The sequence below is a fragment of the Xiphophorus maculatus genome, chromosome 10 (assembly GCF_002775205.1).
Source record: "Xiphophorus maculatus strain JP 163 A chromosome 10, X_maculatus-5.0-male, whole genome shotgun sequence".
NCBI classification, from domain to species: Eukaryota; Metazoa; Chordata; class Actinopteri; order Cyprinodontiformes; family Poeciliidae; genus Xiphophorus; species Xiphophorus maculatus.
The window spans coordinates 23,835,480-23,957,375 of NC_036452.1; the positions used below are offsets into that span (position 1 = coordinate 23,835,480).

General features: G+C 40.9%; 6 protein-coding genes across 19 annotated transcripts; 4 read left to right on the forward strand and 2 right to left on the reverse strand.

Annotated features, from left to right (window-relative positions):
* Positions 1 to 13,313: 13,313 nt before the first annotated feature.
* bhlha15 (basic helix-loop-helix family member a15) lies at positions 13,314 to 32,100 on the forward strand. Of its 10 annotated transcripts, none has more exons than XM_023340662.1 (8): positions 17,310 to 17,963; positions 18,140 to 18,212; positions 18,302 to 18,375; positions 18,496 to 18,589; positions 18,961 to 19,017; positions 19,297 to 19,966; positions 20,435 to 20,528; positions 21,651 to 21,817. In XM_023340662.1, exons 3-8 carry the CDS (start codon positions 18,369 to 18,371, stop codon positions 21,815 to 21,817), a joined length of 1,089 nt encoding a protein of 362 aa, XP_023196430.1. In that variant the 5' UTR covers positions 17,310 to 17,963; positions 18,140 to 18,212; positions 18,302 to 18,368. The 10 variants fall into 10 exon arrangements, with proteins under 10 accessions (XP_023196432.1, XP_023196430.1, XP_023196431.1 ...); XM_023340663.1 differs by having other exon boundaries at positions 17,310 to 17,822; positions 17,904 to 17,963; positions 18,140 to 18,375; XM_023340664.1 differs by lacking the exons at positions 17,310 to 17,963; positions 18,140 to 18,212 and adding an exon at positions 13,314 to 13,397.
* Positions 32,101 to 32,890: 790 nt separating this feature from the next.
* Positions 32,891 to 47,751, reverse strand: tecpr1 (tectonin beta-propeller repeat containing 1). Its single transcript, XM_005811696.2, has 24 exons — positions 47,611 to 47,751; positions 44,538 to 44,776; positions 43,595 to 43,777; positions 43,393 to 43,515; positions 42,913 to 43,032; positions 42,531 to 42,705; positions 42,350 to 42,450; positions 41,709 to 41,810; positions 40,866 to 41,014; positions 40,136 to 40,728; positions 39,559 to 39,704; positions 39,297 to 39,452; positions 38,903 to 39,052; positions 38,562 to 38,719; positions 37,269 to 37,499; positions 37,031 to 37,127; positions 36,849 to 36,928; positions 36,693 to 36,749; positions 35,828 to 36,002; positions 34,973 to 35,108; positions 34,686 to 34,778; positions 34,487 to 34,593; positions 34,148 to 34,267; positions 32,891 to 34,024 (listed from the first exon to the last, which is right to left on the reverse strand). The coding sequence occupies exons 2-24, from the start codon at positions 44,760 to 44,762 to the stop codon at positions 33,938 to 33,940; spliced, it is 3,564 nt and encodes a 1,187-aa protein (XP_005811753.1). The 5' UTR covers positions 44,763 to 44,776; positions 47,611 to 47,751; the 3' UTR covers positions 32,891 to 33,937.
* A 907-nt stretch (positions 47,752 to 48,658) lies between these two features.
* LOC102233178 (nucleoside diphosphate kinase B-like) lies at positions 48,659 to 55,378 on the forward strand. The gene is made up of 5 exons (XM_005811683.2): positions 48,659 to 48,763; positions 51,690 to 51,822; positions 53,741 to 53,842; positions 53,927 to 54,039; positions 54,995 to 55,378. The coding sequence occupies exons 2-5, from the start codon at positions 51,694 to 51,696 to the stop codon at positions 55,107 to 55,109; spliced, it is 459 nt and encodes a 152-aa protein (XP_005811740.1). The 5' UTR covers positions 48,659 to 48,763; positions 51,690 to 51,693; the 3' UTR covers positions 55,110 to 55,378.
* Positions 55,379 to 56,810: 1,432 nt separating this feature from the next.
* On the forward strand, positions 56,811 to 71,719 carry tdrkh (tudor and KH domain containing). 2 transcript variants are annotated; one of them, XM_005811695.3, is made up of 15 exons: positions 56,811 to 56,953; positions 59,209 to 59,318; positions 61,739 to 61,884; positions 61,974 to 62,065; positions 63,142 to 63,343; positions 64,176 to 64,315; positions 64,393 to 64,702; positions 64,806 to 64,972; positions 66,002 to 66,177; positions 67,962 to 68,026; positions 68,867 to 69,018; positions 70,182 to 70,292; positions 70,489 to 70,543; positions 71,048 to 71,123; positions 71,226 to 71,719. In XM_005811695.3, the coding sequence occupies exons 2-14, from the start codon at positions 59,254 to 59,256 to the stop codon at positions 71,101 to 71,103; spliced, it is 1,737 nt and encodes a 578-aa protein (XP_005811752.1). In that variant the 5' UTR covers positions 56,811 to 56,953; positions 59,209 to 59,253; the 3' UTR covers positions 71,104 to 71,123; positions 71,226 to 71,719. The 2 variants fall into 2 exon arrangements, with proteins under 2 accessions (XP_005811752.1, XP_023196471.1); XM_023340703.1 differs by lacking the exon at positions 59,209 to 59,318 and having other exon boundaries at positions 56,876 to 56,953; positions 71,226 to 71,717.
* Positions 71,720 to 71,882: 163 nt separating this feature from the next.
* LOC102232916 (MBT domain-containing protein 1) lies at positions 71,883 to 90,042 on the forward strand. 3 transcript variants are annotated; one of them, XM_023340701.1, is made up of 17 exons: positions 71,883 to 72,053; positions 74,871 to 75,075; positions 75,553 to 75,686; positions 75,770 to 75,884; positions 75,966 to 76,048; positions 76,132 to 76,249; positions 77,130 to 77,264; positions 77,370 to 77,458; positions 77,565 to 77,793; positions 78,453 to 78,508; positions 78,759 to 78,863; positions 78,969 to 79,116; positions 79,881 to 79,963; positions 80,072 to 80,306; positions 81,568 to 81,639; positions 85,619 to 85,768; positions 86,353 to 90,042. In XM_023340701.1, exons 1-17 carry the CDS (start codon positions 72,033 to 72,035, stop codon positions 86,469 to 86,471), a joined length of 2,097 nt encoding a protein of 698 aa, XP_023196469.1. In that variant the 5' UTR covers positions 71,883 to 72,032; the 3' UTR covers positions 86,472 to 90,042. The 3 variants fall into 3 exon arrangements, with proteins under 3 accessions (XP_023196469.1, XP_014329058.2, XP_023196470.1); XM_014473572.2 differs by lacking the exon at positions 85,619 to 85,768; XM_023340702.1 differs by lacking the exons at positions 81,568 to 81,639; positions 85,619 to 85,768; positions 86,353 to 90,042 and adding an exon at positions 80,506 to 81,561 and having other exon boundaries at positions 80,072 to 80,407.
* Positions 90,043 to 90,233: 191 nt separating this feature from the next.
* tmem94 (transmembrane protein 94) lies at positions 90,234 to 120,716 on the reverse strand. 2 transcript variants are annotated; one of them, XM_014473570.2, is made up of 32 exons: positions 120,477 to 120,716; positions 117,065 to 117,375; positions 113,801 to 113,920; positions 113,399 to 113,526; positions 112,587 to 112,723; positions 112,207 to 112,412; positions 110,934 to 111,082; positions 110,698 to 110,800; positions 110,537 to 110,623; positions 109,703 to 109,819; positions 107,329 to 107,385; positions 104,088 to 104,192; positions 103,107 to 103,280; positions 102,819 to 103,040; positions 102,117 to 102,429; positions 101,055 to 101,228; positions 100,875 to 100,977; positions 100,569 to 100,777; positions 100,309 to 100,490; positions 99,835 to 99,967; positions 99,434 to 99,549; positions 99,159 to 99,258; positions 97,698 to 97,806; positions 97,392 to 97,581; positions 97,232 to 97,309; positions 97,067 to 97,152; positions 96,900 to 96,981; positions 94,833 to 94,993; positions 94,574 to 94,668; positions 93,994 to 94,087; positions 93,745 to 93,915; positions 90,234 to 93,299 (listed from the first exon to the last, which is right to left on the reverse strand). In XM_014473570.2, the coding sequence occupies exons 2-32, from the start codon at positions 117,086 to 117,088 to the stop codon at positions 93,227 to 93,229; spliced, it is 4,098 nt and encodes a 1,365-aa protein (XP_014329056.1). In that variant the 5' UTR covers positions 117,089 to 117,375; positions 120,477 to 120,716; the 3' UTR covers positions 90,234 to 93,226. The 2 variants fall into 2 exon arrangements, with proteins under 2 accessions (XP_014329056.1, XP_023196468.1); XM_023340700.1 differs by lacking the exon at positions 107,329 to 107,385 and having other exon boundaries at positions 120,477 to 120,715.
* Between the last annotated feature and the right edge of the window lie 1,180 nt (positions 120,717 to 121,896).

Genomic DNA, 121,896 nt, shown 5'->3' on the forward strand with positions numbered 1-121,896 from the left:
AAATGTGTAAACATTTGTGCAAATATTTAGTTAACTAATATTCAACACTACAGTTTTAGAGCAGTTTTAAGACAGCTCTATATATTTGTTTATCCAACTTTTTCAACTACAGTTATTTTGTAATGAAGAATGGGCAAGTGTTTCAGTCTCTAGATCTGCATTGATGTTGAAACCATAAGGTAAACAATAACAGCGAAAGAATTTGACAGCTTAGTGATCCAAGTGCATAGTACACAAATGGAGAACTTTTCAGTTTTATTGATAAATTGTAAAAGAAAATATACAATATATTTCTTTAACTTCACAATTAAAATTTCTATGTGTTTACTTTTAAATAAATTGCTCATAGCATATATTTAAGCTTGGGGTCATGAAACAAAAAACGTTAAAAGGTCCAAGGGGTTTAGATACTCTGTTTCTGGCAGTGACTTCGTAGCAATCACCTCTCCTAGATTGATATGTAGTAAATGGTCGTAGTTCCTGCTGTGATGCAGCAAGCTACATTATTTTATTTTCTCTACTGCTTTTTATTTTTAATGCATTCCTTCAAAGGGCAATGTTTGTCATAATATTCCTGGAATATTTCCAGAAATGTATCATAAGCTTCATTAATATGCTTGTGTTGACAGACAATGGAATTTTGTTCAAAATTGACAGACAAAATTCCTAGCATTCCTAGTAAATTCCTAGTAAAGGATTTCCTAGCATGCTCCCATCTTCTCTAGTGGTGCCACATGACTCCCCTATTTTTAGCCTTTTCTGTCTCAAAAACTCTTTATTTAATGAAATATGGAGGGCCCATATCACCATAACATTTGATAGGAACAAGCTGCAGCAATGGGACTTACACTTCTGCAATTGTTTCAAAGATGAGATGTCAAATGGCTTATAATAAATTTGATTACATTTGACCTCTCCTTGGGCTGTCACCTTATCGTGGTGGAGGGGTTTGAGTGCCCCAATGATCCTAGGAGCTATGCTGTCTGGGGCTTTATGCCCTTGGTAGGGTCACCCAAGGCAGACAGGTCCTAGGTGAGGGACCAGACAAAGTGCAGCCCAATGACCTCAATGATGATTAAAAACATTGGACTTGCCGTTCCTTTGCCCACTCTGGAGCCAGGCCTGGAGGGAGGAACGACGGCAAGCGTCTGGTGACCGGGCTTTTTCCCATGGAGCCCGGCCGTGCTTAGCCCGAAGAGGAAACATGGTTCCCCCCTCCCATGGGCCCACCACCTGTGACAGGGGCCAAAGGGGTTGGGTGCATTGTGAGATGGGTGGAGGTCGAGGGAGGGGGCCCTGGCGGTCCGATCCTCGGTTGCAGAAACTGGCTCTTGGGACGTGGAATGTCACCTCTCTGGTGGGGAAGGAGCCGGAGCTAGTGTGTGAGGTTGAGAGGTTCCGGCTAGAAATAGTCGGTCTCACCTCGACGCATGGCTCTGGTTCTGGAACCAGTCTCCTTGAGAGGGGCTGGACATACTTCCACTCTGGAGTTGCCCAGGTGAGAGGCGTCGGGCAGGAGTGGGCGTACTTGTTGCTCCCCATCTCGGTGCCTGTATGTTGGGGTTTAACCCGGTGAACGAGAGGGTAGCCTCCCTCCGCCTACGGGTGGGGGGATGGGTTCTGACTGTCGTTTGTGCTTACGGGCCAAATGGCAGTTCAGATTACCCACCCTTCTTGGAGTCCTTAGAGGGGGTACTGGAGAATGCCCCTCCTGGGGACTCCCTTGTTCTGCTGGGGGACTTCAATGCTCACGTGGGCAATGACAGTGAGACCAACACTGTTTACAGTGGGGGTGCTGCTGACCTCGACTCAAGATGTTGTGTGCCGGTGGGCAGAATACTTCGAAGACCTCCTCAATCCCACCAACATGTCTTCCATTGAGGAGGCTGAGTCAGGGGATTCTGGGTTGGGCTGTCCAATCTCTGGGGATGAGAGCGCCGAGGTGGTTAAAAAGCTCCTCGGTGGCAGGTCCCCGGGGATGGATGAGATCCGCCCGGAGTTCCTTAAAGCTCTGGATGTTGTAGGGTTGTGTTGGCTGAGGCAGCTCTGCAATATCGCATGGACATTGGGGGCAGTTCCCCTGGAGCGACAGACTGGGGTGGTGGTTCCCCTGTTCAAAAAGGGGGACCCGAGGGTGTGCTCCAATTATAGAGGGGTCACACTCTTAAGCCTCCCTGGTAAGGTCTATTCAGGGGTCCTGGAGAGGAGGATCCATCGGATAGTCGAACCTCAGATTCAGGAAGAGCAGTGTGGTTTTTGTCCTGGTTGTGGAACACTGGACCAGCTCTACACCCTCGGCAGGGTCCTGCAGGCTGCATGGGAGTTCGCCCAACCGGTCTAAATGTGTTTTGTGGACTTGGAGAAGGCGTTCGACAGTGTCCCTTGGGGAGCCCTGTGGGGGGTCCTCCAGGAGTATGGGGTACCGGGCCCCTTGATATGGGCTGTCAGGTCCCTGTATGACCGGAGTCAGAGTCTGGTCCGCATTGCCGGCAGTAAGTCAGGCTCGTTTCCGGTGAGGGTTGGACTCTGCCAGGGCTGCCCTTTGTCACCAATTCTGTTCATTACTTTTATGGACAGAATTTCTTGCGCAGCCAAGGTGTTGAGGGGATCCGTTTTGGTGGCCTTAGGATCTCATCTCTGCTTTTTGCAGATGATGTGGTCCTGGACGTGATCTGCAGCTCTCGCTGGAGCGGTTCGCAGCCAAGTTTGAAGCAGCTGGGATGGCGATCAGTGCCTCCAAATCCGAGGCCATGGTCTTGAACCAGAAAAGGGTAGAGTGCCGTCTCTGGGTCAGGGGGGATGTCCTGCCCCAAGTGGAGGAGTTCAAGTATCCCGGGAGCTTGTTCACGAATGAGGGAAGAAGGGAGCGGGAGATCGACAGGCAGATTGGCACAGCATCTGCCGTCAAGCGGGCGCTGTACCGGTCCGTCGTGGTGAAGAGAGAGCTGAGCCAAAAAGCAAAGCTTTCGATTTACCGGTCGATCTACGTTCCCACCCTCATCTCTGGTCATGAGCTTTGGGTCGTGACCGAAAGAACGAGATCGCGGATACAAGCGGCCGAAATGGGTTTTCTCCGCAGGGTGTCTGGACTCTCCCTTAGAGATAGGGTGAGACGCTCAGTCATCTGGGAGGGACTCAGAGTAGAGCCGCTGCTCCTTCACATCGAGAGGAGCCAGTTGAGGTGGCTCAGGCATCTGGTCAGGATGCCTCCTGGACGCCTCCCTGGTGAGGGAGGCGTCCCACCAGGAGGAGGCCCTGGGGAAGACCCAGGACACGCTGGAGGGACTATGTCTCTCGGCTGGTCTGGGAACGCCTTGGGATTCCCCCGGAAGAGCTGGAAGAAGTGGCTGGGGAGAGGGAAGTCTGGGCCTCCCTTCTGAAGCTGCTATCTGAAGCCGACCCCGGATAAGCGGAAGAAGATGGATGGATGGATGGATGGATGGATGGATGGATGGATGGATGGATGGATGGATGGATGGATGGATGGATGGATGGATGGATGGATGGATGATTACATTTGAGGCCTTCATAAAAAAAAACAAATTTGTCGGGGTAGAAGCTTTGACCCCAACAGGAAACTTTCTATGGAAACATGGGTCAGAAAATGTTTCCTGAGGGTTCTGGGTGTGATCAGATGATGAATTCTCATAGAGAACCCCATAGGCTTCAGCCATCCCCAATTTTACACCATTCATACTGTCAGTTGGCCCACCACAGCTTCAGGAACATTGGGTTGATCTTTTGACCCCCCAAAATAGATCTTACCTCAGGAACCATTCGTTGTCCTTGGATGACTTAGGATGCAGAGGAATCAGCACTAAAATCATCAGTGTATCCCTCATTCCAGGTATCAGGGGTACCCACAACACAAACTTGGTGGCTTTATGAACTTCCAGTGCATAATGTCACAGGACATTATGCATCATGCACTGTAATGCAGTGCATAATACAGTGCATAATGCAGTGCACTACTAGATTGCACTGCAGTACATAGTTATCCAGTGCATTACCCAGTGCATTGGGTAATGCACTGGATTGCAGTGAATTATGCACAGTGCATACCCCAGTGCATACTGCAATGCATTACAAAGTGCATTGGCTGATGCACAGGATTTTTTAGTGTAGTGCATTTTCCAGTGCATGATGCACTGTAATCCAGTGCATTACTGGATTACAGTGATGCACTGGATTATCCAATGCAGTGCGTAATGCACTGCGTTATGCACTGCATCATGCACTGGATTTTCCAGTGCATAGTGGATAATCCAGTGCATTATGCACTATGTGTTTCTTCACTGATGAAGAAACAAATAGGCTGGTTTTAGGACCAAGAGGATACAACGGTTGAGTGATTTAAAAGCTGACATTCTTCTTACACTTCTTGTTCTATATCAGAAGTGTCATTTCTTTTAAGCAACATTTAAGATTTATTGCAATTTTTTAAATACTTGATTAAATTGATGTAATGGTTGGCTTGAATATCTGCAGACTATCTCAATCATCTACTCACTACTGCCATCCAGTGGAATGAAACAGTAGCAGCATACCACTTAATGGGACTAATGGATTGGAACGTGTAGTTCTGGTGGATTCCATGTGAATAAAGACCTTTTTTTAATATTACCTGGATCTGCTTGGATCTTCAAAGGTTTTAAAAGTCACATTTTGATGGGGCGTGATAGTGAAGACTCGGTCTCAAATCTCAAGGTTGAACAGATTTGATGTATAATTAAGTTATACATGGACCTGCCAACACATTTTACAAAATATGGCAGCCATTCTTGTACCATATTGAGAGACTCCCAGACAACTCAGAACAGGGTCAACTAAGATTTGAGTTGTTTTTTTGTTTGTTTTGTTTTGTTCCTCTCTGAGGTTGGATTTGAATATATAAGTAGTGGATTTATTTAGCTGAAAATTTAATGAAAATATTCAAATAGAGCCTTTAGTCCCAACCACAATTTCATTTTGAACTCAGACTAGAAATAACTCAGGGTCTTTAATGGCTTAAGAATGAGAAAATTGTTTATTTTGGATTTTCATTTGATTATCCACTTTTTACTAACAGCTTAGATAAAAACTACCATTTTCTGCTGCTGCAATTATCTATTAAACATTGGATTGCTATGTAAACATACTAACCGTAAAAGTAGGTCCTGTACACAGAAAAAAAGACAAAAAACAAACTACAAATAAAAATGATTCCAATTAAATTTAGCAGTAGCGTTTAGATGGTCTGTTACAATAAAAGCAGCAAAACAATACTGCATTATCTCTTCTTTAAAGAAAATGATACTGAATAGCTTATGAAGTTCTGCTGGGATAATGTTACAGAATGAAACATGTAACCCATTCCTACAGCCATGTCCTGCTTGGCACAGCTTGTGCCTCAAACTTGTAGCAGGCACATATTACAGTACAGCATGTTACACTGACTGCTGCAGTCAGTCCTAGTGTTTGAAGAGTGGCTAAAAATCCATGCAATGAGATCCATACATTCAGAGCCACTCTTAACCAGCAGACACACATCTTGGTGAATAAGTAAGATAATAAGAAAGCAATACATAGAGGACCAGATAACAAATTAGAAATAAGTTAATAATTAAGTAAATATCTAAATAGGTTCATAGGTAAGTAATTGGTAATTTATCAAGAAAATAAGTTGTAAGCAAATCGATAAATAAGTTCAGTAATAAGAAAATAGCAAAGTAAGAAAACACATATGTGAATAAATAGGTAAATGAAAAATATATATATGTAAGCCTTCATTGTAGCAGAGCTGTTAGAACCACTGCAATGCAACAGAGAAACTCCAGTTCAAATAAAGCGACCAGTAGTGTTTCAGCAGTACAGTACAAAAGGCACCAGGGACCACCTGGATGGACGGATGGATGGAGGGAGGCAGGGACGGACAGACGGACAGACAAGATAGTGGATAAAAAATACAAACAAATAAGTATGTAATAAAAGAGGGAGTAGATAGAACAGTAATTAGGTTAAATAACATAATTCATACATAAAAAGGTAATGCCTTAATCAGTATGATTAGTAAGACAGTACGTAAATAGATGAATAAGTAAACTAAGACAGAATCAAATAAACAACTTGAGAAAGAAATTAATAAGTAAGAAGAATGTAAATCGCTAAGCAAGTAATGAGATCAGGAAAAGTAGGCTGATTAAAGAAAGTAAAACACTTTGCACAAGATTCTCCTCCCTGTAGACTTTGTCCTCCATTCCATTTGCAGTTCCTGTAAAAAACTGTTTGTTTTTTATCAGCCAGATAATTACCTATTTATAGCTTTTTTGAAATAACTATAGAAGAGGGCTATGGCCACCGGGAAAAAAAAAAAATAATCCTGAATTTTTTTCTTTCTTTTTTTCTCAGAATTTTGACTTTAATCTTTTGAAATAAAAGTCAGATTTCTTTTTCATTTTTTTCAGTGGCTCCAAATTTCTTCCATAAATAATAAATAATGATCCATGGGGAAATGAGCAAAAACAGACTCCTTGGAAAGCACTCCCTGCCCCAACTACATCTGTCTGTCTTCGGTCTGATGTCCTAAGCCCCGCCCACCTCCCCACATAAGGCATCAGTCCCTGCAGACGGCGTCCCTACATGTGGAAAGATGGGGAAGCAGCTGTGATCAGAAATATTCCAGATGAAGTGATTTGATCCACATTACAGCCACAAACAGGCAGAACTGGGTAATGTTTCCACTCTGAACAAAGTTTAGCATCCAAACAACACAAAGCTGTTATGAAGTTGAAGCCACACACCTTGAACCAACAGGACATACCAGATTTACCACTTTAAGTTGTCTCTCTCTCCCAGCCCACAACCCCTGCACACTCTGCCGTGTCCAAATAAAGACTGTGAACAGCACTTTCAGTGGTCTGACTGAACGCTGCACTGGCCCATATTACCCACAATCCATTGCCTCACTCCACAGGCCTCAGACAGAGACAGTGCTTTATTCCTTCTTGAACTTGCTCCCAGTGTATTTGGCATGCTCAGAATAAGCCCAATCCTCTCCAATTACACTCCCCTCACAGATTGTTGGGTGTCACTTGCCGTCTGCCGGCTGGATGTGATGATTCTGCGCCTGCAGTGTAAGTGGATACAGCACTTTTTGGCATGTAGTGTGTAAATTACAACTCAATCGGAGCAGTGGGCTACTGTGGTCCTAAAACAGACGGGTCATAAATTTCAAGCTACTTAACAAACGCATGAGAGAAACGTTGTTCTTTCCTTTCACACCCACTGAGGTGCATTTCTCTCTGGGAGAACACAAAGGAACTGACTCTGATCAAATAAACTGTAACCCAGAGCAACAAGCTGCACACTAGTCAGGGCACAGTTCTGAAACCAAAGAAGTATCAATCATTCATCTGACATTTGGATTCAAAAGCCAATGGCATATCAGATTATGAGATCCTCACACTGGACACGTCCATCATAGCTCTGATATGAAAGCAGACCAGGAAACAGACAAGGACAGGTCCATTCAGTCTTCACATGTGCTTCTGGGTCCAGCATTCGCTGTCCCGATTTGGGATTCATTGCAGAGGAAGGACGCATGTCTGAATATGGGAGGTAGAACTGAAAGAAGTAACTCTACCATCTGTCCATCTCTTTGTTTCTCTTTTTCTAAGCATTTCCTATGGTTTTTTGGGGGGTGGGGGGTCATCTGCCCTCACTGGGAACCAGAGATGGACTGAATGGTGACATTGTTGCCTTCTGGGAACAACATCCTGATGTTGTCTGAGTGTGTGAAGCAAAAACTCCAGCATCAGTGATTTTGTTGCCAGCAGAAGGACAAAATCTGCGTAAAACTTGTGTGGAACACGTGTCCAGATTTATTGTACAAGTATGTAACCAAAAGGGGCAGTAATATCTATTTTAATTTAGAAAGAAGTATTCAGTATTAGTGGCTGGGAAGTTATCAGAAAATAAATACAAAGCAGAAAAAAATCATATACCCATAACCCATGGTATATATACAGGCTTTTTGACAGCTGCATTTCTGCCATTTCTCAATCATAACCTGAAGAGGGAGCCAATGCTTACTGATAAACGTCTACAGGTTATGCATTAAATATGGACTCATATTCAATAAATACAAATATTTCAATAACTCTATTCACTAAGTGAAAGATATTATGTGGATTAATTCCACAAACTGATGTTTTCAAGAGTTTATTTCTTTTAAGTATGATGTTCATATATGTTGTTCTAGCATTTAATTTTTACTGATAAAAACAATTATAGAAAACACAATATGATTAATTTTGTAATTGACAGGGTCCCATTTTAACTAATTTCTCTGAAAAAAAAATTGTGGAGGGCCCCCTGTTGGTCAGGGGCCACTGGAATTGTCCTAACTTTTGCCCCCTATATGGCGCCCCTGGGTAGCATAACTTATTTTATCCCTCAGTTTTGAACAGTTATAGAAGCCAAGCTAGCTATGCTGACAACATGCTAACCAACGTTAAAACAACAAGTTAATGGTGGGTAACTATGGCAACCAGTGACAGTTTAAAAGTCCACTGACACTTTCTGCAGTCAGGTTGAGCGCGCATCCACTGTGATAGTAAAAAATCCATCAGACAAGCTGCTCTGAATATGAAATGAAACTGTGACATCACAATGTGACATGACAATAAAACTCCAAAAGCAGAATTCTGACATCACCAGTGATTATATAAGTTCCTCACATCGATATGCTTTCATCACAACCTTTTAGCAGCCGTTGTTGATACGTTCCTCTTGAGAGTTTATTGAGCAGTTCACAGTAAGATCTTCAACTTTGTTTGGTGAACATTTCTTTTGGAGATCGACATCAAACTTAACTTGAAATCTTTACTGAGTTTCTACAGAAGTGATTTATCTTAGAACCTGAAACAAGCAAAGGTTACAATGCAGTCCAACCAGCCTAGAGTTGAAGAGGTTGAATTCGACAAAATTGTCGAAAGGGAATTACAGCCACCCAAGCCACCCAAGCACAAGAAGAAGAAGGTGTCATTTGCAGTCTGGTGGGAGCTGCACGCAGCTGAGGAGCTAAAGATTTCTGCTGAAAATATCCAACAGCAGGACCCTTCACTGGTGGTTGAAAATGGATCGATTGCCAAAGCAAAGGAGACAGTGGATCACAAAGGGGACAGACCGACACCTGAGAGTGAGACCAATGAGAAGAACCAGGTACCATTTAAAACCTGGTCGGAGGAACACGTCCCCATTGACCAAGAGATTTCTGCAGGAAATATTGAAAAGCAGAATGATTCACTGCTCAGTGAAGAAGAGTCCATCACTAGAGTGCAGGAGACAATCGATATAGCAGAGAAGGAACAGCCCTCTAAGTCTGAGGAACAGCCACCAATCATCAGGCGCCACAAGAAGAAAAAGATACCGTTTCAAATCTGGCTGGAGAAACATGCCCCTGCTGATCTAAAGATTTCATCTGAAGGTGCTGGAACAGAAGATGTTTCACCAGTTACTGAAAAAACATCGATCTCCGTACTGCAGGAGACAATCAATGTAGCAGAGAAGGAAGAGTCCTTTAAGTCTTGCCCAGAAAATGTTAATAAGCAAGACACTTCTCTGTCTGAAGAGGAAAGTGATCAGGCTGTTTCCTTGAAAAAGATTTGCGCCGAGGAAACACCACTGGTCACTGAACAAGATTTCATCTCCAAAACACAGGAGACACTGGATCAGCAAGAGGAGGAACAGCCACCAACCACCAGGCGCCACAAGAAGAAAAAGATACCGTTTCAAATCTGGCTGGAGAAACATGCCCCTGCTGATCTAAGGATTTCATCTGAAAGTGCTGGAACAGAAGATGTTTCACCAGTTACTGAAAAAGCATCAATCTCCGTACTGCAGGAGGCAATCGATGGAGCAGAGAAGGAAGAGTCCTTTAAGTCTTGCCCAGAAAATGTTAATAAGCAAGACACTTCTCTGACTGAAGAGGAAAGTGATCAGGCTGTTTCCTTGAAAAAGATTTGCGCTGAGGAAACACCACTGGTCACTGAACAAGATTTCATCTCCAAAACACAGGAGACACTGGATCAGCAAGAGGAGGAACAGCCACCAACCACCAGGCGCCACAAGAAGAAAAAGATACCGTTTCATATCTGGCTGGAGAAACATGCCCCTGCTGATCTAAGGATTTCATCTGAAAGTGCTGGAACAGAAGATGTTTCACCAGTTACTGAAAAAGCATCGATCTCCGTACTGCAGGAGACAATCGATGGAGCAGAGAAGGAAGAGTCCTTTAAGTCTTGCCCAGAAAATGTTAATAAGCAAGACACTTCTCTGACTGAAGAGGAAAGTGATCAGGCTGTTTCCTTGAAAAAGGAGATTTGCGCCGAGGAAACACCACTGGACTCTGAACAAGATTTCATCTCCAAAACACAGGAGACACTGGATCAGCAAGAGGAGGAACAGCCACCAACCACCAGGCGCCACAAGAAGAAAAAGATACCGTTTCATATCTGGCTGGAGAAACATGCCCCTGCTGATCTAAAGATTTCATCTGAAAGTGCTGGAACAGAAGATGTTTCACCAGTTACTGAAAAAGCATCGATCTCTGTACTGCAGGAGACAATCAATGTAGCAGAGAAAGGAGAGTCCTTTAAGTCTTGTGCTGAAAATGTTAATAAGCAAGACACTTCTCTGACTGAAGAAGGTGATCAGGAAGATTCCTTGAAAAAGGAGATTTGTACAGAAGAACCTGTGATTTTTACAACACAGCTGGTCACCAAAAAGAAATCCATCTTGAAATCACAGAAGAAAGTGGATCAAAAAGGGGACAAACAGACATCAAAGACAAAGCGCATCAAGAAGACGCCACTATTATGGAAATCTTTCCCCGAGTCAGACGCTTGTGTAGATCTAACGTTTTTGACACAAAATAGTGACGTCAATAACGGTCCTCTGCCAGAAAAACCAAGTTATCAGTCAGCTTTGCCCAGCAGAGGAAAGAAAACATTTTGGAAAGTGTTCCCTGAATCAGAACCTCGCATTGACCTAAATTTCTTTGCTGAACATATCGAAGGGCAAGATGTTTCAGTTCCGACAAAACATGGTGAACAGGTAGCTTCCTTGGAAAATCAGTGTTATTCCAAGGACACTGTGATTTCCACAACAAGTCAAGAAAAGTGTTTGTGTCAGGCCAAATCGAAGGAACCTGAATTGGGAAATATCGAACTACAGAAATACTTAATGAGACAGCTTGATGAAATGTTCGACATAAATCGTAAACTAAGTGCTAAACTCAAATACCAGAACGATCTGTTGAAGAAAGTATTCTCAGAGCAAAGACAAAACAGGAAGTCAACAGGGTGGGGCCACGTGTGGGTTGAGTGATTGGTGGGAATTTAAAAAGAGCTACTGATTCTGTTAATTGGACATTTTAGATAATATTAAAAAGCAAAGACATCAGTACTCATGTTCATCCATTGTAAGATTTTTATTTCTAATTCTAAACAGAAAATAAGACAACCACATTTATTAATTAAAGGGAGATTTAGAAAAAGAAAATGTAAACAACATGGAACAAAAAGAGACTTTTAGAAGTTTAAACCTATACAAATTGGGGAAAATTTAGAAAACTATCTTTCTGGGAAAAATATATCTATATCTAAATATATCTATCTATCTACCTAGAACCTAGATAGATAGATATATTTAGATCTATCTATCTATCTATCTATCTATCTATCTATCTATCTATCTATCTATCTATCTATCTATCTATCTATCTATCTATCTATCTATCTATCTATCTATCTATCTATCTATCTATCTATCTATCTATCTATCTATCTATCTATCTATCTATCTATCTATCTATCTATCTATCTATCTATCTATCTCTGTTTATCTGCATATCAATCTATATATCTATCTCTCTTTATACATATATAAATCTATATATAGATATCTATATATATCTACATATCAATATCAATCTATCTATATATCTTTGTATTTATATAAAGATATATATTGACATGTAGATGTAGTCTCTCATATATATGTCTATATAGATAGATAGATAGATAGATTATATACATATATACAGTATATATATATATCTAGATATCAATATCAATATTGATATGATATTGATATCATATCAATATCATGATATTGAAATTGATATGTATATATCAATATATATATATCAATGTATATATACTGTATATACAGTATATATACATTATATATACATATACAGTATACATACTGTATATGTATATATCTTTATATACATCTGTGATATATATATCTCTCTATATATACACACAAATCTACATACAGATATATATAGATATATCTACATATCAATATATCAATATATATCAAGATATATATCAATATACTGTATATATATATATATGTATATACAGTATATGTATATATATTTATATATATCTGTGATATATATCTCTCTCTATATATACACAAATCTACATATATATATAGATTTATATATAAATCTCTATATAATTTTATGTATAAAATCATAATACATACATATATATATATATATCTATATATCTATCTATCTATCTATCTATCTATCTATCTATATATATATATATATATATATATATATATATATATATATATATATATATATATATATATATATATAGATATATATAGATATATATAGATATATATATATGTATACTGTATTTAAAGTATATATATATATATATATATATATATATATATATATATACACAGTATATATGTATATAATCTATCTATCTATCTATCTATCTATCTATTGATCTCTGTTTATCTGCATATCAATCTATATATCTATCTCTCTTTATACATATATAAATCTATATATAGATATCTATATATATCTACATATCAGTATCAATCTATCTATATATCTTTGTATTTATATAAAGATATATATTGGCATGTAGATGTAGTCTCTCATATATATGTCTATATAGATAGATAGATAGATAGATAGATAGATAGATAGATAGATAGATAGATAGATAGATAGATAGATAGATAGATAGATAGATAGATAGATAGATAGATAGATAGATAGATAGATAGATAGATAGATAGATAGATAGATAGATAGATAGATAGATAGATAGATAGATAGATAGATAGATTATATACATATATACAATATATATATATATATATATGTACAAAAGACTGTTAATTATTTGTTTTCAGCCCTCTAGTTTAGGTTTTCTTCATCAAAGTATTTTAGGTGCAATATTTTATTTCAGCCACTGGGTGGCTTCATGTTCATATTTAGTTACAGCTTGTTTATGGATCTGAGTAGAGTGGTGCGGTTCTCAAGGCTGACTTCGTTCATAACTTCTTTCTATTGTGTGCGTCCATTGAATGTAAGTAATACTGTTGGTGATTTAGTTCGGTTTCGTAAATGTCTAAGAGCTGTATTTGTGCTTTGTCTCGTTGAATATTATGGTCGTTTGCTGTATTTTACTTGTATTGTTGAGAGCTAAAGTTAGCCGTTTAGCATTAAGTTATTAAGCTCGGTTAATTAGTTGCAGCTGTTATTTGTGTTACCATGTGCAATTGAAATGCGTTATTTCTCTTGTATGTTTATCGTGTGACACTATTATTTGCAGGGTTTATTATTACTATGTATGTATAATTATTATTTACATTCTCATAGTCAGACATTAACACATTTATTCATTGTGGAAATTAAGTTTATTTGTGAAAGGGTTTACAGACAAATTCTCATAATTTGTATTTGTTTATCTTTATAGGAAACCACACACACACACGCCACACACACACCTGTGCCCTTATATGTATAGCTGAACCTCCAGAGCTAATTAAAACCCAAGTAAAGCTCAATTCTGGACTTGGACATTCTCTTCTTTCACTAACTCACCTGAACATATATATCAGCTGTTCTAACCCGACACCCTGGAGTGATTGTTTATCCACAACTGAACCAGCTTCAGTCTTCATTACAATATATATATATACATATATATATATACACTGCTCAAAAAATAAAGGGAACACTTAAACAACACAATATAACTCCAAGTAAATCAAACTTCTGTGAAATCAAACTGTCCACTTAGGAAGCAACACTGATTGACAATCAATTTCACCTGCTGTTGTGTAAATGGAATAGACAACAGGTGGAAATTATTGGCAATTAGCAAGACACACTCAATAAAGGAGTGGTTCTGCAGTTGGGACCACAGACCACTTCTCAGTACCTATGCTGTCTGGCTGATGTTTTGGTCAGTTTTGAATGTTGGTGGTGCTTTCACACTCGTGGTTGCATGAGACGGACTCCACAACCCACACAAGTGGCTCAGGTAGTGCAGCTCATCCAGGATGGCACATCAATGCGAGCTGTGGCAAGAAGGTTTGCTGTGTCTGTCAGCGTAGTGTCCAGAGGCTGGAGGCGCTACCAGGAGACAGGCCAGTACACCAGGAGACGTGGAGGAGGCCGTAGGAGGGCAACAACCCAGCAGCAGGACCGCTACCTCCGCCTTTGTGCAAGAAGGAACAGGAGGAGCACTGCCAGAGCCCTGATAACATGTGCGATGACCTCCAGCAGGCCACAAATGTGCATGTGTCTGCACAAACGGTTAGAAACCGACTCCATGAGGATGGTATGAGGGCCCGACGTCCACAGATGGGGGTTGTGCTCACAGCCCAACACCGTGCAGGACGCTTGGCGTTTGCCAGAGAACACCAGGATTGGCAAATTCGCCACTGGCGCCTTGTGCTCTTCACAGATGAAAGCAGGTTCACACTGAGCACATGTGACAGACGTGACAGAGTCTGAAGACGCCGTGGAGAGTGGTCAGCTGCCTGCAACATCCTTCAGCATGACCGGTTTGGCAGTGGGTCAGTAATGGTGTGGGGTGGCATTTCTTTGGAGGGCCGCACAGCCCTCCATGTGCTCACCAGAGGTAGCCTGACTGCCATTAGGTACCGAGATGAGATCCTCAGACCCCTTGTGAGACCATATGCTGGTGCGGTTGGCCCTGGGTTCCTCCTAATGCAGGACAATGCTAGACCTCATGTGGCTGGAGTGTGTCAGCAGTTCCTGCAAGATGAAGGCATTGAAGCTATGGACTGGCCAGCCCGTTCCCCAGACCTGAATCCGATTGAGCACATCTGGGACATCATGTCTCCTCCATCCACCAACGTCACGTTGCACCACAGACTGTCCAGGAGTTGGAGGATGCTTTAGTCCAGGTCTGGGAGGAGATCCCTCAGGAGACCGTCCACCACCTCATCAGGAGCATGCTCAGGCGTTGTAGGGAGGTCATACAGGCACGTGGAGGCCACACACAATACTGAGCCTCATTTTGACTTGTTTTAAGGACATTACATTAAAGTTGGATCAGCATGTAGTGTTATTTCACTTTAATTTTGTGTGTGGCTCCAAATCCAGGCCTCCATTGGTTAATAAATTTGATTTCCATTGATGATTTTTGTGTGATTTTGTTGTCAGCACATTCAACTTTGTACAGAACAAAGTATTCAATGAGAATATTTCTTTCATTCAGATCTAGGATGTGTTATTTGAGTGTTCCCTTTATTTTTTTGAGCAGTATATATATATATAAATCTATATATAGTTATCTAGATATCAATATCAATATTGATATGATATTGAAATTGATATGTATATATCAATATACATATCAATGTATATATACTGTATATATATATATATATATTGCTATATATATATATATATATATACTGTATATGTATATATCTTTATATATATCTGTGATATATATATATATATATATATATACCCACAAATCTACATACAGATATATATATAGATATATCTACATATCAATATATCAATATATATCAATATACTGTGTATATATATATATATATATATATATATATATATATATATATATATATATATATATATATATATATATATATATCCTGTGTTTCGCACGGAATTATATATATATATAATTCCGTGCGATAAACAGCTATGCCCTGCCAGTAATCAGATACCCTGCTGGAATAATTAGCTGGCCAAAGGAGGAGATAAAAGCCACAGATATTAAGACTAGAAAACTACTAACAATGCATGGAGGGTTCCATCCCAAATCCAGCACCCTGAGACTGTACACGAGCCGCAAGGAAGGAGGCAGAGGACTAGTGAGTGTGAGAACCACAGTCCAGGACGAAACAACTAAGATCCATAAATACATCAGGGACAAAGCCTCAACAGACAATGTGCTCAGTGAATGTCTCAGACAACAGGGAACGGAGGTTGAGGTGCCAGAGATACCATCATGGGAGGACAAGCCCCTACATGGGATGTACCACCAGCAAATAACCCAAGTGGCTGATATCAGTAAATCCTACCAATGGCTGGAAAAAGCTGGACTCAAGGACACCACAGAGGCCCTCATCCTGGCCGCCCAGGAACAGGCCCTAAACACCAGAGCAATAGAGGCCCAGATATACCACACCAGACAAGACCCAAGGTGTAGGTTGTGCAAGGAGGCCCCTGAGACAGTCCAGCACATAACAGCAGGGTGCAAGATACTGGCAGGGAAAGCGTACATGGAACGACATAACCAAGTTGCAGGCATAGTGTACAGAAACATCTCTGCAGAATATGGACTGGAAACTCCGAGATCAAAGTGGGAAACACCCCCAAAGGTGGCGGAGAACGCCAGAGCTAAGATCCTGTGGGACTTCCAGATCCAGACAGACAAAATGGTAATGGCGAACCAACCAGACATTGTCGTAGTGGATAAACAACAGAGGAAAGCCGTTGTGGTAGATGTAGCAATACCAAGCGACTGCAACATCAGGAAAAAGGAGCACGAGAAACTAGAGAAATACCAGGGCCCCAGGGAGGAACTGGAGAGGGCCTGGAAGGTGAAGACCACAGTGGTGCCTGTGGTCATCGGGGCCCTCGGGGCAGTCACCCCCAAACTGGACCAATGGCTACAACAGATCCCAGGAACAACATCAGACATCTCAGTCCAAAAATGTGCAATCCTTGGCTCAGGTCAACTTTGTATCTATATATCTATATATATATATATATATATATATATACTGTATATATATATGTCCGAGAGGGACTCAGAGTAGTGCCGCCGCTCCTTCACATCGAGAGGAGCCAGTTGAGGTCAGGATGCCTCCTGGACGCCTCCCTGGTGAGGTGTTCCGGGCATGTCCCACCGGGAGGAGGCCCCGGGGAAGACCCAGGACACGCTGGAGGGACTATGTCTCTCGGCTGGTCTGGGAACGCCTTGGGATTCCCCAGGAAGAGCTGGAAGAAGTGGCCAGGGAGAGGGAAGTCTGGGCCTCCCTTCTGAAGCTGCTACCCCTGCGACCCAACCCCGGATAAGAGGAAGAAGATGGATGGATGGATGGATGGATGGATGGATATATATACGGATAAATACTGTATATAGCGATGGTGAAATTAGTCTCTGATTTACAGCTTATGTTTGTATTATTAAAACATGTGGACGTCTTTTGGCCACATGGAATTCAAAAGGTTCACTTTTTTAAATTGGTTTGAGTTTTAGGAAATATGTAAATATAAAATGAATGGAGGTAACTACAGAACTAGCCAGAGTTATAATAAAATGCTTTAAATCAACACGTACACATCTATTAGAATCTATTAAACAATTGGATTTAAGTCTAGGCTTAAATCCAGTTGTATGTTTGTAGTAAGTCTTGAAAGATTATTTTCATAGGTGATCTCCAACCAGTCTGCCTGTTGTTGAGCGGGAAGATGGGGCAAAGTGAAATGTTACCTGGTGAAGAAAGCTAAACCCACCATCACACAGTGGAACATGGTGGTGGCAGCATTATGCTGAGAGGATGCTCTCCTTCTGCAGGGGTGGAGTTGATGAGAAGCTGCAGTCCTGTCATAAAAGCTGTTTGAGTCAGCAAACCACGTGAGAGTGTGGCAGAAGTTCACCTTCTGTTTTGGTTTATCACATAAACTTTATTGAACTTTCAGTGAAAAAGAAATTTAATAAAATGTGCAAAATTTCAATGGTATCAATACTTTCACACAAAACTGTGACACCTACACTGTTGGTCTTTATAACTGGACTCTGTGTTACATTAGCGCTGAGGTTATTGATTGCATCCGGCGCTCTGCTGCAGAAAGGCCAGGAACCTGCTGGCGGAGAGGCGGATATGTAAGCTCTTTGTCCTTTCTTTGTCCTCACACCGTTTTCATCCCTTCTATACATTCGCTCTTCTTCGCCCTCCTCCCTTCCATTTTCAGAGCATCTCCTCTGTCTCCTCTGCCTGCTCTGCCTCGTCTCTTGCAGGAAACTCGACAGCTTTGAACAATGCAAGGTAGGGCGTGTTTGTGAAAAAGCTGCTGCTTTATCTTGTTTGTGGCTGCAGAGACACTTTGCTGCAGCATGTTGTGCAAACTCATGAAGCTGCAGATTTGAACACGTTCTGCGTTTTCAGAGTTGAACTACAGCAGGGGTGGAGCTGCCCTGGTGATTTCAGTGGACAAGTTGTTTTCAAACAGGAAATGCAGCCTGGACGAAATTAAAAGAAGGTAATTTCACGTGCATATGACTGGATTTCTGCATGAGGACACTAAAGATGTGAGTTGTGTCTTTTGCTGTTGAAGGCACCACAGTGTGTCTGTTTTTTAACTGGTTGCTTGGAACAGTCTCTTTCTCCCTCTTCCTCCTGAGCCCCTCCACCTGTTACACAGTGAGGTGTTAATTTACCCGAACGGGGCAGATTTTATCCTCCTCCCAGGTGTGTGTGCGTGTGTTTGTATGTGTGTGTCTCCTTTTACATCCCTTTACGTCACAGCTGCTGTGAGTCAGCTCCTCTCTTCCTTTCCTGAGTCACTTGTCCAACGGTTGCTTGGTTACTGCAGAGCAGTAAAAGTTTCCTATTGCGTCTTTGTCTCTGCAGACGGAAGACTACCGATATTTATTCAGGCCTGGGACTGAGAGACCCAATAATGGACCCGTAAGTGTGCATGAGCGCATTTGTGTGCAGAATGCGCAACAACTGGCAAATCTCTGTCGTTCAGACATTTAGTAGAAAGTCTCCTCAGATTACTCCTGTGTGTGATTCTGGGATTATCATAGTGTCTCTCCTCCAGTCAGTGAGCAGTGGTAGAAACCATGCCCTCTTTTTCCCATAAAGTAACAGTCCTCTCCTTTCTGCTTGTAATCTCACCAATGTATCATCTGTGAATCAGTATATCTTCAGGTGTACTGAAACTGCCCTGAATCATTGATGCAGGAATGAAGAGGAGTGTGAGGACCATGAAGTGGGTTCCTGCATCTGTGTCCTTGATTGGACGGAGTGTTCAGCCCCTAACTCACAGAGAAACACTACGCACACATCAGATTGGCTAGCTTCATCACGATTTTGTTTCCTACAACTCTTCTGTCCCATATCGGAGCTCAATGGACAGCTAAGGTTTTTAGATCCTGTCATCAAAGGTTTACCAAGCCAGGCCAACCAGGAAGGTACCACTTTCCATATGGCGGACATTTTTTATTGGATTAAAAACTTTTTGAATGAAGCAACCCAGCAGCATGCCATCGTCATGGATTCCTTCAACAGGCTCATCATTCTTTCTGATAATTATATAACTACAAATAAATTATGCCACGTTTACGGCTCTCGGAATTTGAGGACATTTATTAGACATAGAGGAAGTTCTGGAAGAAATAGCAAGATGTCTGCTGTAAAACACGACAACGCCCAAAGATCTTTTTGTCTCAAGACGAGCGGCGAGGACGAAGACAGGGACAGCTTAAGGACGTGGAACCCTGAGATCCGTCAGAAAACCCGTCAAAACGACAATCATTCACAAAGACCATGGAGGAGGAGTAAAAGTGAGAAAATGAAAATAAAGAAAAGTGTTTCCTTTGAAGAGGACGTCATCGTCTACCTGTTTGATCAGGTAATGATCGATCATTTCAGTACAGTTCTAGTTTGTTGTGTTTGAAGGGTCCGGGGGGAGGGGAGACTTTAAAAAAGATTTATTAATTTCTCCCCTTTTGCTGGACATCATAAAATGAATGCTTAATGTTTCAGCTGCTGTCTGTGCTGTTTACACCAGACAGACATCTGTCAGGTCAGCACAGCCCACAGAGCAGGTGATGTGACACAGATGGAAAAACTCAGGCAGAAAACTGGTCATGATGTTTAAAAAATCTGGACTTATCTCTGGAGGTGACTGTTGCCCTGCAACAGATATCAGGAGTTGAGTTTAGTCTTTAGGCTCTGACACTGATCCTTTAAAAAAGGTGCTAAAGCTTGGGATTGGAGGGACGACCTCAATGTCTACTTTGGGGTTTTCTTGTAAAATCAACCATAATTTTCCTGTATTTTTTTGTCTATGTTTTGACAATCAACTGTTGATTCTTAGGAAACACCCACTCTCAAGCTGCCTTCAGAACCCTCCACATCTCCGCCATTCCATTTTCCCAGCATCCAGTCTGATGTTATGTCAGAGGACAATGGTAAGACTTAAAATGACCATATTCTAATTATTCCCAAATTGAATATCATTTACATATGCATAGTTGAAACCAGAAATTTCACACAGCATTTTTTTCTAACTTTTTGACCTTCATTTTGATCAAAAAAACGAAACCTTTGCTGCCTCAGGTCAGTTAAGATTACGGAACTTAATTCAATTTGCAAAATCCAAGCATAATAATCTTCTTATATTCAGAAGTTTACAAACATTACTATCAGTATTTGAAACAACTACTTTCTAAAAGTGTCTGTTTTTGGTCAAATATTCTCACAATAGTTTGCTGGAATATTGACCCATTCCTCCAGAAACATCGGCTTACACAAAACGTCTTATAACACATTTTGTACTGGACTGACATGACTGGATAATGACGCTCCGTCAACCAACATCTTTGCAAAATCTATGATTGTCTTCAGATTTGTTGAGAAATTAAATCTTTTTGAAATTTGCTCTTTGCGACCCTCTGCCTTCAGCGCGTCATCACCACAAAGCTCCTTTATTGAGCATATAATTATGTTTTCACTAGAGTTTCGTTTCATGGCGATGTAGCTCATATGATGAGCTCAGCAGATGCACAGTTCTAACAGGTGTTTGCTAATTGCTGCTGCCGCTAGTCTGGAGGAGCTGGGTGGAGGAGTTGCGGAGGACGGGTGCTGTGTAATGCAGAAGCTCAGCTTGGAGACTGCAGCACTGAGGAGCTTTGTGCAAAAGGCAATGCCTGGTCACAGGACTTGTTTCTGCAAGCAGAGATGAATAGGGAGATGCTCAAAGTAGCAGTAAAGATTATTTTTTTTCTTTTTAAAGGGATGTCGTTTTTTTTAATGCAGAGTTTCATGCCAAATATATACATAGATTCTTGCTGTAGCACTTAGACTTCCAAAACTTTTACACTTTTAAATGAATAGATTTCTTGTAGTAGATTTCAAAATGGAAGAATCAAAGCAACACTCTAGGTGTGTTTTTAATGAGGGAATAACATTATAACATGAAGCAAATCTCAAAAAGTTGATTTTACATAATACCGCCCCTTTAACACTTCAAGAAACTTTCGAGTGATAACAAAATTACATTCATGAATTGCTAATGTTGTTTGCGGCTTCAGGGTTGCAGTGGGAAGATGACTTCTCAGCGTTGGAGTGTGCTCAACCCTCTGGCATCGTGTCCCTGCCGACCAAGAGCTGGACTTCTCAGACCAGGCCAGAGCTTTGCTCTCTGGCCCAAACTTGCCTGTTCCTCACCTATGTCACTGAGTCAGACCTTGAACTATGACACAAAGTGTGAGTGACACACACACACACACACACACACACACACACACACACACACACACACACACACACACACACACACACACACACACACACACACACACACACATACAGTATATATATAATTTGAGCTCTGTGGTAATTTGGTGACATAGTGGTCAAAGCCACCTCTCTATCTGAATACCTCTCCTCAGCCAAGGGCCACCCAGCTGTCACCATGGCCTAATGTGACATCCACTGTTGTTTTTCTGTCAGACAGCCAGCCTTGACCAAACGGAAAACCTGAATAATCATCCAGATCTCAGTTCCTTCACCTGCCCCCCCCTTTATGAGTCAGGGATTTCAGCAGCTGCTTTCCCCTCTCTCTGCTCCAAAGCAGTTACGGTTGATGACATCACATCCTACGTAGGGATATGGCACAGTGCATTCAGCTCTCACTGCCATTAGTATGACACGAGCAAACAGCGTGTGACACAGTTCAATATGATGTAGTTACATAACTGATCTGGGGTCTTTCCAGTTGCCAACCAAGCTATGAAGGTTGCATCAAACATACAAGCTTTCAGAAGGAACCCCAGGACAGTCACAGTGATAGAACCAGCTTGTTTTAGTAGAAAAATTATGTGAAAGGCCTGATAGCTTGCCTCATCACTGAAGTGTGCTCTTCAGACCAGAATTTATCAGTTGCTGTGGCAAAACAAACAGTGTAAGCCGATGCAAGCAGAAACTGAGCAAACTAAAAAAGCAACAGATAATGTTTCTATTGTCCAACGTTGGGTGAGGTTTGGTTGACTACATATGGTGTAACTGAGGAGGGAAGGAAACCTGGCAGGACCCAGGCTGTGATCATTAGAAAACAAACATATTCTTTCATTTCTACATGAGCAGAAACACAAGAACCTCACAGAATTCTTAAGAATCAGGTGAAACGGAAACCAGTTCCCATTTAGTATAGACTTGTAGCAGGTCCTCCAACGTTACTGTGTAAACAGGTGTATGTTCTCACACCTTGAGTGGTCGTCGAACACATATTGACACCCTCTGTCTTCCAGCTCACACTTATGCACATGTTCACTCAGTTTGTTCAAGGACATCCAAGCCAAAAGTTGCTGTTTGCTTCTGAGAGCTGGGAGCACCACAGCTGTGATCTCACAAACTCGGCCCTCATTTCATAAAATACATACAAGTAACTGGAATTACCGTTCACCTCTGGTAGCTTCTGGATTTACAACATATATTTATGTGACAGAGAAAAAATAATACAAAGATTTTTTTTTCCAACGTTCACCAGACTGTTTGATGTGCCATGGGAGTTGCTTTGTCTCCTGTGTATTTTGGATTCCCCTGTGTGTTTCCATCACCGTGCTTCCTAATTGGCTACATGTCACAATCAGTAGCCTGCATGCTCATCTATGATCAGGAAACACCACATGAGCAACAACATCAGGCCAAGGCAATCCAACATGGTGAATATCCCCCAATCCTAGATCAGAGCGGTTCTGATGTCCTTCCAAGTGGAGCAGATTACTCTTAGCACACCACACACAGCAGGAATATCACTAGAGATAACTTAAAGGTTCATTTGTTTTTTTCCAGCAGATCCACTGTAGTCCAAAGATTGTATTCTTATGGTACTGCTGGTCACTTGAGTGTCTTGTCAGATTTGGCTTAGTGTTGACCTTACGTGTGGGTTCTCCTGGTTCTGCTAGGGTTCTATCAATTCTTCACTCAACCCCCTCAGTTGCCCTTAGGTCTTTGGTTCCTTCACAGCAGCAGCTGTTTGTAATCACTCGCTTGTTTTCTATACAAGACACTCCGTTCCCGTAAAAGCATCATGCTTTCATCCACTGTCAGATTCTCCTCTTAGCTCCTTGTTATCTGTGCTAGCTTGATGTTTCAGCCCTTAGGATTCCTCACATTTTTGTAAATTTGGACTTTGTCACCTTTGATTAAACGTGCCACTGCATTTATAATCTGCCTTCCAACTACTGCCCTCCTGTACTTCCATTCTTCTCAACCTGCAATCATGTCTCTGCAAAGACCCCAAGTTTTTAGGCCATTCATGCTTATGGTGATTGTGATCAAACTTATAAGTTAACAACTGTTTTAAAGCCTTCGGCTTTTTGTCCTCTGCTTTTTAACTGTGTTGTTTGATGGGTGGATCTGCCTAAGAAAACACAGCGACACCATATACGTAGACTGGGTGGGGTGTGGATAATCAGAAGGTGGCTTCCCCTAAAGTAAAGTTGGAATGCCAACAACGAATAATCCAAACAGTGAAGGTGCTGGATGGAGAATGATCTTAGCTGTTTTACTTTCCTATTTATAGTTTTTAAAATTTGATCCATGTGGCATTGCAGACACATGCAATGCCACATGTGACATAAGGATGTCATCAGATTGTTTAAGAACACTCTCAGTTTAACTTGCACAACTGATGCTTTTCAGTTTTGCAGCGCTTTATCAACACCAGAGATAATAATCCCAACTGCCAACAGCTGCCAGCAGGTAAAACAGAGAATGGACGATTTACTCAGAAAACATATTCCTGAGCGGAAGGGGATTAGATTAGTGATTCCTAAAATAGGTAATCATTTAAATAATCACACTTCTAATGGTTTTTAAGAGTGTATTTTAGTTGGCATTACACAGTCATTACAGAAGTGATGATGTCCTAAAAGTTAGGGAAGGCAGATACTGTGACATGGCTTAAAAGGACCTACCTCTGGGCTGGCGGGTGGAACCTGGAAGACTATTCAAATGAAACAGTGGAAGGCGATAACCCACAATGGAAATTATGTTAACTGCTGGACGCAACGAGCCTCCCTAAAAAGCTGAGCTCAACTCTGCTTTACCAGGATTTCATGTACAGCTGTGTGTGTTAAAGCAATATGAGTTCATTTGAGTCATGTAAGTATAATATTCCTAATAATCTTATAATTACATGTAAATAGTTCAGCAGGAATAAAAACGTGTACAGTTTTGTTTGCAGCTCTCGAAGAGGTCATGTGAGGTCAAAATTTCACTGAATGCGACAGTAAATACCCAGATCACTCCCGTTTCACAGAAATGACCGTAGAACAAAAAAGTGGTGAATTACATTATTTAGTAGAGAATATATTTCTATGAAGGTACAAAACAACCTCTATGATTGATTTTTGAGTTTGTTATTGCTGTAAAGCCTTAACCAACCTTGATAAAATCAACTCTGTACATGTGCATACTTTAATGACGTCGCTGAAGCAGCATAATAACATTTCAGCTTTTCATTGTGTCATACATCATCTTCATCATTCCAGTTGACACCACAGAGAAACAGTAAGAAAAATGCAACCTTTTCACCAGGCAGTGAAAAGATCGGCTGACCTGGTAAAGGTCATACACACAGAAAACTGCATGGACCCCAATCAGATGGGAAAAAATCTAACAGGAATATTAGCATACTGGTAGCAGCAGAAGTTCATCATTCATGGCAGGATGCATCTTGGGAAAAGAGGAGTGAGGGAGGATTATTCATTTATATTCAAAAATACTTTTCATCCCAAAGACAATTCAAATGATGTCATAACTCACATCATCCAAGTATATTCAAAAACCTTCATTGCAAATGGTGATGCTGTCGTCTAGAAGCATTTCTGGTAGCAGTCAGTCTCGCTACAAATCTGTAGAGGCCTCTGACTGAAGACTGTCTCGTAACTGTCATGATGTGCTAACAGCTCTATTTTTGGGCAGCAGAGACAACTTTTCACAGTAACGTATCCTGGATGAAACCGGCAGTTATTGGCAAGCACTGCTAATCCACCTCATTTGCTGCTGATGCTTCTTTTTAAATCCTTGTCTAGCTTCTGCATTATAGTTAGAGTACCAAATGCAGAGAAACGTCCTGCTTTTTGCTCTGCTCTCTGGTCCTGCTCGGCATCCAGGAAGCCTCCTTTATAACACCTTAAGGATTTGGGTTGTTGTTCTGGTCCTATTTGAGTTTTTGTGATGCTATTCAACTCCCAGTTGTAAAAGTAAAGCTTAGTTGGTGGTACAGTAGAACAACTGGAGGTAAACAAACAAACAAATAAATAAATAAAGTAAGACGGAGATCACAGTTCCACTTTACAAATTCTAGTAATGCCAGCTGAATTCTCCAGTCTTGTGCCTTTTGTGATGTCATCAACTAAAATAAACACAAATACAAACTTTTGCTCCTCCTTAAAAAATTTTAAGACATTATGATTTGTGGAAATCAAAACTTCTTCGCACAGCTGTGTTCTCATTATCTGGACACATTTGTAAGTAAACATAAAGGCTCCGGTGGTTAGCAGCTTTAAAACCCGGCAGCAGCAGCAGCAGCAGCGGCAGTCTGTCGGGTCAGCGGCCTGCGGCTCTGCTGCTCGGGCAGACTGAGTGGGCTGGCTCTCTGATTGGCTGAGCAGCGCGACGTGTACATCAGTCAGCTACAGGTAGCGCACATGTGGCAGTTATCTCCGCGCCGCGGTGACGCTCCGCAGCTTCTCTCCGCTCCTTTACCGACTTTCTGCTGCTGGTTTATGAACGGAGCGATTTTCAGTAGACGCTCAGCGGTAAGTCTCCTCAGCCCACTCTCCTTTCTCTAACCCACTTTCACGGCCGTTTTGTTTGCTTTCCTTTCTCTCTCTGTGAACCGTTGGCCGGAGTTGCTTCATGAGTTCTGCCGTTAGGTGATTGCAAACTGAGGTTAGGGAAATAAGGAGCTACACAGGGACGGAAAGATATCTGGAGGTTTACACTGTGTAACTTTTATTATTAAGCGTTCTAATCTATGTAAAACATCCAGCAGAATTTGCTTTGAGGACCGTTTTCTATAAGGCTTTTCAGAGCTCAGAATTAAACTACTTAATGTTTAAAATAATCCGTCTGCGTTATGCGTCATTTTCCTCTTTATTCTTCAATTAAGTAGTGAATTTATTCACATCTGAAGACTGGTAAGTTTTTGTTCTGCTGCTATGAATATTCTGCCTAGTTTGTCAGTTAAGTTACAGAGACAAGTGAATAAACGAAATGCATAGCAAGAAATATCAAACAGTAACAAAGAAAGTGATATATCTCCACTAGTGTGGAACAATTTGTTATTGCGACTCAGAAGACATGCACAATGTTACATTATGTCTTAAAAAATATCAACCATGTAAGCAAAGTTAATACTATTTCACATAAGCTCTATTTATGCTCAAAAATGTTCCAACTGGACTCATTCTAAACACATATGAATGTTTGTGTATAAAATCAGTTTTTCTCAGGGCCAGCATTGGGTCCCTCGCTGCCAAAACCTCTATTTTTTTATTTTTTAGACCTCACTGCTGGCTGCTTCCCCTGTTTTCGTGAGCACAACCTTGAAGCTGACATTATCTCAGATGTGACGGGATAAAAGGTGCAACATCATGGCGTTTTCACACCGTCAGATCAGATACAGGAGGACGCCGAGCACTTTTAAACTAAAAATAGGTAAACAGACTAGGGCAGGGGCTTTCAGCTCTGGTTCTCGAGGGCCGGTGTGCTGAAACTTTTAGATGCGTCTCTGCTTCAACACACAAATAATGAGGCGATTAGCAGGACTCTGGAGGACGCGACTGCACATTGAGGAGGTGATTCAGCCCTTTGACTCAGGTGTGTTGGACCAGGGAGACATCTAGCAGCTGCAGGACACCGGCCCTCGTGGACAGCAGTCGAAGACCCCTGGACAAAGGGCTCAACCGACCAACTAATCAGTTAATTGGCACCTTTCACATGATTTCAACACAAGATAGTTTTTTTTAAAGTGACCCCAATATTGAAATATCTCAAAATGTCACGAGTTTTATTTAGGCCATTTAAAAGAAATAAATTAAGCAACTTACTAATTTACAGATTTGTGTTTTAAGTAACTATGCACCTGATTTGATTTGTTAAAACATTTTTTTTAGCAGTTTAAAAATGAGAGTTAATGATTTTTAGAAAATGCACTGTAGCTCTCTAATTCTGTTTTCTTAACTAATTATGTAGTCCTGGTTTTTTGGGGGGTCAGTCCCAGAAGTTATAGAAATTCAAAAGGTGCTTGTTCAAAAAACAAACAAAAAAAAAACAACGCATAAATGTATAAATTAGTAAAAAAAAAAGGTACTTTTAACCAAAAACAGAATCTATAAACAATACCAGTTTGGTTTCCGCCAGTGTCACTGCTTAGAATCATTAATGCCTTTCTGATGGCTGCAGTTTCTGCTCTGGTTTCTCTTCTTACCCTCCTTTATCTGAGGACTTTGATTCCATCTCCCACAGTATTGTCCTCCACAGGCTTTCATCCCTTGGCAATACCCCCACACCCATTAACTCAAATCCATCAGACCCCACTCTTCCTCTGTTAGTTCAGGTTGTCCCCCAAAGTTTTGCACTGGATCCCCTTCTTTCTTTACTAACCAATACTTCCCATAAATTCAATGTCAAGCGCGATAAATTCAATGCTTGACCGATGACACCCGGCTCTTCTTACCCACTTCACCAAACTCCTCACTTTCACCCTCCTCCCTCACCACGTGTTTAGAAGAAATTAGAGATGCTCAATATATTGGCACTAACTGATACCGATATTTTTTTAAACATATCGGTATCAGTCTGATGAATAGAACTGGGCCAATATTAGCAACTGATATTTACCTCCATCTTGTTGCCATTTGTTTCTGGAGGGAGGATGTTCAGGTTTTGTTTGTTTGGTCATGTGACAGTGACGGTAAAGCAGTGAAGGATTTTGAAGAGCTTAACTGAAACAGGGAAGCAACGGTGAACTCAGTGGAGTGGTAAGGCTGATAACCAATTTGGTATTGGTTATCAGCCTTACCACTAATATTAATATTGGAGATTGTAAGCTCAAACTTTCATTTCCGTGCATCCCTAGCTGAAATAAAATCCTGGTTTGCATCAAACATCCTCAAACAAAACTCACTGGCACAGCATCCAGATTCTACTTGTCAGTTGACGACTCCTTGGTTTCTTTCTTGGTTTAGTCTAAGTGTCATGCTCGACAGCACTTTGTCATTTCATTCTCATATAAATAACATCGTCAGGTCTGCATTCTACATTTCTTCATAACATTGTAATTCAACAATGGCCTTTCTTACTTGATGAATATCATTGAAAGAGGCAAGGAGTAATGAGTGAGACATGCAATCCGATACTGGGGTAGGTCCTTTAAAGTCAACCACCGAGGGACTCGAACCCTCAATCTTCTGATCCGAAGTCAGACAGCTTGTCCATTAAGCCACATGGTCCTGGTTCCCACCACAGTGTGGTGATTGGAATAGCCAAGTTCTGAGCAATTACTGAACCATTTAACTCATTCGGTGACCAGATAAATGCCCAAGGACAGATATTGCAGTTAGCTTAAACATAAGTGGTACTCTTGATATTCTTGAAATGAATCAAAATCTCAAGGTGTAAGGTCATTCTAAATGGTTTTGTTATATGAAGAAGCTTTGAAAAATGTCTGACTTGCAGTAGATGCACAGTGACATCAAAGGAAAACTTAGAATAACGGAAAAATAAATAAATGATGTCAGCCTAAGGTCTTACCTGGTGCATTATGTGGCCTAAATAGTTTTTCTACAAACTGTACCACTGTGTTTGACTGAACATGGGTTCCACTACTTAAGGCTTTGACATGGAAGTGCTGATATTTTCAAGACGCAAGTCCGAAAACATGTTCTTGAATTGGCTAGTCTTGCATGAATAACATGTCAGATTCACTTTTTCTTTTGTGTCTTAATGTTCCTGTCTGTGCATCTAGGACTTTTATAAGTTGGGAGACTTGGTTGGAGACTGTGAGGTGAGAGGAAGCAGCACGATGAAGTCCAAAGAGAAGGCAGTGAGACCCTCCAGGAGGCCCTGGTCCGACCCGGAGCCGGAGAACGAACCGGACACAGAGCCGGGCTCCAGCGAGCAGGAGGGCTCGGAGGCCTCGGTCCGGATCGGCGGCTCCTGGAGGGGCTCCCTGAGGAGCCGGGACGGCAGGCGCCGACAGGGAGGAGGAGGAGCAGGTGGGGGAGGTGGGCGGCGGCGCAGGATGTACGGGTCCAGCACCAAGGAGCGCAGCATCCGGAGGCTGGAGAGCAACGAGCGAGAACGCCAGCGCATGCACAAACTCAACAACGCCTTCCAGGCGCTGCGCGAAGCCATCCCACACGTGAAGATGGACAAGAAGCTGTCCAAGATCGAGACTCTGACTCTGGCCAAGAACTACATCAAAGCCTTGACCACCATCATCGTGGACCTGTCGGGGGCCTGCCTGCCCGCTGAGGCAGGGCCCCCAGGGGCCAGGGCTGCCAGGCTGCTGCAGTGCTACCAGCAGCACCTGGAGGAGGAGGGGGAGGACGGCCTCACCCAGTACCTCACCCACATGCAGAGCTTCGGCCAGGAAAGTTAACAGCCTGAGACTGTAAAAGGGTTTGGGACCAGGAGCCCCCTGCTGGATGCGGCGCCCTACAACAACTGACTGCTGGCCCACAGAGCCTCGCAAAAGTTTTCATACCTCTTGAACCTTTTCACATTTTTTCAAGTCTCAACTCCAAGCTGTCAGGAAATAAATGAAATATAAATATTTATTCACATCCCTTTGTTCTGGTTCCCCAAAACAAATCCCAGGTTTGTTCAGAAATGATCTAATTAGCAAAGCCAGCCCACCTGTGTGATGTTTGTTATGATCCTGTTTCTTTGACGAGAAAACAGAACCATGGTGACCTTGGAACACAGCACGTTAAAAAACTAAATGGCAAACTTTCCACATCCCGCAAAGCTCTGTTAGGCAGCCCACCAGGAGGAAACGGAAAAAATCTGAACACAAATCTACCAAGAAAAAAGTGTTTTTTGAAAGAAAGTCATATGAAGTTCTGCTTGCAGTTTGGTACAAGCCATAAAGGCATGGGCTGAGCCAGGGGGTGGTGAAAGGTGGCCATGGTGACGCCTGCTGTTCCCTTTCAAAACAGCTGGTGGCAGTAGTGAAATATGCTTATACAGCAAAAATGTATAAATATAGGCATATACTTATTCACTTCGAGAACATTTTTTCTTTCTTTGGTAAATTAGTTAGAAAATATAAATGTTGTGCTCTAAAGTGGCTCAGTTTTTGCCCGCCCCCCCCATGAGGGGCCACCCCTACGAAAATTGTCTGGCTCCGCCCCTGCATATTGGAGACATGTGGAAGAAGTTTCTCTAGTCAGATAAGAACAAAATGGAATGTACTGCACATCATTCCTTGTTGACGTGGTGGCAGCATGATGCAGTGGGAAGGTTTTTTCCTTAGGAAGCTAAACAGAGCTGGTGGGAAGTAAAAAACCTTTTACGGCCTAAAAAAAGAGTTCAGCCTGGAGTGAAGGTCACCCTTCTAAAAGTACAGTGACCCCAAACCTACAGCCAGAGATACAACAGCATGACTTAGACTTAAAAACTGATTCTTATAAATGCTCAATCTCACCTCGAGCTAATTTGAAAATAAAAATGAGAAATAATTTCATTATGTTCATTTGTAAAATGGTTAGACACACCGGAAAAGACCTGCAGCTATAATGGCAACGAAAATGTAGTTCTACAAACTACTGATTCAAGTGGGCCAAATACAAATGCACACCACACATTTCAGATTTTTACTAATAAAACAGGTTAAAAAAGCCATGCATCAATTCGACTTTGCATTGGTCTGACACATTATTCTCATAAAACGTACTGAAGCTTGTGGTTGGTAGTGACAAAAGTGGAATTAATTGTTCAAGAGATGAGAACATGTTTGCGATGTGTTGTAATCCTGTGAAACACACTGAGGTGGCCAGAGAAAAAGACTGCAGTGGACACCAGAGCAAAATGTGAAGTGCTTGTAAAGACGAAGGGCTCAACCGACCTTTTGCTTTTTTTTTTGCTGTTTGAAATGACTTTGTTCTCTTTTTCTACTATCTTATGATCTCCCTGTGTGTATGTGTGTGTTTTGTTAGGAAACTTGCTGAGTGTAAGCTTCTGGTCACAACTGTCACAGAAAGAAGAGAGAAAACGAGCAGCAGGTTTTTGTTGCACAAGATCTTGTGAGACCCCGATAATCAACTATGATTAAGCTGAGATGGCCTTTGCATTTTCTGCATCATAATCTGATTGGCTATGGTCAGCTTTAAAGTGTGTTTTGTTTTTCTTTATTTTCCTCCTTTGTTTCCATTTATGCCAAAGTTTCTGAAAACAAAAAAATCAGAAAAGAAGAAAAAAGCTGTTTGAGTAGTTGCTATCAATAAAACCATTTATTTATTGACACCAACTTTTTTTCATTTTGGTCAATGCACAACTTGATCATATTACACAAGATGATTACTATTTACAGACAACAGCTACATATCAGAACACGATCAACATTTACTAATGATTCAGCAGTCAGACAGTAGGTCGCTATGCCAGTTATTAAAGCACCATTTTCTAACCTAATATATCACCCCAGTCCTCAGAAACAGAAAATCCATCTCTATACATTATCTTTACTTTACCAATGCTTGCTTTATTTCTATTTACAATAACCAAAATAGTTTTTTCTTTACAGATGCTCAGTCATTGTCTCATCATCTGGTCAAAGGAAGTAAACAACATGCAGATGCAATCACCCCTGAGAAAGAGGAAGGGTTAGTTTAAGCATTTCAAATACCATCTTTTTTTTTCAAGTAATCCCCTTATTTCATTTTGATAATGCTAAATATTGCACATGCACAACAACTTTTCAAAAATAAAATATTTCAAAGTGGCTAGCTCCATTGACAGTCAGATGAAAGCAGTTGTGATACATGGGTGTTTTGTGTCTTTTACCATCTTGTTTTTTCAGGCTTTCTGCTGCTTAAAAGATTAAAAATGACTGTTTATAATTCATAAACTTTGCTGGGATCTGTAGCATTAGTCAACGAATCTTCCAGTTCCTGAACCGATTATCAAAATAAAAGAACCAGTTGGAGATGCAGTGCGGCTAATAGGGTGTAAAAACAACAAAAAGCAGCTCCAAACAGAAGCAGCCAAAGAAAAATGGTTTGAACTTCGACTTTTTTTCCAGCCTGTTATATATACAACAACTCTTAAATGTCTGCACACCCCTGTTAAAATGGCTGCTTCTTGAGACAAACAAAACATTAATTCTGATGTTTTTTTAAAAAAACCTTTCCCTCAAATTATTTGATGCATATATTTTGCAATCTGAGTAAAAAACAAATGCTACGAGACAAAGAAACAAAATGTCTACAATAACCTTGTGAAATAAATATGGATAAGGCTTAAATTCACATTTGCTGCCAATTATAATAAATCTGTTTCGGCTCTAATAATTTTACCGTTCCAAACTGGATTTTCCTGGTCATTTTCTATCCATATTTTGCAAGGAAGTTCCAAAGGATCAGAGGAATCTTACTGAGTTTAAGTACTAATCTGTGTACCATAAAGCAATGACAGTAGTTCAATAACCGCAGAAAAACAAAAACGTGGACATTTTTCCAAGAAAGCATAAGGCTGCAAGACATCTCTTTTGAAGGAAACATCCAGAACATCATACCCAAGCTAAAACTGGTAGTGGCAGCATCATGCTCTAGGTTTGCTAAGAGAGGTTTTTGTCAAGAATAGATTTACATAAGTCAGTTTTGGCCCAAAACCTTCACCTAGAAAGCTTAACCTGCTAACACTTTTTTTTTCAGCTTTACAGTTGTTAAACAAAAATAACAATATCATGTTAGGAAAATGGCCAGAGTTCAGAACTAAATCCAACAGAAAATTTATGGGCAATTACTGTGCTGCCTAATTAAGTAAAAAAAGAACATTTTTCTATTGTCACGTTAAATTGACTTGCAGAGATTGACACAAACAAACCACACACACAAACACAAAATAAAGAATCCACGATTAGGTCTACTGAGAAAAATCCATCAAGCTTAGCAGCAAAATACAAACACCACTATCAAGGAACAAAACACACAGAAAACAAAAACTTACTTATAGACCTTGAATGTCTGGTAAAATATTAGACTGGCTCAGCTTATCTGAATATAACACTTGCCCACAACTTTAAACCTAAAAGGCCAAAGTGTCTCTTAAAAGTGAGTGCATTACAAAGTTATCCTGGAGTTTAACGGGACGGCTCCGTCATGGAGGGAAGACAGATCTGAGGTGGCTCCATGGAGTTTGCTCTCACTGTAATATGGTCCCATCCGCCCTGCAGAGGAAGTAGCAATTATAGTAGCAATTCTAGCAATTATAGGTTCATATCCCAGGAGTGTTTGGATGTTTATGACATTAAATTCCACTAGTGTCAGACTCCCATCCTGAATAGTTTTACCCCAATGCCATAGTCCCATGATTGTCCCTTGGGTTCCATGGGCTGGACTCCGAGTCGATGGCACACCGTCCCACAGCTCAGACTGTGGCTGCCCTGAACCTTGTCTGCTATGATCCACACCTACAGCAACACATGGAGCAATTCAATCAACCCAGGAAGCAACAAACAGGTGCATGCTAAGAACTGAAAATGTAAACACACATTCATCCAAGCCCCAAGCACAGAGCAAAAAAAACAACTTATTTGTGTAAAAAAGAAATCTTTCCATTCCAAATGGTTTTCTCATCGTCTCTTTTTTTCTGGTGCCAAACAAAATGCCTGGAATATTCTTGAGCCCACCTGATCCAGGGGTCCCACAGAGACTTTGCGTACGTTGTTAGAGATGTGCTCCCAGGAGGAGCCCTGAGGGTAGCTGGGAGTCACTCCCTGTCTGTACCACAGGTTACCTACACATGAGCAGAGAAAGCATACAAAAGGCACTCTGTACAGTCAAGTTGTTCAGAAGGTTTTGCCGTAAACACAGAGGCAGTGTCCTTACCATTTTCGTCCACAGTGTAAACAGATGTCCTGCCTACAGACACCTGCTTCAGCTTCTGCTTAGCCGGAGAGGGGATGTGGTACCAACAGTCCCCTGCAGATGGAGACAGAGCACTTTGATAGTTGAGCGCTAGGCTATCTTTAATCAGAAGCAGCATAAGTTGCTATATTTAGCTTCTTTTAATTGGCTTGATTTTATATCAGTGTTAAAGTCTTTAAGCAGAACTGAGACATTTTTTGTGATGTTCAGCTCATGGTTTTCAGACGGTCTCAGATCCTCCTGCTGACCTGCTGGGCTTGGTCCTGAGACTGACCCCCGGTAGAAGGCAGAGCCGTCCCGGGCCACGCCCCACACCTGGCTGGCAGCCCCAACAGAGATGGACTTGAAGGGCTGGTCTGTCCCCACATGAAGCCATGAGGTTCCCTGACATACAGACAGGAAGACATAACAACTACCACTTAGCAAAAGTATTATTCACACCCCATGAAGCTTTTCACATTTTACCACAAGTGGAAGTATTTCATCTGGACTTTTTGTGACAGACCAACACAAAAAAATGCATGATTGTAAAGTGGAAGGACAAGAAAACATAATTTGAGAGACAGACAGACAGACAGCTGGATGTGAGCTGGTGTCTTGGTTCTTCATGACTTCACCTCCCTTTCTGTGTATTCAATACTTTTTCCCTCTGCCATTTTCTATTATGATACATAACTTAAATGTTGAACGCACTTGTTTTGGTTTCTTTCTATGGATGGACTATTTGAGAACATTTCATGTCAATAACACCTTTAGGATATGTTCACTATAAAAACTTGTGATGTGTTCAAAAGTTATTTTACCTTCTGCATAATGAGTGACAAAATTACTGAACATTTCTCACTGTCTTCTCATTTTTGGAGCTGTCTTGCTTATTAGCCAAATATCATTTGATCACCTGGTTTCTGTAATCTACGTTCCCTCATTTTGCCCCAGAGCTTTCTGCCATTAATGTCTGATTAATGCATTTAGGGAGCAGACAGTAACCTTTAACAGTGATATTACCCCTAATGTTAGAAAACTCTCATTGAAGTGGTTATTATGGATACCCATAAGGTGTCAGGCTGATGCTTTGAATGTCATTTTGCACATTAGTAACTCACAGCAGGCGTCAGCAGGGTGACTCCCAGTCGACACAGGACATCTCCTTTGTTGCTGATGGCCCACACAGGAACCGTATCCACGCTGCTCTGAGCAGCACAAGGCAGGATTGTGACATCACTCAGTGGGATTGGTGGAATTTCTTGCCAAGGTCCTGTTGTTGTCAATTTACACTTCCTATACAATGGGGGAAATAAAACAGAAGCGGGGAGCTTATGTTAAAGCTCAAAATTGTAAATTTTATTTTAAAAAATGTTTTTTTCCTTTTTACATATTTGTTAAAACTGTTACCATGTTGTGACAATATAATGTGAGACAGGCAATCTGTGAAAATACCGCTAGTGCCGTCTGAAGAAATACACCACTGCCCAACAAAAACAACCAATGAGAGTCAGGAGGAGGGTCTTAGCGCTGCCAATCACTCTCATGTATGCATTGCTCAATGTGCTAATGGAGAAGCTACTTACTGTTCCAGGAAAACTGCTCCGCTGTTATCATTGGCAATGCTAACTAGCCTTAGCATTCCTGGCAGACTGCTATCGGGAAGAAGCTTTAGCATAGCAGAGGCAATGGGGAACAGCACATACACAAGTTTGATTGACAGAGCTAGGCCCTCCTCCTGGCTCTGACTGGTTGTTTCTAGTTAGCACTGGGAGGGGGCAAAGAAGTTTACATTTTTTCACAGATTATCTGTTTCAAGCCATATTGTCAGGACACCATCAGTTTTAACAAATATGTAAAAAGAATCTTTTATAAAACATCTTAAATATTCCAAAGAAAACAAATACAAACATCAAGTCCCAACGATCCATTTAACCCACTAACAGAATACTTCACTCATCACTAGTTTGCTCTTTCTGTAAATACCTGGCCCATCGCCTACGCCGCACAAAGTCCTTTATGGTTTTGAAGCCATGATAGGACCTACCAGAGAACATGGAGGGAGTGGATGAATTAGAAGGAACAGAAAAAAAACAAATGAAAGATTAAATCCCTTAAAGTGTAGCCTGAAAGGAAACCTACGCTGGAAAATCTGCAGCATATTGCCAGCCCTCTCTGTCTGTTCCCCCGGAGACGCTGTAGTCAACAGCCCAGTCAGACACCTGGACACGGTAAAGAGAAGTGAAACATTTCATGCACCTGCAGCTGTTGGATTAAATGCTCTCAAAAATCAAGAATAAACACTAGAGGTGTGCTCAGATTACCCATGTCCACTGAGGAGAAGGGGGTTTTGTACCAGGCTTTGTGCACTCGTGTAATCCTGACGCATCACTCCACATGTAGCGGTCTGTTGGAAGGCCTCTAAAATGAGGAAAGCCCAATTTACATGGGTCAGAAAGACTGTAATATAATTACTAAATAGTTTAAATCACAATAAGCCTAAGTGTGTTTCATTTATGACTGCTTTACACAAAGAACTTTAAACATCTGCATGTAAAACACCTGTTGGTGTAGCCAGTGACAGGGTTCCATCTCTGGTTCTCATAGATGTAAACGCTCTTGACGTCAGTCTGGGTGTAAATATTATCTGTGCTGCTGGCCAAGCCCTGGAAGAAGCCTCCTCCATAGCCTCCGGTGTGGACCCAGGCGGTGTGGTCAAAGCCGATGCCCCACACTATCCCCAGACTGTTGCACTCCACTAAACGCAGGTGGCCTCCTACCTGCCGCCAGAACCTGCACCAACAAAACAGAAAGGCTCACAGCAAACTCACAACTGTTTATGCTCCAGTGTATTGGGAGTTACATTTGTCTTCATTTGTATTCGTTCCTCTGGAACAGCATTGTTATGCTATACTCTCAAACTTCATTGTATTTTATTAGCATAGACCAACTCAGAGTAGGGCACAAATATGAAGTGAAAAAGAACTCATCCATGTTTTATTTTATTTTTTCAAAAAACAATCTGAATTTTTTTTTTTAAAGCATACCCCAAATACAGTTACAGACAGGGTTTTTGAAAGGTACGTTTCTACCTCCATTCTATTTTTACAGATTAAAATTTTTGCCTATTCTTTGTAAATTAGCCAGAGTTCAGTCAGATTGGAAGAGTGAACACCACGTCTTGCCACGTAGGTTTGAAGTTTGATGGACTGACACTGGTGGAGATAATTCCCCTGTAAAGTTTTAGCATGAAAAACCAAACTGGTCTCATCTTTAGAGTATTTGCTGCATTTCCTAAATGACTGTGGCAAACTACAAACAGAATGTGTTATAGCTTTCAGACAACAACACTGTTCTGTGAAGACCAGTTTTATTTAAATACATCACAGGGGCAATACTAATGCATTAATTTATTCATAGATTTATTTATATTTGGATATTTTTGCATGTGCATTCTTGTTATTTTGTTTATTTATTTATTTTATATATTTATTTTATATTTAGTCATATTTAAATCACAATATCACATGTATGTATATATTTTTTATAAATTTTATATTGCTTATGGTTATATTTGTATGTACCAATATTGCCAATATTGAACATACAATATTGGTACATACAATATTGTATGTACCAATACATATTGGTACATACAATAATGGAGCAGCTGTCAGCATACAAGTAATTTCCCCTTGGGGATCAATAAAGTATATTCTAATCTATTCTATTCTATTCCACCTAACAAACATGGACTACCTACTGTTGGTCGGTCATACAATATCCTAATTAAACACAATGGGGCTTGTGGCCTTAACATAGTTCATAGTGAATGCTCTTGGCGTTTTTTCTTACATTTGATCACAGGGTGTGGGGTAAGGCATGGCTTCGAGGGCAGAGGAAGGCTCACTGACAAAGATGTCCCCTTTACAGGTGATGGACCAGATCGCCTGTTTGGAGGGAGAACCGTGGATTCCTCTGGAGTCACAGCAGGAAACACTCAACAAAGCCAGCTGGAGAGCAGAAAGAATTTTAAAGAGAGCAAAACTACTTTATATGACCTGCTTTTGTGTAATCACACAAAAAAGCATGGTAGAAGACATGAGCAGGTATTCATCTTCTTATCAACGTTGTGCCAACAGGAATTACGGGACTAAAATGTTTTATTTTTGATGTAGATATCTCCTTCTACACACCCAATCATACATCTCCAGCTCTGTGCCAGCTGCCACTCTTATTGGCCACCTCTGTTTGGTACGTTCAGGAGTGTAAATGGCAAAAGTGTGCTTGGAGTCGTTGAGAACTGGAACCAGGATGGTTACTTCATTAATGAAGGCATGGAGGTACTGAAAAAAAGACAGAAAAACGAGAAAAAGTAGAAGAATGGAAAACATTCCTCTTTGGAGTTTTAGTCTTTAGACAAACAGAGACACAAATTCAAGCTGAGAATTTATGCAATGCAACCAGAGCTCATACACATGTATAGACAATAGCAAGTATAAATTAGACATAGTATAAATGCATGAGTCAAATTCATGTTGCGAGCAAATTGCGTTTTTTTAATTAGTTTTACCAACTTTACATTCTCACCTTCTTCTCCTCATAATAATTGTAATAAATGAATAAGATCCCATCCTTGTGTCCCTCGGCTCCAGAAAACTGTTCCAGAGCAAAGTGAACATCGATCCACTTGTGCGGCTTCCAGTCTCTCCACCACTGCATGGCTCCCTTCTTTACCCACACCGACTGCCAACAGAGACAGGAGTACAAGTCAAATCGTGAATGCGTGTCAATGAAAAGATACTCTATATTATCTAAAATCTTATCATTTTTCAGAGTGTACAGCATGTACCTGCTCAATGGCTTGTTCGTAATGTCTGAAATGATCCATCTCTCTCCTGGACCTTTCACTAAGCTGCTCAAAGATTTGTTTCCGCCAAGCAGCTGTCTGAGCAGGAGACACGGACAGACTCATGGACTGGACTGACTGCAGCATGGCTGGTGAAAGACAAGTAGGAGAGGAAAAAGCATCCTTTGCAAGAAATGGTCAAATGTTCGTTAAAGGAATCTTGTTATTGCATTCTAGGCAACAAAATCTACAGAATGTGCCAATTTTTTTATGTAGTTAATCTATTAATCGCCAGAATAATCAATAGATCAATCAAGTTCTAATATAATCATTAGCTGCAGCCCTATATCTGGGTGTTTATGTATAATTTTGACTGCTGTGGGGGGGAAAAATACTGAACTAGTATTGTATCATCAATCCGACTGAAAAAGAAAGCTTTAAATAATTAGAAGCCCAAATTTGATATGATATTAATGCACATGATATGTTTATGTAAACATCTGACTGGAATTAGACATGATATTTCAGAATTCTAGCTGTCAGAAAATTTCCCATTGAGTCATTTCACAACATAACATACATGATGTGTTCAAAGAGCAGCTGAACCAGTTGAGTTGAGAGTGGCTGTCCACAGAGCAGCCTCCTCCGCTGACCCACGCCCACAGAGGGTGCTCGTCCACCCCATACTGATCCTCCATGGCCAGGCTGTAGGTTGCCACTGACGACAGGCTGCAGGAGTCAGCTGAGTCTGCTCCCGTTTGGCCGTGTTGGATCTGTGCCTCCTCCAGATCTACGTTGCTCCACGGGGGGTCAGGAGGACCGCCAGACCCAGTGATGGTAACAGCACTGTTACTGGACAGAACGTCCGTCTCTCCTTCACCAGGGACGACCTCCTCTAGGACAGCGGCAGAGGCTGATTCAACACCTCCAGATGTCTTTGCTGGTTTTCGGTCAGAGACGAGTTCAGAGATAAAGCTGTCGCTTGTGACCTTGGGGATGTGGGGCTTGACGCACGGTTCTGATGAAGAGTTTGCAGGGGCATCTACGAAGGAGTCTGGGCAAGGGAACGTGACACTGCTGATGGCTCCATCCCCTGGTGGATGTTCAAGGTCTAATTCAGCATCGCTGACTCCTGATGGAGCCCGCACTTCACCAGAGAAAAAACAACCCGCACTGTGGAAAGGACAGAGATTCAAGACAGCAGAAATTAAATCATGAATTAGCTCTGCTTTACAGGCATTTGAATATTAGCATGCATGTCTGTGGACACAGAAAAAGATGCTGGTTTGAGTCCTGTAGGATGCCTTTACCTGTGTTGACTGTTTGCACTGGCACTGGAGTGGGATCGCTCCCCATCTCGAGGAACGCTGATGGCCTTCCAGGTTTTACCGCTCAGCTCACTGGAGGTAACACCCTGTCTGAAGTACACCACCCGGTCCTCACAGCTAATGGCCCACACCTTAAATAGGAGATGAGCCATGTTATGACTTACTGACAAATTGGCAGAGCCTCACAAGATTGTCCATAACCCACATTTTTTCAACATAATGTGATAGACTAACAGAAAAAGGGCAGAAATGGTGGGATGGAAATAAAACAACTCGTGATTTTAGCCCTTTTTTAAAAAATAAAAATCATGCATTTGTATTCAGCTGGAATATAGTCCAGTCCATCCATCTGCATAAAAAATATAGAGCCCATTTAATCTCACTTTACTTATGACAGTTTTGTAAAAGTTTCAGATGTTTGTAGAAAATGTTGGTGAACCAAATGCATCATGAAGCCGGGTCAGGGAGCAACCCTAAACATAAAACATAAGTGACGTTAATGGTTTATGTTCATTCATATTCATGTGTTAGAATGGTCTAGTCAAAGTGCAGACCTAAATCCAAATGAGAATCTGACATTCAGAGCTTTAGTGGAAAGAAGAATGGAGCAAAACTTTAGCCTCTATTTGGTAGAAAAATACTCCAAAACACGTACTGATGAATGGAAAACAAAAAATCTTAAAGGGGGTGACTATACATCACACAACATTCTCCATATTTCTATTATACTGTATGTAGGAACAAAGTAACAGATATTCTTATCCACAGAAGAATTGAAGATTTCTCTAACAGTTAAATATAGAGAGTCTGGATTTGTTGTGTCACCTGGTCGTTCAGGCCCACGTTGATCATAATCATTTCTCCAACCATGTTGATCCATCCGGAACCACAGGGGTTATGAGAGTTCACACCTCGCCTAAACCACACCTAGGTCAGCAGGGCGACAAGCTACTTCAACAATGATTATATTCCCATCATTCTTTGTATGCATTCATCAGTTAAAAGGTTTGTTTTAACCTTGCAATCCTAATCCTAAAGTCTTAACTGTAATAAATTTCACTGTAGCTGTCTACAGATGCTACTTCCTTTTTGCAACACCAGATGGTGTTTCAGTTTCCAAGCATAGCTAATTTTAGTCTTATCTAAACCTTGACATGATTTAAAGTTCTGAAGGCATGAGGTACGGGAGGGTAAATCTCGAGGATATTTATTTTTCTCTTACAGTGGTAACAGATGGCTACAGTCTCTCTTTTCTCCTCTGAAATCAGATAAGGTGATTTTTCTGCTTCTTCAAATGGCCAACCACCATTGGGCAATTGGAAACATTTGGAAAAACTGATATATCTAAGTGTAGAGGTTCATACTTTTGTTAATATGATTATTACATTGTCAGAAAACAGTTTGAAATTAAGAATGCAAAGAAAAACATCAATACATACATCTATACAGACATGCCAATTTCTTACTGTATTATCTTTGGTCACAGCCCAGACCACATTCATTCCTACAGCGACATGTATAGCGCCCACCTCAGGGCTCGGAGACTCCACCTCTGCCCAGGAAGTACCTACAACACGCAGGAAACAGTTCTCAGACAAAAGCCACACACTTCAACACTACAGTACATGTGTACAGTTCAGCGTGTACCTCTTGGGCAGTCTCGACTAATGCCCTCCCTGACGATCAGGTGCCCCTCCCACAGCACAGCCCAGACCAGGTCCCCGGGGCCGCAGCTGATCTGGACCACTTCTCCAGGAGGAGGCACCTCCACCCAGGAAGAACCCTCAGGGTTCTGGTGAGAGATTCCTTCTCTAAACCACACCTAGATAGTAATAGAAACAGTATTAGATAATAACGAGTGACAGTACACTTGCTCTTTGGTCAACTGCATAATATTATTTGAATATAAGTGTCAAATACCACCCCAGGAAAGAACCACTGTCTGATTTGCTTTAAACAAGCTAAACAGGAAATAAACAGCAGAATAAAGTGGGCCGTGATTAGTGTTGTGTGTTGAGGTGAGCTGTACCTTTCCTTGCAGGGACACGGCCCACAGAGACAGCCGGCCCCTGGGCTCCTCACTGATCTCCCAGCCTCCACAGCTGATGTCACTAAAGGGATCCGGTAGAGTTGTCTGCTGTGAAGGGATCTGCCAAGACACAATTAGAATGAGACAGAGTAAATAAAAAAGTGTCCTAATGTCATAGAAACACCTTTGCCAGACTTTCTGGACTGATAGAGAGATCTCTTCTAAAAACATTAGTTGAATTACAGTTTGTTCAAGACAGATAATTACTTTTTCCCCAAGAAAAAGGAGGATTTTTATATTTACTCAAGTTATCTTTAACCAATATTAAAACTTGTTTGATGATCTGAAGCTTTTAATTGTGTCAGTGAAGCAAAAAAATTTAAAATAGAAATATCCTGTAAGAGGGCAAACATCTTATTCACTATACTGTATGTGAACATACTGATACAGATATTGTGACACACACACACACACACACACCTTAGCCCAGGTGTCCATGGCTTTGTACCTCCTGTAGCGGAGCCATCGCCTGCGACGGACACAGGAGTTCCACTTCTTGTCGTTGGTGTAAGTGGCAGGAAAATCCATGGCATACGTCCATCCCTGCAAACACAAACACTGAAGTTATTAGTACAAGATGAATGCAAGAGCAAAAAGGAAAATGAGTTCACCAAAACACTACCTCTTTTTCTGTGGGCTCTCCGTCAAGGTTTTCATCCACAAACCAGTCTCCCTCCCACTCCCAGCTGCTGGAAGGGAGCTGGAAGCTGGCTATGGGTTGATGCTGCAGGCCTGTGATGTCACTCCACTGCCAGCGGTCACTTGGAAGCAGACGCTCTGAGAAACCGTCTACGGGATTCCATCTCTAAAAGAAAAGCAGGGAGAAATAATTTCATTTTCGTGTCTAGCTATCCATCCATCCATCCATCCATCCATCGTCTATAACTGCTTATCAATGCGGGGTCTGAGACTACTGAAGACCTCTGGTTACTATCTTGAATGTTTTTGGGCAAGAGGATGGGTATACCTCAGACTGGTGACCAGTCCATCTCATGGTGACACAGAGATACACAGGTAAAATAACTTCATCTCTCCCCCAAAAAATAAATAATGCAGGAAGACTCTCAAAACAAGAGTCAATTTTAGAGCAAATTTTAGTGTTTTGGATGAACCCAGAGTACAAGAAGAAACACAACACAAGCAAAGGAAGCACATGCAAATTGCATGGAGAAACAACCCTCTTGGTTCTCTGGGTTTTTCTCTCTCTCTCTCTCTTTCTGCAGGTGTAGAAACAGACCTCTAGCGTGTTCTCTTGTATTCTCTTCATCCTTCTGTTTCTCCTCTCTTTTTATCTCCTTTCCATTTTAACTTTTGGTCTCACTTCTCTCCCTTTTTTTGTCATCTCCTTTGATCTATTGGGCCAAGATCTGATGACTTTTGAGACCAATGGAAGAAAGTGAACTAGCTGATAAACAGATCACTTTTGAAGATTTTTTCTCTGGAAAGTTTCTCCTAACTGAAATTTACTAAATTCATGCATGCAATCTGGGGAGATAAAAGCAGCACAGTCCTTGTCAAGCTAATCCTCACATGTTGCAATGAGACAACATTTAAAGGAGCCTGACCTGATTTTCGTATGTGTCCTCTTGGTAGCGGACAGGCAGGTCAGACGCATGGACGTTCAGGTAGATGCTGCTGTCACAGGCAATGCCCCAGCAGCACTGCTGAGCTGCTGTCACCCGCTTGAACTCCATGTGGGCATTGCGGCAATGCTCCCATTGCTGTCCCACAGTGGACAGGCTGTAGACACGCCCGTACACGTCCACTGCCCACAGCAGGGAGACAGGCATGGCTTCACCTGGACCTGGAGACAAGCAGCAAGAAAACTGTAGATTTTTTTTATATGTATATACTGTATATAGTGCATAATGTTTAACAAAACTACACAATCATGAGCAAAATGTACCAAACTCGTATATCATTACTGCAGGAAGAATAATCAACACATTCTCACTCCCGACTCATCATATATTGACGAGTTGGGACGATTTCTGACCATGCATCACATATTGACGACTTGGGCAGGGTCCTTCAGCGTCACATGTTGACGATTTGGGTAGGTGACATGTTTTACGTGGATTATTGAAGCGAAGGGTTCTCACAATCGCTGCCGAACCTTCAAAACCCGACGATTTGGTTAGGTTTAGGGCAAAAATTACGGTAAGGCATAGGGTAAAACCCCTCGAGTCACATATTGACGCGAAAGGGGTACCCTGCGCGTCAATATGTGACGAGGACGGACCGTCCGATGAGTCAATATATGACGAGTTGGGAGTGAGAATGGGTTGGAATAATACAGCATTGTAGTTTTCACAAAAAATGTCATTCTGTTGAAACTTACACCAGGAAAAAAGGAGCAAAGGGAAATCATGAAAATCCTCATGTGATCATAACTTCAGTCTCAAAATGTGGTTTCCATAATAATTCTAAAGTTTACATTCATTCATCTGATAGACATACTCTATGTCCATCTCACCCAAATTCATATTTGCAGAATTCACATCACACAAAGGTAGCATGTCTTGTTTAGACACAGCCATAGAAACAACTAAATTAATGCTGCTTTATAGAGCTTCTGATGGATATTATTAGTAGGGATATTATTAGCCAGATGGTTCTAATCAAAGTCACTTCAACAACTGATCACCAACAGGCAGGACCACCTCTATAAATGAGGGAATTTCCTTGTTGGCTGTTTGCTAGCACATCAACAGTGACTGTAGTGAAGCAATTGCTGCCAACAATTTGAGAAAGTTACCATGGGCATTGTCATGTAAAATAAAGTGTGTCATTCTAGAAAGACAAATCAGAAGTTGAAAACATTTAAAGTCACCAAACCTCTCAGCAAATTCAGAGCAAATTCTTCAAACTTCAGACAGTTCAGCAGTCAAATAATTAAAAATAAAACCTAAAATGTTAATTATATATTACATGGACATCTGTTACCATGATAAATGTTTAGATTCATGACATTACAATTACAAGCCTGAGAAAGTACTGCTTGTCTAGAAAGGACACAAGGAGATTCTCTCTACACAGAATATGAAATGTTTTGGATCGTTTCACCTGAGTGTACAATAAAACTTGTAGAGACTAAGGCAAATGTGACTGCTTCAAGTTATCCTGTGTAACTGTAGTTTGAAAAGAAGTATAATCACAGGGTCTACTTAGTTTATATATCAACACCCCTAATGTTGTTTTAAGAAATAATTTTCCTTTATTACTTTCTTACCATGATTCAAGGTTATTTTTGTTATTCTGAGACCAAATCTGTACTGAGTAGTTGGGGTTGTGTGTTGAAGGACTGCCTCTGGCTCTTGCTTTATACGTCTCACCTACATTTTGTTGATGTCACATAACTAAACTGAAGTACTAAAGTTTGCTTCCTCAAGATAATCCACTGTTTTTTATCCCTACCAGCTTTTTCTTTAAAGATACAAAAAGGACATTGACATGAACTGTGTATTCAACAAGAAGATCTGTATAAGTTATTCCAGTTTTCACTTATTTGTACATTCATTTCCTACAACATTCTCAACAACTTTTCCCTCGCCTATGCAGACATTAGGGCTGGACAATATGACTGAAAAACGTATCATATTGAAAGCATTTCATACCAGTCGATAAAGATAATTATTGATTAAACAATCATGCGCGCACACACCCATACCTAAGGAGAATTTCAGGAGATCAATCAACCTGACAGTCATATTTTTGGATTGTAGGAGAACCCATGCATGCCCAGGTAGAACATTCAGAAAGACCCCGGGCCGGGATTCGAACCCAGGTCCTTCTTCCTGCAAAACAACAGTGCTACCAACTGCAACACCGTGCAGCCCTTATCTATTATCTATTGATACTGATCATGGCTTATCGAGATATTGTTAATAATTTTCTGTTAATAATAACCCATAGCGAGTGTGTTGCTTAAATTCTTATTCTACTAATAAAACAGATAAATTGTATATCATCAGCCTAATTTTATTACTTGCAAAATACTATATACATAAATCCAAATTTTTCAAATCACACATTTTCCTTCTTAATTTTTTAAAAGGAGTTTAAGCAATGTACAACACTTCAACATTCACAAAATAATACTGAAGTTGATATGTGCACTCTAACATGTTTGTGAATTGATTTTCATTTATATCTGCTGTAAAACCCTTGGCGTTATTGTTTTGTTATAAATTCTTTCTGTGATTGTGATTTTGATTTTGATGTTTTTGCCAGCAGATTAATTGAAAAATAAAAAGTCACTTAAATTTCAGTCTACACTTGGAAAATTGCAAACTGCTTTCAGTTACCGGCACAGTACACGTAGGATGCATTTAAACTATATCTTAAATGTATGCCAACGCTAATTATAAAATATTTGATACCTCATTTGGCTGCGCACAAAAGTGACGTACACTCGGTGCGTGAGGTTAGTTACATTGTAACAAGCTAGCTGTATGTCAACACCCTGTCAAGACAAGCCTCATTTACAGACAAACACGAGAATAATTTTTCCAAACAACTGCAAACTGTAACCTAAAACTGGCTTCGGAGTATCACTAAACTGCTGACAAATTCTTCTTATGTTTGGGCACGGTTTACCGTAAAAAGTAAAAGTGACAATATTTAAATTTAACGAACCTAGACCCGCCTATAAAACGTCCGCCGGTGCAGGTAGCAGGTCGCCGCTCTTTCTTCTAACAGCAGAAATGAATGGGCAGCTGGTCAAACCATGGTGTGTCAAGTGGCTGCTAATATTAACATCTCAGTATCTACCTGCTATGAAACCGGAAGCAGTAGTTCCTTATATCCTATTGGATTAGTTGTTTACAACGCAGACCTCCAACAGAGGGCGCTCTCTGCTCAGATTTTACTACTAGGTTGCGTTCACTGTTCAGCAAGAATCAAATATTATGCAAGTTTTCTGCTCAAAATTGTTAAACCTTTTTCAACTTTATTTATTTTCTTAGTTACAAACACAAATAGAAATCGAACTGGTATATCTTATTCTGTTATATAGCTGGTTGACTGATTGAAGATTGCTGAAAATAACACAGATGAACAAATTCTATACAATCTGACTATCCTGAGTTGTGTAGTACTTATAGCTCATATGACTTCCCTTGCTTGTAAGATGTTACCAAAATACACAAACTCAGTAAAAATAAATCTGATGTTTTAATGGGCAACATAATCAACATATGGTTGGCACGCTGACACTTGGCAAACCTTCTTTGCCACATCTTTCATACGTTCACATAATAATAATCACAGTAATGATGATTTTAAAAAAAAGAAAACCCTTTGGAAAACCTAGAGATATCAATAGACCACTTTAAAAGAAGAATTGCTCTTACAATTTAAAACCGTTTGAGATTGTATTAACTACACACAGACTGATATTTTCTTGCTTTTATTCCTGTTAATTACAATGATTTTCTGCTTACGGCTATTGAATAAATGACATTAACGATTAGAATATTCCACCAGACGGAAAAAACATGTCTAATACAGACTTATTTAGTTTAATATAAATATTAAACTTAATGAAAAGTTTAATGCGCTTCATACCTATTTAAAGGCTATTTTCAAAATGTTGCTTTTAACCCGACACAAAAGCTTTATCGGATCGCGTAATTTATGAAGCAAGAACTGAAGTTTGGCTCCAGAGACTTGCCGTTCCCTCAGCCCCGCCTACTCCTATAAAAAACAGCTGCGCCTGTCCTGTAGTTCTTCTCTTTCATTAAGCGCAGAGCGGATTGTCTGGTTGCTTCAGCGGAGCTTCACTGTCGAGGTAATGCTACAAAATCATCCCTTTTTAGCAATTTTTATCCTTATTTTCAAGTGTTTCATAATTTGCTTGACTTCACCTTATTTCCTCTCAGGATTTTGGCACTTTGTTCAAAAATCTATTTATAACGCCATTAAAAACGAGTTCGCACCTCTTGTGACGAGTTTAAATCTTAAACATGCATTTTTGACTGCTCGCGCTCCTAGCCGGTTCCTGTGTCGCTAAAATAGAAGAGTCTGACTGCAGGCAGTGGGAACAAAGGGACCATGTGGCTGTTAAGGCCCAGACCTGCCCTGGTAAACTATGCGGAACTGTCTTCTTTATTTACTGCAAGTTCAAATTCGCGACCACCATCGCTGTCTGGAAGAAATCTGATAACGAGACGTTTCCTGTGAGGATGACGCTGGTGTCCGCCTGCCCAGCTGTCCAGGAGAATGCCGAAGCAGCCGGCGGATTTAGAGCTCACTGCACTGAGCAGGCAGGCAGGCAGGCAGCGCTGCAGAAGTCCAGGCCCGTGCGCACCTATCAGTTTTTGCCGCGTGACGTCCACGTCACAACACAGGAAGGAAACTATTGAAAATCACGAATGTTGACGTGGTGACGGCTGTCATTCATTTTAACGCAACTTTATTAGGAGAAAGAAATTAAATATCTTTTACTGTGTGCTAAACAAGTAGCTTGCGCTTGTAGCCATGAACTAAGTCGCAGATTGCGACTAATGATCTCTTTCACTGGAGCTCTGAACGCCACCCTGCTCCATCAGAGCATTAAACCTGCGGGCACACTATGCGACTTCTGTCCCGATTTCCTGTCGGGTTGTCTGGATCTCAGCAACTTGAACATTTATCTGTCACTGTGGGACGTGAAGACCACACCTAAAAAAAAAATCAATGTGTTTATTTTTTTATTTTTATTTTATTGCTGTGGGAATAATACAAACCATCACCCATCTAACTCTAATCATGTAGTGTTAAACAAAAATACAGATTCATGGGACTTAAACTTGTTGGGCAGCGAAGGGATTTATTGAAATAAGAAAAAAACTATTTGCATGTTGAACATCTGTGGGTTTAACTCTGGCATTTCTTAATGAAATGTTTTCCACATATAGTAAACATATTCAGTATGGGTTCTTTATTTGCGATGTCCTACCCAAACATGTTGTCTAAGACTGAAATAACTGGTGATGCACCGATAAATCTGCGCCAGTTTCCTTAATTTTGGGAGATCACTCACTCACTTTCTGATCTTTTCCAATGATGTTATCTTCCTTAGCAAAGGCCTAAAAATCAACCACTGTCCTCTTTCTCACTGCTATGAGAGGGTTGACTGATGGACCCACCAGGTCAAGTTTGCAGTTAACGATAGTCATTCCACTGTTGGAAACTCCATGACTTTAGTTTCAGACAAATAAAAAAATCAGTAGACCAAAATATGAATGAGCAGGTCAGGCTTTTTAAAAGATCTGTAATCTGTGATTGACCAGAAAACGGCAATTGATGCACTCCTAGAAATAACCTTGTAGATTATAGCCAATATTGTCATTCTAAAGCACATGAATGTCCTCATGTAAATCTTCTAAACTCAAAATGCATATAACACATAATGAAACTATTCACTTATATGCTAAACTTGTCTTTCAAATCACGTCTCTTTGATTTTATGTGGGAGTGGAACAGAGTGGGTACAGTCAGTGGTCTAACTCCGGGCTGGTGTCCTGCAGCTTTTAGACACCTCTCTGCTTCAGCACACCTGACTCCAGCATAAGCTCATTAGCAGAGCTCTGTCCAGCTTGACTGCATGCTGGTGAGGTAGTTTAGCCACTTAATTCAAGTGTGCAGGACAAAGGGCCCATCTACACCCCGACCCTCCAGGACCAGAGTTTAGCCTCCATTGTTGTACAAATTCTAAGAATATCTTCTACTAGAACTACCTACTGTTACATTTGGAGCCTGATCTCTTAGCAGGTCCAGTTCAATTCAGTCTTAATCTTTTCATAATCTCTTATGTTTCCCAGTAATATTAAAAAAAAGTGGAATAAATATATCAAATGGCAGTTCATTTAGTAAATATAACTGCTACGATTTACAATGCCTGTTTTATTTTTAGATGTTGCCCAATTTTGGATAAACATATCTTGATTTATAATGTACCATTTTTCTCACCACTTTATTTTGAATCATGCCCCCTCTACTTTCTATTAGCTTTAAGATCTTGGTCTGTTGAGTACAACATTTGGCACCAACATTAACAGTCAGAGTCCCTTTGTTCCCTCTAAAGTCACTTTAGATAATACTGTGGTGTTTAATAGGAACAGTGACAAATGGGGATTAAACTTGAGCTCTTGGCATCATGGCAAGGCTTCAAATGTGGAGCTAATAGTTAGCAGTAGCTCTCTTCATTCTGTAATCTGTGTGTTGTGCTTTATGCAACTTAGAATTGGAGCAGCACTTTTTATTCTGGGCACTAACATCTTGTGTCATTAGACAAGGAAACCCCTGCACTATAGAACTAACCAGTTTGACTGGAAATGCTGTAAATAACAGAGTTATGTCTGTATGACTGGATTGATTATTGGGGAAGGAGCATTTACTGTAGAGACTGTAAGATGAATGAACAGGAAGTTGTCTGTAGCTCCCCTGGCAGTGGTAACACCTAAGCTGTGACCTTGTGTGGGTGTGGCTGTTGGTAGCTGCCGTTCTGTTCTGTCCGGGTGTCTGATCCTCATTGACCTAAGCGGAGCGTTACTCGGCTCGATGGGGTCGGTTCCCTCGACAGCCGGCCCCCCAGCTCCTCGTGCCAAATGCAGCCCAGTGCTGTGAGTGACTGCCAGGCTGGTTCCTCCAGTCCACCCCAGCTGTTCTGACCCCCCCTGACCCCCCCTGCCACACACCCCCTCTGAGTCACACTGTCTGCTGCTTCGTTTCAGAACCATGGCCGAACTGCAGGAGCGTACCTTCATTGCCATCAAGCCCGACGGTGTGCAGCGCGGCATCATTGGCGAGATCATCAAGAGGTTCGAGACGAAGGGCTTCAAACTTGTTGGCATGAAGATGCTTCAGGTGAGGACAGACCTGAAGAGCTTAAGTCTTGTTATTTTGAGCCACGTTCACATGACTGTAGAGAGCACCAGCAAAGATCTCTGGAGAACTGATTAGCCATCTGATCTATTCCTGACTGCAAAGAGCCGGCTGGACCCCACTGCAGCTTTTAAATCATCTGATCTGGAGCGGAGTGCTGTTGATCATGTAGTCATAAAGGAAGTTTCATTTCTACATCAGCCTTATGCAAGGTGTTTTTTTTTTTTTTTTATCCAGTGTGGTGTGAATAAAGTGCAGTTCTGGGTGACTGAGGTTAAGGGATTAAAGTAGCTGCTCAAGTGAAATCCTTTAGTCAGTAATGTACTGAACAGATTGAGCAGCAGAGGTCTCTTAGCATGTATGGACAAGGATTTGGGTTATTGGACCCTCTCTAGTGTATGTGGAGCCAGCTAACCCAGGCAGGCCTCCTTTTGCTGCACCAAGTTTGATCTCTTACATGGATGTCAGTTTTCATCTGTGGTGCTACAGTTTGATGAGCCAGGGACTTTGTACAGTAGAAATGAGATGTATGTAGGAATGTGTAATTCCTCCAGTAATCGGATAACGGCATGCTTTCAGCAGATGTGCCCTCTGCCACCGGCACCTTTTTTTAGCAGAACTGTCCGTGACGCATTCATGCGCAGATCCCAGCCAGCGCTGCGGTCACATCAGGAATCTTCAAGTTTTTTCCAGTGTTATAATTTAAAAGTACATGATCAAAGGGTGGCTTAAAAATGATTTGAAGCATTTTTCTCTAATTGTTTATACAATGTAGCAATTGTATTTTGCTTCTCTGGCTGCAGCAGTAGATGTATCAGGTCTGCGACTGTTTTAGGGGATTCTACAATGAATGCAGCACCTGCTCTGCATTGTGATCCATCACTTTGTACTGCTGCTCCATGCTACAACAGTTCTGTGTTGTGCTGAGTATGGCACACCAGCTCAATAAAGCTCAAAGTTGAAATTTGTTGAACTTTGACCCTGGTGTGCTGTACGGGACAGGATGTCCATTTCGGTACTGCAGAGAGGGGAGCGGCTCAGTCGTAAGCTTGGCATGATGATCAGGGTCCTGCAGATACAAACTGTAACAAACGGTTTTGGTACTTTACAGATTGGATTAGCTTTTCAAAATAACTGTAGCTATTAGTCTGGGTTTAATTAATGTGTCTGACTGAAAACAAATGTGAAATTTGACATGATAAAAGTGGTTTAATTTTAATTAGTAGAATTAAAATTAAAAACTACTAATTCACAGAGTAGTTTTTAATTAGTAGTACTCTGAAACTACAGAGTACTTGGTAAACAAAGAATCAAGGCAAGACTTTTTCTAAATGTCAGAATGCATTTAGAAAAAGATTTTATTCTTTGTTCGTGTTCAGTTTGCATTTCTTCAGCATTTGGTGAAGTTGTCTTCCATATTGTACAACTTGACTCCAATCTTTCAAGGTTTTTTAACTGGTGGGGGTAGTTTGCTGCCCCCTAAGGGCTTTAGGATGTCCTTCAGGGACTAGGTAACCAAAGTGATGGTTCCTGGTTGATGGCTTTAGATGCTGCTAAATTATTTCCATATGATATTCTTTCCTCATGATGTGCATCACTTCCTTCCTTGGTAAAAAAGCCACACAGCATGATACTGCCATCTCCGTATAGTTGGAATGGTGTCAGACTTGCAAGTGTTCCTCCAAATAAGATGTTGCCTTAAAAATCACCTGCAGGTGCACCTCCATTTAACTCGATAATAAAACGAAAGTAGACAAACCATAATGTCATACTGTAAATCTGTTTATGATCTGTTCTCCGGTGTGAATAGGGAAACTGGTTCTTGCATGTAATAACTACAGCAGCTTTGTGAGATGTCAGTCATATGCAGGAAACTTTAAATGACATTTGTCCTCTGCAGGCCTCTGAGGACCTTCTAATGCAGCACTACATTGACCTTAAGGACAGACCCTTCTTTCCTTCCCTCGTCAACTACATGAGCTCTGGTCCAGTGGTTGCCATGGTGAGAACCCAACTTGTTTTTTTTACAGAAGAAGAGGCTGGTATGTTAACAGTCCTGACTGAATCCCTGCCCTTTATGTTCCAGGTGTGGGAAGGAAAGGGAGTGGTGAAGACTGGCAGAGTCATGCTGGGTGAGACTAACCCTGCTGACTCCAAACCTGGAACCATCAGAGGAGACTTCTGCATCGACGTCAGCAAGTGAGTGTCGTTTGGGTCCGTTCCATCAAAACTGTTTGTCTGCACTCAATTAGCCAAAGAGTAAAAATAAATAAATCATAATAGCTACTGAAGTACTAATTGATTAATCACAAAATCTGATTCAATTTGATGAGTGATTCAATCTTAGAGAAAAAAGGTGAGTAAATTACAAAATGGGGATGATGCTAAGGAGACCATTGCCCAAAATGTACCATAAAAATTGAAGCTTTTTTTTTATTTTTTATTTTTATTATAAAGTAACAGGGTGATTTCTAGTTGAGACCAAAACTGAGGATTATTTCCAACACAACAATAGTAGGCTAGAAAAAATGTACAATTTAAAAAATGTTGCTTCCCTGATGGGGAAACCAGTAGAAAAATAACACTTAGCATAAGTCTTCATATCTTTTGTTTCCGTATGAACCTTTGAGTCAGTCATGCAATCATTTTATGACAACTTTTATGTAACTTCCTGCAGCGAGTTGAGTGACTGCTGCCTATTTGAACAGATGCAAACAAATCAATTTTGAGTCGAATGGTATTTTGAATAATTCAGTTTTCTGGTATGGAGATGTGGAATGTCCCCTCTGGTGGGGAAGGAGCCTGAGCTGGTGTGTGAGGCTGAGAGGCTCCGGCTGGATGTAGTCAGATTCACCTCGACACACGGCTCCGGAACCAGTCTCCTACAATTCATATTCAGGCATGCATTATTGATCCCAAAGGGAAATTAAATGTTGTAACTCATTAAAATAAATGGCACAAAAGATTTGCAGTCTTCAGCTGTAGTTCAATGGGAGAAGTGACTGACTTACCAGAATATTGTGGTTTGATGCCAGAGTCTCTTTCTATGGTGTGGATGTGTGAGAACTGCCTGAATTAGATGCTTTGATTAGCCAGGTTAACTAGAACAGTTTAGCATCCATTTACCTCTTCTTCTTCCTCTTCTTCTCCTCAGGAACATTATCCATGGCAGTGATTCAGTGGACAGTGCCAAAACTGAGATTTCCCTGTGGTTCAAATCAGAAGAGCTGGTCAACTACACAAGCTGTGCCTTCAGTTGGCTCTACTGAGCTGTTCAGGATCCCTCTGCTCAGACCCCTGACACTTTGCCTCAGTCTTCGTCTGTAGCTTAGATGAGGAACACGAACACGACCCACATTCCCCCACCCATCTACTCATCATGCTGTCCTTGGATGTGGTCATGAGGTGGACCTTGTGTCATTCCTGATTTCATTCCTGGGAGAAAAGAAACTAACATTCCATCAAGTCCTGAATATCTGTAACTATGACAATTTTGTTAAAGGTTGATCCGCTTTGCAATAAATGCACATGATCCTAAGTTTCTATTTACTATGTTTGTGTACACACACACCAGTTAGATAACTGCAGCAAAACTTTAATTCTAGATCTATCGACTGGTTATATTTGCAACTTAAAGCCACATTTCAGCCTGTTTACTACAATGTCATAAAAACCTATCACAAAGTAGGTTCTTTCTAATATTCCAAGTTTGTCAGTTCATGCCTGGATTATGACTCCAGAGGGCGCTATTAAGCAGTTGGCCACATTCTGATAATTGTTGCCATAAAATGAGAAGAGGTTGTATTCTAACTTCGATAGAGTAGAGGGGATTTTTACTAAACTATATATTAAATTCAGGTTATTTATGCAGAGACTCTGACCCTAATTCAGTGTAGGTGCTAATTCACAACATGCTATCTCAAATCACTTAGTGGTATAGATTCCTCCTGTACATGGATTCCAAATTGATCCCAGTTATTGTTGTATGTATATATATATATATATAATGGATTTTTTTTTTCTTTTCAGAAACTGATTGTATGATGTCTTTTCAGCTACTTTAATATCATACATTTAAAAAATATTTTTACCCTAAATGGTCAGTCACACTGACGGGAAAAAATTTAAGCATATGATCTGTAATTCAGTCATAAGAGCTTAACGGCTCTTATGGAAACCCCCCAGAGCATCCTCTGCAGTAGACTGATTTACACTGTTTTTTTTTTTGTTTTTTTTCAGAGTCACCCTACAGGGGTGTCGAACTCCAGTCCTTAAGGGCCGCTGTCCTGCAACTTTTAGATGTGCCTCTGCTGCACCACACCTGAATAGAATAATTAGGTCATTAATACTCTGGAGAACTGATCTACACAAGGAGGAGGTAATTAAGCCATTTCATTCCAGTGTTTTGTACGTGTGGCACATCTAAAAACTGCAGGACTGTGGCCCTTGAGGACTGGAGTTTGACACCTGTAGACTGCTACAGGAGATCCTTCCTGCCTACAGACATCAGCATCCACAACAATTACATTTTCTATAAATATTTGACTAATAGAAATCAACAATTACATTTAAATAACATTTATCATAAATACAGGCAACGTTAAACCCATAACGTTTTACTTGTTTTCCTTCATATTTGATTGGAATGAGACAAAATGTGGAAAGGTTCAAAATATATACTGCTCAAAAAAAATAAAGGGAACACTTTAAGTGTTAAACACCTGTTTAAGTGTTCCCTTTATTTTTTTGAGCAGTGTACTTTTCCATTGCTCTCTGAGAGCACGTTGCCCGTTAGAGGCAGCGACTTCGGTTGGGTTGCACCCAACGCTGACGTGAGCAGCTCAACGCTTCCGGTTAACTCTTCGAAATAAGAGTTTTAAGTGACGTCGAGGCCATGTATGTGACTCATATATGTAGAAAATGATTGTATACATGAAACACTGCGCGTCGCGTTGTTTGCCACGCCGTTGTGCTCAGTCACTCCTACTGGAGTGATTTTGTTTGAAGGTTGAAAGAAAGTTCAGTTTCCGGTTTACTGCGAGCTCTCTGGGTAACTTGATGACTGTAACAGCCGGTGTTGATACAACCAGGAGATAGGCTGCTGCAGACGTCTGTAAGTGTCATTTATTAAAACATGTTCATTTGTAATTATTGTAGAGGATATTAGGCCGCAAAAATAAGCAGTACTGTTGAGTGTTTTACTGGGACTGTGTGCTTAACTGACCTGTATCTCTCACTTAGCAGCTACTAAACCTAGCTAATATTAGCTTATTTGACTAGCTGAGTGGAGAAAGTGTTGAGGGTTTTCTGGCTCATCGTCAGGACCAGGGTCCTCATTTAGCCGGAAAGCGGTTTAGTGACCTTTTAGTTCACTCAAATGTCACAGATACTCTTCGGTAACAGAGTCCCAGAGTTTAGCGTGGACTGGACGGCAAATTCTTAAAGGAAGTCGCAGCAATGCGTCAGCTAAAACGTCAAATCTCTCAGACATGACGGGGAGCTGTTTAACTTTTAGCCCTTATTATTCACCTTAAGCTAAAAAGAGCAACCTGTAGCAATAACTGCCATTCAAACTGTTTTTCTTTTTCTTTTTTTCATTTAAAAACTCTTTGAAATTTCAGGTTTACCGATCAGTTAAGTATTTTTTACCAGTTTGTATTCATGGAGTAGAAAAAAATGTTCTGGAGATTTTTAACTACTTTGAAAGAAACAAAAGATCAAAACTGAATCAGTGTGACAGTCCCAGACTTTGGAGCAATAGTTAAATATTAACCCTCTATGGCATGACTTTTTATTTTTTGGGGGAAAAAATATTTTCCTGCATTCTTTGGGAGCTTGGTGGTCCCCGGAGTACCTGGAGAGAACCCACCATGCACAGGGAGAGTTGTTTCATTGTAGCTAAGGTAAATTCACAGCTGCACACATGGGATAGAAACCAATGGAAACAACTTCATGAATGCTGTGAAGGAGGAAATAAGCTTCAGAAACTTCAATGACCTTGTTAGAGTTCATGGTAAAACATTTTAGATGGGATAAGAAGAAATTTGTGGTGTCAATGAGTTTTGGTCAAAACCTGCAGATACCCAGGATAACACCACAATCTGGAAAACTTTCAGCTCATCTGACTTACAACAAAATTCATATTCAGAAGTTTACAAGGATGGAGAACCATGGCAACAGTTATTGTCTGGAGAGTCTCTTCTTCTCAGCTGCTGAAGATTGTAACTCCTTTAGTGTTGTCATGGTGACTGAGTTTGTTCTTCCTGATCTCAGATTGTGATGTCGCATTACTCATGTTGCATTTTCCTTCCACTTTTTGATGAATGATTTAATGGAACTCCAGGGGATGTTTAGGACCTTTAGAATTTTTTTGTGTCCATCCCCTGACTTCTACCTTTCAATAAACCTTTCTCTGATTGGTTGGGCGTGTTCTTTAGTTTTCATGCCAGAAATACTGATGAACTTTCCAGACACAGCCGTCTTTATACTACAATCACTGGAGACAAACTCACTGCACTCAGCTGAACTCCAGTCCACTCAGTGTGGGACCACTAGTACCAGTTGGCAGGACCTCTGTTGAATTAGGTCAGTCACTTTAAAGTGGTGGGGAGAGTACTTCTTCTGCCAGTTATGTTAAATACATGAATCTTCATTATTTTGTAGAAATCAGTTTTCACTTTGGAATGAAGGATCTTTTTTATTGTGAAAGCCAAATTATGTTGATCATTATTGATTTCTAAGTGTAACAAAATAGTAAAATATCAAAGGAAGTGATTACTTTTCATAGGCTCTGTATGTAATAGAAAATCAACTTTTCCTGGGTGTCTCCACAAGTTCTTTCCTGTATCTACAGACCCATGCTATAAATTAGAATATGATTGAAAAGTCAATTTATTTCAGCAACTTTATTATTAAGTGAAACAAATTATATAGATGAATTACACATGGGTGTTTTGTCTTAATCATAATGATTTTCTGCTAACAACTTATGAAAACATGACATTTAAAGTTAGAATATTACATCAGACCAATAAAAAGTATTTTTAAAAACAGAAATGTGAGATTACATACCTACTGACCTACTTATTTTCAAAAAACATTTTAAACTGACAAATGAGACGTATCTACTCTTAATTTATTCAATGTAAGATGACGGTGTAATTAAATTTTTTTCCAAACCACAAAGCCTTAACTCGGAAATCAGACACTTTTGTGTGATTTATTTTGTTACTTTGATTTAATTGAGCCTCCTTCATAGATAGTGATCCAGTATTTATTGCTTGGTGTCCAGGCTCAGCTGCTGCCATTTAGTTAAATGTTGTTCTCCTTCTGCCTGTCTGTCACTGCTTCTGATCTTAAATGACAAAGAAACGCTGGAGTTGCAGACACTCTTTTTGTCCGAATTCTTCTGAGATGAACGTTGGCGTGTCCAAGTCCCGCGTGTTTGTCAGCTACAGCTCCCAAGTCCTCCTCTCCAAGTGAGACAGGCCTTTGTGCATGGTGGTGCTGTGTGATCTGGAGTCATTCATTACCCCTCTCTGCTCTAAGTGTTGGCTCCTCATCTCACTTTGCTCAGTCTAAAGCATTATTTAGAAAAAACACACACAATGCATGGAGCGAACTGTTGGAATGTCTGACTGAATAAAGTGAACAGCATGAACCTGTAGCAGCTTTTGGTGCTTTTCATGCAGCAGTCAAGGTCAGGAGGGCTGTAGTTATTGACTTGGCTACAAGCAGTGTGGTGTGTGTATGTGTGTGTGTGTGTGTACCACAGAAGCTAATTGTTAAATTAGAGGATGTTGTATTGCTTGTGATTGTTTGTGCTCAGTTTGTATCTTTTTTAACAGATTGTGATGAAGTGAAAATGGACACCTTAGTAATATTAAATGTTTCCTGAAGTGAAGTCTTGCTGAGAGTAAAATGAACAGCAGTGTTTAGTTTGTGACATTGTTCCATACTGGATCTGCTTGAATTCAGGCTTGCTGCTGCTTTTGTTTCTTTGCTGCATGACTGCTGCAGAGCTGTTCATCAAAGACAAACGCTAAAGACTTCCCTTGACCCCAACTAACACTGAAACACATTTGATGTTTTTAATAAGAAAACCTGAATTAGGGATGCACCGATAGATTGGCCATGCTTTCCTCAATTTATGAATGTGAAGTCGATCTTATCTACTGATCTCTACTATTTCTGCAAAGGTCTAAAAATCAGCCAGTGTCCTCTTTTGCTCTTTGTTCCGCTGACTGACAGATATTCCCCCGCTCCCCGTCCACCAGGTCACGTTTGCACGTGTGCGTTTAACAATAATCACCCCACCGTTGCCAACATGGAGACTTCGTTGCTATATTTAGTGTCCTCATCTGACCTCAAACATTGTGATTTGTGTAGCAAAATAATGCTGTGCACTTTATACTGTATTTGGTAAGATGCTCAAAACAGGCCTGCAGTCTAACCTGTTGTGCAAAAAATAGGCCCAAGTCATTTTTTTTTTTTTAGTTTACTTAATTTAGTAGTTTGCGCAGAAATGCTAAGCTTTTTATTTATATTGGAGAGCACTACATCATTTGCAGGTTAGGGCTGCAACTAACAATTGTTTTAGTAATTGATTATTTTGACGATTCATTGATTAATCAGGCTAAAATTAAAACGTATTTCTAACACATAATATTAGAAATACTTTAAAAAATGCAAATAACCAAATATTTCAGTTGATTTTTCAAATAAGAAAATAAACATGTTATTGCCTAAAATGCAATAACAGCCTTTCATTTAGTGAATGTTTGATCATTTGTAGGAAAAGATGAGGCCGTCACAACATGTGAAAACTCAGTCTTTTCTGCTTGTCTTAACATTGGTACTGCATAGACTGATCTGGTGATGATTTTTTGGACCATCAAAAAATTTAGTATTTTTTGATTATTTTTATTTTTGGACTTAACCAATTAATAATTGGATAGCAAAAGATTTTTCTTTTACAGAACTTGAACCAAGTGAAGCTACATCAGCCATGTGTTTTTTTTTTTTTTACTTAAATGCAATATATATATTTTAACAAATTTGACTTACTGCTCCAAGTGTGTTGTTCTTTTAGCAAATGGCAATTACTAAATTAGCTGACAATTATTTCAATCAACGAATCATTACGATGATTCTGATTAAACGTTTCAATCCTGGTGGGATTAAAGCAAGTTTATATTGCTTCATGGATACTATTTTGTGTTTTTCAGTAAACTAAGATTGGAACATTGAAAGTGGATTTAGGGATGCATGATATTAGATTTTGGTCGATATCTGATATGCCGATGCACTAAAACTCATTTGGCCAATAACCAATATCAATACAGATATTTTTTTCCTATACCTACTTACTGAAACTATATGGCTTTCTCTACTGTGGAATTAAAATACTGCATCTTCTTTGTCAATTTAGCCTGCTACCAAATGCAAATGCTAAAAAGGAGGCTAAAATGACTTTCAACTTGCATTATGTTTAGTGTCAAATTTACACATGACAATGACAACACTCAAACAGTGCAAATTTGAAGTTGTGCTGTGCTGCAGGCATTATTGTCACTGGTTAGTCACAACACCTTTTATATCTGTGAGTTATTTTGATGGAATCACCGATGCCAGATATAAAAGTTTACAGCTAATATCAGCCGATACCAATACCATGCTGAAAATATCGTGCATCCCTAGGTGGATTGTGACCTTTTTATGCCAGACAGTGTCAGTTATTAAAAAAAGTTGGTGTCAGCCAAAACCGCAACCTGCAGGTCAGACGTTTTAAAGATCGGTGATTGGCCAGAAAATTGCAGTCGGTGCACCCCTAACGTGAACATGCCATGAGAAGTGCTGGACAGCAGAGAGCTGTTAATGCCCTTGTGTGCTGTCTCAGGTGTAGCATCCCGCTGAGTGTGCGCTACGTCATGGATGCTGTGAAGGACGGACCCAGAGGGAAAATGGTAGCTCTGGCTGCAGGCCTGTCTGTTGGAGCTACGATAGGCTACATTGTTTATCGCCACATCAGCAACGCCAGCAGCGGTAAGTTGGTGCTGTTATAAAACAAACGCATATGAATGAATAGATAATCAACCACTAAGTGTATTTTTCATTCTCTGATCTCCTGACAGGTCAGGAGCCTGACGCTGAGGAGTTCAAAATGATTCTTCCTATTGAAGTGTATAGAAACATCTCCAGAGGCCATGCTACATTTCTGGATGTGGTAAGTAGTTCACACCTTCGTTCATCTTATTTTGCCTTTAAGGAGTCTACTTATTATAGTGTAAGTAGAGGCCTAGGTAGTTTACTTTGATCAGGAAGTAAAGAAAGTAGGTAGGGTGGAGAAGTTGGTCACACTATAACAAGCGCAGTGCGCTGCTTGCACACTCTGCTCTGCAGAGTGATTCTATCACCGCAGAGTGAGTCAGGTGCAACACATCCTTGATGATTTGCACCTGACTCACCCTGCAGTGACGACAAGCGACAAGATAGAGCTGGAAGATGTTAAACAAAAGCTATTAACAGGAGTTGCTTACTCAAATGGTTGTCTAAAAATGAAAGTAATAAAATTGTAATTAAAATATGTCAGGTTTACTTTGGCGTCCAGCCTATAATTAAAGGTTAATTAGTTGGATTGGATTGGACTGGACTCGAACACAATGACTGCAGGCTCTGACTGGGTCAAGTTAAATTTTTTAGGCCTGATCTAAATTCTATTTTGGAGTCTTGATTCAAACCTGAGCAGAGCTGTTTACACTCATTTTCATTACCAGCACCAGAATAGATTTATACCCTCTCCACACAGAGACAAGCACGGAATATCTTTGTAAACGGTTAAGAAAAACGATGTGTGTCCACATGACAGGATGCAGCACCACACAACAACAATGTAGTAGGTGGTGATGTAACATGGCCAAAACTGCACCATATTTGTTATTTGTGAAAGTGTTAGAGATTTAGATGCAACGTCAACATCAATGTTTAAAAAAAAAAAAGACCTGGCCACCAGGAAACATGAAACCGCCATTGCAGAATGGCATAAAACTGCAATGATTTCATAAATGATCATTTCTGGTCTCCTAAGACGCTGAGTCCATGTGGATGCTCAGCCTAAACAGCACAAAACATTTTGTGGATACACCTAAAATCGTCTCCGTGGACAGGGCCTCGGCCTGTTATTTTCTCAAAACTGAACAACACAGTCATCATGTTTTACCCTTTATCTGGTACATGTCTCAAGGACACAGTGGTTCATCCTTCTCGGTAAGCTCCTGCCTCTTTCTGTTTCTGTTTGTTTAGGTGACCCAGAAGTCTGGAGCTCATGTGAGAGTTGCATCATACTTAGAGGAAACTGGCCAGAAGGCCGCTGTGTGTGTCCAGATGCAGGGCTCAAAGGAGCAGGTCCTGTTGGCCCGCTGTGTCCTGGAGAACCTGGCTACAGACTGTGAGCCAACAGTGGAGGTTTTAGAGGTTCCTCAGAACGCCTTTGGACGTGTTATAGGTACTCTCATTTATAGAGTCAACTTGTTTTCCCTAGGACCTTTTTTCCTTTACTGATGAGACTTTGGGTAACCAGATTTCCATGGTCTGCTGTTGGGAATAGAATAGAATAGAATAGAATAGAATAGAATAGAATAGAATTACTTTATTCATCCCAGCAGGGAAATTATTTCGCAGTTACAGCAGCATAGAGACAAGACACACAACAACCACCACTGAGTAGCAATTGTAGACAAAATAAAAATAAAATATAACATGCTGTCAATATAAAAAGCAGCTTAGAGCAGTCCTTGCAAAGATTCAAAAAAATGCAGATACAGTATGTATATGTAAATATATGTACAGCAAGTGTGCCACAGTGCAGTAAGTGTACAGCAGGAAATTAGCTAGTGGCTAAATTTGGTGAATCATCTTTGTGAGCATTTATCATATTGTTGCTGGAGTTTGTAGATGTGGCTGTTATGAAAGTGTGTTTTAGGTAGGGCTGCATTTATTGTTTCTGTTTTACTAGAATAAAAAAAAGATGACTAGTAGGCCCCCATTTTTTTGTCTGAGTTAGTCAATACAATAACAACACGATCAATACAATAAGTTTTTGAACTGATGTGGTTTAAGAAACAGGTACAGCGGACTGTCACTGACATAAAACTGCTAAGAGTTTATTGAAAGTCTCAATAATATTGCTGGGTGTAGTATAGAAAATGCAAACAATAATGGGCTGAGTATGAAAACTCAAGAAATCCTACAGGTTAAATCTGCCTTCTTTTATTGAATATTTTGCAACTAGTAGTCGTGTTTGTGTGCGTGTGTGTGTATCTATTTGTGTGTTACAGGACGTGGTGGTGAGTGTTTGAAACTAATCACAAGAAGCACAGGAGCTAGAATAGTTTGTTCCAGAAAGAAAAAGCACAGCCCTGGAGAAAAGGGGAGTGTGACCATCACCGGGAGTAAACAGGAGGTCAAGCAGGCCAAGGTGAACAACTCATTTGGATTTTATAAATTCAACTCTTTATTTAGAGTTAGACTCACTGCCATTTTTTTTACTTGCAGGAGATGATTCTAGAAAGAGTTGGAGCGGATGCAGTGGTGAGGTCAAAGATCTCGCAGTCATCTGCCCTTCGCCAGAAACGTGGACATAAAGTCGTGAATCCAGATCCCTGCTGCATGGAACCCAAATGCCTCGTTGGTCTGAACAACAACGGCCCTGTCTCCTACACGGAGAAGAATGGACTTGATCAGTCCAAAGAAGCCACGACTGAATGTCTACTTCTTGAGATGAAGGGGCTGAAAGGCACAGATGAGCAGGAAGAGGAGAGCAGCGTGTCCACAGATACACTCTCTGAAGTGTCCAAGTTTGAAAGTCAGCTCACTTTAATCATGTCTCAGCAACTCTACCTGTATTAATTTTGATTCGACTCCAGTTGTTTGACACAAAGGATTTTGACGTCTTCTGTGTGCCCCAGTTCCCAGTCCAGACCTGAGCTTCCAGCCTGATGAACACTTAGAGGTTTATGTGTCTGCATCGGAAAACCCAAACCACTTCTGGATCCAGATTCTGGGCGTTCGCTCCCTCCAGCTGGACAAGCTGACAGAGGAGATGAACAACTTCTACACAAATGAAAACCCCACAGTAAGTACATGTGCGGAGTTAATCATGTCACACTTTATGGGTCAAAGGTAAAGCTAGCAGTTCATTGAAGAAGCATCATTTGTTAACAAATGATGGTGTACTGTTGACATTAGCTTCTTAGCAGTTCTAGCCATGTTCCCATTCATGTTTTTTAGTGTATTTTGAAGGTTCACTACACTAGCAGACAGCAAAATGCTACTGCTGTGAAAACAAGGAGCAGGACATTATAACATAATAAATTTATTTGTAAAATAAAGTTTGCAGCTTACTGCTTTGCTGTGTCTGTCATTTCCATAGTCAGAAAAAAACTCAATAAGATCAAGAAAAAGTACTATTTAACCTGCACTTTGAAGACTCTCTGATGGTGGGGGTATGTTAAATTGACTTACGGTTTAACTCATCCACTTGTAGCTTCAGCATCTTGGAGTTTGGATTACAAAATTGCTGTGAGAAATACAAAACAAATTGGTTAGCTGGAAGTCCATGACCTTGTTTTGAAGTTCCGGAGCAAATACTGTGACATAATAGTTCAAAAAATGGAAGGAAATAGAAAAAAACTGAAAACGCAGCACTGGGAGACACCAAATAGAACCTTCCTTAAAGTACACAACAAAATGTGTGAAAGGGTGAAATAAAATTGCATTATCTTTTCCCTTTAACACAATTTAGTCAGATGTGCATTTACTTTGTCTTCCATCCACCTGATGTAAGACAGAGGAGCATGATTAGTCTCTTCAGGGACCCTTCCAACGTCGGCCCAACCCGACCCACTACTTTGTGACTGCTTGCTGTACACATTGTTTTCCTATCACTGATTAGAATATTTACTAGTGAGAAACTTTAACCACTGAACTAACTGGCTAACTGAGCTCCTAAATTGAGGCATTCTTTCATAAATGTTTCTAGAAGTCTTCATGCCTAAGGGACCAGATTTTATACAGCTGAGGTCTAGAAGGGCCTGGAACACCAGAACTGTCTACATACATTTGTTAAATAAACGTTGATGCAGCTGGTGTTGTGGGTCTGCAGGAGCAGCGGATGGATAGCATTTTGGTTGGAGACATTGTGGCTGCTCCGTATCGAGACTACAACACATGGAACAGGGCCAGGGTGCTGGGGTTTCTGGGATCTGGACTGGTGGATCTTTACTATGTAGACTTCGGGGACAACGGGGAGCTTTCCAGGGACAGTTTGCGCCCCCTCAGGTAAGAGATGCCATGATTGTAAGGTGGACTTATCTCTAGAGGGAACAAACATGATTTGATTCCCAGCTGAATTTAACCCCCTTACTAATACTTGAGTTGCCAAGAGACAGTTTTGATGGTTTGGAAAAAATCTTTGAGGAGTGGAGCATCCTGCCAACACTCTGACCAACTACAACAATTGTCTTCCCACTGTTCTTACTAAATCAATTAGAATGGAAGATTAAAGATTTGTTTTACTGAAATACAAATCAACATAATAATATTGTGTTATTGCTGCATTTTTGACTCTAGTTTCCATGTAATTGTCACAAAAGATTGTGCAAATATGCATTTAGAGATCCCAGTTTGATCAGCTTTGCAACAGTACAATCAGAGTGATCAGCCTTAATCTGTGATTGGCATCCACACAATAAAGAAATTAATCTGCAAAAGAGGAACCTTTTACTTAAGAGTAGTTACCTCAGGAAGCTATCAGGCCTGCAGGACCTGTCAGTGAGATGTTTGCAATGTTAGGAGCTCAAGTAAAGGACAAATAGATTTTAATAATGAAAAATACACAAAGCTGAAATTGCATGTTTGGCCAGCTACATATGAAAATCTGTTCTTAAAAAATCCAACATAATTGGTTCACTTTCTTCTGGCAATAATTTTTTGACACTGAGCTTAAAGGCAGGTGAGTTAATGAAGAATTGGTCTTTTTTCCCTTGATGCTGAAACTTAAAACTGCAACATAAGTTGCAGTTTTGATGAGTACATCATGTGAACATTGTTTAAACAATATTTTGCTTCTTCCCAAAGATGTGGAGCTGCAGTTTCCATTTAACAACTTCAGGACTTTCAGGACGCTGTAGCAGCATCATTGTCATTAACATTTCATTCCAAATGAAATGTCAACCAATGACTTACTTTGTCCATGAATCTGTGACCAGACTATTGATTTGTTTGTCATTGTAGTCTCAGAAATGGAAAGCATTATAATCTGTTCGGGTTTGCTACAAGAACCTCAGGGGATGTCATAATTATCTGAAAGGGGCAGTATTATGCAAAGTCAACTTTTTGGAGCTTTCCATCAAATAATAATATTATTCCTTCATCAAAAGGATTGTCTTGATTCTTTCGTAATCCTTTAATCTCCCTGGCAACCATTCAGCTCTGCGAAACACCTGGTTGGACATAGAGCCATCTTTGAGCTCCACATCAGAGCTGCAGTTTCCAAGCCACCACCTCACAGAGCAGTCCTCCCTCGCAGCTCCCCCACTCGGCTCCTTCAGACTAGCAGCAATTAGCAAACACCTGGTGGTACTGCACATTTGTTGAGCTCATTACAAAAGCTACTTCTCAGAACAACGCTGGTAAAAACATTGTTAAAGGGTTCATAGAGGAGCCATGTTGTGATGACTTCCTGAAGGCAGTTTCAGACAGAGGGCCAATTTCCAGGTGTTAAATTACAAAGTCACATTTCTTTTAAGTCATATTTGATACATACATAATTGTTTCTAACAGTTGAAGATAACTTGGTTACTTGATTGTGCTATAAATTGGCACTTTGTGGAAAATGCATAAGATTGCCTCTTTACATCTGGAGCATCATTTGTTGTTGTGTGAGAGAAATGGATTTTATTGAAGTGCAGTGAACTTTCATGTCTCCACTTTCCTGCAGGGCGCTTTAACTCAGCCAAGTTTTTGTCCTGTGCTCCACAGCTGCTGCCAAGAACACATTCGCATGCAGCACCTGCTTCAAAACTTAATAACAGCTTCTTGCTTTTGCTCCACTAAAATTCCAGGAGCGACTTCCTCAGCTTACCATTCCAAGCTATTGAGTGCAGCTTAGCAGGAGTGAGGCCAAAAGGTAAAATATTCAGCCCAATTAGAATTACATTCACAGACATGCAGTTGAAGCCAGATTTCTATGTACATTGTATGAAAAGACTCATAACCTTTTTGTCTGACATCAATTCAGACTATCTTCAGTTAGGATAACCAACATATTTTTATTTCCTAAATGAAAGAATCAGAGAAAACATTTTTAGAGAAGTTTAAAAAAAAAAGTATCTTCATATTTCAAAGTTTCCATATGTTTCATCAGTATTTGGTAGATTTACCTTTTTAAATTGTAATATTTAGGTCAAATGTTGGGCCTTTGTTGTTCGTAAGCCACTTCGTTGGTAATCTGGTGGAATGCTGAAGGTCACTGTTTATTTTAAAGACCCATTTGTGTCGAAACTTTTACTTCCTGCCTGATGTGTTGGGCAGTTTTTTCAATGTTTCCTTCATCCATCCACAAGAAGACCTCCATTTGACTCAGAAGTTGTGAATTAAAGTAGCAGAATCTTGCAAAGCCATGACATTGTCTGGGTTTTCTCCGATTTTTGGCAGCCATAGTCACCTTAGAACATATCAAACTTATGACTTTTTTAAAAAATTATAAAAATTCTTCAAATATGTAGGAATCTACATATCTAGACCTCAGGAATGTAGCAAGTTTAGTGTAGATAATCCTAACTAAGCTAAAACTGGTCGGTTTTATGTCGGACAGAACAAAAGATTGTCTCTTCTCACACAATGTATAAGGTTTAAATATTAAAAAAGCAATTAGAAGCTTCTTGTTATTTTCTTTTACATTGACTACAGATGTGCCTGTATTTTTCAGATGCTGTGTCTACAGACATGTTTCTGTTTTTTCATTCAGGAGAGTTTTGGACTGAAGCAGCTCTGGACATATTTGAACAGTTGACATATTGTGCTAACTGGAGACCCCTACAGGCCAAACTCTGCAGTTACTCCCACTCCGAACTCTCGTCCTGGCCCAGTGTTAAGCTCTATGACAACAGCAAAGGAAAGGTTAGTTCGTTTTTATGCTGTATTTATCCAGGCCAGTTCATCCATTTGTGAATTTGTTCATGTATTTCAGACCTACGCATTGCCATTTAGCTCTGTTGCACCAATGTTGCTAAATAAGTTATTTTTCTTTGTTGTTAGTTTATTTTCATGAATTATGAAGATAAACAAAAATGCTCTTTTTTAAGAACTGAAGATGTAGCAAAGTGGCTTAATGTTTTCATGACTATAGGAGCTAACCGAATTAGTTAGATGCAACTTATTAGGTAAGTAACGTATTAAGTTACTCATCTTGCTTAGGCTGCTTTAAGTTAGGTTATTATAATTCACAAAATCAAGGCAAGTTTATTTTGACATCACATTATAGCAAGAGGGCTATTCACCGTGTTTTACATGATTTCTTCCTACCAGAGACAACTGTCACTTAATGGGAGCAAAGGAATCTATGATATTTGAAATTTTAGGATGGAAGTTATCTATCTACTCATTTACGGAGTTAATGAGTATTAAAAAACCTATTCCCACTGAGACAGTGGGAAAAAACACTGAGACAGCTCTTTGGTTCAATGAGTCAGTAGAAATGATGTTTTGAAAGATACCAAAAAAATGGTCAGATAGGTCGACATCAGTTACAAAAACCTTTACTGATGATCAAATACACAGTATACCCCAATTTGTGTATTGACTGTTTCAACATGTTGAGTCAAACCAAGCATTTTAAGTGAGCCACTTAAAACATGTCCCTTCACCTCAACAACCAGATACTCAAAAGAACATATTTTTATTGAATCATGAGACCCGGAAGTAGGAATGGAGAGGAATAGATCAAATATATAAATTTGATTTCAAAGTTTTTGAATAGGGTCTTAATTTTAACAAACTAAATATTGCTGTAATGATTAGTCAGAGGAGCACATTTCCTTAGTTAAAAGACTACTTTTACTTTTGTCAAAGTAGGTGAATAAATATAACATAATACACGTAGATGATAGTTGTATCTGTGAAAATATTCCACAGTTGACGGCACTGTTTCACAAAGGAAAACAACAGTACTTTAAGACTAAAAACGAAAGGTAATAAATATGAAAGGGTGAAATGACCAAGATGTGGACTTCTTTTTTGTTGAAACATGTATTTAAACAAAATATTAAATCTGTTTTATTTAGGCTGTGGATATCGGTGAGGAGCTCATACGGCTGGGCCATGCTGTCAGCTTCCAGGAAACATTTAATGAGAAGGTAGAAGGAGACAATCTAGGCTGTTTGCAAAGGATGTTGGTGAGTCTTTTAAACAAAGTGTGAATTAAACTTAAATGTATCCAGAGGTTTTACAAGAACTGGCATGGTTTTTTTGTTGTTTTTTTCACTCCTATATCAGTTTTGGGCTTCATGGCCCAACATGAACTTACATTACATTTGTTTTAAACCTGACTACTTGAAAACATCTTCAAGTGGATTTGTTGTCTCCTTGCAGGATGATGTAATAGGAGCAACTTCAGAGCTCAGTCTGTCATGTATCAGTTTGTCAGGTGAGTGGAAAAACTGGCGGTAGGTGTGAAGAGGGGTGTATGTATATATTTATACACACACACACCAAAATACACTAACCAGAGTCTGCAAACAGCTCATATAGTATTCAGAATAAATCCTATGTTTATCACTGAAACACAAAATCTAGCTGTGTTCAGTGATTACTTGCTATGTTTGAGATGAAAACTTGCATTGTGGTTAATTTTTCTTATTTCTTGGAGAATATTTTTCAAGCAGGTTCTAAGTTACCACATGAGGACAAAACCCTAAAAACTTAAATCTGGGGAAATATGAAAATGTATTTTTTCTAAATACCCTCAAAGGTGTGTAATTGATGAGTGCTGTTTGTCTTGTTAGGTGGGAAATCCTCCAGGTGCAGTTTTTAGCTGTTTGATGGTACTCATTAGGCGGAAAACCTGCATTTCAGCTTCAGTCATGTCACAGGCAGACAGGCTCTTTCTAGTGGGATGTGACTTCTGACATGTTTGTCTTTTATCCCTCAGAAGCTGCTTCAGTCTCAGGAAGTGTGGATGACGGTGTAGAAGATGAGCTCCTCTGAGGCCAAACAGATACATAAAGGCATTATTTTTTTTGCTACATAAACATTGCATTTGTTGAAAATGATGACATTATGCCTCCTGTGCTTCAGCTTTAACTAAGCACTCTTTTCCATTGGTCCAGGTTGTATAACAGGAGGAGCAAGAATGTTTGTCCCGTGTATAACCCCAATGTGGAGCCTTCCCTACAAGTGCAACACCGTTTGTCCAGCCATTTTCTTGTTTTGCTTAAGGGTTTTTGTACCCTGTGCTGCTGTGCTTGAAAAAGTTTGGGAAATTTGTGTTTGATTCCTCAGACGCACTGTTATGAGACTTAGTTTACTTGAAGGAAAAGGGTTGAGGCATTTTCTTTTGTATATATTGTTTATTATATATGTTAGATATATTGAAGTTCATCTAATATTTTTGAAAAGAAGTCAGGCAGTATTGTTGAATGAACAGAATCAGTTCACTTTAAAAAAAAGGTTACATGAAGTGGTCCATTAGCCATGAAACATTGTTCTTCAGAGAAATATTATATTGACCTATATTACAAATATTGACCTTATTTTATTTGACAGAGATTGTATCTTTATTTTCATTTCACATTTCTAAAGTAAACTGAATAATAACCACAATGCAATAAAATAATGTTCTTTCTTCATTGTTCATCGGTTTATGATTAAATTGTGGTGGCCATTCATTCGTTTCCTTTAAAGACTTCTCTGTTTTGTTTGTGGATCTGTCGATGACCTCCATTCGGAATTGACCAATCAAAGAAAAGTAGGTTACGCTCGCTCATGCGCAGTTGGGCCAGAGTAATTTGTTGATATCCTATTCACTAGTATTCATTTAGACCATCGTATTCTATAGTCAGCTTTATCCACAGCGCGGGAGTTTAATTTACAACAGGAAGCAGAGCTAAGATAAATGTTTTCTATATGAGGGGCTGATGGAAGACGCACGGGATTTGGTGAGTGACTTTGAGACATGTTTGGGCCTGAGTTAGCGCTCCTCCTTTGTTGTTATCGCTTACGCTAGCAAGCTAATGCTTCTGACAGGATTGTTTATTTGAAAGCGCTCATAAAAGCTTTGTGGTATAACCAAAATGATCGAGATTGACCTTAACTTTACACAAAAATGTATGTGTTTTATTTTAACGCAATAAAAACTGCTTCTTTGGCAAAAACAAAATTAAGAAAAAACGATTTCCGCTAGCTAGTTGTGCTAGTGCTTCTCGACAGAACTAGCATAACAGGCTAGTTTCAAAGTTCCTCTTATTTTTGTTTCTATTCTTTTTTTCTTAAATGTTGCAGTCTTCTGTTTTGTTCATGTATATTTTTATTTAGACTCTAATTGATGGCAGGAACATTTGCCCAGCATCTTTGTATGTTTCAGTGGGCTCAAATTCCACCTGTAATAAACTAAAGAGGAAGTAGGAATGTTTTGATGGCACCAAATGCTTAAAATTTGTTCAGGTGTTTGGAATCGACTGGCGAAGAATGTTGGCTTTCAAAACATCTTTTAAAATATGTAGATCAAAAAAATCAGGATTTTTGTGATTAGTAGGAATGATCAAACAGATGCAGAATAGACCGGGGTAGTTTTATTTTTAGTCTTGAAAGCTTGCTTAAATTATTTGGTCAATATTAAAGTATATCAAATTGTCCACTTAAAATGTAAAGATATGTTGATCATTTTGGTGATGTAAAGTCGATGTTTTTAAACTATTCTTTTGAATTTTAAACTCTTATTCACCACGAGCAGCAGAATCATAACATGAAACTTTTACATCAAGATCCTGCAACCTTTACAGTCCAAAAAGCAATGTTTGACCTCCGTCTACTGTAGTTATTTAAAAAGTCGCGTTTAGAGCTGCAAACGTTACATCACCATTTGATAAAAGACAATGTATGATTTTAACCATTTATTGTAGCAGATATGTTATTTATAAAGTATCACTATTTTATTGTTAGGTGTAGGTTCTAGAATAAAAAAAAATAACAAAAGAACGTTTTGCCAAAGGGGATACATTTTCTTCCATGGCATGTTACCTGAGCAGAATGCTAAAAAATAGACATGGTTTTAGATAGAAAATAACATTCCTGGTCCTGTGTCATTCTGTGTAAAAACTGAAACTGCTAAAACGCACATTTATCATAATATCTATATTTAAAATAATTTGTTGGTGCCTTATATATATTTTTATATCCAAACATAAACACATTGCTCAAACTTTGCCCAATTACTTATCTACACAGTATAATGGCGCTCTTTTTGCAAAGCTCCCTTGCTCCTTCGCCATTTCCTACTTTTGGGGTGTTTGTCCAGAGAACTGTTTGGACTGCAGATGAATCCGTTTGCTGACAATTGAGGCATTTTCTGTACTTGAAATTTGCTGTATGGAAATTCACTTACATGACTGATGAATATACAGGAACATCTCAGCAAATGATTCCAGTGACATAAATAACTTTTGAAAATAACCTCTAAGGTGGTATTAAACATATTTTTCACTAAGACCATATTTCTGTATTAATAGTGGGTTTTTTATTGGTCTGATGTAATGATCTTCAATGTTTTAACTGTAAGCAGAAATAATGGCCTGAAAATATCAGTCTGTGTGGAATTAATCTATATAATGTGTCACCTGGTCATAGTTACTTAAAATAAATTCATTTCCAATAATAATTTAGGTGCTAGGAATCACACCCCCCTTCCTCCCCAAAAAAGTAATGTGGTTTAATCCAGAGTCAATACAATATACAATTAAAATACACAAGAGGTTTAATCATTTTTGAGACTTTTTTGTATACTAATAGGTTGGTTAATAAAATACACATAGTAAAGGACAGATTGGCAACAACAGACCCTCATTTCTGGGTATGAAATGAGGGTCTGACTTTGTGGAAGTGTGAACTGACCCACTTTGTCCCTGTCCAGTTGCCATCAGTGCCACAGTCTTAGAGAAGCTTTGGTTTAGCAAACTGATTAGTCTTTACCTGCTCCTTGTCTGAATAGTACAAACCTAACCACACTGGTTAAATTAAACTACATTATTTTTAAAACTAAACATTTACATAAATATCTTTTTAACCTTCAATGCCAATTTCCCGTTTTGGTGAAATGCACAAATAGTTATTTCCATGTTAATTTTATATTGATTTTCTCTTAATGAGAACAGAACCTTATGAATATTCATCAGCTGCTCTGCTTCACTTGATAAACTTGAACTGTGGTTATCAGGAACAACCATGTTGACAGTTTGTTTCTGGCTGTTACAGTCCAAAAGATATAAATATGGGTGTTTCACAAATTTATTCCATTGCTGCACTTGACATGCTTTAATAATAGGCTCACATGTGCATCAAAATGTGTTTGGTATGACTTAGTTATCACAAAATTTAGCAAATAGTTTTATTTTTGTTGTTTTTTCAGTTGATGTCAATATTGTCATTGATGCCTCTTGGTACCTCAGCTTTAACTTTGGGAATTATTTTAATTATTTGATCCAAAACCTGCAGAACTAAAAGAAATCTCTGAATTTTCACTGCAATAATTATACTTCCGACTCCAGCAGGTATTTTTATGCAAATATGTGTTCACACATCCTCAGTCGACTTTAACATCCATGACCTGTCTGTATTTTTGCTTGAAGGTAATCATTCAACAATGTTGCATTACAAATGATGCAACTTAAACTGGCGGGCCTGTTTTACGGGTCATGATGTATGTGTGATATTTGTGTAGACATTTTTTTTCCTCTGATTTTTGCCGTTTTCCTGTCAAGGCTGAGCGCACTGCACGTTCAGAGCGGAAGCGCCGGGACTCATTCGGGATGTTTGATGGCTATGACAGCTGCAGCGAGGAGTCCACCAGCAGCTCCAGCTCAGAGGACAGTGAGGATGACGTTGTGCGCTCCATCCCAGCCAGCCTGCCCATCATCAAGAACAACGGACAGGTCTACACCTACCCTGATGGCAAAGCTGGGATGGGTCAGTACATAACAACTGCTTCCTTTGCCTTCTGTTTGAGAATCTTGACAAAACATGTTGAAATGGCACTTCTAGATGGGGATCACTTGGGTTGTTTACCTCTTTTCTTAAGCATTTATTGTTTTAAGTTAGAATTATTTTTAGTTCTCTCTCTTTAAACACTTTATGGAAAGTGTCCATAACAGTTCCACAGTTTAGAGTAACTGAACTGGGAACAAACAGCTTTGTTTCCATGGTTTCCGTGAACATTTCTCCTGTCAGGGTCATGTTTCAGCTACTCATTCACATATTTGGTCTGGCATTTGCATTATAAAAGGGAATGCCTTAGTTTTTATAGTCATCTGCTTGGTCTAAGCAGTTGCAATGGCAGGTATTAGTTATATATATATATATATATATATATATAACTTTGAGTTATGTCTTCAACTTTCCCACTTGAATTAAATGTTTGTGTAATCTATTTTGTGATCTCTCCAGCTACATGTGAGATGTGTGGAATGGTTGGTGTTCGAGACGCTTTTTACTCCAAAACCAAGCGCTTCTGCAGCGTTTCCTGTTCCAGGAGTTATTCCTCAAATTCAAAAAAAGCTAGCATTCTCGCACGACTTCAGGTAAATCATCTGGATTAGGGGCTTGCCAAATCCTGGTATTTCAGTTCACTGACCCTGATGCCTGGCTCGTTTCGTTCCACAAGGGCAAGCCTCCGACAAAGAAGGCTAAAGTCTTGCAGAAACAGCCTCTTATGGCAAAGTTGGCAGCTTATGCCCAGTACCAAGCAAGCCAACAGAACCAAGCCAAGTCTAAATCTGGTAAGTCAGCAAAAAGCATTGATTGTATTTGATGAGTGTATGAGTTGTAGCTTGACCTTCACCTTCCCTGGACCTTCCTAGTCGTTCCTGCAGAGAGCTTTGACTGGGGAAGGTATATCTGCAGCAGTAACACGGTGGGAGCTCCCGTCAGCTGTTTTAAGCATGTAAGTTGCAGCTAATATCAACTGGAGAGCCATGAGCTAAACTCTCTTGACTGAATATTGTGCTGATTTCTGTGTAACATCAGGCCCCTATGGGGACATGCTGGGGAGACATAAAGGAAGGAGTGAGGATTGAAGTGCCCAACTCTGACACCAACCTCTCCACTAAGGTCTACTGGATTGCAGAAATTATAAAGCTAGCAGGTAAGACTATCAGAAAAGGTAAATGGTTCCAGGGAACAAGCTAGTTTCTGTGCAAATGATTTGTCAGGATATAGGAAAAAAGATTCCAATAAAGTTTTTTGTCATTTTCTAATAGTCCCTACATAATTTCTCTAGTATGTGTAGGAGGTACACAGATGGTGCAAGAAGATGGCGCTAGCCAGTATTTTATTTTTAAAAAAAGTGTTGACTCTACATTAGAAATGCAAATCTTTCAGCGTCTTTTGATTCAGAAATGATTTTTAACTCGGAAACCAGTTTTTCAGTTTTACAGATTCTGTTTAAGTTATATTACTGACAAGAAGAAAAGACAGTGTACACAAACAGAACATTTATATAAAAATATTCTATAAGATTTATTAAATATAGAATTAATTATGTTCTGCAATTAAATTCATTCAATTTATTTTAAAAACTGGAAATGATTTAATAAATTATTTCATGTTCCTGAACTGAAGCACATTATGAATGGATTTCGACTGTTACCAACTTGACCAATCAAACTCAGTGGGCGGGATTAGAACTGAGACCCTGGCTTCTGATTGGCTGCTTCAAACAGCAAGTCAAGAGAACTTCTTCGACGTTTGCTTTGACTCTGTCATAAATAATTTATTTATTTGTTAATCTGACACTCTTCACTCTCATTATTAAACTAGTTAATTAGTTAAATTGTCAAGTTGAAAAAGGAAATAAATGGAAGACGGTGGATTTTTAAGGCTGTTTTTTTCTGACTGCATTTTATAAAAATGAAGTGTTTTCTACAGGGACACAGTAAATAATGTAGAAAATGAATCTAGCGGTTAAACGTAAATTCCATGTGTTTCCATGTTAAAGCAGAGGGTTGTGTTCTGTGGCTCTGCAGGGTTCAAGGCACTGCTGAGGTATGAGGGCTTTGACAATGACACCAGCAAAGACTTCTGGTGTAACCTGTGCATCCCTGAGGTGCATCCAGTAGGCTGGTGCGCCTCCAGCAGCAAACCACTCGTACCTCCAAAAAGTGAGCGTTGCTCCTCACTCGTTCAGAGTTTAATCTTGAAGCTGCTAAGTCTCCTTCTCGTTGATGCTAACTGCTGCTGTGACATCTGTCACCTCTCACCTCTAGGCATACAGCATAAGTACTCTAACTGGAAACCCGTTCTTGTGAAGCGTCTCACTGGAGCCAAAACACTGCCAACGGACTTTACTGCCAAGGTGAAACACGCAGCTTCCTACGGTTGCTGCCCAGCTTTGCCAAATGCTTCCTTAAATCAACCGCTAACTCCATGCAGAAAATTTCTGGTCATCTTCCCAACTTCAGGTCCGTGAAAACATGCAATTCCCATTTAAGAAGCTGATGCGGGTGGAGGTGGTGGATAAGAACTACTTGTGCCGGACACGGGTGGCTCTGGTGGAGCAGGTGATCGGAGGACGCCTCAGGCTGGTCTATGAGGACGATGGCCTTGATGACTTCTGGTGCCACATGTACAGCCCTCTGATCCACAACATCGGCTGGTCACGCAGCATTGGACACCGCTTCAAACGATCTGGTAGGAGGTGAAAATATCTCACACACTTTGCACTCCAGTCCATTCTGAGACTGGGCCATGTAGCTAAATGTACTGGATCATTTGTCCAAATCCTTGATTTCTGGTGTATAAAATCCGATAGTTAGTCATGCAGACTGTTTCTATACACATTGGGTTGTTCTCAGGAGCTCAGTGAACTCCAGCGGTACCATGATAGGATGAGAGGATGAACCTGAGCATTAAGTCTAGTGATTAAAGTTCCTCACTACTAAATATTCCACAGTGGTTGGAGCAGGAGGCTACAGTCCTCCACCTGGCCATCCTGAGTTCAAGCCTCCATCCTTGGCCCGTTTGTTCCTCTAAGCCTCCTCTCTGCCCCTTCCCCTCTGATTGGCTAATAGATGATGACCGCTAACACCATGACTGAATTATGAATATATCTCATGTAACTGTTTACATCCATCGCTGCCATGATGTTTCCCAACTTGCCGCATGAACAGGCTTATTCACGTGTTTTTAATTTAATTTTGTATTTGATGGAAGCACTGAAATTGTGAAAGTTTTGACATTAACAGGATATCAGCAAAGATTTTCTCACTTTTGCAGTGGAAACTGAGCTATGACAGGACTAGTTTAATTCATTCATTCTTTTTGCTGATGTAGCACTTTTGTTTCCTCAGATGTCCCAAAGAAAGCTGAAGGACAGGTCGATGCCCCCACACAACTCTTTCAGAAGGTAAGAATGTCTGACCTTCCAGTGGTGCAGGACGTGCGTCATGAAGTGTGGTGAGGCATCTCCTTAAATCAGGGATTCTGTTTAAATAAATAGTTTAAATGAATTTACTAGAATTTACATTGTTTATGACAACCATCATTAAAACTGTCTCTTCTTCCTTAATTCTTCCTTAAGATTGTAATGTACCATTTTATTATGCAATCAAACCTTTTATTGAAATGTGTCTGTTCTATCAATATTATTATCCCAGGTAAAAGACGTTGAGCAGAGTGAGGAATGGTTCAAAGATGGGATGAAATTAGAAGCTATAGATCCCCTCAACCTCTCTGCTATCTGTGTTGCCACGGTAAAAAAGGTGAGCGTGTTCACTTGACGTGATGTGGATGAACAAAGCAACTGATTTTGTTTTCATATTTTGATCACCTTTGAGAGGCAGCCTGATTGACATGTTGCTCTGCAGGTGCTGGCAGATGGTTACCTCATGATTGGTATTGATGGCTCTGAGGCCATCGACGGATCAGACTGGTTCTGCTACCACGCCATGTCTCCCTCCATCTTCCCTGTCGGCTTTTGTGAAATCAACAACATTGAACTCACGCCTCCAAAAGGTACACTTCAGTTTCTCAGCCCACTTTAAGTTTAACCAACACTGTGTTTCAGTAACTCCATTCAGAGGCAGAGTCTAAGTGGCTTTTTGCCCTTGACTTGTCAATAGAAGTAGTTACAGCTGATATGTAAGCTGGGCCCAGCTGGCTTTCAGATGTAGGGACAGATGATGCATGTGAGACCAGGTTTTAGATTTAAAACCCTAAACACATGCTTAGAGATCATTTGATAGAATTTGATGACCAAAAAGAGGATCGCTGCATCCAACGTGCATCGTGTGTGTAGAGTTGAACCGCTCTGACGGTTTTATTTCTGAAAACTCACAGCAGTGCGGAATATTAACATCTCTACTTGTTTCTAAATGGGCGGAGGGAGTTCAGAGCTCTTTAGCTTTATAAGGCTATGTTCACAGCAGGGCTTAATGCTCAATTTCATTTTCATATTATTAAAGACGACCACAATAAGACTTTACATCCCCACCGCGACCCGCATGCGCAGAAGAAGATTGTAAACGTCTCTTTACAGGTGTAATAATGGACGCCACCGTCTATGGTTTACATTGGTTTTCAGAGCCGTCAGTATTGTCACAGGATCATAGCAACACAAGGGAAGCTGATGAAAACAAAGTGCAACTGTTGGCAATCAGTTTTGGTTTTTTTTACTGCGGTGAAAAACTGGATTTGGGTTGTGTTTTCCGGCTTTGTGTACGTAGCCTAACAGATGTTAGGTTCTGATTGGATCTTTTGTTTCCTTGGCTGTTCTCCAGGGTACACTAAGCTGCCATTTAAATGGTTTGACTACCTCAGAGAAACGGGCTCAGTAGCTGCACCTGTCAAACTCTTTAACAAGGTAAGATTTACTGGCCTTCTTTATCCTCTGGAGTTAGAAGTGACCTCTTGATTCACTTCCTTTCCTTCCCTTGGTGTGTATAAACCGCCTCTACCATGCGGCTTCCAGGAGGTTCCCAATCACGGTTTCCGGATAGGCATGAAGCTGGAAGCCGTAGATTTGATGGAGCCACGGCTGGTGTGTGTTGCCACGGTGACGAGAATCGTCCACCGGCTGCTAAGGATCCACTTTGATGGCTGGGAAGACGAGTATGACCAGTGGGTGGACTGTGAGTCACCAGACCTCTACCCAGTGGGCTGGTGTCAGCTAACAGGCTACCAGCTCCAACCACCTGCCTCACAAAGTAAGAACCTCATGCAGCCCGGTTCCCTCATCCTCCTCTTTCTGCACCTGGATCCTGGTTCCCTGCTTCATATGCACATACACATGATGGCGCATCAAAGAGTAAGGCAATCAGCAGGTCTGCTGACGATTCAGTCAGCAGATTCAACAGCAGGGTTCAGACCCTTCTGATTCTTCACATTTCTGTGACATCGTTTCAGCTCCAGAGCTCAACGACATGAAAGAAGGAACTGAGACTCAGTAACGTGGGACGATGCCAAAACAGCATCAACCTACAGAGATCCTGAACAATAAGACCTCTCTAAAGTAACCTGCACATTTTTATCAGTTCATAAACACTGCGAGGCGTTAATGTGATGGCGCTATCCACTTATGGAGAGATTTTGTGTTGTTGCATGAGTTATTTCAGGACATGGTGTCTGCTGTAGGGTCAGTCAGATCCAGAAAGGATGAAATGTGACCAACATGTTAGAGAGAGATTCACATACTCATGTAACATCCGGGTCTCCACTGATCAATACAGACTTGTGAAAGTCTAACATGTAAAACCATCACTGCAGATATCTGACCCAGTTAGTATCTGTTTAATGTAAGCTGCCAGCTAAATGAACTGTGGTAACCCTCTGTGGGATTATTTTATTTTTTACCACAATCCCTTCAGGTAAATAAAAGCTGCTACAAATGCTGTTTTTTTTCTAATGATCAATTATTCCTTGGGGGAAAAAAACTTATTTATATATTTACTTTTAATAATTTTTTTTTTTTTTAAATAATCTCTCAAAATAAAATGTACCGTAGGTAACATTTTTCATTTAACAGTGTCAGTTATTTGTATGACGTACCAGCTCTGACATGACAAATGTAAATGTTTTTATTTATAATTTAATTAACACGTTACTTACTTGCACGAATTTTGATGAGTAAAAGTTACATCGTATTTTCAGGGGGGTTTTTTACATGCAAAAGTTCAGAGCGGAACCTTTGTATTGTGTTTCTGTCACGTCCACAAATCTGATGCACAAGCAATGTCTGCAAACAGCAGCACTGGATGACAAAGCCGCTTCTCTCTGCCCAATTTTAGTTCAGTGCTGCTTCTAAAAATAATCTGATTGGATGTTGGAAAAGCCTATTGTGCTAGGAGAAGCTATTCAAACCTGATTTAAAAAAAAAAGTTTAATTTTGTGTTGTTTCCTCCCCTCTTCCCACATCCTAGTTTGTCCTTTATTGATGCCATGAGTTTGAGTTTTGGTCTCTGTTTTCAGGTAACAGAGACACACCTCTGTCTGTGCCCAAGCAGAAGAAGAAGACCCCTCAGTACAAAGGACAGAAGAAAAGTCAGTATGCTTTTATGCTCGGTGTCTTTCCTCTTCCTCTCTTTCCTCTTCCTCCGCCTGTCACTCGCTACTTTGGTGCTGGAAACTCATGCAAAATGTTTTTATTGGACCCAACGTGTCACATTGCACAACGTAGGGAAAAGAGGAAAGTTGAGATAACTCTCAGAAGCAGGAAGGATTGTGTCAGACCTTTCGGTTTGTGTTAACATCACCCAAAACACAGTGCTAATGTGAACACTAGTGGACAGTGGTAAACTCGGATTAGTGGTCAGGAGGTTGAAGAGTTTCTTTCAAGTCACGGGGGATGTTGCTGCATTTGGGGGGCTTCCACTGAAGATATGGCTTCCAGGGTCTGAAGGTCACCTGGGTGTGGACAGCTGCAGTGGTGGAAGCTTTCAAACTGAACAAGGCTGTTAAGGGCTGGTAATCTCCAGGAACTCCTGAAACAGCAGATGGTTTTAATAGTGGTGGGCCTAATGTAGTTGTAGGAAGGGTGGGAGGAAAACGAAGAGGCGAGGTTGAAATACTTTTGTTTGGCCTCAAGAAATATCAACTCAAAAGGGAAAATAGGGAGGGAAGTGAGTCCATCGCCAGGGGACAGTGGTGGATGCTGAAGGCGACATGTTTTTACAGCATTGTGGTTGATAATGTGGCATTGAGGTCTGGGGCCGATCCCACTCTAAAAAAAAAAGTCTATTCCAGACATCGATGGATCCCAGGATCTGTGAGAAAGTTTACTCCCTAATGTTGGTTGGGAGGGTCTGACCTTCAGAAGGAGCAGTGTGGCTTTCACCCTCGTCAACAAACTGACTGTGGAGCAGATCTACACTGTGGTGGAAGTTTGCTTGGCAGATCTGTGGGTCTGAAGAAGGTTCTGGTTCATCTGTGCAACATCTTGTGGAGGTGCTGCCGGGCGCTGGGTTCTGTTGATGCCTTAGGGCCGTCCTGTCCTTTCACAGGACGGCCAGAGCAAGAGCCGCCGCTGCTGCAGATGATGATGATGATGATGATGATTTTGCTGGTCAAAATTATTTTTTTAAAGTATTTTTCCCAGTTAGTCAACAAGTCGATGTGTATTTGAATTCATTCATTCATTCATTCATTCATTCATTCATTCATATCATATCATATTTGACCTGGAAGAGCCAATGACAATGACAGTGTTTCATTGTTACAATGGCAATAAAGATTGTATTGTACTTTTCATGTTGGCCTTTTTATATAGAGAGTTTTAAAGAGAAAAATTATTGAAGCTGTTTTGGATTAAACCTGCAACATAAAATAAAAAGGTACAACAGTTGGTCATGTGTACCCAGGAAAAATGTCTTCCTGTTGCTCTGAGTCCAGAAAGTGGTTCTGGTTTTAGCTTCCTTGTCTTTTTGGTAAATTATGCAGCATTGGGTGAGGCATTGATAAAAAATATACAAATATGTAAAAAAAAAATAAATAAATAATTCCAGTTCCAGTCAAATGCAGGGATTGCAAACAGTGACACAGAGAGAGTTTGTAAAGCTGCTGGTTTAATATCACTGAGACATTTTGGATGTCCATTGAAATCCGTACAGATGTGTACGGTTATAGATGAATGACATGAAAGCAACGGCATTAAAGTTTCTACTAAATCAGGGTAGAAACAGTTTTTTATAATTATACTGCTGATTTTTATGCAAGTTTACTCATTGTATCTATGGAAACACACTGGAATTGAAAATTTTCTAAAAAACAAAATTAACTGCAATGAATTAAATTCAGAGGAATCATCATTTTTGCAGTAGCATCCCACCATACTGATGTCTGAAACTCGATGTTGGAGCTGCTTTTGACCAGACTTTGCTCAGTTGCTGTTCACATACGAGCTACATTTTCCACTAAATGTCTCAGCAAAAAAATAGATATATTTTTAGGAAAAATAAACTGACTAAAAGACAAATGCTCCATCAACAGTTTGAGGCCGTCACTCATGTCTCAGTGCGCCACCTGCTGGGCTCCCTTCATGAGTCTTTGTTTCAGAGTTCTGAGTTCTACCTTGATTCTTCTGTCGTGATGCGCTGTGATTGTTTTCCTGGGTTTCAGTCAGTGTATAACTCTGGAACGTCATCATGATAATGTGCAGTAACAGGTGCCTGTGCTGTGGGCTCAGACTTTAGATCTTCCAGCGTTTCCCATCCTCTGAGTCCGTTTTCAAATTAAGAATACCGTAGAATATATGTCAGGTACAGAGTTTCCCCCAGAAAACCTGCGGAGCCCGATGTAGGGGCGCTAGAGCGAGTGGCCCACTGGGTCTTTGTTAAAAAATGTGAGATGCATGAGCAGGCATCATAATTCATCATAATCATAATGTCATATGTGAGGCCAACAGGAAGGTGCAGTGACGATGCATTTGGTCAGAATCAGAATTGCTATCGTATAATAAACAAAATTTGTTTTAGTCCAGCCCATCCAAAGAACAGCAAAGAAACAACGTCAGACATGGGTAGACAGGCGCCTGAGGCTGCAGCCAGCATGGGGAGAGCTGCCCTTTCATTTGATGAGAATAAAAATATGAGGAAAGTTTGTTTAAACAAAACAACTGTTAAACTGTTTGGCCAAAAATAACGAGAAGAAAGTTTAGAGGAGTAAACTAAGATCAAACCTAAATGCACTTAAATTAATGACAAGAATGGTGGCGGGATTTTGTGCTGGTTCTGTGTGAACTCCTGCTTTCCTCTTTTGTTTTTCCCTCCTTTTTCTTTGGCTGAAGGAGGAAACAAAAACCTCTGCACACGAGAGAGGACATTTGGGAGGTGTTTATTGCTATGCAGGGGTGTGTGTGCGTGCTGGTGTGTGTGTTTGCTAGTTAGTCTGTGAACACTGTCCCAGATAGCGACCCTCTACACCCCCAAGCATTAGTCCTTGATAGTTGGGAGTGTTCGGTCAGGTCCACAGAAATCATGGTAGTAGATAGCCTCGAGGTTTATATAACATCCAGGAGAATTTGAGATAGCCAGCCGTCCGAGGCCGACGCAGAGAGAGCCAGTTCAGATGACGGTTGCTTTTGATCAGGCTGACTCTGTTCGTTTTTCCGTCTTGAATGTTGGAAAAGCCTCTTGTTGTGCTTAAAGAAGCTATTCAATCCTGATTTGAAAAAAGTCCTCACTGGAATGGCCCATCCATCCACACACACACACAAAAACATGCACGCACACACACGTTTGCGTGGCTATCTACAGCCTAAACCTTACCCTCATCCTAACCTTAACCAAAACTCAATTCACATCTTAGTCCTAAATCTAACACCTGGCCCAAAAACAGTGTTTCCCCTTGTGGGGCCAGGCTTCGGTCCCCACAAGGGGAAACACTGTTTTCTCCTTGCCTTGTGGGTCCCCACAACATAGTATGTATCAGGAAAATGGTCCCCACAAGGAATTACAAACAAACACACACACACACACCGGCCAGGCGGCCTAACTACGACCAGGACAGCTGCCAAGATGGTGCACACCGAGTTCAGTGTGTCAACTGTAACCCTAAATTATTTTTGTCTTTACTTCTACTGTTGTATAAACAAGCCTGTACAAAACAAACAACACTTAGTTTGGTGGGGAGGCAAGTAAAGCCTGGTGGCCCGCCAGGCTGATAACACACTGAGAAAAACCCTGAGGTAGTTCATAGTGGGCAGGATGGAAATATGGATGCGGAAAATATCAGACACTGGAAGCAAAAGGTACGAGGGAGAGAGGGAAGAAGAAGTAGGTTAGAAGTGTGCAAGGAAGGACAGAGAATGCAAAGGTAGGAGGGACATGAATGGTGGCAGTGAGAGCAGCTCACCAGGGGCTTATTCAGATGGGAGAGTGGATGATCTTCCCAGCAGTGCTTCATTGAAGGTGGCATCCTGAGCTCTAACCTTTTACTTTCCTTCTTGGTTCATGATTGAACTGCTCAACTGAGCCCTGTGTGCAATAAGCCCCTGGTAGCTGACCCCAGTCTGGTTGGTGTTTAGAGAGGAAGATTCCGGTTGGTCGACGGCCCTTCAGTCAGTCAGGCAGGAGGAGGAGCAGCTTCTCAGGAGACGAAGAGCACAGCCCACCCACTTACTGTGTCCAGGGGCCTGCTCGGCCCCGAGCACACCTGCACCCCATCCACAAATCAGGTAATGGCACACTTCTGACTACATGAGATGGGCCAGGAGCCCCAAAGGCTCGGGAGACGGGGCCTCTGTGTGGAGACGCAGGCAGCTGCTGCTGCTGCTGCTGCTGCCCGTCTCTGGTTGGACCCGTCGCTGTCCCCTTTTAGAAAACCTTTTATTTCTGTTTTACTTGATGTTCTCAGTGCTTGACCTCCAGGAGGCCAGTGGAGCACCTGCACTGCAAAAACACTAAATCTTACAAAGTATTTTTGGTCAAGTTTCTAATGCAATATGTCAATATTTGCACTAGATATTAAGGAATCCATTAGTGGATTGTTTGATTTATGAAAAAAATGTCTTGTTATAAGTGAAATAATCCACCAATGGAACTAGAACATTTTCATCAATATTAAGGAATTATTGACTTAAAACAAGTTCTTGTATCTTGCTGAAAAGTTACCTGTAAATAATCTTTCTTATTTCAAGTGTACTAAGATATTTGCACTGGAAACGTGACCAGAAATACTTGGTAAGATCGAGTGTTTGTGCAGTGAGCTGTGTGTGCAGCAGCGTGTCTGATCCCTGCTCTCTCTGCTGTCCCCCTGCAGAGTCTCTGCTGCGGATGAAGGAGGACCCGGCCGACGGGGACGAGTTCACCTTCACCCAGGGAACCTCGGACCAAGAGAGCAACGGCTCAGGCAGCTACTACATCAAACAGGAGCCATGAAGGGGCCCCGACAGGAAGCAGACAGGGGCCCGACAGGAAGAGACGACACAGATCTGGAAGCCTGTCGGACCGGCTTCAGGCTTACTGAGAAACCCAAACGGGAACATGTCTGAACTGCTGCTGCCCGGCAGCTGTGGGTACCGGATCTCTGAGTTCTGACCCGACCCACAGACTCACTGAGCAGCTGTCACTGAGCCAGAGCTTCAGTTGTGTTGTTGCTTCGGTTGGTTTTTGGTTTTTGGCAGACGACAGAGACCTTTCCTTTGGAGCAGTACGGACAGATGGCGTTTGGTTTGTTTATAGTACTTGAAGATTTGAATTGATTTCTACTATTTTTGGGGTTGTTCGTTTTTTGGGTTTTTTTTGTGTTGTTTCTGTTGCATTAACTTCTTCGGTGGCTGTGTGGAAAATGTAACTTGTTGTTCCTTAAAATCTTTTTAAATGTTTTTTTTTTTTTACTCAGAGGTTTGTGGAATCCAGGTTCCAGATGTACATAAGACAGACTGGTAGAGGTCCAGTGCAGCTCAGCATTACTCTTCAGCTCTTCAGCTCTTTGTGTTTCCAGCTCAGCGTTGTTCCACAGAGCGCAGCGTGTAAATCTCTTCCAGCTTGTAGGCTTCTGATCAAAGTTTAGCCAATTTCAGTCCCAGCAGCTTCCCCTCAACAAAACTTCTTCCTTTCATTCGTAAGTCAACCGCTGGTTTCCCACGACAACCAGCTTTGTGGGTAGGACGTCGACAAAAACTGAGGGAAACTTTTTGGCGCAAGATCCCCAAAATGTTCTGAATCCTAACTGTCCCCAAAAACCCTTCAGCCCATTCCGTCGTGTTTCCAATGTGTTGTTGTTAACTCTGCATGATGTTTCCATGGGAACAGGCTGCCAGCCGCCCTCCCTCGGTCTGATGCTGACGGTCTTAGCAGTGGCGGCGGTGTGATCAGACTGGAACGGAACGTGTTCGGGGGGAGGAGCTGCGCTGCTCCTGTGGAGTCGGCTCATTTACTGTTTCTTTACTGATTAAACACTGAATGCGTTCTACTGAGGAACCTTTCTGCTCAGGCTGGAACGATCCCGCAGCCCTCTAAAGAAGCTGTTTTCATTATGTCCATTAGTAATATGTGGGTAATATTTAGTGTTTTTTGTTTGTTTTGTTTCTCTGTGCTCCTGTGTGTGAGATCTGAGCCACAGAACGACACGATGCACTGCTTCCCCTGCAGTCCAGGCCACAGGCAGGAACACACAGAGCTCCACTTCCACATTCACACGGTCTAACACAGATATATAAATATACATATATAATAAGATGGGACTCGTTGGGTCGTTTAAGCTAGACTTTAGCAGCTGTTTATCTTCTACCTCGTGATGCTGACAGCTAACAGATCAACCACAGGATGAGACGGATGATGGCAGCCATATGCAAACACATCCTGATCCCTTAGTGATCCACACCAAACACATCCATTCCTTCTCCTGCATACCAGGTCGTGTCATGTCAATGTTATGCAATACCAGAGCTTATATTGTTTGGTTATATGAAATAAAATTTATCCCAGCTGCAGCCTCTCAGATCATTATAGAAATGTAAGGAATAGAGTGTCTAACAGAAGCTTCTAACTGTGATTATTCAGGGGTTTCCATGGAATTGGCGCCGGATGGAGATGCAGGGCAGACGGTAGAAGGTCCACACGTAGGCTCAGAGTCACTTCTCAGGATGTGTTCCTTTAGCTGCAGCTGGAGCTGTTGTTTTGGACCTGGGTGGGGGAGGTGGGGGGTTCAGGATCTGCAGGGTTTTGGGAACTTGAATTGTTTTCATATTCATTATTCTTCTCTGGAGCCAAAGCAGTGAGCCGATGCGTCAGCCCCTCCACTGTCAGCAAATCCAAGTCAAATTCTCTTTCTGCTAAATCTAACTGACTAGAATTCAGTTTTTGGTTTCAGTTACAGTTATGTTAGCGGTAGGGTGCACCGATTACAGTTTTCTGGTCCATCCTGGATATTTTATTTTTTTCTCTTTCCTGGAAAGTAGCTCAGTTAGCAACAGTGTGGTGTTGCTAACTGAGCATGTGCAGATGTGACCTGCACAGGATATCCTCTGTGCAGAGGATAAAGTTGACAGCAACTGATTTTCAGATTTTTCCTGTAGATACGGTCGAGTTGTCATGTAAATCTGAATGAAGGGCAGGTCTGAGCCATCGGTGCACCTGCACTTAGCAACTTTTACTCTTTTTGTCATTGGTGTGGAAAATATTTGACTTCTGTGATCTAAATGTTATTCAGATATGAGAGCAGGTTTGTGAATCTGAGGGAGAAGCAACAGCATTAAATCTGGTTTCGGCACAATCACAACCAAACGACTGTTAATCACATTTAAAATGAACTTTTTAACCAAGACTAGCTTGGAGTTTGTTAGCTGTTTAGCTGTAGTTGTTAGTGCTGCTAAAAACACAACCAGATGCAATGACCCATCTACACTTTCAGCAATAATTTATAGAAGTTGTAATGATTCCAAATGAATTTATGGTTTAATTTTTTATCAAAGGAGATCACCTCCTTTAAGACTTGTGATAACAGCGTGCGCTGCGGTCACGGTTGTATTTGGTTTGGAAACATTCTGCCTCAGGTCTGCCAATCCTGAAGGATCTGTGGTTTCCTGATGGATGCAGCTCATGTGAAACAGCTTTTAAAGGAGCAATAATCGCTGCACATTAGTTCTGTTTGAGGTAGGATGAAAGCATTAATGTTTTGGTCCCAAAAGCTGCTGCTGCTAAAGTAGGAGGAGACGAGAACATCACTGTTAGATCTAGGAAATGATTCTTGTAGATAAGTCAACGCTCCAGTGTCAGCCTGACCCTGCTGCTCATGGTCAGCCGCACAGGACGACATGGAAGTGATGATTTGGACTCATTTGCAGAAGATTTTGTCCAGACGTGCTGAGCTGCAGGCCCCCTGCTCCCACCCCGTACACACCGTCTCTGTCCTGGGTCACTCTAGATGTTGTTGGTCGTCCTCCAGTCGGTGTCTGTGGTCAGGAGCGTCTGGAAGTCCAACCCCACCAAGAACTGACAACTGTTTTTGGAAATGGGAAGCTCAGGTCTGCTTTTCTGCAGTTTAAAGGTTTCATTGAAATGTTGTGAAATTAGAAGCTAAATTTTGCCCAAGAAAGTCAACTGCAAATGAGTTTTTAACGGATTTCTAAAGAACCGGTAACGACCGCCTGTTCTTAGGTGATTGACTCGTTCTCTTGGGGTTTCCCTTGAATTCGTCCCTGGTGGTTCTCCCTGCCCCCCTCCCCCTGCAGATACTAACACGGGTCTTTTGTATGTAATAGCCCTCAAATAAAATCATGATATAGTGGTGCTATATATAAATATATATATATATTTATATTTGATAAGAATGACATATTGTCTTGTTACTGTCAGAAGATAATTGTGTGTTCAGATTATGGTTTATGGGGTAAAAAAGAAATCTATTTTGGATACAAATTTAAATTTAGTTGGGTAAATTTGTGCTGTGATAAATAAAGCTTTGATAGACTTTGTAAATAAAGCCAACTGTTTGGACCAACTATAATGAAAGGTTTTCTTTGTTTTCCTTGTGTTACGAACTGTTTTCCGCATGGCTGTGAAAGTTTATCTGGTGGTTTTTGTAAAATCGGACTTTTACACTGAATAAAGAGCTTATGAGGTCCGACGCTCGGAAATCCTTTTTCTCAGAAAGTTGAAGGAAATGATTTTCTTCACACAACAGAAGAACACGAGTCCTTTACCAATGATCCGTTTAATTCTCAGATATAATCGAGACACAAACAAATCCGTCTGAATATACACTTTCAAATCTGCAGCATGTACATTGTTGACTGTCCTTATGGAAGCATCTCAGTTCATGCAGAACAACCAAACAGTAAAAAAAAGAAGAAGTTTTCTTCTGTTCTTGTTTTTACTTTAAAAACATTCATCTGGAATTTCAAATAAACTTCTGTCTTTCAAAAAAACTCCTGCTGACTTTCAGTAACATAGAAAAGTTTCCAGCCACCAATAATTAGCTTTGTTTTCTTTAGTATGAAAGCTTTTTTAGAAAGCCTGTATAATATATGACTTTATATAACTGATGAGTTCAGTGAAAGCCCTGACCTCAGTGTGACCAGTAGTGACCATCAGAGGAAGATGACCAGCACACACCAGGCTGCTTGGCCTCAGGCTTTTATTTAAGTCTCAGTTCTGTCGGTGTTTTTAAAAACTCTGCATGAAATGCAACATGTAGTTATGGCAAGATTTCCAAATAAAATGATCAAATTCAAGCTAACAGCGTTCTGTCACATTCCAGCACGGCCAGGAGCGATGTGTGTGTTTTTTATTTTATTTATGTGTTTTTTTATTTTATTTATGACGCTTATTTAAAGTATTGTTTTGTCTGATCTGAAGACTGTAAGGGAGCGATCTGCTCTCAGGTTGACGCTCCGGTCCTTCGTGTGGCCGTGACCCCGCCGTGACCCCACTGTTCCCCGGCCAGCTTTCCCAGATTCACCTAATAATCAAACATTTTTAGATTATTATAGGACCAGAATCTCTGGATGCTTTTTAGCCAATTCAGATATTAAATCTCTGCACCATAAAATTGACCTCTATAAGTTGAGATCCTTCAGCTGAGTTTTAGATTAAAACTAGAGGCTGAAGCAACTGAGGCATAAAATGCATCTAGAAGAATCTGGTAATTCAGCACAAACATCCATTAACAAAGTCATAATGTAGTAGATTTGGCTGAAGGTAGGTATGAATAAAACAACTCAATCTGGATCCAAACGCAGCAGAGAAAAGCTTGTGGGTCATGATGTTTTTAGAGGTAGTGACAATACATCCGTTAAAAAAAATTAATTCAGGTTTTATGGCAAGTTGTCACTTCCAATGAAAAGTTTGGTTGTTTTCAAGCACCAACAGATTCCGACGTTTCGGTACATTCAGCAGCAGCTGCAGGAAATAGTTCCCAACAAACTGGACTCAGTTTCCATGCAGACGGCAGACGTTCTCACGTGGTTGAAAACAAGGAATTATGGGATTGTTCCGGCTCGATTAGGACTCAAAAGTCGGAAAAACTGGACCGGAAACTCTAACCTGTGAGTTTGGATAGATCTTCACACCGAGCCAAAACTCAAAATCAACATGGCTGCCACGCTACTACAATAGTGACAGCTGCAGTAATAAATGGCTGCCGTTCTCTCAGCTCGCTCCATAAAGTCTGCGGCAAATCTGTTAGCGCACATTTTGCCCTCGCTCCTTAATTGTGGGAATGGCTAATAGCGGCTAGCAGTTAGCCGGTTACTGAGCTAAACGGAACAAATCCCTCTGGGTTTCTGACTAAAGGAATAAAAAAAAAAAAAATCAAAACTATAAATTTTTTTATCTTTTTTTTTTTAATCATAAAATCTCATCTCTTTTTCAATAATTATTAAAAGTATCCATTTAAATGCCGTTGTTTGCTGAAATGTTGTTTGCCATGCCCATCTTTCTGATTGGCTGCCAGTCAAATTTATGAACCTGCTTTGTTCCTCAAGCAACCATAGCAACCACGAAATGCACAAGAAATCCCAGGTGTGCCAGTAGGTTTTAAAAAATATAGATTTTATATAAACGTGCATATTGCCACTTTTGAGTGGAAATCACATGGCAGAAATATTTTACTATTTTAAAGAAAATTTTGTTGGGATCTTCTACAATTGTTATATACACGTGTATATGCATACACATATCTACATACATATGTATGTACACATGTATATGTGTATATATGTATCAAACCTATTGTGTGGCAGAACATGGGGACTACATGCACCAAACACCGTGACACGCTGCAGACGGACACACCGGGCCAGACGGACACACCGGGCCAGACGGACACACAGGGACAAACAAAATGACCTCCAACATTTTATTTTCACTGGAAGTGGTTGTTTAACAGCAGTAGTGAGAACTCTAACCAGTAGCCGGGTTCATGGCATCCTATTGCTGAACTGTGCTGGTGCATGCTGGTCTCAGCTCGGGTGACCATGATGATCTCAAGTGATTGGCTGAGGAGGTCTCCAGGGAAACCGTTCATATCATGTTTGTAAAGAAGTCAACTAAAAATCCAAGAGATGAAATAAAAGCTTTAAAAAGTGTTTAAAGTTATTGAGAAATAGTTCAGGATTTACACTAAATATTCTCCACTTCCTTAGGTTACTATTTTTCTCCACAGCTTATTTTAGGCCATTTCTCTGAAATTCTTGCACACATTGAGGCTCCATAGTTTCAGGCGGTCATGTTTTTTTTTTTTTGTTTTTTTTTTAGCCCTACATTTACATTTAAAGAAGGGTAAAAAAAAAAGGATGCCACGTTTTTGTGAAGACTGATGAACTATGATACACAGTGATGAGGTGAATGTCAGCTGCAGCGCTCTACGGGACGTGGAGCATTCCTGGAGAACATGCACATGGATCCTGGTGGTGGAGAACAGAGCGGAACCTGGGGAATATACAGTAAACATGTCCGACAGCGTTCCTCACGCCTCTACTACCACGTGGAGGTGCCGCAGGTCCGGCTCCGGCTCTGGCCCCGGCTCGGCCAGCTGCAGCAGCAGGTCAACCACCGTCCACCATGACACCTGCTCCTCCCTGCAGGGGGAGCAGAAAGGCTGCTGGTTTCTGGAGGGAACCAGCCGGCGCCCAGAGCTGCCAGAACATCATCGTCCTCTGATGAGGGCAGTGAGGTGGGGGGGAGGGGCTTTAGAAAGGAGAGTTCATCCCAAGTTTTGTTTCAAACTGCAGCTTCTGTCTCTTCTGGTACCGAACCCGATCCCTGAAGAGAGCAGAGAGAGAAATGAGCTGACATGATGGAGGTGAGCAGAACCCTGCGATGTATTTTTTTTTTTTTTAGAAAACCATGCATGGTTAGAAAAAATAAAAAATAAATTAAAACAACTGTTTTACAGGATTTTATAAACATATGCTACTTCTTTTTTTTTTTTTAAACCAAAGTGGGATATTTCAGATTTTCTTTTACTGTGTTTTATGTCTGATTTCTTGTCACTAACAGACACTTTTTCATTGCTGCTGCTGTTTAAATCAAAATGTTTTACTTGAATCGTAAAGGGAAACTAAACGTTGTAAAACTCTTCTGCTCTGACTTTGTATTTCAGCCGTTTGAGTTTATTGGGTTTTATGGTTTTATGTATCCACATCTCCGCCACCTCTTCTGCACACGCTGCGTTTACTGGGACGTTCTGGCTCTGGTGTCAACGTACCGTATCTCATGCAGCTTCACCACTTCGTTGACCAGCACTACCAGCAGCGGGGACAGGGAGGCCAGCAGCCACACCTCCAGGGGAATGCTGGCCAGGCTGAAGGTCAGAGGGCTGCTCTGGTCCCGCCACAGCTGGTAGTCCACTGTGGCCTGAACGCCCTGGCCCAGCAGTCTGGCGACAACGTGAGCAGGTTAGGAACTGATCTCAAGAGGAGCTGTGTATGTGCTGGACATGAGGAGGAGGACTTACACCACGGGCACAGTGAGGCACCACCAGGTGTTGTTGAAGGGAGTCTTCCTCCACAGAGGCTGGGAGCGGTGGACGTAGCTGAGGGAGATCGCCACTGAAAACAACCGCAACACTCTAAACGCACAAAGAACACCAACCGCGCTGCGCCTGTGTGTGCAGTGGTGGGCATTTATCGTATCGCTAAGTATTTGTATCGGGATAAATTTCTCAGGATAAAAATTTGGATTTATTGTCACAATAAATCTAAATTAGTTTGAAACCCCACAAAACTGTCCGCATTGCTGGAATTGTTAGTGTTTAGTATTTTCTCCACTGTTTGTTCAATAAATATCAATACATTTGAGAATATGATTAAATTCAGTTACTGTGGGGAGCTTTGTGATACAAATCACTTTGTTATGTGACTGGTGACCTAAAGCAGCTGATCACTAATAATCAATATTTATGTTTTTGTCTGATTGCTGTGTCATGCAGTGGCAGCTAGAAAAGAGGTAACACATTGTTTTTATTGTCACTTTCATCGTTATCACGATAATATCACTAAATATCGTGGAAAAACTTTGCGTCCATTTTGCCCCACCTGTGTGCAGCACTAGAAAACCAGCCATGAGCTTCTGGGTCAGCAGCAGGCCGTTGGACAGATCACCAAACCACTCCAGGGACTGTTGTGATGAGCTGCAAACACACACACACACACACACACACACACACACACACACACACACACACACACACACACACACACACACACACACACACACACACACACACACACACACACAGAGGTCAGACATGTTTGATATTTCAGGTTTATTACCGATTCGTCTCCTGGTACATACCTGGCTGTGAATATGGAGCTGCATGTTATGGAGTTGTTACTCAGGGTGAGGTTGGTGCCAACAGGGCACACAGTCTGCAGGGTGAAGCCGAACACCAACAGGTACACACACACCGAGAGGCCGAACTTTAAGAAGAAACAGCCCAGGAAGTAGTTCTGAGTCTGGAAGGACGGGAGAAGAAGAAAACAGTCAGACTCACCGAGAAACATTCTGGAAATTTTTTGTGCAGGAAAGAAACTTTTCCAAGAGCTTTGATGAGATGTTTCTGTCAAACCAAAACATGTTGGGTTTTTTTTATTCAGCCAGATTAAAACCAGCTCCAGCACTGCCTCTGCTCTCAACTCATTTCTATTCAGAGGTACTTTATCATTCTTAACAGAAAATGAGGAATTGTTGTAACTCCTATTATCCAGATTTCTTCAGCGAGTTGTTAATGCTGGCGGCTGTGGACAGAAAGGATCGCCTGTAGCAGTCTGTATTACAGCCATTCTAAAGAAGCTTCTGACTGAAGACACTATCTAGCTGTATGACAGTCTGATGAAGAGGATGCTCAGGGTTGATCCTCCTCCTGCTTAAAGCCTGTGATCTTCTTCATCACTAACCACACACACATCTCTGATACTGATTCTCTGTAGTTTGCTCTTCAGCCTCTCCTTACTGTTTATAATTTTTACTTTAAGTGTACCCCCTAATAAACCCCTTGTCCCTGCGTCAGTGCTCTACTGGGAAACCATCTCAGTGTTTTGGTTCTGATGGTAATGTTCACACAGACATTTATATGACAGTCAGTCTGTTCATGTGGCTGGCACAGAGCGTCCCAGTCAGTAACCTGAAACAGCCCTGCACCTTCTACAGGTTCATCTAACCATCTTCTTACATTTAGCTTAAATGATTCTGGTCTAGATTCTAGTACAAAACTAACTTATAATAAACTTTTCAACAAACTACAAAGGGCTTGTTTTAAGTCAATAATTCCCTGATATTGATGAAAAACTATTTGTTCATATTGGCAGATTATTTCACCCCTAATATGGAGAAAATGTCTTGTTATAAGTGAAATAATCAGCCAATGGATTTGCGGAGTGAGTTCAGGTATTATTTGAGCTTTTGAAATGTTGATCAGCTATCAGGTTATAAAATAAAAAACACTTGTTGTTATGGTTACACATCATAACTTACGGAGCCTCTAGAACCTGGGGAATTTTTTTTTTTGCGTTCCCTTGCAATACATTTGCGTTTCCTCACAAAACTGTACTGATCAGTTATGCGGCATAATTGAATACTGTAAGCCTTTCTTACGGTGGGCGCCATACTTTCTGCTTTAATACAAGGTTATGTGAGGTTTTTCCATGAATGTTAATATCTCATTGTGAAATATCTGAAGTTTTATATCTTTCTTTAGGGTAGAAAGGCACCAGAAACCTATGATATAAACAGAAACTTTCCGTAAGTAGGAAAGAAATAAAAATACATCCTAATTTGGACTATTTCGGAGTTATTATCGCGGGTAATAAATCATCTGACAGTTTTGATTGTGTCTCTGTTGTGTTCGTAGTCTGAGTGGTTTAAAGAGCTGCTTTCAGTTCCATCTTAGCCTTAACAGACATAAACATGCAGTGAATAAATCGACTTTCAATCAGGTTTTTTTTTGCACCAAAGGCTAAATAATAATAAACACGTTTTATTATTAAAAACACGACAAACTGGGGTGCTGTGGTGGTCAGTACAGTACTGTGAGGACACGCAAAACAAATTTTTTTCCCATGTCCACTAGAGGGCTCCGTAACAACTATCCAGCAGTAAAAAAAAAATTTTTTTAAATCGCCAAACATTCCAGCTGTAGCAATATTTCCAAAATCACAGAGAACAACTGTTCAAAAAAAGCAATGTTTCAACCAGAAAAAGAGAAACAATTAAAAAACATAAAAATAAAAAAGAATCACAATGAAAGTAACAAAGCTTACCCCCTTTCTGAAAGAAGCACACATTTCCATTACTGGACATGAAGTGACCAGTAATGGTCACAGTTTTGTTTTCTATTACAAAGCTCCTCTCAGCTCATCCTACCTTCTTTGGGATTGAATCCAGGTTCTTCCCTGTGGCAACTGTCATAACCGAATTGTCCGGTGGCTTTCCCAACAGTGACACACTGCCAAAACAAATCCAGCGTTAAAACATTTGACAGATCAATTAATGCGACTGATTCATCATCGACATGTGGCGTGTGTATGTACCTGAGTAAAGGGCAGCAGAAGCAGGACATCCAGAGGATGTCAGTGGTGTTCATGGGAGGAGGAAGCTGAGCGAGGCAGGCCAAGAACTGCACAAAAACACAACACACACTTTCAGATGACGCATGGCACAGACAGGCCTGACATTCCTGGGGTTTCCTGTCCCACCTGAAGAATGACCAGACTGAGCTGGCACTGCAGCAGGAAGAGAAAGCACTTGCGGATACCAGACGTTGTGTGTCGTGCCTGCAAAGTAGTTCAGCAAAGGTAAAAATCAGTATCAATTGAAGATGTGTATGTGACTCAGTGACTGCTCGATGTGACAAACCTGCTCTATGAGTTTAATCAAGCTAACGCTGTTTCCCTGGTGGAAGGAGACGGAGCAGCCCAGGCTGTTCAGCTGTCCTGACAGTCTGAGAGGAGAGAGTCCTTCAGCCTCTCCGCTGAAGCCTCCTCCTGTGGCGTAGCCAAAGGTCTCCCATGAGCACTGAGACGGATACAGAGGGTCCAGCCCAATGCTGCGGAGCCCAGAGAGTGGACAAAATGGCGTCAGCTGATGCGATGGGGACGATTCGGATGTGCTCGGCTTCAGAAACGTTGTGAAAAATGTGGAGAATGAAAGCCACCTCTGTACCTGAGATCGCTTTGCAGAAAGAGGCGGCTGTTGCGGAAGTTGGCGGAGCTTCCCAGACAGCAGGTCACCTCCCTGTTCTCCTGCATGATCTTCATCATCTCACACATGGCTGCAGAGAGGAAGACCAGCCACAACATTTCAGTTTAGTTTGTCCCATGGATAACAGAGTGGGCCTTGATGACTCGGAAGATTTACAGCTCTGGAAAAAGTGAAACTGAACTGAACCCCATTAGAAACCTCCTGGTTATTCCAAAGATAATGATTTCTGAACTCTCCGAGATAAAATATTAGTATTGTTGTTTCTAAATGAATATGAACTTGTTTACTTTGCATTATTTAAGGTCTGAAAGCACTGCATCTTTTTTGTTATTTTGACCATTTCTCATTTTCTGCTAAAAAATACAAATGTTTTGCTTGGAATTTCAGAGACGTGTTCATTTTACTCAAACATATGCCTATGACAAGTAAAATCAGAGAAACTGAAACTTAATTTTCTCCAGAGCTGTATATATATACGGAAGAAGACTGGAGCTACTGAGAAAAATAAAAACTAAATATTAATTCTGTCTTTTCTTTTCAGAATTCCAACTTTAACCTCAGAATTCTGACATTTGATCTTAGAAGATTGTCTTTTCCGTGGCCCTCGTCCATGAAGCTATTCTCTCTTTGTGCTGATCTCTGCCTTTGTGTAAAACATGGTTGATTTGTTAATCATTTTGTCAAACAGGTTGACTGATTTGTCTAACAGATGTTTGACAAGTTCTTACGTTTCTGTCAGAACAGAACGCTTCAAATCCATGAAGCGAATTGAACACAGCAAAAACCAAACGGCTCGTCCGTTGGCTATATTCTTGACTTGTTTATGGTTTTGGGGAGAGTGTAGGGCTCTTCATGTGATTCTATTGGAGAAATTGAAAAATACAGTTCAAGTATTCAAATAGTAAATGTTATTGATTTTTACCCAGCTGCTGTGGAAACCCACAGCAGCAACAATTACGTGCTTAACAATAAGTCTTTAACAGTCTATATCAATGTAAATAGTTCTATACTTATAATAATGTTTAGTTTGGAAATGATATGAAGTTATTTCTTATAATCTTTTTATCTTAGCTTCTGTAAGACAGGGTACAAAAAAAAGCACAGTTCTTATTTCAGAGGAATGACTGAATTTTATTCTAGATTTATTTATTACTTTTGTGAAACCAGGACTTGGACAAACCAAATCCAAGCATCAAATCAATTCATTCAAATGATTAAAAATGCTATTCTAAAAAAAAATGCAGTATTTGATTAAATACATATCACGGTCTTCAGGCTCCATGTTAGTTTTGATGTTGACGTCTTTGTGCTTGAGCTAAAAATGCAAATGAATGAAACTGTAGAGGTAAAAACTCTCCTCAGTCTCCAGAAGGATCATTAAAAAGCCTGTGGATAGTCAGACACCCGGAGGCAAAGACTCACTGTCGGGGGTGCAGTCGGTGAAGAGCGGCACTAAAAGAGGCACATTGTCGATGTTCTTCAGATGAGGACGGACCTGGTGGATCCCCCGAGGCAGCTTGGCCTGAAACAGAGCGCAGCATGTCAGCCAGAAAACAACAGCCTGAGTCAGGACGGCGCTGGACAAATCCAGTTACAAACGATCTGAAACGTTTCATTAGCACAGAACGCCTGGCAACAAAGGCAGAAGGTCTGCTGAGATGAGCCCTGCTGCATAATGTGACTGAGGTGATGATTACTCTGTTACAATCCTCCAGGAAGCTTGGCACGTCGCTATCTGTCGGCTGGAAGCTGGCCAGGTCGGACTGGGCCTCCTCCTCCTGCAGCAGCGGACCCTCCGCCTCGTCCCGGGAGTCTTCAGGACAAAAACGCAGGAAAATGGACACAGTACAGATGATGACAGATCTGTTATATTGTTGTCATTGCCTTGATGGGACCATTCCAGTTTCTAAGTGGTAACAGCAGAGATCAGAAGTCAGTATGGCTGCTAAGCCTCTGACTGCAGGGCAGAGCACCAGCCTGGGTTTGACAGCCTGCAGCAGCACCGAAACTTCTTTTTGGCAAGCTAGCGTCTCTCTCATTGAATACAAAAAACATAAATAAAAAAATCACGGAGCGTGGAGAGGGACAGCCCACATACCCTGGTGGAGGTCTTCGTGCAGGGAGCCGTGTCCTGGGCTGGACGGAGTCCCCTCACAGGGGCCGTCTCCGTTTGGAGTCAGAGATATGTGACAGTTCCAGCCTGTCTCTAAACCCATCTTCTCTGCAAACACCTGCACACACCCACACACACGCACACACACACACACACACACACACACACACCCACACACACACACACACACACACACACACACACACACACACACACACACACACACACACACACACACACCCCAACGCACTCGATGAACCCACAGCAACTTAGCTTTAACACACTTTATGTGCCAATATGGATATGAATAATTGTCCCAAAAAGACTAAAGTCGACATGAAGGACAAATCATAACTAACAGAACAGATCTACCTGACACACTGCCACCATGGGAGGAACAATTCTACAGCTCAATGCTTTCACATTACGTCCAACACTTCTTCCAAGATGTTTGCTCACCTTGCTGCGCAGCTCATCCTCCATGGAAAAATACACAAAGCGGATGCAAGCAGTGACCAGCGCGTCGATGAGACGGACCGTGTCCAGCTTGGCCTGGAACTGAGACGACACCATCCCCATGAAGATCTGTCCACTCAGCGCCTGGACACAGTCCTCCCGCTCCGCTCCCTCTCCGATCCCCTCTGACAGAAACACACAGAGTCCATCAGAACCTCGGCCTGCGGGTCTGAAGGCCCCGCCCCGCCTTGTCCCACGCCCACCGTCTGAGCTCCAGCTGTTCCTGCACAGGTTGTGTTTGATGGGCGTGGTGGAGGGCAGCTCAACGCCAGAGAACAGGCAGGGACCGAAGGCCAGCTCCACACACTTCCCGTTCAGCTGGCCGGACAGCGACACCTGCATGGGTTTGTAGGAAAAGGCGGAGCAGTAACCTGACAGGCAGGCACGCTGGTAGAAGTCCAGTACCTTTTTCCTGTAACACAGAGGGGAAAAAAATTAAATAAAAGAGGTTAGATGCTCAGAAAGACAAAAACAAATGTGAATACCAGCCTGAAACTCCAAAAGCAGACCTGTCTGAGCCTGAAAGGGGGTAGATATCAGTTCCATCCCAGAAGTCAGTGCAGGCCTCTAGGATCAGGTCAGCTGAACCATGTGACAGCATCTGGACGCTGTCTGCAACAACACACACACGTTTTTATACCCACAGAGCAGCTAGCACGGGCCATGCACACACACCATGCAGGACTTACTGGAGGAGGAGTCTCGCACACACAGGGACATGAGGTGGGAGATGGGGGGCTGGCGCTTGGTGAAGGATGGGAGGCGACGAGAGGTGAACTCCTTGGTCTTCTCTCTGGATGGCAGCTGGTAGAGGGTCAGGTGGTTCTCCTGTTTAAACAGCTCCCTGGCTCCAGGAGTGAAGCCTGAGACACGAGCAGCAGGACAGACATGATGGGAAGTTATTTACACATGCATAGTCTGCATATTATACACATCCATGAAAAAGGTCTGTTCTAAAAAATAAAGACTATCCTTGGTTCAAAGCTGTTGGCTCATCGTCGTCTCATCGTCTGTGTGTTTTTCTACCATATTTAGATGTATGGATACTAATAGTCAATTTTAACGTTACTAGACAATTAATTTTATATTACAAGCAAACAAGCAAAACTAAAAAACATAAGTTTTTAAATATTATGTAAAATGCTACTTTAAAGAAATGCTGTTTCTGCTATGGATAAATCATATCCACTTATTACCACTAAGAAAAGCCAAAATCACATGAAAGTAAAAGATATCAAGTCAACATGATCAGATCATCAATACTCTGGGATGTAGCAGGAATCAGGGTTCAGTAAATAGCTTGGGTTTAAAGTTACAGTACGCTTCAATCAGGAAAAGAAAAAATATGTATTTTTTAACTTTAATCTTAATTAATGAGTTACAACATTTTATTTCCTTTTGGAATTAGTAAAGTATTTCTGAATTTGAATTCAACATTGAGCAAAGAATGTTAGCATGTTCTGACAATCAGTGGATTTTAAAAGTATGATCAAGAATTTAAAAACATCTGCTTCTTAAAATGAAGAAACATTTATTTTCCAACAATAAAGTCACTAGAAAATGGTGAGAGTTGTTGTTCAGACAGCTTTGTGTTAAAATTTAGTTATACAATGTATTCCATAAAGTTCCAGTCCAAAGTACAAGGTGTGACATTATGAAGCACCCACTGAGAGGCTGCAGGTAAAACCCAAAAATGATGCATTACCAGAGAACAGGAAGGACATGTAGACGTGCAGCGCTGCATGTTTTACCAATCAGCCTGGAGAGCTCACAGAGGCCCCAGGGAACGTAGACGGGCAGCACGGAGCCGTGGCTCTCCTGCAGGGCCAGGTTGGACAGATGGTCTGAGAAGCGGCACAGCTGCTGGGTGACCCCGGCGTTGCACAGGTTCAGCATGATGTTGAGGCCCAGCGGCTTCAGAGAGGGCAGGTGGCACTGCCAGGAGAGATCGTCGAACTGGATGCTGGTCGGGTTCTGCTGGTCCTGAGACAAGCTCAGCATCTCCAGGTGGTAGTCGCACACAAAGTCCTCTGCCTCGGCTTCTGGACAGCCCAGAGCAAAATCCTGGACGACCAAAACCAAGATACAGAAGAGAGAGATGGAATCCTCACGTAGGGCTAAACCTAACATTTTTCATAACCCTAGAAGATTTTTTTTTTCCTATGCTGTTTGGCCCATTGGGCTTTTGTTTCTTCCTGCAGTTACTATTATTATTTTTCTAAATATCTTTGATCTGTATTTGATTTGTGCAAACTAAATCAAACTAATTATGGAATATGAATGCATCAACATTATTAACTAGATTAATTTTCTTGCATCTGCATACACTAATTTCTTAGACGTCTTATTTTGAGATCTCCTCACATGTTGTTGCACATTAATGAATGCTGCAGTTTGTTATCAGTTGTTTTTGTTTAGTGCCAGCTGTTTCAGTCTCGCTCCCCGGCCTGTACCTGCTCCTCCTCGCCTCCCTCGGTGTCGTGGCTGAAGCTGACGTTGGATCCAGAGTGATGTTTGGTCCGGGAATGTGTCGTGGGCTGAACAGGCCGCCGGAGTCTGACCGTCTCAGATGGGCGAGCCGCGTCATGCGACGTCGTCTCACTGGGCTCGGCTGCGTCCCCCAGCTGGACGGCGGGCTCCTCCGGGGGACAGAGCAGAGTCTCTGCTTCTTGAGACTGCAGCAGAAAGAGGATGTTAAGAAAGGGGGAGCTAGAGTAACTCACAGTCTGTCAGGTAGACACCTCATCCCGGTCATCTTCGGTTTCCATCCGGCAGTAGGAGTTCACCGACAGGTCGTCTCGGAGGTCGTCCTGGCTGCTGTGAGGCGGTTCCACTCTCCCACTGAAGAACAGAACCGTCTCTGGACTCGGGTTTGGCCATGACAGGACGCCCTGTTTGTCCACGCAGCACAGCACCTGCATACGGATGGTGAAACACAGGATGAACCAAAGGTAAAAAAAACATGAAACCATAGCAACAAATCGACAGCATACTTCCTCCTTCCTACATTCAGCAGAATTCTGACATTTGAGCTGACTTTCCTGTTATGCGAGATAGGATGAATTGTTTCACGATTACACTGCATCCATATTTAAAAGCTAAACAGTATCTCAAAGCATGACACATCCACCTCCATGCTTCATAGTTGGTATGAGGTTCTCTTCCTGGATTCCTGTGTTTGATTTATGTCAAACATGTCCTCTGTTCTGTGTCCACATGATTTCATTTAGACTCATGACTTCAGAAGTTCTGGTCTTTGTCTGCGTTCTCTCTGGTGACCTTCATGTTTGTCTCAGACAGTAAAAGTTTCCTCTTTGCACAAAACCCAGGAAGGTGAAACTTATTCAGTAAAGTTTAATCCTCATCTCATATCCATCAGGCATTTACCACAACAGTCAAGAATTACTTCATGTAGAGGAAACAAAACATATATGTAAATCATACCTAACTATAAGTCACAGGCTCAGTAAAACTATGAAAAAACATGCAACTTGCAGTCCATAAAATATGGTAATTGTCATGTATAAATAAGCAGAGCTTTTTAAAAATCACTGAATGTTCAAATTTCATTGAAATTTAGTTTGATATTTTTTTTATCTGGAGTAATTTTTGTACAAACATTAAAGTGATTATATCATAAACCATGGTATATCTAGAAGTGAAGAAAGAAATCAAAATTTGGCCATAAAAACAAGAGAAGGCCTTCAAAGAGTCGTACTCACAGTGACAGAGCCCAGAGTGTGCAGCAGGCTGGAAGTGTAGCACAGAGTCTCAGATTCTCCCTTCAACACGCCAACCATGTGTCTCCAGACACAGCGCAGCAAATCCTGCATCCGTAACAAATACCAGCAGGTTAGAATGACACACCACCAAAACCAAGAAACCTCCTAATAAAAGAGCAGGAGTTTGTTACTGAGGAGAATACTTCCCAGCTCTAAATCACAGAGAATTCCTTCATCAGTTCTGAGATGAGAGTAAAGCCTGTAGAGTACAAGTCAAGGAGGTGCAGTGGTCAAAACAGGCATGCAGAGACTCAGGCTCCGATTGGATGGAATCAATGAAAACTTTTCCACAGGAAGAAAAAACAATCACAAAGAAACCATTCAGTATATGGACGCTTTAGCTTGCCAGTGCTAACACAACATGGCAGTCAGACTTGGCAGTGAAACTGGACAGTTTGTGTTGAGTATAATGAAGAAACCACACTGTGCATCCCTATGTACAGATCCAGCTCTCAGTGATCTGAAGTCATGTTTGGTTTTCAGAGGGATCTGCTTGTATTCTGTACGGCTGCAGAATCCTCCTGACCCAAATGTTCGGAACACCAAAAGGTTTCCAGGTAAGTGACTTTATTTCACTTTATTTCTGCTCCTGCTAATAATGATCAGCTAACACCACTTCAGTGAAATCTTTTCATAAGAACAGGTTCAACTTGTAACTTGATGATAAGTGGACTAGAAACACTTTACTATTCTGCCCTAGACTGTTAGGAAAGGCTTTGAGCTTCTCCAACTGCTAGGTCTATGTTTATCAAATGATTTTATTTAAAGGCATATTAGTATATGTAAAATACGTCTCTTTAAAACCTTCCAGTGGTCTTAGTGTGGTAGATGTCAGACAGCAGGGAAATGGGGGGAATGTCCCATCAGACCGTCAGTTCCCGAAACCACACACTCAAAAAAAAGAGAGAAAAAAAATTGGTAAAAGTACATTCGGGGTCAGTACAACCCCACCGGGTAAAAAGCTCATGGGTCCAAATGACTCCATTTCTTAAAACCGTGGGAGGGTTAAATAAGGTAAATATTTTTTTTTCTGCTAGAGGTAAAACTCAGCACCACCTTTCTCCTCTGCTAAGAATAGTTCAGTAGATGTTAGATGTTGAAGGATTATGCTGGGACCAGACTGTTGAGTCTTGTCTGTAAAAGTTTTTTCCCCCTCAAAGTATGAACACAGTCCTGTACCACCTGAGGAGATTTTTGCAGGCTTTGAGTCAACCCTTAGTTTAATTTAGTCATCCTCTTCTTTAATCTTTTAGCACAAGGGTGTCAAACTCCAGTCCTGCAACGTTTAGTTGTGCCTCTGCTGCACCACCTGAATAGAATAATTAGGTCATTAGCAAGGCTCTGGAGAACTGATCTACACAAAGAGGAGGTAATTAAGCCATTTTATTCCAGTGTTTTGTACCTCTGTCACTTCTAAAAACTGCAGGACTGTGGCCCTTGAGGACTGGAGTTTGAGACATGTGCTTTAGCAAGATTGTTTGTGGATTTGCTTATAGTTTTGTTCTGAAGTCTGATTGAGAAAAACAGAAGGCCAGTCTGAGAATGTCCTTCCAGACTGTTTGGTCTGTTTGGTTCCCACAGTTCCAGGACTGTGGGAACTGTAGCTGCTGAGTTCCAAACTCTGTTCCCAATCAGGTGCACCACAGTCTAAGACTGGACCACACACTACTGCCATAAAATCACCAGAGTTTTAGACCAGAGTCACGTTAAACTTTGTGATCTAGTTTTTTGTCACAAATTATTCTCACCTGAATTATGAATAGGTAACTCAGAGCCTTCTTATGACCCAATAGTGGAGAATCTGAGGTCATCTTTGCTCGACGGCATAATGTAGCACATTTAGAAAAGGGGAAACAGTAACAAATGCGTTTGAAACATCAGATCTAGAAATGAAAAACCTGGTTAAAATAGGTAAATATATTGCAAACATAAGATACAAAGAATATTTCTTTGTAATATTTGTTCCTGTCAGAACAAAACAAAGGACGGAGGGTCAAAAGGGACAAAATTAATTCAATAAATCATTAAATAAATGTACCATGGTGACGCTGCAGGAACAGGAACCATGAATAAATACACACATAATTATCTGCATTAGCCATTGTACGTTTGAATTGTTTTAATAACTTAATGACATACTGAATAAATTATCTAATAAATCAATTATTTAAACATTTTTATGTTACATTTAATTAATAATTTAATGATGTATTTTTTTATTGTCCCTTTTTACAGTCTATGTAAAAGTACCAGTAAAACTCCTTTAGATATTTTTTTTGTCATTACAATAGAATGACAAGAAACTTTTTTTCTTTACTTTTGGTTTTGTTTTTCATCATTTTCCACAAATGTCTACATCCCATAGTAGAAAATCAATCCATCCTCTATGGCAAGTTTGATGTTCTTCTTTATTATAAAACCTAAAATTAGAAATAAAATGGCGGCTTTTTAAAAATGAAAGATTTTCTACAATTTCCTACAGATTTTTCTCAAAAAATTGTAAGCTGACTGCTCCATGCAAGTTTGGTGCATTCAATAAAAACATATTAACAACATAATAAAAGATGTCAGGACTGTAGTGTGGATCACCAGCACAAAGTCTTAATTACCAGTCAGGTTCATGAACAAGTAAGCCACTGTCTCAAGTTAATATCTCTACCATATTTCACATGTTCTATGGATTCATGTGGATGGATGAGCAGTGAGATTTGACTAGAAAATGATGACAGCCAAAGCGTTGCAACGACAGCATTCTGAGCAGAAGCTGAGAGAAACAGAAGCATGCATGGAGAGAGGGAGAAGCACCTGTAAAACATGGACATCCAGAGGTGCTTGGTGAAGATGGACAGATTACTGATCCATACATAATGTGACCCAAACGGTCACGGTTAGGAAAACTGTGGAAAATTACTTTGCAAAAATCAATGAAACAAAAAGGAACCCACAGGATTTTAAGCAAAAACAGCAGTGTGATATAGAAAGTGGCCCAAACATAAACTGTTGAGTATTTTCATAGCAATACAATTAAAAGATAGAAGCTAGCGGTAATGATTCAAAGCAGTTGTGGGTCCACAAGGGGGAGCTGCAGGACGGTGAGCAAATAAAGACAAGCAGGTTGAGGGGTCAGCCGGGAGTAAAGCAGGTGTGAGGTGAGCAAAAGCAAGACAGAGAAGGGTTATACCTGCGAGGAAACTGCTTCGGTGTAGCTGCTTAGAGTGTCCTCAGAGAACTTAGCAAGCTAGGGCAAAAGAAGAAGCTAGTTAAAACCCAGAGGGAGGCTGGCAGCACACCTCCTCTGTGTGTGTGTGGGTGGGCGTGTGTGTTCGAGGGATGAATCCCTCCGCACTGGGCTCATCACAAAACTTGCAATTTCAAAACTACTGAAGGACAAAAAACAGCTTACACCAACCACCTATGTTTACCAGTCTATTAAAAGGGAAGTGGAAGTTCCTGCAGGACCAGAGGTGATCAGGCAGGTGACCTCTGGTGCCTTAAAACCAACAATTATCACCCACAAGTTTGCTTTAAGCCACACTTTAGGTTTAAGGTGTTAAATATATATTTCTACAATATAATGTAAGGTCATTAAAGGTTCAATGTTTTCATGCAGTAGAGAAAAAAAAGTCCAGAAAAGCTAATTGAATCAAAATGATCAAATCGGATAAATCTTAAGACAGCAGTTTGTTAAGGACCATTTGGAAGAAACATTTGTCCCCAAGCTTTTCCATCCTGGCTGATGTCATGAGATGCTGCTTCAGTATTTCTACTGTACATAATGTTTTCTTACGATGCTACTTATATTGTGAAGTGCACCATGATGAGCCTTGCGAATCTCCCCAGTGTCCATGTGACCACAGGACATGTGTCCAGACATTCAGCTCTTTGTCCCCCGAGTCCATTTGCAGACTGGAATCAGATCTAATTTTCTTGTTGCTTTTGGAGTAATTAATGGCTTCTTCCTCTCTGAGTGGGCTTCCAGACCATGTTGGTGCAAAATCTTCTTCTACGGTGGAAAATGACTCTCTTACCATCTTCACAAGGTCTTTTGCTCTGGGGTCGATTCACACATTTCCCATGCGACCCCTCAGAGCCGGTCTCCTTCCTGACCCGCTGCACATTCCCATGATGGTTATATATAACTTGCATATAACTATTTGAACAAATGATGTAATGATGTTCACGGGCAAATAGAGATGCTGTTAGAATTACAGCTCTAATAAGCAGAGGGTTACCTTAGTCTGATAAATATTACAAAAAGATATGTGAAAGCTGCAGTGGTTCTGCAGGACAGGCGCACAGAAATAAAAAAATTATTTACCATGTAGCTTAAAACAGATATGGTGTCTTGAAATCTAACATGTACCATATAATCAAAACAACTAAGAAACAAAATGTAGCAAAAACTACACACACACACACACACATATGCGTGAATATATTTTCATTCCTCCAGTTCCTCTAGTTTGGTAGATTGTATCCCATATTTCTCAATGGCGGTGCAGCGATTGCAGTTTCTTGGCCGATCATCAATCTTTAAGAAGCTCTAACTTGCCAATTCCGATCTTGTCCAATAGCGATTTGTTTTTAATAATTGATACTGTCAGGTGTCAACTTTATGCCCCTTCAATGTTCCAATCTTATTTTAATGAAAAACATTGAACAATACCTGTGAAACAATAAAAAAATGCTTTAACTGCACATGGGATAGTGCTCTCCCACATAAATGAAAAGTAGAGAATTGCTGCTAAACTACTAAATTAACAAAAGTAAACAATTATTTAGTTTAGTCTTTCATTTTTCACATTTTAAAAACAAACATACCTTGAACAACAGGTCAGATTGCACAAATGTTTGGAGCTCTTTCCAAAAATAATTTGCTTTTGTCAGAAAGCCTCTTTATAATTCCTCTAATCTTCATCAGGATTTTCCTGAGTCCCCAACAAGCCTGGGGGGTTATCGGGTTTTATCCCCCCCTCCGCCAGGCTAAGCGATGCTTATTCTTATTTTAAAAACTTTTTTTTAATACACCAGTAATCCTGACCTCCATTCGTGTTTTCCACGCCCCGCTCTGCTGCACATTCAGCGGCGAGGCGGAGTAATTCCTGAAAGAAAGGTTTGTAGTTGATGCATTGAACAGGGCAGGAAGCCGGGTGTGCACCGGTCACACTCAGTGCCTTATATTTCATTTAATCATATTTTTTTGTCGTTTAAGTATTGTCAACAATGTCTTCTATCAACGTTGTTACTGAAATGTCATATTTCTTTTCCATTTCCTGTCGACTTGACATTTTTAAACATAAAAACACAGTGGCCTGCTGGTGGACCTGGCTTAGGAAGTTGTCTGGGGGAAACCCTGTTCATCCACAGGTTCAGTACTGGACTGTGGCTGGATCGCTCCAAAACATCAATATTACTTCTAGTCAGAAAAAACATTGTTGGTCACTTTAGCCAGGACTATGGATACTTTGGGGGTAACTGTAACAGTATTTAATATTTCAGTGCGTGTATGTGCGCATATGTGTGTGGGTATATGAGCGTGTGTGTGTGTGTCCTACCAAGCCAGCTGGAGATGCGCGACTGAACTCAGACAGGACTCTGGCCTCTCCAAAGGCATTTACCAGGACCCACATGACAGGGAAGAGCAGCGGCAGGATGGGCAGCACAGCCATGAGCTACAGCACAACAACACACTGACACCTCAGTCCACTCATCCTGTCATTAATCTGAACTGTTCACAGCAAATGATGAACATTCCTGGGTAGTTCCCAGGAACCAGGGGAGTTTCCTTGGTCCATTCTTAACGCCCCACATTTATCAGGTCAAAAACAGATCAGCAGGGTAGAAATTTGGTCCTGAAATAGCCTCTGGTCAGGATATTTTTAATTTAGCTGGAACTATTGGATGGGGGTTAGTGGAAGGAGAGTTGGTTGAATTTGTTCAACATTATCATTTAAAATAGTCCACTGCCATTATTTGAAGTCAAGTTTTACTGTTACAGATTCTAAGTCACTGATGTCTGTCAACAGCCAAATGTGGAGAAACAGGGAAGTAATTCCTTCATTCAGAGAAAAATAAACCTCTATGGACCATTTATAGATTATAGAAACGATGAGTTGCAGCTACAGCGGTTTAAGCTAGTTCGGGACTTGTCTCTCGGGTTTTATTCCTGCCAGTATCAGTGATCGTTACAAACAGTGATCGCTCTGATTTCTTCCCCTCATGCAGGTTAAAGCTCTACATGGAGATCTGCCATCTGCAAAATCCCTGTTAAACTTTTTCTAGTTGAAAGACAGAGCAGCGTTGACAGAATCAATGGGTTATACAGCATTAGGAGGCCATACATGAAACTTGGTAGGGCTGGGCAGTACTTGGTCTAAACGTCGTCTCACCTGGAGCTGAAGGAAGTTGTAGCAGGGAGGAGTGATGCTGGGGGCCTGCCAGAAAAAGCGAATTGTGTTCACCACCAGGAACGCCACCTGCAGGAAGGACCAGGCAAATGTTTCCTTCTGCTCTTCCAGGGCCACTGAATGTGTAGAAGATTCCAGCTCACCAGCACAACAGGACAGACGAGCTTCGTGATGATGGACTGAACAGTAAACCTCTCATTATCCAGCACTGTGATGGGCCGGGACAGGGCCAGCTCCAAAGCGTTCCTGTTGATTTAAATCAAACTTCCATTTTTGTAAAACGTTATCAGTGACTGAGATTGTTATAGTGGCAGAGCAACTGATCCCAGAACAACGAAGATGATCCAACCACCTAACTAAATATGATCCAGCTCCCTACCTGACCGGCTCCAGCACCGGGGTCCGAACCACTCTGAAGAGGCGGTGTTGCTGGGGGCTCTGGGGCCCCCTCTTCTCAGTCCGAGGTGAAGGGGGAGGCGATAACGGTGGGAATAAATCTCCTGGTTCCAACACTATGTGCTCATCATCCTGAGAAAGAAACAAAGATAGAGCTCAACGCCATTCCCAGTTCCCACTTCTAACCCCAATCCCACACCTGCTTTAATAAGCACACCTCTTCCATTAGCCAATCATGTGGCAACATTTCTAGGAAGTAATTCCTCTAGATGTAGGAAAGACAATTATCAGAGCATCAGAACAGGGATGGGAGAGATTTGGCTCTCTAGTTGACATGCGGTTTGTGGATCTGAAGGGTTGTCCAAGTCATCAAGGCATTTTGCAGTTTGGGTGGCAAAGGATGTCTGTAAGAGCCATCTTGTCTTTGTATTATGAAGCACAAGCTGGGTCCACTTTCTAGGCCCCAGTTTGAGCTAAACGCTGCGCAGGTTGGCCTCCGTCAGGACTGCTTTACGTCACTCATCTTGCTTGTGGTGTTGATGCATCGGTGGGAAGGGGGCGGTTTGGGAATCTCAGGGTTTTACTTGTTTTTGTAGATTTTAAGGTTCTGTCAGCGTCTTCAGGCGCATTGGATTGGTTTGCAGCAGAGTGCGAAGTGGTCTGCATGAGGTCATATGGTTCCAGACCAGTAAAGGGTGGAGTGCTCCATCCGGGTCTGAGGTGAAGGACCTGGATGGCGCTCGTTCTGTTGTAGAAAAAGCTGAGCTAGAAAGCAAAGCTCCTGATTAACTGTACATCTATATTTTGTCTATCAACTATGGTGATGGGGTACGGATTATTACAGAAAGAACAAGACTGTAGCTACAAGCATCTGAAGGGAGTTACCTCTGCAGAGAGGCTGTGCTCACAATTAGAGGCAAGATTGAGGAAAGTCATAATCTCGAAGGCTTGAAGTCGAGTCACTGCTCCTCAGTTGAGAACAACAGAGCATCTCATCACTCTGGCTTGTGGGCCTCTTTCCCCTGGGGAAGACCCAGAACTTCCTGCAGATGCTACATAATCCCTCTGGCCCCCAACCCGCACCCCCGGGGCCTGTTGCCCCTGTGATCCGATTTCAGACAAACAGAAAACAGAGGATGGATGGAAGGGGATTTCTAAGTGCTTTATTTCAAGGTTTCATTGAATGTCTGCAAAGATCTTGTATATTTAATATTTGCAAATCAAATATTGTGGCTTGCAAGTCACTACAGCCTGACCTTGACGCCCCTGAGAGATGCAAACGCCTGCTGGCCAGGTCGTAGAGCAATGATGTCTCCTTCCACCAGCAGACTGACGGGGAGGTTAACCAGCTGGGAATCCCGGTAGGTCCAGTGAAGTGACCATGATGGAGACGAGGGCGTGTAGAGGTCAGGGTAAAGAGAAGAAGGCCACTGAATTTCAGCCACACACCCTGACAGATAATCTGGATGGATTATAGAAACACCAAAATAGAGGGGAAGTATCAGAACAGGCCAGAGAAATAATAATAATAATACACTAATTGCTCTGTAGTGATCACAATAAAACAATCACACATGTTCCACCTTTGACCCTTATGAGAAAACCTAGGCATTTTTCTTGTCATATCCCAACTCACCATTGAGCTGTGCGATGATGCGTCTGAGGCGCCGGACCATCTCGGTTTTGTTGAGTCTCTCCTGGCGTCCGACCAGAAGCAGGTTTAACAGGAAGAGAAGGAGCAGGGCTGCAGAATTCACCATCTCTATACCAGAGCTGGGAACAAAAGACACATTTCATTTATATAATCCCAATTCATAACAGATGTTACCTCAAGACTCTTTGGAAAAGAACAAAAATTTATTTGTATTCACAAATGCACAGTCAGTGTAATTCAATCATAGAAACAGATTCAAAGTTCATTATAACTTTTAAACAATGCAGACATGTTCGGTTTCTTCTTATAATTGCTTAAAAAAGTTACAACTAAGTAACAGATTAGATCAAGTCAGTGACTTGCAGAATTCACTAATCCTGGATGAGAAAGTAGCAACAACCAACCTCCTTCTTTTTCAACGAAGCTACATTGGCTAATGCCACACACAATGAGGAAGTAACACAATGAACAAGAACGGAGCTTCAATTTGTGATAGGCTAGAGATTAAATTGGTTTTCTGAGGTAGAGTGGAAGTTAAAAAAGGAACAGATTCATTAACAGTATTGTCTGATAAAGATCTACTTTAGTGACATTATATGTGTCAGCACCAGGTCTACAGTATGACAACAAGAGTGCGTAGGTCTGTGAATGTTTTGAGTGAAGCCACTTGAGTTTAAGGTAGTGTTGATTTGAAATGTTCACATTAATTATTGTGCTTTTACTTTACATGTTATAAATCCGTTTTACATTCATAGTCCATGACAGGATAGTTGAGCTAAATAGAGTTTGGCTACCTGCCCTTCGGCTGGCTGCCATGGCAGCAGAGGAGTCCCACCACCACCAGAAGAGTCAGAGCCCCGCCTGGCCAGTGGAGACAGGATTGTCGGTTGCCATGGTAAATGAAGCTATTTTGCCATTGTTCCTATTAAAAGAATTCGAAACAAAAAGAACGTAAACACAAAATTCTGTTTGTGACACAGAGCTACAAACCACAACTAAAACAGTACAAACATCAGAACAACCAGTTTGCACTTAATGGATGGAAACTGTTTGTTACTAGAAAAGTTGGAAAAGATAAAACCTAAAACATCTGCCAGCATGTGTTGTGTTTTAACAGTTGGATAAAAAAAATGCTCAGACTGATGTTTTTCCTTTATTGAGTTTGAAACCCTTTTTGTCCATGAGTGTGATCATACCAGCCAAGAAACCCGTCTCCGTGTGGCTCTCTGGTGCTGCTCCAGCAGGCTGCTCAGCTGGTCCCGGAGCTTCACCAGAGCCTGGCTGGTGGAAAGGCCACGAGTCACACCATCTGCCTCCTGCCAACACAACAGGAGCAGGAGCTCACACACACCATAACAAGACCAAAGGCAACGTATTTATCAGCATGATTTTTAAAGGTTGTTTAAATGCAACAGGTTTTTTTTCTCGATACAGGTTATTCCTGCTTCATTGGCATTTTAAGTTTATCAGGATAAATAATGCTCTGCCTGCCCTGTTGTTGTATTGATTATTCTAGCAATCAGATAAACAAATTGACACATTCTGCAGAGTTTTCTTTTGACAACTGAAGTCATTTTTATGCAAAAAACAAAAAATCGAATTCCTCTTTTAAATAAGAAGATAAACATTATATTGCCCAGAATGCAATAGCAGCATTCCTTCAGTGAACACTTGATCATTTGGCAAAAGATGAATCTGCAGCTAAAAAAATAAATATTCTGACAACAACATGTGAAAAGTTCAGCCTTTCTGCTTGACTTAACAGCCACAGTGTTGGGCAGATCTGGTGATTATTTTTGGGATTAACCAATGAATAACAGAAAAGCAAATCATGCTTAGGAGGAGATTTATTGATGTGTTTACTGACTCTGAACCAGGTGAAGCTAAAACTGACACCTGGGATGTTTTCAGTAGAGCAGATTCACAGACAAAGAAGGTGTTTTATTTCTAAATACAAAATGCATATTTTTGTACAGTTTTGGCTTAATTACTGCTCAGAGTGTGTTCTTTCAACAAAATGGTATTTCTTCGAGTCCTTATAAGCAATTAATCAATTACTAAATTAGTTGACAACTCTTTCAATAGTCTATTGATCACTCTTAATGTGATTTATTATTTCAGCTTTAATATTTACTATCAAAAACAGCACCATCTTGCAGAGCTTTCTGTTTCTGTCCATGGAAAAATCGAAGATGTTGTGATGCACCAGCCAAGCAGCCAGTAACTGAAATGTCTAGTCAGCAGATGAAGCCCTGACCTGATCCTGGATGAGTCATGATTTACCTGCATGTGTGTTCAGGTCATTATGTAGGTCTGTGGAAAATGAAGCCATTTCACAAAGACACAGAGAACTGGGCATGTTGTTTCTGTTCCAGCTACAGACTAAAATCAGAACAGGAAGACGCAGTATAAGGATAAAATTAGAGCCTGAAAACACATCAAGTCAAACATAATCACAATATCACAGTTAGCAATACCATCAAATAAATGGAAGGTACTGCTTGGATGTAATATTTAGTTTAGCATCATATATTGAGTGCCAGACTCAAATTCATTTATCTAAATGAATTCGAACATGTGGTACTCAACACGTCTTCAGTCTTTAATACACACTGCACTTCTATTTTTAGTTGCTGAAATACAAATGCTGACAGAAAATGGAGACACTTTAATGATGCAGAGAAAAAAAAGACTGGGAAATTAGTTTCATCAATATCTTCATGTGTTGCTAAAAATCACTCCACACACTCCATAATTATGCTGTTTGCAGTTAAATTTGAATTAAAAATGACATTTGTTTATTTCTTTAATTCAAGTAAACAAAGTGCCATTGTGTGCATTATTTTCTTAGAGTCACTTGGTTTGGGGGGTTGGATAAGACAATGGACAAGGAAAACAAATCTGAAATTATAAATACTTTTCCATTTTCCCTACCCAGACCTGGAACATTACAGACTTTTCCAGATTGCATAGAAACCCTGGTTAGTCACATCAGGGAGAAACTACATTTCCCATCTGTCACCCCACTGACACACACACACACGCACGCACACATCCACACACACGCCCGCGCGCACACACACATTACCAAATATGACAATTTCCTTGAACCTGAGTTCAGATTAAAGGACCAACATCCTATGCAGCCAAGACAGAAATAACTTTCCCAGAGAAACTAAGAATCAACAAAAATCCTCCATGGATACATGAAGCAGACCGGAGGACCAACAGAGGCAAAGCAGCTCCTGACCCTGACTACATGCTAACAGATCATTTCTCTTTAACCAGACAGTGGAGGAAATATGAAGTAAATCTGCCTTTAAAGAGAAATGTACAGTAAAGCATATATTGCTGAGCATTTTCTGTTCCTGCCTTCAACACTTGTTAACCAAACCATACAAGTCTAACTCATAGTATGTGACAATAGTAAACATCAACAACAGTGGTTAATAAGCAGTTCTCCTTGCTCTGAGGACGGGAGAGCAGTGGAGGCTGCAGAAGCTCCACCTGAAATCTTTGTGCCACTCTATCAATAGAAAATACTTCTAATAGAACAGGGTTTCTCAAACTGGGGGCCGCGGCCCCAAAAGGCATTCTCTGGTCAGGATCGCACAGCATTCTGGGGGATGGAGGCAGAGGAAAGGCTTTAGCCTCTCAACCTCTCATGGCCAGATAAGAAAGTTCATCAACTAACTCTTTGGTTACCTAGCAACAACCTCTTAAGTAACGTGCACAGTAGTAGTTCATGCACAACAGCTCAAGAGGAAACTGTGGTTAAAACAGAAAAGGCCACATTACCCCCAAAAAAACCAATCAATAATTAAGACTGATATAAAAACCGTATATTGTGATGCTACTCCAGAAACAAAATCTGCTTCAAATCCAGAGGACCAACCAGTTTAACACTAACATCATCACTAAGGGTCAGGGCTGCAGTGTAAAAAAATCTTCAGATGGTGATAATATTGATAAATATACGATAAATGCCCGTTTTCTTCTTTACTGTCTTTATGATCTGTGCTTCCTGCTTTGTGACCCCAGTGTGAGCTCTGGCTGCTGTTAGCCTCTGTCCTACTGGCTAAATATTGTGTTATACAACTTCAGAACTTGTAAAATACATTAGCCAACAATTACTGCATTCCAAGCAGCCCTGTGTGATATGACTATTGTACACACTGACACCGAGATGACGATGTATTCACGATTTATTGTGCTGCTCTACTAAACATAAATGTCACTGATTTGTCTCTGAGATTTTAAATAGTTATTCATTTATTTTCATTTCTATCCATTTAATAAAGTCTTATAAGATCAAATCAAAACAGACAACGACAGGTTCTCACTAGAGGTGTAACGGTGCATGTATGCGTGCTGCAGATTCTTGTTTCGGAGTTCTACGCTCTAGAAAGCCTGCACCTTTACAGGAAACAACCTGAGCAACATTCAGCAACAAGACTCACCTGCTTCTTGTCCTGCGTCGCCATGCCGACCCCGACCACTCCACATGCTCTGCTTCTCAAGCTGTCATCGACGCCTGGCAAGAGGCCTTCAGTGCCACCGCAGCGCGTCCAGACGTGGGGAGCCCACAGCGGGGCCGTTTCTTCCCGACGCCTTCAGGTCACTCATATGCAGAGGCGAGGAAAAGCAGGCGGAGGCAGGGTGGTGCTGCTGGGAGTTCCCACCTGGAAACCGTCCTCTGCCAGAGTGACAGGAAAGCGCAGCAACACCTGCAGGTTACCACCAGGAGATGGGCTCTGGTTTTTGACACCGACTGTTGAAGTGAGAATGAACACCGGCAGTCTGGTCAGGAAACGTTTTTATAAGCACTCAAAATAGCGCAGCTGACCAAAGAGCTGAACAGAGATAATGCAAACACATTAAAGCACAAACACGTCTTTTATTTCTAGCTATCTGATTCGATTCAGTTCAGAAACTATTTTTAATTCAGACACAAATTTTTCAAGTCAGTTTAAATTATGGGACTGACAAGAGAAACAGTGTGTAAAAAAAAACAAAACATTTGTATAAAACAACAAACAATAAAACTACAAGGTTCCATACTGTATCAAATTCTATCAGTTAAAACAAAAATAGGTTTTGCCTAAAATTCTGGAACTTAAATGACCAGTATTAGGTTAGCTTAGCTGCCTGGCCTTTTTCTTAAATAAATAAAAAAAATCAAAGAACTATTCAAAAGCCATTTGGTGGTCAAGTGGACATGTAATGCAATATGAAATAAACTCACAAATAGGCAAAGACGTACAAATTAAACACATTTTAAAATCCTTGAGCATTTTGAATTTATTCCTAATTCCCAGGACTAGGAGTTGCATTTTGTTTCTTTTCTTTAACCTAAAACATGCCAATAATTTCACCGAGAACCAGTTGACAATTAAGAAATTAAAATGTTCTGGGCCTAGTCAAAGCCCAGAATTTGATCTTATTGAAACAGACTCAACATGCAAGAACTTCTCACACATCTGGTTGTTTCTAATAAAGCTGGCAACACCAGATCTCAGGGGCCAAACTCAGTTCCAAAGCAATTATCTTTTTTGTGTTTCCCTATAATTCTCATTTTGGTAGAACTAAATATTTAAATGAGGAGTCCTTTTTTTTCACTGTTATGTATGAATTTTCCTTTTTAGTGAAAGTGCAATAGGACCAGCCCGTGTTAGCATTACAGCTGAAGAGAAAATGAGATGTAGGTGCAGAAGCCACAGCCACCTGATCCACTGACATAAGCAGCTCTGTGTGGAACAAAAAGCCAGCTCCACTGAGTCAGCAGCATGTTCTGACAAACAGCTGATGATGCTCAGTCACAGAGGAGGGGAGGCAGACTGTAGAGCTGAGAGACAGATCCATCTGAAAATCAAACAGGCCGTCCAAATGAGAAGAATTATTTATGACTGAAAATGTTCACTTCAAAGATGGCCGACTCTCTGGTTCTCTCTGAAAGTCAGGTTGGTTAAATCAGTGGTTCCCGACCTTCTAACCATTCTGTGGACAGAAGGAATGGAAGGTGTGTGTCAATGTTCTAGTGTGTGTCAGTGTGGTAGTTCCTGGACGACTAATTTACCAGAAAGTCTGTTCACCATCAAAAACTCCTGAAGAAGAAGAACCAGCTGTCCTTTTCTGACTTCAAACTCAGTCTCACTTGGTTTAAGCAGCAGGACAATGATCTGAATTGCACCAGAATTTTCTAAAAGAAATAAAATGAAGGCTTTCTAGTGGCCTAGTCAAAGTGTAGGCTTAAATGTGATTGAGATGTAGTGATATGATCCTAACTAGGTTTTACTTATTGTTATGGTTTGAAAACTACGTTCACTCAGGCTAGCTCAGGCTCATGCTAAAATCCAAAACATTTACATATGACAAAAAGTGAAGGAGGGGGATGTTTTAGGGATTGTGGAGTCAACGACTGGAGGAGCGAATGCTGCAGAAACGTCTGTGTTCCTGTCCATCAGGCTCCTTTAGAATTCTGATACTGCATCTCAAATACTGAATCACTTTTTCCAAACCACCTTGGGCATCGTAGTTTCTCCTTGCTTCAATAACCAAAACACCAGGGAAAACAACCCACGACAACACCCATAAAGTCAATCAGTAAATGTTTATCAGCAGCTTCTGTATACTATATAACATATCAACTTATGATATAAACAGTTAAGTTGAAACTGAGAAAGATTAACTTTTCCATCACTGTGTGTCTAGAGTCTATGGCTTGTCCTCACCACAGAGGGACTGAATATAATAAACTAAAGGGTGAGGATGAACATTTAAAGAGCATAGAGAGGACAATTTCAGAATTTTTTAAGGTATCAATTGTTAAATTGCACATTTTTACTGTGGCTTGTGAATGTTACAGCTCCTAGCTATAAAGATGGTATTATAATTATACTTCTGTCAGCAACATTTGAATCATTTGCATGATGGAGAGATGAAAACAAAGGAAAACCAATGAGTTCCATCTGATACAGGGTTTCTAAGCATTCACCAAGTCACAATCTCACATTTTTCTAGAATCAATTTCTGGAATTATTAGTCAGTTATTGAACTGTGTAACCATAAGACTAAGACCATTAGTAACAGTTGTGGTCAGAAGTTTACACACCCTCATCATGGACACAGAATGTCTAGAAAACATGGGGCTTCTAATGATTTATATGAACCGTTCACAAATGTGACATTTTTATTATTATTGACAAAGTTGATCAAAAACATAAGGTGCATGAGTCTGGATTTGTTGTAGGTGTTCCATAATCACCAGATGATTACAATTATCTGTTGAGCTGTGTGTATTTTATCTTGTATGTATCAACAATTTCAAGCTATTTTGTTTGTATGTTTCTTACCAAATTCTTTCACATTGACAAAAGAACGATTCAGTTAAAGTTCAAATCAATGACATTGATGCCCACGATGAATGTGGTCAGAAATCATTTACATTGAACCAATAACTGGTGAATAATGAGGATTATTCTGCGTTCAAGAACCTTACGAGTGTAAAAATGTAACGACGCAACAGTTTGAATGTCTGCTCAATCAGCAATCATTTGTATATTTAATACAGTTAAAATATAGCCTTCAGTTTACAACGTTGGGCCAAATGAACAATAGTCTCGAACCGTCGACTGAAAGCGATCTAAAGCGGCGCTAACAACAGCTAGCGAGAAACCAGAGCCGAAGCTTTGCTTTTTGGACATGTTCTCTAATACACACCGATTAAATTAATAACACGACTGAAGAGATATTTGTTCCTTCTTGTCAACAGATGCTGCAGACAGGCGTCCACCCATCAGCAACAACACCTACGTAATTTGCGGTGTATAAATGAATTGGATCCGCGTACAACATTTTTCTGTGCGGACTCACCTTATGTGTCTTTTAAGCAGCTGTTGATATCCTTCCAAAGTTATTTTGTTCTCTCAAACACTAATGGACTTTTCTCCTTCACTGTTACTGCAGCAGCCATCTTTGGACAACGTCCGTATTGCAGGAAGTAGGCTGTGATTGGATGAGTGTAAGGTGTTTTATTCTCTGATTGGTTAATTCACCTGCGAAGACATTTAGTATTTTAAACACTCGTCTAGCCGGGCGTTTAACTTTGATAACCCTTTGCTCCCCGTTTCGCCCAGCCTCGGTGCATGGGCCACACCGGTCAGCATATGAGTGAGACTGGCCGAGGTGGAGGTGGAGGGGCAGGACGCAGTGGCTAGTTTAAGTTTCGGCTCCATCTTGCGGTCAGTTCCAAGAACTACACAGCTGTATTGACAATCAAATAGAAAAATTGCTTCAAATGCCCGTGTAAGTTTAGGAAATTAGATTTTCTCATCGGATTCAGAGATAAATAATAATAATTAAAAATAAAGAATAAAGTATTTATTCAAAATAAAAAATCTTCATTTCAAATTTTAGCCGTTGTTCAATTTGTTGACGAACGACGGAAAAAAGAAAAACTCACATTTATTTATTTACAAATGTAATATATTAAAGACACTAAATCTTTGAGAAATAGAAATGTACAAACTTTTGCATATTTCAAGACAGGCACCGCATTCTACAATAATTATATATTCTGACTAAAGGACGCGCTGTTTCCGTCAAACATCTTGACAGGAACCTCCCATGTGACATAATCTGGTTTGCCGCATCCTGAGAAAGTTATCAGGCAGGCTACCACAGAGTGAAGGAAAGCAACCTTTTGAACAATTTACCCATTGCTGTCTAATAAACCGTCATTTAGAATGATACAAATATAAATACTAATATACTAAGGGACACGTGCGTTTGCTGTGAGAAAGATAATCATCCTGACCATCAGCTGTGACTCCAACCTATACCCTCTACTTATACTAGCAATGCAAAAACACTGCTGGGATGCATGTTAATGAAGCTTACTTTAAATATTATTATTTAAAGTTATACTGATTACAAAAAACGTCTGTAGGTATGGATGATAAGACAGTGGTGGGCCGTCAGGGCCTGCAAGGCCTTCTCTGCTGGCCTAAAAATATCTGAATCACAGACTGATGTTAATTATATTTTGTCCATGAATACTATTAAATAATTCCAAATGGTCTGTCCGCTTCCTTTCATTGCTAGCCCCCTGGCTGCTTCCAGACGTGTATTTTCATATTTAAGCATTTAACCAATCACATTTCAGCCGCTATTTGTTGCCAGGGTCAAAGAAATCTGCCTGGAGGCCTTCACAATCAGTTCCGTGGACCTGAGTGAAGTTGGCCCCCCCACCTTCTTCAAGTTAGACAAAATTGGTGTCAAACGTTTGTGCTAC

Coding starts and splice junctions, on each gene's coding strand:
- bhlha15 (XM_023340664.1), top strand. Junction 18,590..18,960: donor CTGGACGAAATTAAAAGAAG/GTAATTTCACGT, acceptor TTGTCTCTGCAG/ACGGAAGACTACCGATATTT. Junction 19,018..19,296: donor AGAGACCCAATAATGGACCC/GTAAGTGTGCAT, acceptor TCATTGATGCAG/GAATGAAGAGGAGTGTGAGG.
- tecpr1 (XM_005811696.2), bottom strand. CDS start 44,762: ATGCCTGTCTCCCTGCTGTGGGCAGTGGACGTGTACGGGCGTGTCTAC. Junction 43,033..43,392: donor CCATGGACACCTGGGCTAAG/GTGTGTGTGTGT, acceptor GTGTCTTGGCAG/ATCCCTTCACAGCAGACAAC. Junction 40,729..40,865: donor AGTGCAAACAGTCAACACAG/GTAAAGGCATCC, acceptor TCCTTTCCACAG/TGCGGGTTGTTTTTTCTCTG.
- LOC102233178 (XM_005811683.2), top strand. CDS start 51,694: ATGGCCGAACTGCAGGAGCGTACCTTCATTGCCATCAAGCCCGACGGT. Junction 51,823..53,740: donor TTGGCATGAAGATGCTTCAG/GTGAGGACAGAC, acceptor TGTCCTCTGCAG/GCCTCTGAGGACCTTCTAAT. Junction 53,843..53,926: donor CTGGTCCAGTGGTTGCCATG/GTGAGAACCCAA, acceptor TTTATGTTCCAG/GTGTGGGAAGGAAAGGGAGT.
- tdrkh (XM_005811695.3), top strand. CDS start 59,254: ATGAACGTTGGCGTGTCCAAGTCCCGCGTGTTTGTCAGCTACAGCTCC. Junction 69,019..70,181: donor ATGACAACAGCAAAGGAAAG/GTTAGTTCGTTT, acceptor TGTTTTATTTAG/GCTGTGGATATCGGTGAGGA. Junction 70,293..70,488: donor GCTGTTTGCAAAGGATGTTG/GTGAGTCTTTTA, acceptor GTCTCCTTGCAG/GATGATGTAATAGGAGCAAC.
- LOC102232916 (XM_023340701.1), top strand. CDS start 72,033: ATGGAAGACGCACGGGATTTG. Junction 76,049..76,131: donor CCGTCAGCTGTTTTAAGCAT/GTAAGTTGCAGC, acceptor GTGTAACATCAG/GCCCCTATGGGGACATGCTG. Junction 77,794..78,452: donor ACACCGCTTCAAACGATCTG/GTAGGAGGTGAA, acceptor TTGTTTCCTCAG/ATGTCCCAAAGAAAGCTGAA.
- tmem94 (XM_014473570.2), bottom strand. CDS start 117,088: ATGGCGACGCAGGACAAGAAGCAG. Junction 94,088..94,573: donor TTTTCTAGTGCTGCACACAG/GTGGGGCAAAAT, acceptor GGTTGTTTTCAG/TGGCGATCTCCCTCAGCTAC. Junction 93,916..93,993: donor TGCCTCACTGTGCCCGTGGT/GTAAGTCCTCCT, acceptor CGTTGTCGCCAG/ACTGCTGGGCCAGGGCGTTC.